General features: G+C 40.4%; 1 protein-coding gene and 1 long non-coding RNA gene across 2 annotated transcripts; one reads left to right on the top strand and one right to left on the bottom strand.

The window, feature by feature from the left end:
• Positions 1–58042: 58042 nt before the first annotated feature.
• Positions 58043–85930, bottom strand: ZNF365 (zinc finger protein 365). The gene is made up of 5 exons (XM_055590329.1): positions 85654–85930; positions 83217–83973; positions 67744–67924; positions 61569–61606; positions 58043–60840 (listed from the first exon to the last, which is right to left on the bottom strand). The coding sequence occupies exons 2-5, from the start codon at positions 83957–83959 to the stop codon at positions 60585–60587; spliced, it is 1218 nt and encodes a 405-aa protein (XP_055446304.1). The 5' UTR covers positions 83960–83973; positions 85654–85930; the 3' UTR covers positions 58043–60584.
• LOC129659184 (uncharacterized) lies at positions 67849–136951 on the top strand. Its single transcript, XR_008717853.1, has 7 exons — positions 67849–67984; positions 70035–70146; positions 79709–79811; positions 83234–83408; positions 115667–115785; positions 119128–119211; positions 136472–136951. It is a non-coding gene; the product is annotated as an uncharacterized LOC129659184 (long non-coding RNA).
• Positions 136952–144179: the final 7228 nt, after the last annotated feature.

Here is a 144179-nt window from a genome sequence, read left to right as displayed (position 1 = left end):
CTGGCATATTGAGTACAGCACTTTAACAGTATCATCTTTTAGGATTTGAAATAGCTCATCTGGAATTCCATCACCTCCATTAGCTTTGTTCATAGTAATGCTTCCTAAGGCCCACTTGATTTCACACTCTAGGATGTCTGGCTCTAGGTAAGTGACCAAGGTTGAGCATAGTTGTCTTAATAACCAGAATTTATTTTTTACTGTGGAAGAAAGAGACAAAGCCTTAGCAGCAAGATGACAGCTGAAACATGACTGGAAGATCCCCTTGCTGGACCTTACTAGGTTGCATTCACATTCAACCCAAGCAACTCCTCAACCTGTGTCCCACATAGCTTTGACGATGAGAATGATTCTCATTATAACATAGTCTCCATTCTCCAATATGCCATTATTTCTGCCTCTTAGCCTTCCTAAGGCAGGAAAATATATTCTTGTTTTAGAAACACTTTCTCAGTAAAGAATGGATTTGTAGAATAATGGAGGAAATGGTAGATAAAGATTCAGAAGTCTTTGAATGCAGAACTGCTGTGACCATAGGAGAATCATTTAACTTTTCTTAGTTTCAACGTGTCTATGAAAATGGGCAGTGCTTTTCAGACTTTCCACAGAAATTGCCCAAAACTACAAGAGAATGAAAATTTTGCCCTAAGGTTAGTACCTGGGGTGTATAAACCCAGAGACTGAATGCAGATGTACAGTTTTTTCTGTTCTATAATGTTTAGGCCAAAAATTCCTTCTTCTCCTTAAGATGTTGGTATTTTTAATTGATAAACATAGTCTGTTTGTTCGCGCTTTCTATTCACTGTTTCTTCTCAAATAGAGCTGGCGGTGCTCTTGCAAGATGTACCATAATTTAATATGCAGCTTCAAGGACCCTGACATATTGCAATGTACTCCACTTTGAGAAGCAAGAAATTCAAGATTCTTTCAATCTTGATCAATGTAAGAGTCTAGAGAACAGGATTTGCTCTTTACTTAACCATAGAATTTCAGGTCATTATTCTTAGAGTGATTAATTTTCCTGAGGGGGGGTCTGCATTTTTCCTTTTTGTCAAGTTCCTTGGTCCATAACACATAGATGACCCTCCAGTCAGCCCAGACCAAACCTGACCATCCATGAATAGGATGACAATTTAGGTTCACATGCTGAAATCACAAATCATCATCATCATCCTACCTTCACCCTGAAAGCTACACCCAGCTTTCTCAGGTAACTTCCTTCTTTCTGCTCTGAATTTGTTTCATGACAGAAGTGATGTGATGCAGTAATGGAGAAATGCTGATCTTGGCATAGAGATATCTATGTTGACACCTTAGATCTTGGGCAAATCCCAACTTCCCTGAAACTCGGTTTCTGCACTGACAAAATAGGAATAATAGTGGTTGTTATCCTGTCTACCTACCAGGTATATGGTGAGGAACATATAAACAAACCTTGAGGCTGGGAGTAGGTATTATTTTTATTATTTAAAAATCTATCCTTAATCCAGAATGAAGAAAAAATTAGTTAAATCATGACAGTCCTTCAGTTTGGAATGTTGGTCGTTGGGAAGTGTGTTCCCACTGTAAGAAGACTGAACCTGTAGCTGGATACTGTTTCAGACCTGCCTGTACAAGTGCTCACCAGACACAGGTGAAACTCTTTTGGAAACAATGATGGGCATTGTTGAACTGGGTGGGGCAAGAAGGGGAATGTCAGTAACGATAAATGAACCCTAGCCAAGCCCCCATGCAGTAAGAAAAGCTCTTTCTCCTGTGATTCCATTTTCTGATTAAGAAGTAACACTAAGCTATAAGATTTAAAACTCCTGAGGCAGCTAAGCCTCAGAGCTGTCCAGGGACAGTCAGTAAATGTCTTGGCAGGTCATGGGGAAGAAAGGCTGGAGCCTCTGGACCAGCTTCCACCTTTTTGCTGCCACTAGTCCTCACCCTTGTCCTCCACTGAACAAGTCATACCAGGGAGAAGTAGGAGCCAAGTTTCATCTCACTGCCAAGCGATGAGGACCCTTAAGGCTAAATTAGACAAGCTATTAACTAGCAACTCAAATTGAGCAATACTCCAAGAGACAAGCACAGACGGAGATCACAAGCAAAACAAGGGCAAAAATTGCAGTAAGATGGGAAACACAGCTGCCACAGCAGTCAGAGGGGAAGGGAGCTTCTAAGCCCAAAACAGAACAAGCAGGAAAGAAAGAGGGCACAGGAAAAAGAAGTGACCTCAACCCCTCCCTATATCTTACATGGATGAAGACACAGTGTAGCTTTCCCCAGTCTGTACCCACCATTTTCTAGGTGCTTTCTGTACCTAAGCTTTATCTGGTGCAAGGGTCAATGAGTTTATAAGCCTAAAAGTTGGGCAATGAGAAGCTGTCCTCCAGTTGAGAAAAACAATGAGCAAATTAACAGATTTTTCTCCTAACTCACCCCTCTTGTTCCCCCACATAACATTTTGTTTCAGAAAAATACTCTTTGCCTTGAGACTCATGAAGAACATAAAAAAAGGAAAATGTCATGGGAGTGTGTGCATTTCCTAAGGTCAAACAAGTCTCAAATATTAATGTCATTCACCAAGAGCAATATCCAGGAAATGTTCATTTAAGTACAAGCCACACATTTTTAAAATTACTCTCCCCAGATTGGTTCCTTACTGTCTTTAGATACATGCATATGCCATGTCAGCTTGTCATCTGTTACTTCATTTTTTTATTTGTTTCTTCATTTGGGGTGCTTTGTTTGTTTTGTTTATTTGTTTTTCCTTCTCCTAGTTTCATTTAAAGAGGGATAAGCAGCAGAATAGAATTGTGCTTAATCGCCAACCTTCTGGGGTCAAACACCCAACTCTACCCCACAGAGTGTAATTTTCCAGGCCCAGTACAAAGTGAAAATTCAGGTCCCCTTGTGTGAAATTATTAAGAATTTTAAGACAGTACCTTCAGAGCATTAAACCAAATATAAAGTTGATCACAGGGCCCTGTGTGACTGACTGCCCAGATCTCATGTCTGTGAAGTCAACCCTGCTGTTCCATACTGAGCCCTCACAAGCCCCAGTCTTCTTCTATTTTTAAAATTAGAAACAATAATAGTTCTTATTTCACAGAGTTGTGGAATGATTAAATCAGATGATATTGTAAAGTGCTTTGCACATGCTTGCCACAAATCAGAGATTTAAACATTATTAACTGTTGCTATCACCAATTACCTGCTTATATCAGAATGCTCTTAAGAACTTAGTTGAGTTAAATCAACAATAAGGATAAACAACAAAGTCCTATTGTATAGCACAGGGAACTATATTCAATATCCTATAATAGATCATAATGGAAAAGAAAAAAAAAACCCAATATGATACCACTACACACCTATTACAATGGCCAGAATCCAGAACCACAACACTAAACATAAGGATGTGGAGCAATGGGAAATCCTTCATTGCTGATGGCAATGCAGAATAGTACAACCACTGTGGAAGACAGTTTGGCTATTTCTTATAAAACCGAGCATACTCTTACCATATCATTCAGCAGACTCAGCAACTGCAATTCCTTAACCAAAGGAGCTGAAAAATCATCATCATCATCATTATCACCATCTTATCTTTACCCTGAAAGCTACATAAAAATTTGCACACAGATGTTTCTATCAGCTTTATTCATAGTTGCCAAAAATTGGAAACAACCAGGATGTTTTTCAGTAGGTGAACAGATAACTGTGGTACACCCAGGCAATAGATGGAGAAGGAAATGACAACCCACTCCAATACTCTTCCCTGGAAAATCCTATGGACAGAGGAGCCTGGTGGGCTACAGTCCATGGGGTCATGAAGAGTTGGACATGACTGAGCGACTTCACTTTCAGTTTTCACTCTCATGCATTGGAGAAGGAAATGGCAACCCACTCCAGTGTTGTTGCCTGGAGAATCCCAGGGACAGAGGAGCCTGGTGGGCTGCTGTCTATGAGGTTGCACAGGGTCAGACATGACTGAAGCGACTTAGCAGCAGCAGGCAATAAAATATTATTCAACACTAAAAAAAGAATAAGCTATAAAGCTATGAAAAGACATGCTGCTGCTGCTGCTGCTGCTAAGTCGCTTCAGTCGTGTCCGACTCTGTGACCCTGTAGACGGCAGCCCACCAGGCTCCCCTGAACCTGGGATTCTTCAGGCAAGAACACTGGAGTGGGTTGCCATTTCCTTCTCCAATGCATGAGAGTGAAATGTGAAAGTGAAGTTGCTCAGTCGTGTCCGACTCTTAGCGACCCCATGGACTGCAGCCTACCAGGCTCCCCCATCCATGGGATTTTCCAGGCAAGAGTACTGGAGTGGGGTGCCATTGCCTTCTCTGATGAAAAGACATGGAGGAACCTTAATTGCATATTACTAAGTGGTAGAAACCAATCTGAGAAGGCTAGCTACTGTGAGTCCAACTATGTGACGTTCTGGAAAAGGCAAAGCTACTCGAACAGAACTTGAACACCTCTTCTGGAAACACCCCAAGGATCCCTTTCTTTTCACAAGTGCTTCCCTTTCCCCAAAGTAACCACTATTCTGACGTTTATAGAAATCACCAAGGAAAAGCTTTGCACTGTGATTTGAGACAAACAGAGAAAAAGAAATCATTTCTGACCATAAAATACTAAAATAACAACTGATAAATAGTATCATATGTAAGGACCAAAAGAAAAAAGAAAAAAAAACAGAAAAGAAATTTCTCTTGGGCAATAAAACACTTCCTTTACTCCCCCTTGGATGATTGAGAGTCTTCCTCTCTTTTCCTTTCTCTCACACATGGACTCAACATTTTCCAGATTGGACCCATTTTGGCATTTTGCAATCTATTCCACCTCTAACAGTGAAAACACACTGTCTCTGTTTCTGTAATTATTTAGCTAAAGCCACAAATACTAGGTAATGTTCAAAGTTAGAAAGAATATTTAGCAAGTCCACTAGGGCCCTGCTCCTAATATCACTAACTACACTTTTAATATCAAGGTTATCATATGTCGTGGTTTTGCTTTTATTTTTATTTGTTAATAATTCTGCTTTGAATAAAGACCCTAGTGCCTGAGCAAAATTGTCCTTTGTTCCCACATACAGTGGATCCACAACTAGAACCTAGCTAAGGCCAATGTTTTCAATTTACTAGATCCACAGCTTCTTAGATTTTTTAATAAACCTTATACTTTCTTAATCACTCCCCAACTTAATCCTGATACTTGCAGTAGACACATAAAGTCTTATTTAACATTGAAGCGGACAGTTTACATATATTTATCAGAACTAGATGCAAGTAAAAGAAAAACAACTCAAAATAATTTGGGCAAATATAAGAATTTATGGACTCACACAACCAAGCTGCAAAAAAAGGCAGAAATGATTACAATACTTTCACAGGTATTTTTATCTCTTAGCTCTGCCTCCATATTGGTATGTCAGCTTTCCCCAGCTGGCTTTCAGAATCCAAAGCCAGAGTCATAACTGACCTCACTCTAGGCTCACATCTTTGAGCCTCACTCTCCAAAGAGGAAAGAAGCTTTCTCTCTACTTGTATGGAAATAAATCCTGAGTGTATACATTTGTCAAAACTCTGTAAATGTACAAGATCTGTACATTTCATTGTATATGATTTTTATGCCCAAAAAACTACAAACAAACTTGAGCCCTACTTAATAAATACATTCTGAAATACTTATAGAGAAGTGTACTGATATCTACAACCTACTTTGAAATGCACCAAAAATAATTTGAGTTAATAGCTGGATTACAGGGGTAGATGGATGGATGGACAGATGGATGATAAATCAGATATACTAAAGTTTTAATGGCTAATGGTGGAGTTTAGGTGGTGAGTATTCACTATAAAATTCTTTTAGCCTTGTTTATGTTTGACAATTTTCATAACAAAGTGTTGGGAGCGGGGAGAGTAAGTCCTGAGGAAGGACTCTGGTGAGACCAGCTTGGGTCCCCTCCCAGCTCTGAGCCAAAGTGAGGTGTGAGACACCAACTGCTTAGTTTAGCTCAGTTGCCTACCATTAAACCATCTTCAGTAGCCAGCAAGGATTTGTCACGCAGCTCTGTCCAGGACATACGCTAGAGCAGGGAGTGGAGAGATGAGAATTTGGAAGGAAAAGGCATTTCCCCCAAAGAAAGGGGACGTCACCTGGCTATTGGAACATAGGCAGTCACCCCAATTTGACTCGCCAGCAGTCTTCAGGACAACAGAGCTGGTGGTGGGTTATAATTGAGTTCTTGCACTATGACTGTGTTTCTCCTTGCCATTCACAAATCAAAACTAGCCATAGAATATCTGGCTTTTCTTAGCTAATGACTTTTAAGCACATGCCACAAGAAGTAAGAACAATTAACAGAATATGCCAAAGAGTTTAAGTGACCAGTGTTTCAGAGTAAAGACATACCTGTCCAAGGAAAGGCTAGCTTTCAACCACTTGCCAGACACTGATGTTAGAATGAATCAGTTTATGTCACTCAGTACCTGGCTCCTATTTAAAAAAAAAAAAAAAAAAAAGGTTTGAAACAATGGGTCTTAAACTGGAGACTACAGATATTGGCTACCCACTCCAGTATTCTTGCCTGGAGAACTCCATGGACAGAGGAGCCTGGTGGGTTACAGTCCATGGAGTCGCAAAGAGTTGGACACGACTGAGCATGTGACATGAGAGGAGGTGAGGAAAAGAGGGGCCAGCTAGCCTTCTCCTCCTAGTCAAGGGAGGACTGTAAGGAGTTGTTCTTTTAGGGTATAATTATGCAGTACTATATTTTTTTGTGCTAAATTATTAAAAGGGCTAATTTTTGTTTTCTCTCTCTGGCTCTCTCTCTCTTTCTCTTGCTGTCCAACTTTTGGAGATTGGATTTTATCAGGAATTTTAAAAGTCAGCATTAGGAGGTAGTACACCCTTGCCTAGAAAATTCAAAACACATTTGCATAGTTTTTAATTGACATGAACATGAGGTCAGATTTACTAAATGAAGCCGTGTGTCCTCAAGTTGGCTGAGAATGGACATACAGGAACCAAGGCCAACTAGGCATTTTGGCTTTTCTATTTGATTTAGAAGCATGCTCCATGGTCCTCTGCGCTTCCCTTCACTACCACCTCCCACACAACAAACCCCATAACTTAGGCTGCTGTGTCAGTCCAGGCCTGAGCAGGGTAAGAACGATTCCAGACCTTCCATCCAGACTGAAGCTGACGCCCAGAACTATTCAAAATGACTAGGAGCTAGGGAATCAGTCACACTGGCTTGTTTGAATGGATCGTTTTTAACTCTAGATTTAGTAGCCATTAATTTTTACAAGATCTACTGCAGTAACTCTCAAATTTTATTGTGATTTTTAACACTCCTGGGTACTCTATATCCAAAACTATTGCTATGTTTCCTTCTGCCTAGTCCTCCAAAATTATAAATACAAATGTAATTAGCAATAATGATACAGCATCAGCTAGCACCTACTTAGAACTCATTACATACCAGGCACCATGATGCTTACTCCTTTTACATGTGATAGCTCATTTTATCTCCCCAACAACACAATGATGTGGTTTCTATCAATATTTTCATCCTAAACGTGAAAAGAATTTGAGGCATACTGAAGTAAAACAACTTGCCCTAAGTTGCATGGCCAGGAAGTGGCAGAACTGTGATTCAAACCCAGAGATGCTATGAAGTCAAAGAAATTGAAAAGATAAGTGTCTTGCCCAAGATCACACAGGAGCAGAGACTGAAAAGCCTGAATGTTTTTCCTCAGAATTCTGGGTCCTTTTCTGGTAGGAGTCAAATAGAACTCTGCGGCTTCTGGGGAATTTCTCGGAAGGAGGGACAGAGGAAAGAGCCACACCAGAGTGTGGTGACTTGGATCTTCTAATTACATTTCCAGAACTTGACTAAAAGTCACCAATTATGTCTATGTGAGTGGGAAATGTTTGAGAAGGACCAAGATGTTTGGCCAAATCTGCTCAACCCCAATCTATAAAGGAATCCTGTAGGGGTAGGGACTGGGGTCTCTGGGGTCCGGTGTCTCTGGTACCTAGGACTACAGTAAATGAAAGATGCTGGAGCTCTCTGTCTCATCTCAGCTGTTTACACAGATGGAGAGCCTATCATGGGGTGATGGGGGCCAGTGGAGATAAGGAATGATGAGACTAGCAAAACAAACTTTCCAATCCCTGCTTTGAATCAGAGATTCTCAGTGAAGAAGCTAACATACCTAAATTTTTTTTATAGTGAAAATTTTCAAACATACACAGAAGTAGAGAAAATGGCATAATGAACCCCAGGTACTTATCACCCAAGTTGAACAATTACCACTATCTTGCTATTCTCGTCCCATGGATCTTTTTTAAAAGTAGAAATTGTAGGACCCCACCCCAGAAGAGGTTCGTATAATAATTTGGGTTCCGAAGTCTCTTAGTGATTCTGAGGAGCTGCCAGGTTGAGACTGCCTAACCTGTGGTCGTGTGACTGGGAACTGTACCTGCCTGAAGAGATAAGAAGTCTTCCCTGGTGCTGATGGCATAATGCTCCATGACTACAGGAGGCCTGAACACCCAGAGGTTTATCTATCTGGGCCCTGGCGGGAAAGGATTTATTTCAGATGATCTTAATGAAAAGGATGTAGCGATATGACGTAGATAAAGGCAGGGTTCAGGAAAAGCTAGAGTGGCTGAGGCACTCAGTGGTTTAATGAAAGGAGGCCATTACCAACAGGGCCCAGAGACCTGGAGCCTAACTAGAGCTGGAACCCCAGATGAAGGGCTGCTTTGCAGAAGCCATAGTAGCCACAGTTTGAAGTACTTGGGTTCCAAGACACGCTGCAGAAGCACGGAGCTTGGAAGATATACACTGACCTTCTTCCCTTCCTACCCTCTCACCTGGGCCTCTCACTGGGCAAGTGGAGCTAGAAGCCAGCTGGCAAGCCAGGAGATGAACCTGCAGAGGCCACAGCCTCCTGGGTCAAGAGCAGGGCAGATGAAGTCAGAGAACATATCCCGTGAGCAGAACAAGGTGGGAAATGGGAACAGAGAACAATCAGCCAGGAGAACAAATCATTCCTTCCGGACTCTGAAATTAGAGAAATGGTCTTGGATGGGGCCGGGGGAAGGGAGCGCGGCTCCAGAGGGAGGGATATATGTATACTTAGAGCTGATTCACATTGTTGTACAGCAGAAACTAACACAGCATGGTAAAGCAATTATCCTCCAATTACAAATTTAAAAAGAGAGAGAGATAGAAATGGTCAACTCTTCCTAGAGTTAATCTGATGCTTTCAGCCCTAAAGAAGCCAAGACTAAGAGCAGAGGGATTGCCTCATCCTTGGTTATACCAGCTGCAAGCCCTTGTCAGGAGTGGCAGCAGTGTGTTTTGGTGTGACAGCCTGGCCCCAGATTCCTGGCCCACCTTCCCTCAAAGTCAAGCTGGACCTGGGGGTAGGGGGAGCAAAAGTTCAAGGACTATAATCATTGCCTATTTAAATTGTCTTCGTGGAGAAACCTGGCTTAATTTTTTTGTTAACATATCCTGGTCAGAAGGACATTAGTTCTCAGTGAACTGCAGTTACAGGCGATTACATTCTGGTTACCTTTTATTCTTAATTTACCAACTAAAAGGCAATGTAGGGGTTCCTATCACAGAATTTTCATGGAGCCTGTTTTCCCCTTGAAATCTTGAACTCTATTATTTGTAAGTTGTTTAAAAGCTAGCATTTCAGTTTTCAAAAGTACAATCACATCTATTTTTCTGGTTAAAGAGCAGGAGAAGAAAAACAACTCCCCAGGTTGAAGTTAATGTTTTTAACTCCTTCTCCCCAAGGAACACATACATATGCAAGCCTGCACCTCTAGAGTCTAGAAACATGTCAAGCAATGTAACTCCACAGATTTAGGCAACTGTAAGAAGCCCTGAGCATCTAACACAGGCAGAAGAGCCCAAGTAAGGTGAAATGTGAGCAGTAACTTTTGAAAGGGTCATTGACCAACGGGAGCACATTACAAAGGAAGCAGGGGGCAGAGGGGTGCAGGGCGGGGACTAGAAATGTCAATGGGCTTTGAGGAATCTGGTTGTCTTTAAATTTCCAAAGGAATAGAATGGCTAATTATATAGTTTCAATGGGCAGAATTAAAGCTGGTTGTTATAGGGAAACCACTTTTACCCCTTAAGGAAGAAGTTGATAGCTGTCTGATTATTTAACTGTTCACTTGCTCAGAGCCTGACACATAAGATACACTCAATAATATTTTTAAATGAATGGCAATCCCTGGCACGAATAAGTGGTGAAACTTGCCACTGTCAAGCTAAAGGGAGTCCTGCAACTGAATAAAATCCAGATGAGCATTTGAAGGAAACACTGGAGAGGGTATCCCTGTATCAGATAGAAAATGAATCTGTTCTTTTCTGGGACTGATCAGTTCTAAAGCTAATGCTGCTGAGTTCATCTAGGACTTGTTTGGGTGTGAAGAGTAAGAAGGTTATGAGGGCAAGTGTATCCTATTCTTGGGGACAATTAGGAATAGAAGATAAATCTTATAAATCCCCCTAACCTGGAGGATTAAGTGTCCTCTGAGAACAGAGAAATAAAGTCTCAATGTGATCCAACAATAAGAAAACAAATAACCCGATTTTAAAAATGGACCAAAGACCTTAACAGACACCTCACCCAGAAAAGCTACACAGATGCAAGTAAGCATATGAAAAGATGCTCCACCTCATGTGTCATCAGGAAAATGAAGATTAAAACAACGAGATACCCCTACACACCGATTCCAGTGGCCAAAATCCAAAACACACAACACCAAATGCTGGTGAGGATGTGGAGCAATAGGAACCCTCATTCATTGCTAATGGCAGTGCAGAATAGTGCAGCCACTTCGAAAATTTCTTACAAAACTAAACATACTCTTCTGTATGATCCAGCTGATCCAGCAGTCGTGTTCTTTGGTATTTACCCAAAGGAGTTGAAAACCTGTGTCCACACATGGATGCACATGGATGTTTATAGCAGCTTTATTCACAGTTGCAAAACCTGGAAGCAATCAAGATGTCCTTCTGTAGGTGAATGGATAAATAAACTGTGGTACACCTAGACAATGGAATATTATTCAACACCAAAAGATAAATAAGCTATCAAGCCATGAAAAGACATGGAGGACACTTAAATACATATTACTGATAGAAACCAATCACATACTGTGTGATTTCAACTATGTGACTTTCTGGAAAAGGCAAAAGTGTGAAGACAGTAAAAAGATCACTGGTTTCCAGGAGTTGAGAGACTGGGGAAGGGATGAATAGATGGAACACAGAGGATTTGGGGGGCTGTGAAAATACTTTGTATGATACAATAATGATGTGTACATGCCATTATACACTTGTCCAACCTCATAGCGTGTACAACACCAAGAGTGAACCACACATAGCGTAAACTAAGGCCCTTGGGTGATTATGATGTCTCAGTGTAGGCTCACCAGCTGTAATAAATATACCACTCTGCTGGAAGATTTTGATAATGAGGAGGTATGTGTAGGGACCAGAGAAATATGGGAAATCTCTGTATCTTTCCCTCACTTTGTGAACTTAAATCTGCTCATAAAAAAATACAGTTTTAATTTTAAACAACAACAACAGTGTGGGGGCTCCCTGAGAAAACATCTGAACATTTTCATTTGATGGGAAAGAGGGAATTAGGAGTTGAGTCTACTATAGCCTCTCCTGGCAGTAAGATTTCACTAGGCAGAGAAAATGCTATTTTTGCAAGGTTAAGACATGGGAAGACCAAGAGGATTATTTAGAACTTGATTTTTAAGAACAAGATCAATCCTCTGAATCTTTAAGAAATGAATTTCAGCACTAGCAATCGTGGCATATGCCTCTGAGTATCTCCCTCCACCCCATCTACCACCAAGTGGACACCTTTAAATATCCTCCTGATTTTTCACACAGATAATTAAAGAATGCAATCTGATTGCTCATCTCCTCTATTCTCTAGTTGTGAGTCAATGTATAGAATTTACACTCCGGCTGTGGTTCATCTCTGAGCATTCATTTTGGCAGGGAAATTTTCCTTTTCTCTTTCTTCCTGGGGTCCTAGCTCTTTAAATTGTATCCTTATTGGCAGACTGTTGTCATGGAGAAAAATAACTTTAAGTAGCTCTTTGAAAGGCTTTGAGTTGCTGTTCCCTGCTATTTAAAGATCCCCCAGTAAAGTAAAACTTACACTCTGCTTCCATATAAGGCTCTGCCACTCCAAGGCAAGAGTGTCATGGGGCTTTGTTCCATGTGCTCACAGCAGAACAAGACATGTCCTGAGCATCTGGGGGTCACCTTTATTCAGCATGTCTACCCAGCTCAGGAAGACAAAACAAAATCAGAAATCAGTACTCTGCCACCTGAAATCTTTGTACAACCCGACTCCCAAGTCATTATGAGCTGAAGCAAATGAAAAAAGTCAAATCTTATAATTATCACCTATTTTGCCTCCCACGTGGAACATTTGCTGTACGTGGCCTTGTACCTAATTGCCGTAATCCATTTCCCTGCCACTTCCTAGTCAAATATTCAGTGTCTAAAACTTTCTTCATTTTGATTCACAAGCATTTGCCAGGAACTTAAAATATATCTAGCTCCTTCCTGGCCAGACACAGTAAGGGATACTGAAGTATACAACAAGGTCTCCAAAGCATTATGTTTGAGAAATAAGATGAACAGATGAACAGATGAAACATTGAACACAGATAAGCACCAAGTGACAGAGGATATTAGTGATTCCCAGCTTTGCCTAATGATTGGATTCAATCATGGAACTATTTTTAAAACTCATATTCCTAGGCCCTTGCACTTGACCTACTGAATCAGAAACTCTAGAAAGGGGCCCCAGAACTGAGTTCTCTAAGACCTCTGACAGGAACCGCCTCTTTGTGAGTCTGTTTTCTCGTCTGTAGAAGAAGAGAAGTGGTAGAGATAGCCTCTGAAGTCCTTTCTCTGACAATCTATGATTTTGTTACTTAAAATACCAATATATAGGGTTTAAAAATAATCAGTTTAAAAAAGAGGGCTTCATGGGAGGACAACGGGTTCAAAGGCACAAAAACAATTTCAATGAGTGCATTATGGTTCCAAATATGGACTTTAGGATCAAACATCCTTGCATATGAATCTCAATTCCATAACATACCGACTGGATGACCTTAGCCAAGTGATTTAACCTCTTTGTTTTATCTATTACTTACCTATAAAAATAAAGACAATTTTATACCTTACAAGGAGATCAAGCCAGTCAATCCTAAAGGAAATCAGTTCTGAATATTCATTGGAAGGACTGATGCTAAAGCTGAAGCTCCAATACTTGGGCCACCTCATGTGAAGAGCTGACTCATTGGAAAAGACCCTGATGCTGGGAAAGATTGAAGGCAAGAGGAGAAGGGGGCAGCACTGAATGAAATGGGTAGATCGCATCACTGACTTAATGGACATGAATTTGAGCAAACTCCAGGAGATAGTGAAGGACAGGGGAGGACTGATGTGCCGCAGTTCATGGAGTCGCAAAGCGTCGGACACGACTTAGTGAATGAGCAACCAACAGCAAATTATATACCTGCTTCTTGGAGATGTGAGGATTAAACGAGACAATGTATGTAAAGCACATAATTACCACTCTATGATTATTAGGAGCTTTATCCTCCTTATTATTGCTGGAGATAAGAGAGTAAGAAAGTAAGGCATTCCAGCTGGGGCAAAAGATCTTGGGCAAGACCACAGGGGCTGTAAGGAACATGGGATATTAGGCCAAGAGAAGAAAACTGGCTTGGCTCTGTTAAAAGGAGAGAGATAAGTCTGGATAGCTAGGGCGGAGTTAGATCACCAAATTTGTTGTGCAAACTACTTGGCTAAAGAAGACCTCTGCACTCCCTCCAGTCAAACAGATGCTTTCTCACTTTTTTGAAACCACACTGTATTAAAACAGACTCCCCCAACATCAGCTTTTCAAGCAAGAGCTTACTCCACTTCCTGCACAGAAAGAATCCAGATGGTGGCTCTTTAAACAGCTGATCTGCTTATGCCAGGATAGATCATATGTAGCATAACCCTATTTCAGCAAAGCAGGAAATCACAAACTCTTAACCATAGCTTTGAAAGAATCAGGGCTGTATCTGTCATGGAAATGATTCAGCCTTCCGATTGTGTTGAAGAGCTGGGAACAGACAGATTACCACTTCGAAGAGGAATCTGTGCTTACCATTTTTCTCTGTAGATGTGCTCTATCCCTGTCTAGAGAGTGAGCTCACTCTTCAATGAACTTGTGCCAAATCAAGTCACGCCCAGATTCTGAGGAGGAGTAGACAGGAATATTTAAGAAGTTGGGGGCTCAGAGTGTTTTGTCTTCATTCTTAATTGTCCAAGTATTTTAAAAGAAACCTGATTCTTGCTTTCAATTTATTTATATTTCAGACCAAGTGAATCATTTAATAATTTGTCTTATTGGTTGTCAAAAAATATTTTGCCTGCTTGAAGGGGGGACTTTTCTACTTTTCAAATGAAATATTCTGCCTCATCAAATAATCTTAAAAGAATGACTTTAGAGACTGTATGTGAGATTGTTCTATCTTTACATCATTAATTTATTCATTCTGTTATTTACTGAATATCTAACGTATACAAAATGCCTTGCTAGGCACTAGAGCAATGATTTGCAAGTGAGTAAAATCATGGATTCCTGGATCTACTTTCAAAGGTTTTTCTCTCTGGAGTTCTGCAGTAGGGCCCAGGAATGTCAATACTAGCAAAGCTCCAGTTGGTTCTGAATGATCAAACTATACTTTTAGAAATACTAGCATAGAAGACACAAAGATGAATAAGGCAAAATTTCTGCTTCAGTAAATCTACAGTTTATGTATCTCATAATCTTCAAATAGCCAAATGAATTTTCCTGCCTCTAGTTTCCTTCCCTCCTCTCTTCCCACACTTATTCACCTGTTGTCTATGTACTCTCTGCAAGGTTCAGGGCTGGCATCAGTATATATAAAGATGAAAAAGGAAGACCTCAGTCCTCTAAAAGAATTTTGCCATGGCGAAGTGAAAATAAGCTACACCATGGCATATACACATCTTCTATTAACAGACCCATGTTATAGGAGTTATAGGAAAAGTTTTTCCAAGTTATAGGAAAAGTTCCTTCAGTCTTTTAAATAAGAATCTGGGATTGATCCTCAAAAGTTCTTTAGTGAGGGGAAAAAAGTGAAAAGAGAACAAAGAAAAAACATCTGATTGCACATATGTATTGGGGTACTTCTTTGTGTGAAGCACTGGACCAAGTTCTCAGGAGTATCAAAATTGAAAGTGAGATGATATTTCTGAGGGATTTTAATATTTATATTGTGTTGGTTAGAGTCCCTTTGGCTCTCACAAACAGTATACCAAACTAATGGTGGATAATAAAGGCATTAAATTATCTAGTAAGAAGCTGGAGGATGGTCATTCCAGAGCTAGTTCAGCAGCTTCACATGTTAAGAGCTCTGGGTTGGCGACTCCAAGAGTCTCTTGGGTTTCCTATTTTTTTCAAAACATCCAAACATTATATCCTTCCTAACCTTAACAAAAGGAAGTGCAACAGAAGAGCCAAGGCTATAAGAGAACCTCCACATGTACCTTTTCCCTTTTGACATGGAGAATATACGGTTATACATATATGAATATATATACGATACCAGTATATTTTCCCTTTTATCACATGGGCTAGAACTAGTCGCATATCTCATTCTCAGCTGCAAAGAAGGCTGGAAAAGAAAAGAATCAACATTTTTTTCCAACATAGATGAAATGATTATAATCATCCTAAGTATATATTATTTAACCAATTGCTCAATTACAATTAGTGCTTCTGGAATAAAGAAAAGGAAGGAATACATATGGTATGTCAAGATATATAAAGAGAGACAGAGACAGACAGACTCATTAGAAGGTGAAAGATGAGGCAGACTTAAGTTGATAGAGAAAAGGAGGGGAGGCCTTTAGAGTAAAGAGAGAAATTTTAAAATAGGAGATGACATTAAGTCGTCTGTAATGACTAGAAAATGTACAGTATTAATAGCAGTAAGATAATAGTCTTAGCAATATTTATATCAACATTAGAATTTTCTCATTTTCCATGCTAAGTGACCAACTTTACATTAACAGTATCTTTTGTTTGAAATGTGTGTGTGTAATTTCTCAAGAAGTGTTCCAACTGTTGAGACGGAATGGATGCAAGCTAGTCAGTTACACAAGTTTCCATTCTGTAATGCATAATAGAGAGAGAGAGGCATATTCTTTCCACTGAGGGACTTTCCTAGTGAGGCTTTCCAAGTATCTGGGAAAGATGTACTGATAAGTGTCAGAGATCAACCATCGGTGATAGTCCAATCTTCCAAGGCGCCAAAATGCTGAGTTATGAGAATTTTGCCAGAATCTATGCAAGTGGAGATAACTAAAGAAAGGCATGGATGCATTTCTGAAATCTGCTGGTTATGTGGAGAATAGCAAAGCCTCAGCTAAAGTAATACTTGATCTCATGTCACATCTCTCCTCTAATTCCGGTTAGTCTGCATCTCACCCTCACATTTGTTTCCTTTATCTGTGTTGTTACAGCTCACAATTATCTTATGGATGTGTTTGTTTACCTGGTTTTTGTCATCTTTCCCCCTACAATAAACCACCATGAGGACAGAAATTATATTTGCGTTCACCCATTGCCTGTCACAGGGCCTATGAACCCTCAGTATTTATCAAATGAATGCATGAATGAATAAGTGTTCCTACTTGTTAACTAGTTTTCCAGACATTTACTTGAAATCTACAGAGCTATCCAGCACTCGTTGTCCTTCTATCAGACCCTTGTTGTGTATGATAAAAGGTTTGATACTGGCTGTGGAGCATGTTCAGCAAAAAAAAAAAAAAAAAAAAATACATCAAACATCACCAGGTAGTCAAAGAAGAAACATTAACTTGAACACCTACAGAACCAAGCCAAGTTTGTCACGTATTAAGAAAAGCTGGTTCATTATCAGCTGTCACCCCCTAGTGGTAAAGAACATACTTGTCAGGGCTCCACATTACTGCTGCTGCTGCTGCTGCTAAGTCACTTCAGTCGTGTCCGACTCTGTGCGACCCCATAGACGGCAGCCCACCAGGCCTGGTTAATGTCAAAAGAAAGAAGCCAGAGGCCTTTTGTGGAGGCTTTTTGCTATCAATCTCACAACCTTTGAATTACATATCACACACACACACATAATGTAAATTTAGAATGAAAAAGGTTTTTGAATTACACCTTGCCTTACTTTGGCTGTTTATTAACTTACTGGAAAACATAGCTAAAGATGAAAATAACTTGCTTAAAATTCCCTTTGAACCTTGTCTGCGTCTATAATTTCACTTTCTTTCAGAACACTTTCCTAAGAAAGATTTAAAATAACTATTTATTTGCAAAGCCTCTTAAAGTGGAATATTGATTTCCCGTTTAAAACTTGACATTTACTCTATGACATGAATAGGTCTTCTAGAAAGCAAGAAAACCATGACCAAGTTACTCTAAAGCTTGATATAGATCAACTTTTTAAGATGAATTTTAGAAAACTACATTTTTTAAAAAATGGTTAAATTCAAGCCAAACCACTGCTTAAAAATCATTAGTTGCAAAACAGCAAGTTGCTTAACTGAATTCAACATTTCCCTGCCTCCATCCAATCCTAGTCCTCAAAACAACCACAAACACCTATATTTGTATGCATGGCTATAGACTGAGGAAGGCTTTTACAAAATAAAGCATCCAAAATGCTTTCTAATTCTGAAATCACTAAGAGAGCAGAGAACACATTTTTCATCCATATATTTCAGTTTGGCATTTGACTTTCCCTCTTAGCTAGAGAGTTTAAAAGTTTATTTGAATCCGCCACAGGTATACATGATGGATTCATTTTGATATTTGGCAAAACTAATACAATTTTGTAAAGTTTAAAAATAAAATAAAATTGTAGTTAGGAAAAAAAAACCATGGTAGAAGTTATACCATAGATATGGTATAACTTTATGTCCTGTTTTAAAACTTAAAAAAAATAAAATAAAAATAAAAGTGAATTTGAAATGAGAAAATCATCTGCTCATAGGACTTGTTTGAAATGCTTGAGGGGTGTGTGTGTGTGTGTGTGTGTGCATGTGTACTAGCAACATTTCTTTTAGCATCAATTATGGAGAAGGAGATGGCACCCCACTCCAGTACTCTTGCCTGGAAAATCCCAAGGATGGAGGAGCCTGGTAGGCTGCAGTCCACGGGGTCGCTAAGAGTCGGATACGACTGAGCAACTTCCCTTTCACTTTTCACTTTCATGCATTGGAGAAGGAAATGGCAACCCACTCCAGTGTTGTTGCCTGGAGAATCCCAGGGACGGGGGAGCCTGGTGGGCTGCCGTCTATGGGGTCGCACAGAGTTGGACACGACTGAAGCGACTTAGCACAGCACAGCACATACCATTCGTTGAATTTGGCACATAACCTTACAAACCAACCTATAAAATAGACACTACTGTTATTGCCATTTTACAGGTCAGCCTACCTATTCAGATATATTAAATTCCTGGCACAGGGTGACCAACCGTGGGATCAATGACTTTTACAAGTTAATTGGTACTACTCAGCAGGTGGGAGCTGAGTAAGTACAATGGTGTTGGTCGTCAAGGGTGCTAGCAGAATTCAAAGGGCTTCAGGAAATATTTATTTCCTAATGACTAAAAGCTGACTGATGAAAATCATTCTAAGAAGCAGTGAAACTAATTAATGTCTAAAATCTTGTAGGGCATAAAAATTATTCTTAATGTTACATTGTATGTGCTATCATTGATAACCTGAATATGTTCTAGAATTTTCTCATTTAACCAAATCTCAATTATTAGTTACTTTGTTGCCATTTGCTTCCCCCCCTCCAATACAAAGTATTGCACCCTGTGGCTTCTTTTCCATCACCAGAATAATGATAATTTATTTAAGTATTTTAGTTACTTTAGTATCAATTAACAGGATTTTATTCTACTGAATTCTTGTAGCCATTGGGGCTTTCCCATCTATCTAGAAGAAAATTCCCAAGGTCTGAAAAATTGGCTGCTTGCCTGGTAGAATTGACAGGACCATGCTAATTGTAGCATCTTCTCTGATACACAAGATGGCGATGGCTCCTTTATATGTGTGTAAGTGAACCTCAGAGATATTCAGACTAGTGTACTAGTTAGGCTGGTAAGCAAAGGAAAGTTAGTCTTAAATTATGACACTATACAAAACCAAACAACAAAGAAATAATAGTTTCCATGAGCCTCAGATATAAAATCTCACCTTCTAAGCATCAAGGAAAAAGGAGCACAAGATGCCATTGGACTGTTAAGATTGGGTAGCTTGTCTTGTACTAAGTCCGAAAAATACCTTTTTAAAAAAGTGTTTATTTTTGGCTGTGCTGGGTCTTTGTTGCTATGAGGGCTTTTCTCTAGTTGCAGACAGCGGGGGCTACTCTCTAGATGCGGTGCGTGGGCTTCTCACTGCGGTGGCTTCTCCTGTCGTGGAGCAGGGACTCTCGTGCGCACAGGCTTGCATAGCTGCAGCCCCGGGCTCTGAAGCACAGGCTTCGTAGTTGTGGTGCACAGGCTTAGTTGCTCTGTAGCATGCAGGATCTTGCTGGATCAGGGATCCAACCGGTCCCTTGCATTGCAAGGCAAATTCTTTACCTCTGAGCCACCAGGGAAGCGCCCCCCCCTCTACCCCACCAAATCACTTTTAATACAACTAATCATTCTGGTTGGAATGATTCCCTGGAGAAGGGAAAGGCTACCCACTCCAGTATTCTGGCCTGGAGAATTCCATAGACTGTATAGACCATGGGGTCGCAAAGAGTTGGACATGACTGAGCGACTTTCAGTGATTCTGGTAAATATTTCAGAAACAGCATCATATTGGAGCATATCATTCACCCACTTGGCTTATGGGAAACAGAATAGAGTAGACTGAGTCAATATGTTTGAAAAGAAATGAGTTTCTTTGTTTTCTTGTGGAAGGATTCAAGCATTGTCAGGAGTCTGGATAGAAATGTGACTATAAAGATACATGGCAAAAAAAAAATAATAATAACATTCATGTTAGTTAACTTAATGGATGAGAATTAGGATTGCTTTCATTTCTGGTGATTAAACTATTCCAGATCTTCTTTGATTGGAAACAGACCATTTTCCAATAGTCTTTGTCAGGTGAGGTTAAAAGTCTACAATGCCTCAGTATTATTGACTTGCTGTTGTCCCTTAAACTTTTAAAAATGGGCTGAGACTCCTCAGCACTTAGGATGGAGAGCCTTACACTGCTCCAGATCTCCAAACCTATTTCAGTACTTAAGCCACAGCAAACAATAAAAATAAAGGGACTCAGAGAAATATATCTAAGACACTTGTGAGGCAAAAGTAAAACCTCTTCATTGGGTATCATTCAGAAAATTAAGTTTGTTAGAATAAAGTTGCCTCCAAATATTAGGAAACCTGGGCTCTAGTCTCACCATTCCATGAGTAGGTCCTCTGTCCTCTCTGGAGACACAGAGACATGAACTCATCTGGGAGTGGGTTAAAGTCATGTCTGATAGTCCTTCCCAAATCTCCTTAGCAAGGCCTATTGGGTAGACTCCATACTTTACCCCTATAATCTCTCTTTAAGACCATTTATCTGTGTTTCCATCATAACACCTATCATCCTCTTGCTGCTGTTGTTCAATCACTAAGTTATGTCTGACTCTGCAAATCCATGGACTGCAGCACACCAAGCCTTCTTGTTCCCCACCATCTCCCAGGGTTTGCCCAAGTTCATGTCCACTGAATCAATGATGCCATCCAACCATCTCATCCTCTGAAATGGTCTTATTTATTTGTTCACTTACTTATTGTCTCTGTCTTCTTTTCAGGAGGGGGAAGAAAATTCTTCCTCTACCCTCTTAGGTTCATGCTTGGGTCCTGGAAATTAAACTGATGAAATGATTAACAAGAGAAAAAGGTTTATTTCATATGCATATGGGAGGACCTCAAGAAATGAAGTAAAAATCCCAAAGAAGCAGTTAAATCCAGAGGCTTTAAATACCATTTTAACAGAACAGTGAATCTGTAGAACAGTGATAAAACAAAGGAAAGGGGTTTAGGTGTTTAGGAGAAGCAAATTGTGAGATATATGGGAGAAGCTAATGCACGATAAGAACTATTTCAGTGAGGTTAGTTTGTGCAGGTTCATCTTGGCACTGTCCATGTCAGGTGATTAAGGCTGTTTTTCTTCTCCTGGTACAAGAGAAGGGGTAGGGATCATCTTCACAAAGGGAATTTATACTTTGCCTTTAGACAGATGGGGAAGGATAAAGAGCTTTTACCTGCATCTGCTTTCTTAAATCAGCGCAAAATCATCTTTATGCCAAAGTGGCATATTTTGGGATAGCATATTCTGATCCCTTTCACCTTCTAGAATACAAGTCTTGGAACATCCAGGTTACTCAGGAACCCATCTTGTTCTCTGCTATATTGGGAGACCTAGAACAGTGCCTGGAGCATGAGAAGACTCAACAAGTAATGTGGAAAACATGAATAAATGAATTTCCTCAATAAGTAATGTTGAGTACATGAAGGGATGAATGTATGATTTATGACCTTTTGCTCTTCTAGACAAGTTTGTTCCAATGTCTCTAATTAGCAGATGGGTTTATGAAAAGGTTAAAACTGCTCAAAGAGGCTCTCCAGAGTTTGTGCTCTGTGATGGAAACACTAATTTTGTTCTGATTTCTAGTATATTTCCTAGCTTGGGTCACTAATGTCCCATTCTACCATACTTGAACTGATGCAGACTGTCCTGCTTCATGTGGAAACAGTTCAGTACAGTTTTCTGAGCAGGTGGGGTCAGTGCATGATCTTAGTGCTTGCCCTGCTTCCTGATATTCTTAATGCCTTCATTCCACTGGCTTCAGGTCTTATTAATATATCCGAAAATTCAAGGAAGCTCTTGAGCTCTTTAAAACTCCAGGGTGAATGAATTGATCAGGCTCTTCTTGAGAGAAGACATTTAGATCAGGAACAACACACCATCCATGAGTATCTAATGTTGAGTCTACCCAAAGCATCTTCCTATCTATGCCTTATAGTTTAGTGGCAGACCAACTTCACCAATACCTCTCTACCTATTACCTACCTTGATTTGTTTTACATTTGATTCTTACCTTCCCAATTTGAGGAAGGAGAAAAAAAAATTTTGGCATTTCAAAAGATCCTTCGAGCAATCTCAGAGCTGAAAGATATCATACCGATCATTTAAAACAGTGTTTCCCAAACTTGTCTAACTGTAAGAATCACCCAAGGGGCAGGTTAAAATGCTAATTCTCAGGCCTCACCCAGCTGATTTGGATTCAATAGTCTTGGATGGGGTGAAAGAATATCTGTAGTTTTAAAAAGTGCCCCAGGGGATTCTTCTGTTCAAGCAAGTTTGGGAAATACCAATCTAAAATACCCTTTTCATTCATCAGAAAGAAAGTGCAGCTTAGAAAGGCCTGAATGTTCATCTGGGTCACATGGCTCAAGAATCTTCGTGTTCTTTGACCTGGATTCTTTCTTTTATGCCAAACCTGCCTCCACTAAATCACATGCTCCTTGGTGGGGGAGGGGTGGGGATTGGGAAACAACTCTTAAAACATGTGCAACAGGAGAACTGATCACTTGAAAATGCTTCCTTAGTGTTTCAAATGAGAATACTAGCTGACTTCCTTCAACATTCCCCCATTGTGAAACATCTTTTTTTTCCCCCCAAAGATGCTCCACTCATACTGTATATGGGGTCCAGATTAACATTCATACTTTAAAAGCGAATCCTGCAAATGACATCTTAAGATGTTCTCTGAACAGGTTTTATGGCTCTGTGAAGTCAGTCATCAGTCTCTTAAATCCTTATCTGGTTTCGAATCAACTATCACTTGGTTTATCTTGTGAGTAAAGAATCTAGCAAGGTAGGTGTTCTGAATAGGAACTAAAAACAACTACTAATCTGCTTTTACTAATGCAGTCCATCTGTGCATGAGAAGCTTATGTGCTTTTTCCTAAGAAGGACATCATATTCTCCATACATTTAAATGCTTAATATTCACAATCAAAGAGAGAGAAATATCCAACCAGTCCTAGTTCTTATAAAAGAAAGTTGAAAGCAGGTGGTTCAGCCGACTTTAGATGACTCAGCCTGCTTCCATGGCCAAAGTTGGTGAGTCATCTGTCTACTATCTGAGGGAATTCATTTCAGGAACCCTAATTCCAGGAAACTCTAAAAGGTAATTAAACTCATTAGTAACTCATTGGTTCTGTGTGAATAATCTTAGCCTTTTCCTTCACCCTCAGTTTTTATCCCTCCTCAGAAAAATCCAAGCTGAATTTAATGATGCTAAATACTAGGTCCTGTAAGGAACATCCCACATCTAGGGTGAACTTGTACTTCCATTTGGTTTGATTCCCCCAGTGGTCTGGGGTGGTCAGGGGAAACCCAAAGTGTGGAGTGGTTTTGCTGGGGACAGATCCTTAGATTTGCTAAAGCTCATGGTGAATGAAGAGTAAGTAGAAATAAATGCCTAGTTTAGGCATACTGAGAGAGGGCTTGATACACATTTTACAACTTGTAAAATATTCTGGGAACTGATTTTTTTTTAATACCTTTTGAGACAAAGGAGTTATATTTTCTATTTAGATTCTCTTTGGTCTTACTGATACATTTGAAAAATCTTTCAGACCTTGAACCTTATCCTGATTTGCTATTGCAAAGTTGCTCAGCTTCTGTCATTATAATAGTAATAGTTACTATTGTCAGAGAAGGCAATGGCACCCACTCCAGTACTCTTGCCTGGAAAATCCCATGGACGGAAGAGCCTGGTAGGCTGCAATCCATGGGGTCGCTAAGAGTCGGACACGACTGAGTGACTTCACTTTCACTTTTCACTTTCATGTATTGGAGAAGAAAATGGCAACCCACTCCAGTGTTCTTGCCTGGAACATCCCAGGGACGGGGGAGCCTGATGGGCTGCCCGTCTATGGGTTTGCACAGAGTCGGACACGACTGAAGCGACTTAGCAGCAGCAGCAGCAGTTACTATTGTTTCTTGAACATTACTTTTTACCCAGCATTGCAGTAAATTGAAAATACGGAAGTACTAATTTACTCTCACTGGTCTAAAAAGTCAATGGTCTTTTAAGGAATTTTAAACTATGAATTATATGTTTAAGTGAGGGATTTAGAAAGAGAATCCAGAAAATGTCAATGGTCAGTCCTTCTATGCTAGATTTGCAAATACCAAGGCACCCATCCAGTGAAAGACTTTCTAAATACTTTCTAAATCAGATTCCAAGGTGGAAAAGGCCAAAGCTGTTCAAGATACAGTAACAACACTGACATTCTATCATTCCTAAGATTGCTTCTTACTATGGAAGATTCCGAGGGTTAGGTCAAGTAGATTATTGGCTCAAACTCCTCCCAGAGCTGATGAACGTATGTCCGGGACCAAATCACAAAGGCAATATGGAAAATATGAAAAATATTCTCCTAAAATATCTTATATTTGCCTCTCAGCATCCAAAATGCTAATTTGGGCAAAGAATCACCTCCTTGCCAACAGAGCCCATTTTCAAAGGGCCTGACTTCAAGATTTGACCAGCATCTGCTCATGAACAATACTACTGGGGCACCAAATGACATATAACCATTCTAAAAGACAGTTTAAAGATGTTCCAAGACTTTGTTTTTACAGACAGAAAAGCTGAGCTCTCAAAAGGTGATTTATCCAAGATCATAATATATAATAGTTTGTGACCAACTATAACAAGACCTTGGGTCTCCTCTTCTTTCCTCTACATCAGATCTTTTTTAAGTGTAATTTTTAGATCTCAATGCCATTTCTGGAGTCTCTGTTTGCACAGGATACTAAGAAAAAAAAAGCAACAACAAAAAAAGAACAAATGTACTTAAACCTCTCCAGCTATAATGGCAGAATGGAAGGTTTATCAGATGGTTCTTTGTGTAAAACCCTTCTTAAAATATTACTCTTTCTTACTTTATTTTTATATCTAGAAGCTCTTTTATACTTGGTCTTTATTATTGATAGATTATTTTGTGACACATAGTCTTCATCATAAATGTATACTCCAAAGACTTCCCGGGATCTACAATGTAGCATTGATTGAAACCATCAAAAACAGGATATATCCATCAATAGGGGACTGGTTTAAAAAATTACATTAGAGATATGCATAGACTATGTTGCTATTAAAAAGAAAAATAAAGAAAAAAAGAGGTTCAGTACATTTGATAAAGTGAACTAAAAACAATATGCAGTTACATAGGTCTGGCTCCATGTGGGTTTGTTTTTAAGTGTTCATATAAATACATATATCTTTGTTTTTGCATAAAATATTCTCGGAGGATGCCTAAGAGCAGTAGTATTTTCTATTAATAATACCATTAGCATTATTACTTGATAATAATGTCATAAGTAGTAGGAAAGAGCAAGTGGGGGAAGGCCATTGTGTTTTTCAAAATCTGGAGATGCTGGCTTAAATCAACAGATTTGTTGACCTATTTGTAAACAGTTAGTCCTCCCTGGCTGAAACTGTAATCAGGGAACTTGATAGAGACAGATGGTGAAACATTTGACTTTTACCAACTGCTTTGGCTTTCCCCTTTGGCCAAACACATTAAAAGCCATTGAAAAAGGAAACACTATAATTACAGCCTACATGATAAATAAAAACAGTGGCAGAATGGTAGGATTAGACTCTTAATCCCTATTACCACTTCTTAGAAGATGGGTGTGACAGCCATACACCTGAGGCCACACCTTATTTGTCATATTACATCTTGTTTGTCAGATACCTTATGCTTGATGTTACAACAGACAGAAAAATATCCAAAGAAATTACACCCAACAAGATATCCAGGTTAGCTGAGCATTTGCATAGCCCCAGAAACTTTGTCCACTGGAGAGTATGGCAAACCACTTCAGTATTCTTGCCTTGAGAATGCTATGAACAGCATGAAAAGGCAAAAAGATAGGACACTGAAAGATGAACTCCCCAGGTTGGCAGGTACCCAATATGCTATTGGAGATCAGTGGAGAAATAACTCCAGAAAGAATGAAGAGATGGAGCCAAAGCAAAAACAACACCCAGTTGTGGATGTGACTCATGATGGAAGTAAACTCATATACTCTAAACAGCAATATTGCATAGGAACCTGGCATGTTAGGGCCATGAATCAAGGCAAATTGGAAGTGGTCAAACAAGAGATGGCAAGGGTGAACATTGACATCTAGGAATCAGCAAACTAAAATGGACTGGAATGGGGGAATTTAACTCAGATGACCATTGTATCTACTACTGTGGGCAAGAATCCCTTAAGGAAATGAAGTAGCCATCACAGTCAACAAAAGAGTCCAAAATACAATACTTGGATGCAATCTCAAAAATCACAGAATAATCTCTGTTCGTTTCCAGGGCAAACCATTCAATATCACAGTAATCCAAGTCTATGCCCCAACCAGTGATGCTGAAGAAGCTGAAGTTAAATGGTTCTATGAAGCCCTACAAGAACTTCTAGAACTAATACCCAAAAAAGGTGTCCTTTTCATTACAGGGAACTGGAATGCAAAAGTAGGAAGTCAGTGAATACCTGGAGTAACAGGCAAATTTGGCCTTGACCTACAGAATGAAGCGGGTCAAAGACTAACAGAGTTTTGCTAAGAGAACACAGTGGTCATAGCAAACACCCTCTTCCAACAACACATGACAAGACTCTACATATGGACATCACCAGATAGTCAACACAAAATCAGATTGATTATAGTCTTTGCAGCCAAAGATGGAGAAGCTCTATACAGTCAACAAAAACAAGACTTGGAGCTGACTATGGCTCAGATCATGAACTCCTTATTGCCAAATTCAAACTTAAATTGAAGAAAGTAGGGGAAACCACTAGACCATTCAGGTATGACCTAAATTAAATCCCTTGCAATTATGCAGTGGAAGTGACAAATAGGTTCAAGGGATTGGATCTAATAGACAGAGTGCTTGAAGAACTATGGATGGAGGTTCGTGACATTGTACAGGAGACAGGGATCAAGACCATCTCCAAGAAAAAGAAATGCAAAAAGACAAAATGGGTGTCTGAGGAGGCCTTACAAACAGGTATGAAAAGGAGAGAAGTGAAAGGCAAGGAGAAAAGGAAAGATACACCCATTTGAATGCAGGGTTCCAAAGAATAGCAAGGAGAGATAAGAAAGCCTTCCTCGCAAAGAAATAGAGGAAAACAATAGAATGGGAAAGACTAGAGATCTCGTCAAGAAAATTAGAGATACCAAGGGAATATGTATGCAAATATGGACACAATAAATAACAGAAATGGTATGGACCTAACAGAAGCTTCAGAAGATATTAAGAAGAGGTGGCAAAAATATACAGATGAACTATAGAAAAAAGATTTTCATGACCCAGATAATCATGATGGTGTGATCACTCACCTAGAGCCAGATATCCTGCAATGCAAAGTCAAGTGGGCCTTAGGAAGCATCACTACAAACAAAGCTAGTGGAGGTGATGGGATTCCAGTTGAACTCTTTCAAATCCTAAAAGATGATGCTGTGAAAGTGTTGCACTCAATATGCCAGCAAATTTGGAAAACTCAGCGGTGGCCACAAGACTGGAAAAGGTCAGTTTTCATTCCAATCCCAAATAAAGGCAATGTCAAAGAATGCTCAAACTACCACACAATTGCACTCGTCTCACACACTAGCAAAGTAATGCTCAAACTTCTCCATGCCAGGCCATGTTCCAATGGATTTAGAAAAGGTAGAGGAACCAGAGATCAAATTGCCAACATCTGCCCAGTCATTGGAAAAAAAGAGTTCCAGAAAAACATCTACTTCTGCTTTACTAACTATGCCAAAGTCTTTGACTGTGTAGAAAATTCTTAAAGAGATGGGCATAACAGACCACCTGACATGCCTCCTGAGAAATTTGTATGCAGGTCAAGAAGCAACAGTTAGAATTGGACATAGAACAACAGACTGGTTCCAAAGTGGGAAAGGAGGACATGAAGGCTGTATGTTGTCACCCTGCTTATTTAATTTATATGCAGAATACATCATGAGAAATGCCAGACTGGATAAAGCACAGCAGGAATCAAGATTGCTGAAGAAATATCAATAACCTCAGATATGCATCTGACACCACCCTTATGGCAGAAAGCGAAGAAGAACTAAAGAGCCTCTTGATGAAAGTGAAAGAGGAAAGTGAAAAAGTTGGCTTAAAACTCAACATTCCGAAAACTAAGATCATGGCATCCAGTCTCATCACTTCATGGCAAATAGATGGGGAAACAGTGAGAGACTTTATCTTTTTGAGCTCCAAAATCAAAATCACTGCAGATGGTGGCTTCAGCCATGAACTTAAAAGATGTTTGCTCCTTGGAAGAAAAGCTGTGTCCAACCTAGACAGCATATTAAAAAGCAGGGACATTAGTTTACGAAAAAAGGTCAGTCTAGTCAAAGTTATGGTTTTTCCAGTAGTCCTGTATGGATGTGAGAGTTGGACTATAAAGAAAGCTGAACACTGAAGAATTGATGCTTTTGAACTGTGGTGTTGGAGAAGACTCTTGAGAGTCGCTTGGACAGCAAGGAGATCCAACCAGTCCATCCTAAAGGATATTAGTCCCGAATATTCATTGGAAGAATGATGCTGAAGCTGAAACTCCAATACTTTGGCCACCTGATGCAAAGAGCTGACTCATTTGTAAAGACCCTGATGCTGGGAAAGATTGAAGGCAGGAGGACAAGGGGATGACAGAGGATGAGATGGCTGGATGGCATCACCGACTCAATGGACATGAGTTTGAGTGAACTCCGGGAGTTGGTGATGGACCGGGAGGCCTGGCGTGCTGCAGTCCATAGGGTCACAAAGAGTCGGACACAACTGAGTGACTGAACTGAACTGAACTGAACTGAGAAACTTTGTCAAGTTCGCTTTTTTCTTCCTATTTGGCAGTTTGCACTTTGGTGATGAGTGAGTGTTTATGTCTCCAAACTAACACTTCCTGTTCTCTCCAGAGCTTTAACTTTTGACACATAAAGCTTATGGGACAAACTTCACATGTGTCCATTTCATTCTATTTATATTATATTATTATATATCTTAAATTAAGGAGAACTTTCACCCTTCTTTTATTAGGAAGATGAAAATACAGTCTTTTAAAACCTTTTTCAAGAGCAATTTCAGGTCTGTAGAACAAGAACATTAACAGTGTCTTTACTCTTTTATCTAAAAATTTTACATCTGTAATTCCATCTCATACAAATCATCCAAGATATAGACAAGATTTAGATACAAGGATGTTCTTTAACTTATTATTGTCACAGTGAAATCATTTTTATGTTGAACAGTAAGATTTACATCAGCTATACTAATTTTCAAACTACCGCACAATTGCACTCATCTCACACACTAGTAGAGTAATGCTCAAAATTCTCCAAGCCAGGCTTCAGCAATATGGGAACCATGAACTTCCAGATGTTCAAGCTGGTTTTAGAAAAGGCAGAGGAACCAGAGATCAAATTGCCAGCATCTGCTGGGTCATCGAAAAAGCAAAAGAGTTCCAGAAAAACATCTATTTCTGCTTTATTGACTATGCCAAAGTCTTTGACTGTGTGGATCACAATAAACTGTGGAAAATTCTGAAAGATGGAAATACAGACCACCGGACCTGCCTCTTGAGAAATCTGTATGCAGGTCAGGAAGCAACAGTTAGAACCTGGATATGGATCAACAGATGGGTTCCAAATAGGAAAAGGAGTACATCAAGGCTGTATATTGTCACCATGCTTATTTAACTTCTATGCAGAGTACATCATGAGAAACGCTGGGCTGGAAGAAGCACAAGCTGGAATCAAGATTGGTGGGAGAAATATCAATAACCTTAGATATGCAGATGACACCACCCTTATGGCAGAAAGTGAAGAACTAAATAGCCTCTTGATGAAAGTGAAAGAGGAGAGTGAAAACGTTGGCTTAAAACTCAACATTCAGAAAACTAAGATCATGGCATCTGGTCCCATCACTTCATGGCAAATAGATGGGGAAACAGTGTCAGACTTTATTTTTGGGTTTCCAAAATCACTGCAGATGGTGAGTGCAGCCATGAAATTAAAAGACGCTTACTCCTTGGAAGGAAAGTTATGACCAACCTAGAGAGCATATTAAAAAGCAGAGACATTGCCAACAGAGGTCTGTCTAGTCAAGGCTATGGTTTTTCCAGTAGTCATGTATGGATGTGAGAGTTGGACTATAAAGAAAGCTGAGCACTGAAGAATTGATGGTTTTGAACTGTGGTGTTGGAGAAGACTCTTGAGGGTCCCTTGGACTGCAAGGAGATCCAACCAGTCCATCCTCAAGGAGATCAGTCCTGGGTGTTCATTGGAAGGAATGATGCTAAAGCTGAAACTCCAATACTTTGGCCACCTCATATGAAGAGCTGACTCAGTTGTAAAGACCCTGATGCTGGGAAAGATTGAAGGCAAGAGGAGAAGGGGACAACAGAGGATGAGATGGTTGGATGGCATCACTGACTCAATGGACATGAGTTGGGTAAACTCCAGGAGCTGGTGATAGACAGGGAGGCCTGGCGTGCTGCAGTCCATGGGGTCGCAAAGAGTCCGACATGACTGAGCAACTGAACTGAACTGAACTGATACTTATTCATATGATAGAATGATATAGTATCATTAAGAATATTAACAAGATTTATAGAAACTATGCACATACAATATCAGTCTAATTTTATTATTTATAATGTTAACTGTTGCTCTTTCTGAGATTTGGGATGATTTCATGCTTTCCTATAATTGTAAGTTTCCTACAATGACTATTGCTTTCACATCAGAAAAAAATAAATGTAAATATGTCACTGCTATTCATGAGAGTTTGCCTAGTGATTACTACCTGCCCTTTGAGAATTGGTGATCGACTCCAATCAGCCCTCACCTAGGAGTTGGCCCACCGGTTGCTGGGAGTCGGACACGACTGAGCGAATTCCCTTTCACTTTTCACTTTCATGTTCTGGAGAAGGAAATGGCAACCCACTCCAGTGTTCTTGCCTGGAGAATCCCAGGGACGGGGGAGCCTGGTGGGCTGCCGTCTATGGGGTCACGCAGAGTCGGACACGACTGAAGCGACTTAGCAGCAGCAGCAGCAGCACCATAACCTTCGCATCACCTCATTCTAAACTAAGATATGAATAAGCCTCCAATTATGACTCCTGGTGGTAGGCAAAACATCCAGCTTCAAACAGTCTTAGTTTCTGACAGGCAAGAGAGACAATAACCCAAACCTATCAATAGAGAGGAAGCTTATTTCTCCCCCTGATGTTATATGCCAGATATTGAAACTTCCAGAGTGGTTAGAAGAATGGCATGTTTGATGTTACAATGTCCCCAATAAACTGAGCTGTGGAAAACCAAGATGTGGATATTCAAGGAGTCACACACAGACAGTTTGAATAAAAAATTGATTCCTGTCTTGTTACCTACAGTTAGATAATTTTTTTCATCTTCTAGTTTATTAAAAAGGTCAAAGCTACTTCTCCTTGTTTAGAGTAGATTCTCATTTAAGCATTTTGTAAAACGACATCAGAAGGACTCAGAAACCCATAAGGAAATTTATTTTAAACAATTTCTTTAAATGGCAAATATGCCTATAATAACTTGGTTTCTAATAAAAGCCACTTTGCGATTCTCAAGGTTAAATGTTTGAAGATCAATATTTAATAGCAATCAGTATTTATCAACACTAGCAATGTGTGAAACAGTATTTCTCCAGTGGGTCGAGGCTGAGATTGGGGCGTACACTGGGACGTGCACGACAGGCAACAGTGAAGACAAGTACTCCCGCTTCTCGCTCTGTGCATCCACTGGGGAGCATCCTGAGAGAGCTCAGTGTCCATAACCAGAGCTGACACACAGAGGCGTTTCTGGCTGGAGACAGAACCAGTTGCACAGAGAGACAGAGAATGCAGAAATGTGCTGCAGCCAGTTCCTGTCAGTTAAAGAGAGCCCAATGTGGGCCTCTCTTCCCAACTCCTCATTCAGGGACTGCACATAGTGAAAGTGAAAATGAAAGTGTTAGTCGCTTTGCAACCCCATGAACAGTAGCCTGCCAGGCTCCTCTGATGGAATTCTCCAGGCAGGAATACTGGAGTGGGTTGCCATTCTCTTCTCCAGGGGATCTTCCCAACTCAAATATCGAATCCAGGTCTCCCACATTGCAGACAGATTCTTAGTCATGAAATTTGTCATGTGAGCATTTACACTATGGAAAATGGCAATTGCTATAAATGAGTGCCTTCCTCACCCCTACCCTCTAATGTTGGGCTGGAAGGGAAGGGCATGACACCCAGCATGTATCTTTGAGTCTATGTCTTCATCCCACAGATCTTTTAAAAATCTCGTATTTCCAGTCTCACAATAGCACTATCAGCGTTCTCACTAAAGAGGTGGGGCAGAAGAGGCCACATAAGGTGAATATCATTGTATCTAGGTCCTGACATGTCTCCTGCTAGATCCTGTCTCCAGAAGGACCAAGGGAATTAATCACATAGGATCAATCACAGAGCAATCCAGGTGAAAGTAAAAGTGAAGTCGCTCAGTCGTGTCCTACTCTTTGCAGCCCCATGGACTGTAGCCCACCAGGCTCCTCAGTCCATGGAATTTTCCAGGCAAGAGTGGGTTGCCATTTCCTTCTCCAGGGGATCTTCCCAACCCAGGGATCGAACCTGGGTCTCCTGCACTGCAGGCAGCCGCTTTACCGTCTGAGCAACCAGGGAAGCCCATCCAGGTGATGGACGGTATAAAAACTGGTTCCTGCCTTAACCTGTGGTTCAACCTACAGAGTTCCTCTACCACCCTTGCTCTTCCATCATACTGACCTCTGTAATATTCAAATAAAGTAAATGCAGAAATTTTTCGTAAGTTTAAGTCTTCCATGATTGATTTTTCAGCAACTCTGAAGACTGTTCTGCAACAAGGAGGCTCTGATCTATAGCCCTGGCACCCACCACAGCCACAGAACTGAGGACCTGCCTTCTAGCATCTATAGAATGTTCATTAACAGTGTGGTACAGGGGCCATTTCCTCCTCATTTCATAGACCGAACACAAGTAAATGCAGGGTGATTAACAGGAGTCAGCATTCCTACTGGGGTAACTCTGTCAAGTGAAATAACTCAAGTACACACATTACCAAGGCAGGATGTAAAAGAAAAATTACAAAGTGTAACGGGAGCACAGGGGGAAATAGTGTCTCCTGCTGGGAGAAATCAGAAGACTTCCCAGGGAAACTAATATTTGAACTGGAGCTTAAAGGCTAAATAGATATTCAGTAACAAATATAGAGAAAAGGGAAGGTTTGGCAAAAGGTATTGTAGATCATGAAAACAACATAGGCAGAAGTATTGTTTCTATTATTCATTTTCTATATATTATGGTTTGACATCTTAGAAACATCTTTTTGGCTGTGGAGAGATCTGCCCCTCTTGGGGCTAACCTGTGGAGATAGCAAAAATACCCAACTGGGAGCAGGCCTTTGACATGCAAATTTACCAGTCCAGAGCAGGATTCGTATATTTTGACTGTTTGTTGACAGCTTACTATTATAGAGTCAAAATGAAAATCTGGCTGTTTTGACCTACATTAGAAAGGAATAATAACTCAATAAATGAGATAAATATTGTATATCCAATAGTGATAAGTGCCAGAAGAAAAGTAAGGTGGGGAAGAGGAATAGGAAATGCTGGCAGTCAGATGTGATTTTGAATAGGGGTTGCCTCATAAGAAAGTGATATTTGAGCAAAAGCTTCATAGGTGAGGGTGTGAGTGTAAAGGATACCTGGGGAAAGAGCAATTTAGGTAGATGGAACAATAAAGATCTTTCGCTGGACCATATTTAGCTCACCCCTTTTCAAATATAAAGAATTTGTAGTTAGTACTCTGAACTGTTCATATGCATATTTTCTTTTGGGTTGCCATCTTTTTCTTACTGAATTGTAAGAGGCTTTTTGCATGTTAAAGCAATTAGCCCTTGCCTAGCATATATATTAGCTTCTCAGGTGCGGCTAGTGGTCAAGAATCCACGTGCCAATGCAGGAGACGCAGAAGGCTCCCAGTGTTTGATCCCTGGGTCAAGAAGATCCCCTGGAGTAGGAAATGGCACCCTACTCCAGTATTCTTGCCTGGAAAATTCCATTGGCAAAGAAACCTTGTCGGCTACAGTGCATGGGGCCTCGAAGGGTAGAACATGACTGAGCACATACAACATATATATTACAAATATTTTCTTCATTTATGTTATGAGTATATAGCCATATATATACATATATGAGTGTGTCATATTTAGACACAATTGCTGCACAGAAGTATTCAATTTTATGTAATAAATTTATCAACCCTTTATTGCTTATAGGTTTTGTGTCTTATTTAGAAAGGCTGTCTCCACACCCAAAATTTTTTAAATTATTCTTTTTTTTCTTCATTTAATTATATGAATTAAAAAACATTTAGAACTTTGATATGTCTGAAACCTTTAATAAGTAAGGCGAGGCTTACTATTTAAAAAACAAAAGACTTGAAATTGGAAAACTTCCAAGACCCAAAGATGAATTTCTAAATGTACTGCAGCAAGCAGTTTGGGTTGAAATTAATTGGAAAAGATTCTACTAAAGTCAGCCTTCACAGATGTCTCCAGTCATTCTCTAGCATCTCACTTCCCAAAGTGTTTTTGTGGCACTCTAGTTCCACAAGGTGACCATAGGTATCCAGCAAAAAATCTTTCCATATTAAAATAAGTGTGATAAACTAGGAATAATTCTTTTAACCGTGAACAGGATCACTTTGGGTATAGAACCCTTGTTTCATAAAGAATCTTGGTAACCAATATTTGTATCTGCAGCAGTGGTTCCCAGACTTGGTTACATTAGAAATACCTAGAGAAATATTTATAACACATACTATTGAATCTCATTCCTGATCAACTGAATCAGAATATGTAGGAACTTTTTAAGCTGTCATTGTCTGGTGTTTTAGAATCAGTAGTCCAGGGCTCCCCTGGTAGCTCAGTGGTAAAGAATCTGCCCTCCAATGCAGGAGACACAGGTTCGATCCCTGGTTCGGGCAGATCCCATGTGCCACAGCTACTGAAGCCCCTGTGCCTTTGAGCTCATGCTCTGCAGCAAGAGAAGCCACTGCGACGAGAAGCCCACGTACTGCAACTGGAGAGTAGACCCCACTCACCGAAACTAGAAAAAGCCCATGCAGCAACGAAGGCCCAGCACGGCCAAAAATAAAGTGAATTAATTAAAATTTCTTTTTTTAATTTCTAGAATCAGATGTCCAGAGCTGGTCTACAATATTACGTAATAGCTGCAACAGAGCTAAATACAGTGCTTCCAAAACAAACAAATAACAAACCCTATCGCCTTACACTTTACTACCTTTGCATCTCATATCCCTTACAAGCAGAAGATTCAGTGTGGAATTTGATAATAAGGATGGGATCAAAATTAAACTAAAGTTGATTGGATAGGCACATTCATTCCTGGGCTTCTCAGATTAATAGAGTTCTCAGAAATTGGTCTGATAAATCGTTTATTTTTTTGTTCTTATTCAGTTGCTCGGTCATGTCCAACTCTTTGCAGCCCCATGGACTGCAGCACGCCAGACTTCCCTGTCCTTGCCCAAACTCATGTCCATTGAGTCAGTGACGCCATCAAACCATCTTATTCTCTGTTGACTCCTTCTGCTCATGCCCTCAATTTTTCCCAGCATCAGGGTCTTTTCCAGTGAGTCAGCTCTTCGCATCAGGTAGCCAAAATACTGGAGCTTCAGCTTTGGCATCAGTCCTTCCGATGAATATTCAGGGTTGATTTCCTTTAGGATTGACTGGTTTGATCTCCTTGCTGTCCAAAGGACTCTCAAGAATCTTCTCTAGCACCACAGTTTGAAAGCATCAATTCTTTAGACTGAAGCGACTTAGCAGCAGCAGCAGCAGCATCCTTCTTTATGGTCCAACTCTCACATCCATACATGACTAGTAGAAAAACCATAGCTTTGACTCTATGGACTTCTGTCAGCAAACTGTTGTCTCTGCCTTTTAATCTATACATAATAATGTTGATATGGCCTGTTATAAAATCTCATTAATAAAGAAAAGTCATTTGTAAATAGATCTCATTTTTTCTTTATTGTACCATGTCCTTATCTTGTTTACAATTCTTTCCTCCCACCAGTGTCTCAAAAGAAAGTATAATAAACTGCTGACTCCATGAACTTCAATGCAAAATTAGGTACATTTAGTTTTTACATTAAGAATTATTTTAATAATCTGAATAACCTGATGTGTAATCATAATGCCAAATATCATGCTTATTATCATATTTTTTCTCTTTCTAAATCAATTGGTATGAAAAAGCTCAAAGAGTGCATTTCATTATATCCTAATTGAATTCACAGAGCTATGATCTCCTTATAACCCTAGTCCCTATTACAAAATGGAAAAATCATCACTAAATTTGATTTATATGCTCCTTTTGGGGAATGTCACCTATATTACCCTCATGGCAAAGATTTTCAATTAAAATTTCTTTCTGAACTATGAATTCTAGTCCTGTAGAATAATCAGGATAAGCATATCTTACATTCTAGTGAGCTAGTATTAAAATGTAACACTTTCATTCCTGGCTATCAAAACTAATATTCTGTCAAAGTCTAAATTATTAAAACTCAAGGTAGATTTTGGAAAGCACTATTCCTGTGAAATACTTTGCAAAGAAGGGGTTTTAGGGTCAAGTAAGTTTAGGAAATGCTGAAATGTAAAGTATATCTTGGTATCTTATCTCCTTGAGCATGCCTGCATTTTTTTTTTTTTAATTTCTATTCAAAAATCTTCAAACTTGGTAGACCAGAAATTCTTTTAGAGTATCTTATTTAGGGACGTCCTACAGAACATAGTTTGGAAATTGCTGAGCTGGACTAACATTTATGTAACATCTACTATATATGTTGGTGGTGGTTTAGTTGCTAAGTCATGTCTGACTTTTGCGACCCCATGGACTGTAGCCCGCCAGGCTCCTCTGTCCATGGGATTCTCCAGGCGAGAATACTGGAGTGGGTTGCCATTTCCTTCTCCAGAGGATCTTCCCAACCCAGGAATTCAACCCAGGTCTCGTGCACTGCAGGCAAATTCTTTACCGACTGAGCTATGAGGGAAGCCATACTATATATGTGAGTTCTCACAATAAGGACATTTAAAATTATAATAAGTCTCTTCCTAGCTAATACATTATATGAGACCACCCAAGAGCCAGGCCTAGATAACTAGTCACAGGGAACTCCTTCTTCAGACAGCTAGTCATGGGGAACTCTTTAAAAGACCAAAGGTGTAAGCTGAACCAGAGATGGTAAGAGCAGGAACAGGTGCCCTGGGCACTTGAGCCAGATGCTCCCATAACTCAGTTCAGTCCTCAACATCTGCTGACCTTCAGTCTCAGAGATAGCGCTTTCTTTTTCCTGGGATCATGAAGTGTTCTATGAACATCCAGTTTTATGGTTTGGTAGATAAGGTATTAACAAAGTCATAAGGGACTACTTATAACAAAGTCATAAGGTTGCATGCTTACATGGTGGTTTGTTTCAGCCTTCAATCTCTTCTATGTGTGCTAAGTCGCTCCAATAATGTCTGACTCTTTGTGACTCTATGAACTATAGCCCACCAGGCTCTTCTGTCCATGGGATTCTCCAGGCAAGAATACTGGAGTGGGTTGCCATTCCCTTCTCTAGGGGATCTTCCTGACCCAGGGATTGAACCTGCGTCTCTTACATCTCTTGCTTTGGCAGGCAGGTTCTTTACTACTAGTGCCACCTGGGAAGCCCTAGTCTCTTCTTCCTAGTAGAAAGCTAAGAATTATTTCATAAATGGAGAATGACTATATTCAGAAGAGGGCATGGCTTGGCTCTCAAATCTTGAGGATCTGCACGCTGATTCTTCTAGAGCATATCTCAGAGCTCACTACAGCCTCTCTAGCTTCTGGTTTGCTGGGTCACAAGACTCACGGCAGAACAGCTTGCACAGAAGTCTAGACCAGTTACAGAGCTTCTTTTATTCTGGGAGCATTCAAAGCTGGCGAACTCACAGGTCATCACCTGGCATTGTGTCAGAACAGTGCACTCAAATGTGGTGTATGTTGCCTTTAAAATCCAGAGAAATCCATCGAACCTTCCTAGGGATAAGGGTATAAGGTATAGCAATTTGTCTTCTATTTTTTAGGAGATATCTCATTTCCCAAGTCACTCAACTAGAAGTTTCACCAAGATGGCATACCTTAAATTTTCATTAGGTGTTTTTCCCACCTCGAGCATGCAAGTATTTTACCACAGCATCTAAAGTACCTGTTACTTCCTACTTACTGGTTCAAGCAGCATGAGTCATCCATGTAATGGACTAACACACTATTACGATACTATAGGGTGGTGAGACAACTTTGGTTTCTGTGGACTAATTTCTTGCCAAAACCCAGAATGTTGACATGGGCTCTGAATGAAGATGATGAAAGTCTAGTGCTATCCCTGATCAGATCAGATCAGTCGCTCAGTCATGTCTGACTCTTTGCCACCCCATGAATCGCAGGACGCCAGGCCTCCCTGTCCATCACCAACTCCCAAAGTTCACTGAGACTCACATCCATCGAATCAGTGATGCCATCCAGCCATCTCATCCTCTGTCGTCCCCTTCTCCTCCTGCCCCCAATCCCTCCCAGCATCAGAGTCTTTTCCAATGAGTCAACTCTTCACATCAGGTGGCCAAAGTACTGGAGTTTCAGCTTTAGCATCATTCCTTCCAAAGAAATCCCAGGACTGATCTCCTTCAGAATGGACTGGTTGGATCTCTTTGCAGTCCAAGGGACTCTCAAGAGTCTTCTCCAACACCACGGTTCAAAAGCATCAATTCTTCGGCGCTCAGCCTTCTTCACAGTCCAACTCTCACATCCATACATGACCACAGGAAAAACCATAGCCTTGACTAGACAAACCTTTGTTGGCAAAGTAATGTCTCTGCTTTTGAATATGCTATGTAGGTGGTCATAACTTTCCTTCCAAGGAGTAAGCATCTTTTAATTTCATGGCTGCAGTCACCATCTGCTGTGATTTTGGAGCCCAGAAAAATAAAGTCTGACACTGTTTCCACTGTTTCCCCATCTATTTCCCATGAAGTGATGGGACCGGATGCCATGATCTTCGTTTTCTGAATGTTGAGCTTTAAGCCAACATTTTCACTCTCCACTTTCACTTTCATCAAGAAGCTTTTTACTTCCTCTTCACTTTCTGCCATAAGGGTGGTGTCATCTGCATATCTGAGGTTATTATATTTCTCCTGGCAATCTTGATCCCATCTTGTGTTTCTTCCAGTCCAGCGTTTCTCATGATATACTCTGCATATAAGTTAAATAAACAGGGTGACAATATACAGCCTTGACGAACTCCTTTTCCTATTTGGAACCAGTCTGTTGTTCCATGTCCAGTTCTAACTGTTGCTTCCTGACCTGCGTACAAATTTCTCAAGAGGCAGATCAGGTGGTCTGGTACTCCCATCTCTTTCAGAATTGTCCACAGTTTATTGTGATCCACACAGTCAAAGGCTTTGGCATAGTCAATAAAGCAGAAATAGTTGCTTTTCTGGAACTCTCTTGCTTTTTCTATGATCCAGCAGATGTTGGCAATTTGATCTCTGGTTCCTCTGCCTTTTCTAAAACCAGCTTGAACATCAGGAAGTTCATGGTTCACCTATTGCTGAAGCCTGGCTTGGAGAATTTTGAGCATTACTTTACTAGCATGTGAGATGAGTGCAATTGTGTGGTAGTTTGAGCATTCTTTGGCATTGCCTTTCTTTGGGATTGGAATGAAAACTGACCTTTTCCAGTCCTGTGGCCACTGCTGAGTTTTCCAAATGTGCTGGCATATTGAGTGCAGCACTTTCACAGCATCATCTTTCAGGATAGATGAAAGCAAACTGCCTCTGATTTCTTTTGCTATTCAGAATACAGTGGGAAGAACATTATCCAGAATAATTGCTAATACCAGCTATTGTTTCAGCAAGGAGCCCACACCTGTAACATCTGCAGTATTATTCCAGATTCATCTATATTTTGCGTGGACCACACAGATGAATTAATGTTGATGTGAAATGAATCAATGACCCTACAGCTTTCAAGATTTGATAGTGGCACTGATCTCTGCAGTTACCTCAGGGAGGTAGTATTAATTGTTGTTTACTATTTGGGAGAAGCAAATCTAAGGACCTCTACTGGGCCTTTCCTGTCACAAAAGCTTTACTCCAAAGGTGAGGATGTTTCCAGAAGCTGATTAAATCAATTTCAATCATGCTTTCAAAGATTAGCACAGTTTGGCTTTGCAGACCCCCTGGGCCAACTGTGATATGGATTTAGGTTAAAATTCCATTTTTCACCTAAACTCCAAAGTCTCTACTCTTATTGATAAATAAAACACAAGGATCTTTGGGTCCTTGTGATATGTATCAGGTCAGAGCCAGTGAGAGGTAAGTCCTGAAAAATCTGGGTATTTACTTTACCGGCTGTAGGTTAACTCTGGTAAATAGCCACAGATTTTTGAGGGAAAGGCTATTACCAGATTTACAGTAAGTGTGCCAGTGTTGTGGGATCCTTCTTCAGGTTGACTAGATTCCCCTCCATTCACAGGGTCCTGTGAACTCACTCAGGGTGGAAACTGGGGATGAGAACACAGTTGTGGATGACTGAGATCTCCGTTACCTAAGAAAATGGCTGCCTATCTATTACAGTCCCAGGGACATCAATAAGGCACCACCAAAGAGGTCCATGGTAAACAATCTGATTATTACTCTGGCTCTACCACCCACTGCTGTAACCACACATACTTTGTCTCTGGAAATTAAGTCATCCCACTCATTACTAAATTGTATTATTTTTGCCATTTGACACTATGAATAGCAAAAAAGTCAATCCAAATACTCGTCAGTGGTAGAGTAGATTTTTAAAATAGTTGTGGCGTGTTCATATAACGCAGCACCTTGCAACCCTGTTGCTGCTGTTCAGTCACTCAGTCATGTCTGACTCTTTGCGACACTATAGACTGAAGCAAGCCAGGCTTCCCTGTCCTTCACTATCTCCCAGAGTTTGCTCAAACTCATGTCCACTGAGTTGGTGATACCACCCACCATCTCATCCTCTGTCGTCCCCTTCTCCTGTCCTCAATCTTTCCCATCATCAAGGTCTTTTCCAGTGAGTCGGCTCCTTGCATCAGGTGACCAAAGTATTGGAGTTTCAGCTTCAGCGTCAGTCCTTCCAATGAATATTCAGGGTTGATTTCTCTAAGGATTGACTGGTTTGATCTCTTTACTCTCAAAGGGACTCTCAAGAGTCTTCTCCAACACCACAATTTGAAAGCATCAATGCAACCATGAAACAAAGTGAAATGCAACTAGCATGAATCCCAAATAAAGAAATGTTGAGAAAGTTTAATCACAAAAGATACAGTAAAACCTATTTTTAAAGATTTCTAAAGTAAGCAAAACTAAAGAGAACATTATCTGCAAGGACTTAAAAATTCATTGTAGTCTATACCTTAAGCTAGGCAGGAGCTCCTGATAATTTATTTAATTATTTTAAAAATTATACCTATATATTATATATACTCTTTTGTATGTATATGGTAGTTTACATTTTTTAATATAAAAATAGATCTATTTACTTTTATTTCTTAGTTATTTCTCCTTGTTGAAGCAGTATTTCTTTAAATAACTGCTAAAATTTATTGAGCTCTCAGTATGCACCTGAGATCATGCTAAACTCTTTATGTGGATTATCTATATTAATGCTCAGAGCAAGTCCTTGAGGTAAGGATCATTATTGCTTGCACTTTATATATATGCAAATGAAAGCCCAGAGAAGTTAAGTATTTTGCTCAAAGTGACAAGAGTAGTAAATAGTGGATTTGAATTTAATCTGACTATACAGCCCAAAGCAGAACTAGTAGATACCATCTTTAAGAATGACATAGTCTGAGATTGGCCATGAAACATGTTACACAATCTTTGAGAATAAATAGACCACACCAAAGCAGAAGACAGACATTTGCTGCTGACTTTCCTTTCATGAGAAATATTCATCAGTGTTGAGTTCATCATTCTATTTGAATATCACCACTGGAAGGTAGACCACTAAAAATTATTCCTGACTGTAATCATGTTGGCTTCTATTTTTCATTCCTTTAGCTATTTGTGTATTTCTCTCATTATTTTCGATTTTTACATGTTTAAGTTGGTTTTTTGTTATGTAAAACAGGTGGTTCAAAATCAAAATCATGAAACAAAGTAATTTGGAGAAGTCTTCATTGTATCTCTCTCCTTCCTATTCTCTCCCTCCCCTAAGAAAGGGAACTAATATATTGTAGTTTTTAGTTTATCTTTCCATTGTCTTTTTTTTTTACAAATATATATTTCCTATTCTTTACTTTTCCTTTTTTGCACAAAGGTAGCATACAATGCACAATATACATACTGAATCTGATTTAGGTATTTTTTAAATAGAGAGATGCAATGTAAGAAAAAAGTAAGCTTCTGAGAAAAGTAAATTTGATATTTACTCTCAAGGAGCTTCCAGTTTAAGAAAATTGAGAGATTCAGATTGTCCTTCTTTCTCTGCTACTAACTGTCTAGGTGATCCTTGGAAAATCATGCTGTCAGTCCACATCTCAGTTTCCCCACGCATAAAACAGGAAGGAGACTAAAGATCTCTGAAGTCCTGTCCATCTTTCAGGCAACTATTACAACCATGTCTGGGCTGTGGATGATGAAGCACATCTACCTTAAGTTAGATAAATAGTGTAGGGGTTCAGAATGTCCCTTACATGCCACTTAGACATATTGATTATTTTGAATAAAGGTATTTGAGAAACAGCTGGTGCAAAAAGGATCTTCTGACCCTTTTATCAAACCCCTTAAAGCTGGAGATAGATCTTCCATGTAAAAGGTACCTTCCCCTATATTAGGAGGGTAAAAGGCATTCTCGTCACCAGACTCAGGGTGTTTAGGGCCAACAAGGTTGTATTACACAAACCTCATTATTTCATCATTTTAGTTGTTGTTTAGTTGCTAAGTCGTGTCTGACTCTTTGCGACCCCATGAATTGCAGCCAGGCTTTCCTGTCCTTCACTGTCTCCCAGAGTTTGCACAAACTCATGTCCATTGAGTCAGTGATGCCATCCAACCATCCTCTGTCATCCCCTTCTCCTCCTGCCTTCAGTCTTTTTCTGCATCAGGGCCTTTTCCAGTGAGTCAGTTCTTTGCATCAGTTGGCCAAAGTATTGGAGTTTCAGCTTCAGCATCAGTCCTTCCAATGAATATTCAGGGTTGATTTCGTTGAGGATTGACTGGATTGGTCTCCTTGCTGTCTAAGGGACTCTTGAGAGTCACCACAATTTGAAAGCGTCAATTCTTTGGTGCTCCACCTTCTTTATGGTCCAACTCTCACATCTGTACCATGATTACAGGAAAATCCATAGCTTTGACTATACACTCCTTTGTCAGCGAAGTGATGTTTCTGCTTTTTAATACACTGTCTAGGTTTGTCATAGCTTTTTTTCCCATGGAGCAAGCATCTTTTGATTTCATGGCTGCAGTCAGCATCCACAGTGATTTTGGAGCCCAAGGGGAAAAAAAAACATCTATTTGCCATGAAGTGATGGGACCAGTTGCCATGATCTTTGTTTTTGGAGTGTTGAGTTTTCAACCAACTTTTCCACTCTGCTCTTTCACTTTCATCAAGAGGCTCTTTAGTTCCTCTTCACTTTGTGTCATTAGAGTGGTATCATCTGCATATCTGAGGTTGTTGTTATTTCTCCTGGCAATCTTGATTCCAGCTTGTGAGTCTTCCAGCCCAGCATTTCTCATGATGTACTCTGCATATAAGTTAAATAAGCAGGGTAACAATATACAGCCTTGAAGTACTCCTTTCCCAATTTGGAACCAGTCTGTTGTTCCATGTCCAGTTCTAATCATTGCTTCTTGTTCTGCATACAGGTTTCTCAGGAGACAGGTAAGGCGGTCTGGTATTCCCATCTCTTTAAGAATATTCCACAGTTTGTTGTGATCCACAGAGTCCTATCCTAAAGCTGCATTGTCTTGTCAGTTCTTCACAAATTTATTGTTCCTTTGTGTGCTTTGGTCCCTTCTGAGTCTCCTATCTTTGTGGATTCTCATATCTTTACAAAACTGCATATGTATTTTAAGTTGTTTTTCCTCTTGTTAATCTGTCTTTTATTATAAGGGAGTCTCAGCCCAGAACATACAAGGGTAGAGGGGAAATTATTTTTCCTCCTGTATGATGGCTCTGAGGAAAATTAGCAAAATTTCCAAGGTTTTGATTAAGATGAGCTTATTTTCATCATCTCTTACTTTCTATGCCAACTCTTTAGAGGTAAAGGCTGCAGGAAATAACTTTAGTTGAATAAAGCATGATATTAGCAAAGAAATGAAACTGACATTTTGTTCATGTTTAGAGCAGTTTCTATTTGTGAAAGACTATTTAATGTTTTATCCACTGTAATCATTACTGGTATTTTTTTTAAATGACTGCTATGGTACAAAGTACTAAAATAAACTACTCTAAGTACTTTAGACAGGATGCACAGTAATAATCAGTGTTAGGCTAATATATTAATAAAAATGACACAAAATAAGGAGAAAGAATAGTATGTTTACCTCAAATAGACTCAAGGAGTTGATGACCAATGTTAGAAATTTTTAGGAACAATATAAATGGTCATTTGGTAAACAAAGTAAGTACATTTATTGAGGTTGATTCTCTCAAATAGAAATACATCTTTTAATATTATTTCCAATAGTTCTTCTGCTAACAAAATAGGTCTATTAGATCTCAAATCATCTGAAATTGTCTGGATTATTGAGTTCCAGAGGGACCTTGCCTTCAAAGGTTCTTATAATTGGTTTGAGGAAGCACATCAGATTACAGTAATAGTTCATGCTGTGTGGTTACATGTCTCTTCAACTTCCTTTTCTCTCTCTATCTCCTTCTTTTTCTCATAAGATGTCAGTGTGAATAGGAAAAGTTTATTGTGAATTCTAAATTGCCACCTAATGTTTCAGGATCCGTGGCCACTCAAAAATCTTCAATATATTATTTTTTCTATTTTCTGTCATCAAGAGATTGGAAGTAATAGGCTCTGCCTTCAAGATATCAGACATGTGCTTTTGGATTCAGTATTGGGAAAGCATGGGAATGTTTCAGATGAAAACCATTCTTCAAATAATAAAATATCTAGGGAAAACACTTCCTTTTCTTGTGTTAGGTGAACATTAATTATGGATGCAAATAATCATTCTTCCACCAAAAGTGATTTCTTGCATTTGGCTCAATCTGTGTTCAGCTCATACTATTTTAATTTCATAGTTTTTTCCTGGTGATCTTCCATCTGACCAAGTAGAAGCCTAAGACACTTGATCTGTGTTGGGAAGCCTACTGGGGAAGGGATTGTGAGATCTGCATGCCTCAGAGCTGAAGGTGATCCAAGAAATAGCATCCATGAGTGAAGTCAAAATGAAAAGTCAGAGAAATTATGTGATCAAAATGTCAAATCCAATATGCATATGTATGGCTGAGTCCCTTTGCTGTATACCTGAAACTAGCACAACATTGTTAGTTGGCTGTACTCCAGTAAAAAATAAAAAGGTTAAAAAAAAAAAAACCAAAAAACTGACTAGGGAGAAAAAAAAATCAAAGTGTCAATTCAGAAGGCGAGATAAGAATATTCAGTTCTGGGTTCAGTTCAGTCGCTCAGTAATGTCCAACTCTTTGCGACCCCATGAATCACAGCACGCCAGGCCTCCCTGTCCATCACTAACTCCCGGAGTTCACTCAAACTCATGTCCATCAAGTTGGTGATGCCATCCAGCTATCTCATCCTCTGTCGTCCCCTTCTCCTCCTGCCCCCAATCCCTCCCAGCATCAGGGTCTTTTCCAATGAGTCAGTTCTTCACATGAGGTGGCCAAAGCACTGGAGTTTCAGCTTTAGCATCATTCCTTCCAAAGAAATCCCAGGGCTGATCTCCTTTAGAATGGACTGGTTGGATCTCTTTGCAGTCCAAGGGACTCTCAAGAGTCTTCTCCAACACCACAGTTCAAAAGCATCAATTCTTCGGCGCTCAGCCTTCTTCACAGTCCAACTCTCACATCCATACATGACCACTGGAAAAGCCATAGCCTTGACTAGATGGATCTTTGTTGGCAAAGTAATGTCTCTGCTTTTGAATATGCTATCTAGGTTGGTCATAACTTTCCTGCCAAGGAGTAAGCATCTTTTAATTTCATGGCTGCAGTCACCATCTGCCGTGATTTTGGAGCCCAAAAAAATAAAGTCTGACACTGTTTTCACTGTTTCCCCATCTATTTCCCATGAAGTGATGGGACCAGATACCATGATCTTACTTTTCTGAATGTTGAGTTTTAAGCCAACTTTTTCACTCTCCTCTTTCACTGTCAGCAAGAGGCTTTTTAGTTCCTCTTCACTTTCTGCCATAAGGGTGGTGTCATCTGCATATCTGAGGTGATTGATATTTCTCCTGGCAATCTTGATTCCAGCTTGTGTTTCTTCCAGCCCAGCGTTTCTCATGATGTACTCTGCATAGCAGTTAAATAAGCAGGATGACAATATACAGCCTTGACGTACTCCTTTTCCTATTTGGAACCAGTCTGTTGTTCCATGTCCAGTTCTAACTGTTGCTTCCTGACCTGCATATAGGTTTCTTAAGAGGCAGGTCAGGTGGTCTGGTATTCCCATCTCTTTCAGAATTTTCCATAGTTTAGTTATGGGTAGGATGGTATAATTTGTGGTTGACCAGTACTTCCTTCATAAACAACCAGAGATTCTGGGTAAGACAAGATCACTTGTTTAAAGATAGACAACTGCTGAATCAAAGAGGGTAAAAATCTAAATTTCTCAAGAGGAAAGAACCTCAGCTTCTGGCATGTACAATCAGTTTTATCCTTGGGACATATGCAGATTGTAAGAGATTGTCAGTCTGAGATTTTTCCAGAGAGCCAGGAGGAAGGAAAACTAGCAGAAATTTGAATGGTCTTGTGGTGCTATGGCACCCCACTCCAGTACTCTTGCCTGGAAAATCCCATGGACGGAGGAGCCTGGTGGGCTGCAGTCCATGGGGTCGCTAAGAGTCGGACACGACTGAGCGACTTCACTTTGACTTTTCACTTTCATGCATTGAAGGAGGAAATGGCAACCCACTCCAGTGTTCTTGCCTGGAGAATCCCAGGGACAGAGGAGCCTGGTGGGCTGCCGTCTGTGGGGTCGCACAGAGTCGGACACGACTGAAGCGACTTAGCAGCAGCAGCAGCAGCAGTGGTGCTATAGAGACATAATTAAAGGCTTAAGGGACTTCAGGTTTCCCTGGTGGCTCAGGCAGTAAAGCGTCTGCCTGCAATGCAGGAGACCCGGGTTCAATCCCTGGGTTGGGAAGATCCTGTGGAGAAGGGAATGGCAACCCACTCCAGTACTCTTGCCTGGAAAATCCCAAGGATGGAGGAACCCGGTAGACTATAGTCCATGGGGTCGCAAAGAGTTGGACACGACTGAGTGACTTCACTTCACTTCACTTCACTTCACTTCAAGGGACCTCAAATGCAAAACCCTCAAGACATTTGCCGTTTGCCAATTTCTGAAGTGGCAGTGCAGGTCATTGAAAAGCTAAGCAGAAAACATCTAAAACACTAACATCTTTTCATAGACTGATGGTACTGGGGGCTTCCCAGGTGGCACTAATGGTAGAGCACCTGGCTGCCAATGCAGGAGACATGGGTTCGATCCCTGGGTCCGGAAGATTTCCCTGGAGGAGGACATGGCAACCCACTCCAGTATTCTTGCCTGGAGAATCTCATGGACAGAGGAGCCTGGCAGGCTATGGTCCAGAGGGTTGCAGAGAGTCAAACAAGACTGAAGCAACTTAGCAAGCATGCATGGTACTGGCCAGACAAAGAGACTTTAGGACTTGCAAGCCATATCAGAAATGTCTGAAAATCAGAAAGGAATTTCCCACTGTTTCATAATGCAAAAGAGAGAAAAAAAAAAAAAGATCCTGCCAGGAAGAGGGGCAACAGTGAATACACGAGACATTTAGTTGAGAAAATCCTGAAGGGCAATATCTCAGTAAAAGACAAGGTTCAGAGGCAGACTGAACCTTGCCAGAACTGTCAGTTAGCCTCAACTCAGTTCATTCCCTGATCAGTTTAAGAAATTTTACCTACCTAGCAGAGGAAAGGATAAACCCCCTGTGAAGGAAAAAAAGCCACTTGGAGTGATATAATTTTTAGACACATGACCAACATTTAATAAAAAAAAATTCTATACATGCTGTGACTCAGGACTATATTACTAAAACCACAAGAAAAACCATTCAGTAGGAATAGAACCACAGATGACATAGATATTGTAGTTAGCAGAAAAGGACTTTAACTACGATTAATATGTTCAAGAAAATAGAACTTTAAAATATCTGTGTAGTATGTTTAAGAAAACAGACAATACCAATTTTAACATGGGAAATTTTCAGAGAATTATAATCTCTAAATGGAATCAAATGGAAATTTAAGAATTTAAAAATATGTGATATTATGGATTTAATAGAGGTTAGAAACAGAAGACAGGACTAATGAACAGCAAAAATGACCAATAGGGAATTCCCCAGTGGTCCAGTGGTTAGGACTCTATGGTTCCACTGCAGGGGGCATGGGTTCCATCCCTGGCCAGGAATTAAGAATCTGCGAACCATACCACGAGGCAAAAAAAAAAAGGAAGAAAGAAAAGAAAAAAGAAAATGTCCAAACTGAAGCACAATGGAAGTAGGAATGAAAAATATAGAAAAAAGCACAAAAGACATGTAGGACAGAATGAAAATATGTAATACATATAAACTCTAGAAGGACAGGAGAGAATGAAGCAAAAGGAATATTTGAAGATAAAATGGCCAAAAATTTTCCTAATGAAGAGTGACAGCAGTACACAAGTTCCTGAAACTCTGCCACACATTCAAGAAGCAGCCATAAGCAAAATAAATGCAAAGAAAACCACACTTGGGAACATCATGTTAATGCTGCTAAAAGTCAGAAGGCAAGGCAAAGAGAGAATCTAGATATACCACAAAAATCCAGACACACGAGAGGCCATATGAACAGAGAAAAGGAAGCTGGATTACCTGGATGATCCACAGGGTGGTACACTTGGCAAAGTATTTCAGAGGTGGAGATGAAAGCTCTTAAGAATAAAGAGACAAAGGAACTTTTGAGTTTCACTTTTAGTTCACTAGTGCTAAGAAGCCTAAGAACAACAATGAAATCTCAAGCAATTTGTATACTTGGTAGAGTCACAATCAAGTTTTTTCTCTGTTATATACAAATATATTAATTTATAGGGCTTCCCTGGTGATTCTGATGATAAAGAATCCGCCTGCAATGCGTGTTTTTTTATATAGTTTATTGTTTGATAAATGATTTAAGTATCAGGAAGCGTCTTGATTGTTGTTTTGTTTACTTGCTAAGTTGAATCTGACTCTTTTGTGACCCCATGGACTGTAGCCCACCAGGCTCCTCTGTCCATGAAATTTCCCAGGCAAGAATACTGGAGTGGGTTACTATTTCCTTCTCCTGGGGATCTTCTCCACCCAGGAATTGAACCTGTGTCTCCTGTATTGCAGGTGGATTCTTTAAGACTGTGCCACCTTGGTGGGGCCTCAGCAAAAGGCCTCTTTGCATATTGAATAGCTCCCCTTGTATTTCTGCCTCCCCTATCCCTACCCCTGGCCCCATTAAGAGCCACTTCTCTATACTGATGCTAATGAATCACTCAGGGATCCTATTAAAATGCAGATTCCAACTCTGTAGCTCTGGGGTGGGACCTGGGATTCTGTTTTTCTAACAAACTCCCAAGGGAGGCAGGAAATTGTTTCACAGACCACTTGGAGAAACAAGGTTTCAGGTGATCCCCCAAATCACCTAAAATTGGCCACTTGGGTTGTTAAATGTGTACTGCCTTAAGATAAAAGATCTGAAGTTCTCTCATGAAGTGGGGGCAGTGGGGAGTGATTGTAATTTTCAAATGTTTACCAATGTATAATCTGAACACTAACTGTAGCAGTTGCAGAAGATGCACATTCTCAAGAAGAAATAGTTCCATGGCTAAATAAGTTTTGGAAGCATCAGATACTTTCCTCACTCTGAAGAGATTCGTGATGCACATTCCCATTTAATGATTCTGAACCATCTGCAGTAGGATAACTTATTTCATCTGATAATTTAATTAACTGTTAACACTCTGAGATCTAGTGTTCCATGGAACAAACTTTGGGAAATGCAGCCATACAGTGCAGAGGCTGTCAAACTTTGGTGTGTATCAGAATTAGCTAGAGAGTTAATAGAGAACACAGATACTGGTACTGAACGGAACTTGAGTCTGCTCACTCACCATGCAGCAAAGCTAACTTACTGACTCTGGGGTGTAGTGAAGGAGAGTACAGCATTTATTGCTAGCACCAAACAAGGAGAACAGGCAGCTCATGCTCAGAAGACCCAAACTCCCTGATGGCTTTCAGGGAAGGGTTTTTTAAGGCAACATTGGGGGTGAGGGTTGCAGGGTACATGAATTCCTTCTGATTGGTTCATAGTGAATAAACAGGATGGTGTTTTAAGAGTCTTAATCATCAACCTTCTGGTTCTGACCAGTCTGGGGTCTGTGTGCTTGCAGTCAACATGTAGTTACCATCCCCCACCTGGGCAGGGCTGTTAGTTTCTGCACAACTCAAAGATATGCATTAGACTGTTATATACATTCCTTGAGGAATATACATTTCTGTTACCATCTGAAGAGGGAGGGTTGCCTATTAGCCCGCTTCCCTTTTGCAGAAGCCTATGTTATCCCTGGGAGGACAAACATTGGTTACAAACTGCCTTCATCTAAGGAAGAACATTCAGACCAGATGGGATACCCCAAAGATTCCTCCATGTATTCTACATACCACAGGGATTCCTCCAAGTCTTTTCACTGTAACCTCCCAGCCATCAATGGCTATTTATTAGCCTTGCTCCAAATCAGAGCTCAGGAGAAGGACTTTCTGTCTAGAACCAATTCACTGATTCACTGAACACATTTTCATCAATCAGTATTGGGGCAGTACTCAATGAACAATATGGCACTTCCACAAGGTGGGGTAGGGAAAGAATGAGTAAATAATTTCAGATAGTAATCAATGCTGTGAAGCAAATAAAGTGTTACAGGTTGGGAAGCAGGGTTATTGGATCATATCATCACTTGAAATGAGAACAATCTTGTGGCTGAAAACAAAGCAGGCAGCTCCATAAAGTGCAATTTATTGTGGGTACCTTACATTCAGATAGGCAGGTTGAGGCATACAGAGGATCCAGAAGCATTTGCAGCTTCACCCCACACTGCCAAAGGGGCACAGAGTAATTTAGAGGGGCTAAGGCTAAAAACAGAATCTGACTACCAAGTGAAGGAGGGACCAAGATGGCAGAGTACAAGCACATGCGCTCATCTTCTCCTGGGAGAACTCCAAAATTGCAACTAACTGCTGAATAACCATTGACAGGAGAATGTTTGATCCCACCAAAAAAGATAGCCCATGTCCAAGGGCAAAGGAGAAGCCCCAGAAAGAAGGTAGGAGAGGTGAAATTGCATTTAGAATCAAACCCCATACTCACCAGAGATGCTCGGAAGGCTCAAATAAAACCTTGTGCACACCAGAACCCAGGGACCCCACAAGAGACTGAGCCAGACCTGCTTCCTGCAGAGGCACAGGTCAGCAGTGGCCTGCCCCAGGGACCTAGGCTCTGGCTGCAGCAGACCTGAGAGGTACAGCGTGTAAGCCCCACCATACAGCCACCAAGCAGACAACCCACAAACTGGAGAACAATTATATCAAAGAAGTTCTCACACTGTTGCGAAAGTTCTAGGGCCCACAACAGATTTCCAAACCTGGGGATCCAGCAAAGGGACTAATTGCACTCATCTTATATGCTAGCAAAATAATGCTCAAAATTCTCCAAGCTAGGCTTCAACAGTACATGAACTGAAAACTTCCAGATGTTCAAGCTGGATTTAGAAAAGGTAGAGGAACCAGAGATCAAATTGCCAACATCCACTGGATCATAGAAAAAGCAAGAGAATTCCATAAAAACATCTACTTCTGCTACACTGACTACTCTAAAGGCTTTGGCTGTGTGGATCACGGCAAACTGTCAACTAGAAAAGCAACTTGAGAGCTGCGAGTTGAGTTTTATTTGGGGCAAAATGGGGACTGCAGCCCAGGAAGCAGCATCTCTAGATAGGTCTGAGAGACTTCTCTAAAGCGGCCGTGGGGGAAAGTCAATATATAAGGTTTTGGTGAAGGGGGAGTTCAATACCATGAAGCACGCATTTTACAAAAGGTTTTTTTGTTAGTTATGAGGATCTGATATCACCATGAAGGGATTTAGTGCTTCTCTAGATATGAGGAGATGCAAGGATTGAGATAATAAAATCTGTTCCTAAAAACATCCAACTATCTAAAGACCTGTCCCACCAGGTTCCCTGGAGCACAGAGTGCCTCCCTCCACCCTGAACTCCCTCAGGGGTTGTTGAAGGTCAACAGCTATAGCAGCAAGGGATTCAATCTCCATAGCAGATGGCAAATGCCTCTGCTTTCAGCCACTGGCAATGCTCCTGGTAAGTGCCAATTTGTAGTCGAGAAAACTGTGGAAAATTCTTAAAGTGATGGGAATACCAGACCACCTTATCTACCTCCTGAGAAATCTGTATACACGTCAAGAAGCAACAGTTAGAACTGGACATAGAACAGACTGGTTCCAAATTGGGAAAGGAGTACATCAAGGCTTATATTGTCACCCTGCTTATTTAACTTACCTTCAGAATACATCATGCTAAATGCCAGACTGGATGAAGCACAAGCTGGAATCAAGATTGCTGGGAGAAATATCAATAACCACAGATATGCAGATGACACCACCTTTATGGCAGAAAGCAAAGAAGAGCTAAAGAGCCTCTTAATGAAAGTGAAAGAGGAGAATGAAAAAGCTGGCTTAAAACTCAGCATTCAAAAAACTAAGATCATGCCATCCAGTCCCATCACTTCATGATGGGTAAACAATGGAAACAGTGACAGATTTTATTTTCTTGTGCTCCAAAATCACTGTGGATGGTGACTGCAGCCATGAAATTAAAAGATGCTTTCTCCTTGGAAGGAAAGCTATGACCAACCTAGACAGCATATTAAAGACACATTGCTTTACCAACAAAGGTCTGTCTAGTCAAAGCTATGGTTTTTCCAGTAGTCATGTATGGATGTGAGAGTTGGTCCATAAAGAAAGCTGAGTGTCAAAGAATTGATGCCTTTGAACTGTGGTGTTGGAGAAGACTCTTGAGAGTCCCTTGGACAGCAAGGAGATCCAACCAGTCCATCCTTAAGGAAATCAACCCTGAATATTCATTGGAAGGACTGATACTGAAGCTCCAATACTTTGGCCACCTGATGCGAAGAGCTGACTCACTGGAAAAGACCCTGATGCTGGGAAAGATTGAAGACAGGGGGAGAAGGGGATGACAGAGAATGAGATGGTTGGATGGCATCACCAACTCGATGGACATGAGTTTGAGCAAGCTCCAGGAGGTGGTGATGGACAGGGAGGCCTGGTGTGCTGCAGTCCATGTGGTCACAAACAGTCAGACACAAACAAGCTACTAAATTGACTGACCAAGTGAAGAGCAATTGGAACCAAGTCCACACCAATTGGAATGAAGGCTTTTTCCCCCACTCTCTGAGGGCATCTCATGACCATCAACCATCTGTGTCAGCAAAAGGCAGTCTTTAAATTTTCATGAAAAAAAGCTAAATGGGGACTCATCTGATTTGGTGCATTCCTTGTGAGTGAGGCTAAAGCTCAGTCACTCAGAAAAAGGGAAGGGGTAGGACTGTGGGCCTAAGCTGGAGCTAACAAAGTGGTGGCAGAGTGGTTCAGCCACATATCATGGGATGGAGAATGACTGAGTCAGGTACTCTGTTTAGATGTGGTCCTGAAAGACAGCAAAAGCCCTAGGGCCAGCCAGGGTAATGTAGACACCATTCCAGAAAGGCCAATAGTGTTGGGATTGGCCTTAAAAGTTGAGAAGACTTCCTTGGCTATTCCAAATATATCTGGTCAGGAGGCAGCCTGTATCCCTTAGTGACTAGTTCCTACAGGACTCCTGGTGAATGTTGGTGAATGGTTGGTTCGATGCATGCATGGATGGATGGATGAGTGGATTGTTGGATGTATAGTTAGTTCCAGTAATTCTGACAAAATTTCTCTGGTGAGACCTTAAAGCAGGATTTGTTTAAGCCATTGGGCCAAACGGGCTTCCCTGGTGGCTCAGAGGTTAAAGCGTCTGCCTGCAATGTGGGAGACCTGGGTTTGATCCCCGGGTCAGGAAGATCCCCTGGAGAAGGAAATGGCAACCCACTCCAGTATTCTTGCCTGGAGAATCCCATGGATGGAGGAGCCTGGTGGGCTGCAGTCCACGGGGTCACAAAGAGTCGGACGCGCCTGAGCGACTTCACTTTCACTTGGGCCAAACTGGGCATTCACTTTGATGAATAGCTCCTACATGATAAGGCAAATGGTGAGATTCATTACATCTGACTCTGAAGGTACATGGTGGTCTAAGCCTTATGAGGCTGCCTTGGGGAAGTGATAACTTATTGGAAATCTGAAGGTTAAGTAGAAATTAACCAGGGTAAGAAAGAGAAGGGCATTTCAGGCAGAAGGCATAACCCAGCATACCTGTGGTGTAGGGGGAACAGCAGGTCCAGGCGAGCCTCTGGAAGGAAGCTGGTCTGGACAGAGGCAAATCGGAGTTATGGGGCGAGGTGGGGTGGGAGAGGCAGGCCAGTCCAGAGTCTGCAGGCAAGCTCAGGGCTTTGTTCTGAATCCTAGTAGCTGGCTGTGTGTTCTCTCATTTGCCCTTACTCCCTGTAAGCTCCCTTGTGTTTATGCTAGGGTGTCTCTCACCTAATAAGAACCACAGTTTCTTCCACCAGCCCTCTGTGTTTAGGATTATAGAATAAAGAATTTCAGCTATGGTGTCAAGTTAAAGGCAGACTTAAATAAGGATAAAAATAAAGTGGTGGTTCTTGAGAATGAGGGAAATGGATGCTCCACCTTGAACAAAAAGGATTGAGATATATAGTCAGCTATTTCTCTATGATATATCTGACCAAGGTAAAAGCAGTGCCCCTCTCATCAATCAGCAAACTACCAATCTGAAGGATCCAAACATGTGTGCATTGAACTCTTAACAGACTTAGAATCTGAAACTTTGGAATTCCTTGGCAAGTTGGGGTGGCTCTGTTATAAGGCAGGGAATGTACAGATTGTGTAGAATGTACAGATTGGTGATATTTATATCCTCCACAGTGGCTTGCATTAGGTAGGTGCAATAACTGATAATAAATACTAAGTTGACTTTTAGGACATTGAGAGCCACTCTATAATCAGCGAATGCAGATATTAAGGACCATGTTCTGGGACTCTTGTCAAGGAGTGGCACAAAGTTGTGAAGAGTACTAGCTGAGGTTCATGAAGACAGTATTCTGGTTCTCACTCTGGCTCCGGCATGAAGGAGATTTTGGCCCCTAGACAACTCTTTCAAACCACTATAAGCCTCACCTTCATTGCTAAATATGACAAAATCACCTTCTTAAGTATGTGACTTAAATTTGCCTTAAGAAGAAAGGCTAAAGTTAAATATCATCAACACTATCTGAAAGACAGCTGAGGAAAAAAATGCCTGAGGAGGGCACATTGCTGGAGCTTGACACACTGCACCATCTCTTACCAAGTCCAACGTTGCCAATTTCTCTCCCAGTGTCGGACAGAATTGCTGTTGACTCAACTGAACACCAGATGAAGTGGTTGGCCTGCATTCAGAAGCCATGCTGTAAACAAGGAATGTACCTTCTCTTTAAACACTGAAATGACATTTTAGCAAGGTGAGATGCTTCCTGGGAAGCACCTGATTCTGACTGAGGTAACACTGCCACATGTGTCTCTCTCACTTCCCCAACTGCTGTTCCTGCATCTGCTAAGAGAAGCAAGTGATACCACCTCATCCCTGCCTGCTTCAAAAGCATTGTATGAAGATAACTGTGGATATGCGTTACAGAAACCTTTACAAAGTCCAAGCCAGTGGGGAAAATCTCCAGGATCAATGTCATGTCAACACTGAGTTTTACGCAGCCAATATTTACAATAATGCAGTATCACATATGACAGAATCCTAGGGCTGCAAGTGGTCTTAGAAGAGTCCTCTTTTCAACAAGGTGACCCACTCCATGTTGCACTCAGACATTTTTCTGTTAATGACTTAATATCTGCTTCTTCAGGACTTCAACTCACTGTCTTAGTAATGTCTTTTGCAACCACAAAAAATTAGTATTCTTGCTTATGGCAACACTTCAGATATTCAAGGGCAGCAGCTGTGTCTCCTCTCCTCATAGCACATGTACCAAAAGCTCTCATTCACCATCCCAGACACCTGCCTGCACATACACAAAATTTATTTACCAGCATCCCTGTCACAGGGTGGGGCTTTCCAGGTGCAGCTTGTGGTAAAGAACCCACCTGTCATTGCAGGAGAGATAATGAGATGTGGATTCGATCCCTGGGTTGGAAAGATCCCCTGGAGAAGGGCATCGCAACCCACACTAGTAATCTTGCCTGGAGAATTCCATGGACAAAGGAGCCTAGTCGGCTACAGTCCACAGGGTCATAAAGAGTCAGACATGACTAAAGCAACGTAGCATAGCATAGTCATTATAGGGTGGGCAGGATCGCCAATCTTGCCTGTGCGTGAGCTTCCTTGAATGGAAAAAATTCATTTCTGGTATGGACTAATGGCTGCAAACCCAGAGTAAACCTATCATTGGGCTACAGGTTGAAGATCCTTTTTTTAAATAAAAAATTCAGATGTGTGCATTTTTACTCATAGAAAACACGGACAAAAAAGAAAAAAGAAAAGAAAAAAATTCACCATAAGAAAAACAGTTTCTGAAGTCCCCCACCCTTTTAAATATTTGAAATGTTTCCAGGGATTTTGTTTGGTTCCTGCATGCATGCCATCTCTGGAATTCAGTTTTCAAGGACCCAGACTGAACAGAATTGAGATACGGGGATTTATTTATGTTTTCTAATGGCCATAGATAATCAAGAATGTCACAGTTATTTCTCAGGAGCATTATAACCTGGTGAACCCATTAACTTCAACACAAGTAAGCATAAGAACAGACCAAGTCGTTTCCCTAACGGCTCTAACAGCTCCTGAGCAAACGGAATCCCCTGCATTTTCCTAATTCCATGGTTCTTAAAAGACCATGGCTGAGTAATTCTACTTGTGACACAACTCTGTTAACTATCCTGATCACTTTCCGAGCCTTATAATGACTAGGATGTATAGCACATACCATCTGAGATACACACTGTGAAATCTGTTCATGGTTTTTTGCTAAGAGTTGACAAGTTTAAAAATACATTGTAGGAAAATTACTCATGGTTGTGGAGGAAGATGGGAGAAAAGTGCCAAATGAGCTTTTAATGAGGACTTCTCAGTGTGAACATATGTAAAAAGAACCTTTGGATAGAGGCATTGTGATAAACAAAAATGATCCAGCTAAGCTCTTAAGAAAACTTACAGGTACAACATCATGGCGTTTACATGTACAATGAACAGCTTATTCATGAAGAACCAGCTTGGCTCCCCAGAAACATTTCAGCTAGACAAAACATACCAACACATTAGGCATAAATATAGTTTTATTATTATAATATTTCATAATCTAAAAACCTTTATTTAAAATCCAGGAACAAATAGTCCAACTTCCATACAACAAAATGACCCTGCAGAATACCGGAAAACAGTGTCTAAGTAGTCTGAACTTTTCAGTTAAGAATCTGTAATCTAGTTTTGGGAAAAGAGAATGAAAGCAGGTTGAAACAAAGACTTCCTCCTTACAAAACAAATAATAAAATTAGATCCATTCTTCAGTTTAAACTCTAACATGTTTTCCTAGAAAACTTTGGTGATTTCTTAAAAAGACCAACTCTGAGGTTGACTACCCATGAGCACAAAGAATGCATTTAAAAATAACACCCAAGTGGGACATGGCACAAGGCTCAGGCCATGGCAGGTAAATGGGATATCCCTTAGAATGAGGTGGCTCGCATGTTTCAAAACCAAATTTATGTCTCTAAGGAAGCACAATATACATAGTGCATTTCCTTATATAAGGATCAGAATTTAGTTACAACTTAAAAAAATTTTAATATAATAAACCTTAAAATCATTTGTCTTGTATAATGTACACAGAGTAGACAGGGCATTACGGTGCTTTCTGAAGATCACTGGGTACCACTGTCAGAGACAGCTGTCACACCCTCAAGGCATATTAAACGAAAACTGAAAACGTAAGTTACATTAAATAAAACGGGAAAAAAATCTGGCTTATACGACCTTTAAAAGCAAACTACTATCATTACACACACACATTATGGGACAAAGAGCATGCAATACAACAAACCAGTCAAATGTTTAGTATGTAAAAGGTAAGTGCAATCATGGTATAAACATCAATAATAAATAACCTTGGAAGAGGTTAATTCTCCAAATAAATAATTATTTTAACATTACAGTTTTTACCGTGTTATCCTAACAGTGATATTCACAGCAATGTTTTTTACCACTTGATAGCTGCCTATACACCACGTGAAGGGCCTATCCCCATGAGTTGAAAGTCAAGTGAAGATTCAAAAATCAACATTTTCACTACGATAGGCTCAAAGTATTTGTATCAATTACATTTTTCAATTTACTGGCATTTTACGTAATTGTTTTGTTACCTATTTTGAATGCACTGCTAATCTGATGCTTATTGCAGTAACAATCATAATCCTACTAATGTTAATTAGGTTAAGCTTTAATTTCTAAAATCAGAGAATTCAATTTACATGAACATATATAGTTTAAAAATCACCCACCACAAACATACACCTTTTTCATGAGTATTTAAAAATAAATTATTAATATACTTGACATATACATTTTGTATTTGTTATATATATATATGTATATAGTTGTGGACATAACCGTTCTTGTTTCCAAAGGACTGTCAGCACTTATAAACTCTGTGGGAGACCTGATGATATTGCTAAATTTTAAAAACTAACACAGAAATTTATTCTTGAAGAAAACTATAAAGCAGGAGGTTCATGACAGATGGTTCTTTCTGGAAACAAAGGCCATTTTAGGGAGGCAGAGAGGGGAGGATGATTTCAGATTCTGGATCCCACATGCACTGTTTATTTCGGAAATCACTTTAGAAAGCCATATACAACAAATACATCAGATACTCGGCTGAAAGGTGGGAACGTGTATTTTAGTCATAAAATGGCACAGAAGCAGCAAGAGATGGAAAAGTCAGGCCAGCAAGGAGAAAGTTGTGCCTATAGCTGACAGAGAGGCTGCTAATAAACCACCCCTCCGCCCCACCACCCGGGGGAGCGGGTCTTAGGAAAGAGCTGAGTAACATCTGTGTGTCTCCTGGGTGGCTTGCAATGCACTAAATGTGTAGTCCACTGGTATCCAACCTTTCTGACCCTGAACTGCTGACGGGTGCTGAGCATAAGGGTTTTACTGTCCTACCCAACCTCAGCAGTAGAAGCAGCTATTAAGATAGAGGCTGGCAGCACAGTCTTAGAGTGCAGAATACTCAGCCAAGGAAGAAAGCAGAGGCACCAAAATAAGAATGAACATGCATCCAGGGAAACAAAAAACCTGAATCGAACAAACTGGAAAACAGTCTGTCGAGATGACAACTGAAATCTAATGGGATGAGTTCTTGAAGCAACCCAAACACTGGAATCTCGATTAACCAGAATTTTCAGCGAAACAAGAAGCTTTATTTTGGAGGCTCCCAAATTAACTGACAGTGAGGTTAAAAACAAAAATATTTTTATTTCATAGAACTTTACTGGGCCAATTATTTTAAGAGCTGGAGCTAGCTTCATTTTACTAAAACTTTGGAATAAGACTGATTTCATTATTTTAAAAACAATTCTGTAATCTGCCTCCTGCTTCCAAAAGGGACTTGTATAAAAGCCTGGTTCACCAAGATTCCCATTTGTTAAATTCTGGTTAATCCAGGTCAATGCCCACATTGACATGAAATATGTTTTATAACACAGTGTGTCCAAAAGGACACTACTGATGCCCCCTAGAACACACTTCCCAAAGCCCAGTGCTGGGGTCCAGAACCACCCAACCTTTTAGATGATGTTCACAATGGCTGTCGGCTTTTTTTTGGCCATTTTGGGTCTGATGTTGCCTTTCCGGCCGAACCCCAGAGGCTCCCCTTTCTTTGCTGGTCTGCAGAGTTCTCTTGGCGACTCGGTCTGCTCATGCAGGGACTTAGCGGGCTGCACGCTGGCTCTGTCATCCTTGGCTTTTTTCATCCTTCCCTTTGGATGGAAATGGGCCTTGAGATCAGGGTGGTTATACACAGAATGCAGGTGCCCTCGGCTTCTACAGATGATTGTGGGAGGAGGTAGATAAGCAGAAAGTTTTAAGTCCTTAATAGAATAAAAACTACTCATGGCACAATCACTTCTACGTGCTAAGGTAGCAATAATGCTACCAGTGAAACAAGTAATATATTGTATACTGATACTTTTCCTTCCACATTGATACGATGGCCTTCATGAAAATGATCTCATGATACTAAATTCCCAGGGAGATATTACTAGTCTTATTTACCAGTGACAGAACCCGAGGCATAGAAAACCTAAATGACTATCGAGGGTAACACACAGTGGTCTATGGAGAAGATGAGACCAGAACCTATACCTTTTGACTATTTAAGTGACTTCTAGGGGATTCAAACAAATCTGTAGTACAGCTATCATAAAGTATATGATTCACAGTATAAATTCATGTATAAAATATATATATATCAGTGTGCACACTACATTAATAGCACTATAGGGTTACTATGGCTACACGATAGCACAATAGGAGAAAGTTCTATTATACAATACTTTAAAAAGCCTCCTGTAGTACTATCATACTGCCATATACTCATAGACCATTAGCATAAAAGTCACATCCACATTTTTAGAAAGGTAAATAAGCAGGTAAATTTTCACCCGAAGCTCTCAAATATATTTATATTATAGATACCATAAAAAGTGTAACAGGAAGGCATGTCATGCAAACATTAATCAAATGGTCTAAGTATAAAAAGATATACATACAGGCATTTGGGCTTCCTATTTGAGGAGATATCTGTAAGCTGAAGGAAAACAAGACAAAATATTACTTTCACTTAAAGGTTGGGTTTGGTTTTATAAAAATCCTCCTTATGTTTTTGAGAAACTGTATTCCCATTAAGGAAGCCAGTGACTGTTATCAGGAGCACAGCCCATGGCACCATCCATCACTGCAGTGAACAAGAACAGTTCGTGCTCAGCTCTGCTTACTCAGGAAGCCTCTGTGGCTCCCTGTTCTGAGAATTCCAAGAAGCCAGTATCAGCAGATCTCAAAAATTTCAAAAAGTTAAACAGCCCCTCAAGAGAACAACATTTGGAGAAACATGTTTTTAAAAACTGGAATGATGTGCCATTATTTCTTGATTGATTCAGGCTGTATTTGCAGCTAATTTACACAGCTATGACTGGTCACAGTGTATCAACTAAAGGGAAAATTGGCACAAAATATTTATTGCCTAAAATACATCATTTCTAAAATGAGAGCACACGAAAACCCAACTCCACAACTGTCCTGAGGCCATCTATCATTGAGATAATTTTCCACTCTCAATGAAATATCTGCATGCACTTTTGTGGCTGGGCTCAGAACACCATTTGCAGAATAAATGGATAATTATCATTTTGTGTTCCAGATGTCACCAAACACTTTATAGGCAAGTGTATTTCCAGTGTATTCCCAAGCTTCAGTTCCCAACCTCCCGCACGCAGCCTCCAACTAAGAGAACTGCTGTCCCATTAACAGGCCGATTGACAGAAGAGGGCGACAAAGAGAATGTGGAGAAAGGGCCATCTTGGCCCAGGATGGCCAACATCCACCCCCGCTATATTCAAGTCACCCACAAAACCAAGCCTGACATAACAGGATCTTCCTCCAAGTTTTCTGTATGCAGCTTAAGCCGCAGACAGCAGCAAATCAGAAAGGGTTCTTAAACAGACTTCTTGGTGACCAAGAAGGTGAGACAGAATTCCTGCCTTCTGCCTTGGGACACAATTGAATGTCACGTTATTGCCAACCCTGTCCACGCTGGCTGGGTTTGGCATGGGATAAGTAAATTTGAACAGCAAAAGGCACCTTCCTTGTATGAGGGTCCTGAGGTCTTGTAATATACAAAGAAGGGGGAACAGATGGCTCCAGCAAACACCAGACTGGCAGCTTCTGGGAACCCTGGAGGCATCAGCATTTCTACTCTCTTTCCTCCAGTCCGCCCATACCCCCTGCTCCAATCAGTTGGGCTCCTTGAATGGATTCAGTGTATCTATAAACTGTAAAAACTTACACGGTTTTTCTTCCTTTAAATACTTCCCCATTTAAAAAATCATTATTATTGAGATATAACAAAATGTTTTCAACTTTATGTGTGTATGTAAACATATAATGTGATGATTTGCTGAATATGGGTACATAATTCCCTTTGGAATTTTATTCAAAAGTGTGTGTATGTGTGTGTGTGTGCGTGCGTGCACACGCATTTGCGCACACCCGCACGTACACACATATACATGTTCCCTTACCGGGGAAAAGGCCAACAGTGATCTGACGGATTATGAGGTTTGTGGGTAGAGGTGGTGCCTGTGATAACAAATTTCCTCTGCTCTCCTCCCTGTGAACACAAGAGGCCAGTGTTCCTTCTGGATCCACAGCTGTAGGCAGATGGAAACGCTCTTCCCACTCAGTCAATCCACCTACCTCCATTTTTTCCTGGTCCAACTACTCTGTCTTTTTATTTAGGGAGAGAAGGGTATGACAATAGGTATCAAGAGAGGCCCTGGTCAACATTTCTGGTTGAAAAAAATATAAATAACCTTGTACTGAGAGCCAATCTAAGTACTTCTAAAGCACAGACATGGTGTCTCAGGATATGACAGCTTTTGGGAAACTGGAAACCTAGCCCTCCTCCAACTTTCCTCTCTGTATATACCCAACTTTTTAGGCCAAAACCATGAATTTGTTCTTGACTCCTCAGTTTCCCTCACCATCTAAATCTAATCCTTCATCCTGTTAATTCTCCTCCAAGAACATACCCTATACCTTTTATTTCTACTTGGGCTCTATCTGAGCTGCTGTCCCCTCTCACGGGCCACAACATAACCCATCTCTTATTCTTGCATCCCTCCATCAGTTCCTCCAGAGCGGCAGAGTGGTTCTGCTAAAACATAGATCATCTCCTACTTAAAACTTTTCAATGGTTTTTCCCTACGTGTGATGGAACAGATCCACACTCCTTATATGACCAAGAAGCTGCTGCCTGATCTGAACCCCTCCTGCCTTTCCAACTTACCTCCCGCCACTCAAATGTGCCAAGCTTATTCCCTCCTGAGGCAGCTGCACTTCCTATTTCTCTGCCTAGAATGTTCCACTTCCAAATTTTCCAGAACTGCCTCCTTGCCATTCAGGTCACAGTGCAAATGCTGCCTTCTCAGAGGGGCTTTTCTCGAAAGCTTTTTGCTAAAGCTAAAGTGACCATCTCAAACACGTCATCTTACTTTTTTCTTCATGGTAGTTATTCACTGTACGGAATTATCTTCCTCATGTGTTTGCTTATTGTGTCTCCCTCCTCCCTGAGACCAGGGACCTCATCGATCTCGTTCACAGCAGTTTCATCAGCACCCAGTAAGCGCTGCGTCCCCAATAAATATGGTAAATGAATTACTGCTAGCACTAATTTAGCAACCTGCAGGAAATAAATGCAATGCTTAAAATAAGATTATCCAAGCTATTTCATGACCTTCTATTTGAGCAGGTCTGTGAGTAATTCTGGCAGATGGTATATTAGGTCACTTTGTGTCTAATTCGACAGCATGTTTCAGAGCATACAGACAAATTATCTGAGTAAGCACACTGCATTTTTAGAAATCAGCCAGGTGAAAAAGAACATAAATGCTCAAGGGGATTAATGCCGAAACATTATTTCAGAAAAGGCGCTAATTGTGAGGGGGAAGGAAATTTTTCTAGTGCACAAAAGAATCTTAAAGCTAGAAAGAATAGAGGTACACATCAATCTAAAGATGTCATTACTCTCTGGAGGGGTAATGAGAAAAAGAGGGAAGAGGAGAGAGGGAGGGAGGGAGGCAGGGAAGAAGGGAGATGAAGAGGCAGTGCTGTTTCTGCAGAGCAGCCTTGGTGGAAATGGGGAGAGCCGGCCAGGCTGGGGATGGCATTCCCCACGGTTCTGGAGGAGGGAGTTTAGGTGCCGGGAGTTGAAAGTTCTGCTCCATTCTGGGGTGCACCCGGGCAAGAAGCTCTCCCAGGCAGAGCTGAGGCTCCAGAGGCCTGCACCTTCTCTAAGCTGGACCAAACAGGTTACTACAGATATGACCCATGGCTTATCCTGCTAAAAGCGTCCAAGTTCTTCCATGGCCAGACTGAGTAGTTAAATTACATCAAAGACATGGTAAATGTATTTTATTATGTAAAATAGACTAAGTTAAAAGGAAAAATGATTTTAGGATTCGTAGACTGTCTCATAACATGGCACATTATGGGCCAAAGTAGAGTTGAGAGGACTATATGTGAAAACAGGGAAAACCACATCTGCCCATTCTTTCAGAAATCAAACATCTCATCCTTGACACCTCTCAGGGTGATGTGTCCTCCCTCCAAAAGTCAGCTTACCTCGCTACAGCCTGATCATGCCCTGCTTACAGACAGCTCTCATTTCTAAATTCCCACTCAATCTCAACTGTATTTTATTTGACTTGAATTAAGTTCTTTCCTGTGTGGATTAAATCTGAAAAAGGCAGATGGTGTCACGTTTGGGACATAAAGAACAAAAACATAAATATTTACTATTACATGTCCTACCATATTTGTATGTACATGTATACATATATACATATATTTATGTGTACATGTTTGCATATATACATTATGTGTACCTACACATACATATAATTTTTTTTTTTTTTTTTTCATTTCTTTTTTTTTTTTTTTTTTAAATTTTATTTTATTTTTAAACTTTACATAACTGTATTAGATTTGCCAATATCAAAATGAATCCGCCACAGGTATACATGTGTTCCCCATCCTGAACCCTCCTCCCTCCTCCCTCCCCATTCCATCCCTCTGGGTCGTCCCAGTGCACCAGCCCCAAGCATCCAGTATCGTGCATCGAACCTGGACTGGCAACTCATTTCATACATGATATTTACATGTTTAATTTTATATCTATACATTTGACTACAAGAGCTGGGATGCTGTTTGACTTTTGATTATATGATACAGCAGGTAAGAACTAATGACTGGCTATGTCTTTTAAAAGGTGTTCAGTTTCCAAGCTGGAAAAGTAAAGTGAGCAGAGGAAGTGAACACAGAAATACAAATAAAGGCAAGAACTAATGGGCTTCCTTTCTCTCTCCTTGCCTTCTATTATTTTTCTCTTTCTTTAAGAACTTCTTAATTTTGTACAATAAAAATTTATACATTTCGTAGCTCTGCGTTACTTATAAGCCTAAGTACTGAAAATATTATGGCTACATTTTAATTTTAGAACTCCTAACCACCAAAGTCAGGTGATGATCAGAGAATCTGAGAAGTTTAAAGCCTTATAGAGCATCTAGTACAACTACTTCATTTTATAGAAGAATGATGGGCCCAGGAAGACAAACTGTCTCACCCAGTCAGAAGCAGGGTGGGAATGATCTAGAAGCCAGGCGGGCTCACCTCACATCTGGTCTCCATGATCTCATGCCACAGCCCCCTCCTGAGAGAGGGCAAAGTGGAAGGAGGAGGCAGGGAAGAGCTCAGAGTGTCCCTCTGTCTATGACTGGACTTGTATTTTCCCAAGGAGGTGACTAGGGAACCAAGGAGGGGAATAAAGCTTCCTCCTCAGGAGACCACAGACACCCACCCAGAAAATAACAAATAGGTCAGGTAGCTAAAACTGCTTTGATGACAGTTACTGAAAGCTCATAGGCATAACACACGGACTTCCTTCCAATCTACTTTGTTCTTGACTGCTTGCACAGTTGCCTGCACAGGGGCTTGCACAACTGCACAGCTGTAAGGCTGAGTGAATGTAACTAGAGCAAGCACTGTGTAAGTCTTCATTTCTTCCCTTCCTCCTTGTCTCTGTACCTTCCTGCTATCTGTGTCTCTCCCTCTGGTCTTCCTTCTTTCACCCACCTGCCTTTCATTTCATTCCTTCTTTGTTTATTTAATCACGTTTCCTGTTAAATCTTGGCTTCCAGACTGCTCAGCCTAAATTTTTCAATCAACCAACAGCAACCTTACTAATCTTTTGGTTAGCATAAATGTTTCCTATTTTTCTTTTCCTCATTTCGGGGTTAGTAAAAGAATCATTTTTAAACTTCTGAGAAGATGGTAAGCATAAATAGAATTCAATTGATAATGAAAATGTTATAAATAAACCACTTTAGGTTTTCAAAAATCCATTCTTTGGCTTTGTTGTTTATACCATCAGAGAAACTGTATGGACAGTAAATGTGACCACCCACATCCCTCATCTGAAGTGTGCTTATTTGTAAACCACCAACTTCCCACCCACCCTCCAAAGAGTCCAGGCAACCTTGATCAAGCCACTTATCAGAGCTGGACCTTCATCTATACTCAGGGTTCTCATTTGGGCTCTGGGGGTTTCTTAAGTCCCTGCAACCATGTGTAAAATCATATGCAAAATCCTATTATAGAATACCATTTGGGAATTTTGCTTAGTCTTTTTGAAAATCTACTTAAAGAATCTTTCACCTAGAGAGAATACCAACAAGTGTTTTCCTTCCTATTAAGGGGGGGGAAAGTGATTAAATCTTTCGCTAACTAAGAAGCATGAAAGTTTTCAGATGATTCCTTGACGAGCTCAAAAACAGGATAATATTAATAACTTCCTATCCACCTGACACATGATTGGGACAGATGATTTCTTTGGATACTTCAAACTGTTACGCTGCAACATAAAAGTATTTCTACCACCTCAGCCTGATGTGGAGTTGGAGGTGAAGAACTGGAGACCACGCATCCAGGGTCTCACTTACTCCCAGGTGTCCTAGGCTCACCTGTATCACTTCCGCAACACAGGTGCGGCTGGGGCAATGCTTTCAAATGATGCCTAGAAAATTCCTGCAAGTCATTTCCCAGCACCCTTTCCTACTGTCCTTGACCCCACCTGACGCATCACAACCCTCACGCCGGGCCTGCAGGACTCACCGCGAGCTCTCGGGGATCCCCGCAGGGGCCGGCCCCCTGCTGGCTGTGGTAGTACTCCAGCTGCTTTTCCGCTAGCTCGACCCGGTGCAGCAGATTCTCTATGAAGTCCTGCAGCCGAGCTTTTCCTTGAACCTCCTTCTCAGCTGCTGTTTCCAGGAAATGGTTGAACGTAACCACCTCTCTGCAAGGCAAAAATGTCAGAACACAAAATGGAGAACCGAGACAGGAATTCATTCATTCAGTGAGTATTTACCGAGAGCCTGCCCTGTCAGGCACCGCCCTATGTAGTATGGCCATGTGTGTTGTGCTCAGTCACTTCAGTTGTGTCTGACTCTTTGCGACCCCATGGACCACAGCCTATCAGGCCCCCCTGTCTATGGGATTTTCTCAGCAAGAATACTGGAGTGGGTTGTGAATTCATTCATTCAACTCATATTTACTGAGAGCCTACTATGTGTCAGGCACTGCCCTACAAGGTATGGCCATAGCCATGATAAAAGACATAAAATTACATTTTAGTGATTGCATTGAGAGGTTACATTTTAGTAGAAGATAGTCACTATAAAATAAACATATGTGTCAGTTGGTGATTAGTGCTAAGGAGGAAATGGAAACTGGGTGTAAGGGGACAAAGAGTGACAGAGGAAGGAAAGGAATAAGTGATACTGTAGACAGCAAAGACATCCACCTTTTGGATGGGGCAGCATTTGAATGGACACCAGGAAGCAAGCACAGCCGTGAAGACAGCTGGGAAGAGCAAGCCGGGTCCTCGGCAGGAACATGCAGAATGGTCTCAGGTACAGAGCAGAGCAGGGAAGGGCGGAACAGCTGAGGCCGGGACCAGGTAGGGTCTCCCAGGTCAGCATGAGGACTCCAGATTTTATTATGAGACGGGAAACCACTGGCTGCTTCTGAGAAAAGTTCTGTCCTGTATTTTAAAAGTCTGGCTATTAGGGAAGAAAAGACTATAGGTAGGGAAGTATGGAAGCAAGATGCCACACTGAGCACCAGAGCATATAAAATAGTCTATGTCCAATAGACTAAGAATGAAACAGTCCAAGAACTGCCATCTTGAGTAGATCCAAGGTATGTTGGGAAAGCTACTATAGCTGACACAGGAGAAGCAATGTGCAGGCTGCCCCTCCCTAAAAAGTTGAGCAAAATACCTGCATCTACATAATTCACTGTGATTCACAAATCCAGAAAAATTTTAATAACTATATTACTACTTTATATCTTATTTCTAACTCAAGTATGAAAATAATACTTCCCTGAGTTACAACTAAATAAGTTGTTTATTAAAAATTTGAACACATTAAATATATAATGAAAATATCACCTAAAATCCCATTATCCCAAGACCATCACCCTTTACATTTGGTAATCATCCTCACAAACATCGCTACAAATACACACACATACTAGTCAGCACCAATAGTAGGTACACAGTATCACAATTCTCTCATTTGATTTGCCTCACGCAATAAGAAATCATGAAGATCTTTCTGGCCATCCTCTTTGTATGTTTTGTCACACCCATTGGAGCAAATGACTTCAATAATTTCACTACCTGTTGGATACAATATTTATGTGTCTTTGAACTCTCAACCTTCAAGGAGTGGTCTCTCATTTTTCTGGCCATGTTCTACTCATGCAGAACCAAGATTCTAAAGAATCTGCTCATTGTCCCCTAAACCTCTTTCATTTTAGATTAACAAATCCTATTTTTTTTTTTAATCTAACCTCAGGCATTTGTTCTAGATAGTCAATTAAATTCTATTCCTTCTCCGAATCTTCTCGGCCTCTACTTGATTTTTATTTTCTGCTAAGCTCCATAATTTCTTGAGAGTAGAATTTCATGGATGTTCAGCTCAGGAAGTCATAGTTTCACAGATCTTTGCCAAATAATTGGTGGTGACTTCCAACTCCTTTATTCTGTACAACTAGTCAGGAGGCCACTTTTACAATTAGTAATGATTTTTCTCTCACAAATATATTACATCATATTTTGCCATACTGAAAAGTTTCTGACACTTCCTACAGAGTCAAGCATCTCTGCAAAACTTTCAGAATTATATATTTATACAAACAGAAAAGAGACTGGTTCTAACAATGATTCACTCCAAAAACTGCTCATCAAACTTGTTCTAGTTTCCTGTCCAGATCAAATATAAACTCAGAGCCCAAAAGAATTCCATTATCTTTCAGTAGCTAAGAAGCATTCACATATAAGAAGTAAGAGTCCTTTTGGAAAGTTCTCTTTTGTAATTAAGTTCCAATTTTATTTCCAGATGTTTCCCTATGAGCCCTGAATAGAAGATGTACACTTTCCAAGCTGTTCAAGCCACAGAGAGATGCCAGTTTTCAAGTTCTGCTGTCATTTGCCTTTGCTCTGCCTCCTAGGTGAGTCACAAAATCCTAACCAGCAGCAAAACAGTGAGGGTCCATCCAGGTGTCACATGCAGCCCTGTCATGGTCCTTAGTTATAGTACAGAACCTTTGGATGGAACATCTTCATATGGCTCAAAAGCACCACCAAAAACAAAGCCCAGGAAATGGCTACTCCTTCCTCTTTCCAAAATCAAGGCTTCAATTTATGTGGAATCAAGCCCGTAATAAAGAGTCCTCTAGAAAGAGAGTTATATTCAGGATAACTGACTCTTGAAGCATCTCCACACTGATACTTAAAGGAGAAACAACCAGAAATGCACAACCCTCTTGCCCACCAAAACCAAAAACGTAGAAAAAAGAGCCAGTGTATTTTTTCAGTTTATTTGGCTTTAAATATTTACTATATTTATCTCATTACAGAAGTATTTCACATTTATTATGAGAAATATAAAAAGTGATCTGTGGAAGACCTAACTGAGCAGAAGCTCAATCACCTTTTCACTTTAACTCCATCATTCAATACATGACACATAATACTCAATAAATATTTATCGTAATCAATGTTTAAAAAGGACAAAGAAGAAACAAAATGTGGCCCATAGTCCCATAACCCAGAAGTCACTACTGTCAAGATTCTGGTGTACTTTTTCCAGTCTTTTTTTTTTTTTCCTGTGCATATTTACTATTCTTGGGCTCTCAGGCTATACAGTTTAGAGTATAAGACATCAGTATTTGACAGCTTAATCCCACAGGATCAACATCTCAAAAGCAAGAAAACAAATCTGAATGCAATGCAGCTTATGATTGTGGCTGTATTTTTACATCATGTGATGTTTTATAACTGGTTCCATATAAAACTTTTTTATTTCATATAAAACTTTTTAAAACACTAATGCCACTAGTTGATTGTGTAGTGTTATGTCATGTTGTAAAAAAGAAGCATCTTTTTCTAACCTCCCTCATCCAATTATCTTGTGCCCTAAAGCTAAGAAGTTAATACCCTTTTTTCCAAACAACCTGGCATCAATACTAACCTAATTTCAGTTTATGGATGTTTCACATCAACTAAGAAGAAAAAAAAAACAAACAAACAGTGATGATTTAATTCTAAAAGAGAAGTTACACGAGAAAAGGGCTGGAGAAGTTCATCATACTGAGACTGTGTTTGGGTATCTGTATTAGATAAAAACAGGAATAAAAGCTGGTGATTAACTGTGGAATAATATGTGTGCACAAATTCACATCCCCCTTTTCACATCCTGTTCAGTCTGGATTAACAATATCCAGAAACACCTCTTATTTCCCCAAGGAATCTTGTGAACTTCCTGAATGAAAGAGAAAGAGCTTTAACTACTTTGCATTTGTACTTTTTAAAATAATTATACTCCTAACAGTAAAATATCCATTCAAAGTGCAAGACAGACCAATGGATTTCAATGGAGGGGAGGAGGAAATGTTTGTTCACTGGTGTGGTTTCAGGTTCCACACTGCAATTAACCTTTGAGAAACTACCAATTGTCAAGCTTTGGCACAGTATCAGAGCAGAATAGCCACCATTCTCTAAAAGGCTATTAACGTACCTCTCCACTTTCCTACTACCTATCTGTGTGAGACTAGATTTCCTTCAGCTACTTCAACCAAAACAACAAATTTGCAACAGATTAAAGGCAGAACTAACAAAGTTCAGCTGCCTCCTGTTAAGCCAGACATTAAAAGTATTTCCAAAATTTCGAAAACAAAACCATTCTTTTCACTAAATTGTTTTTGGGAAAATTGTTCTTTTTTGAAATATTTTCATTGTGTTAAACAAGTAATGGATTTAATATTGTTATTTTTATATGAATTAATAACCGTCCTTTTTACTTCACTAAATTTTAATTTTTAATATAGTAAACCTTGATAGATAAAACCTCCACAGAGAAAAGTTTCTTGGGGTCCTCAGATTTTTTAGGAGTGTAGGGGGAAATGAAGCCAAAGAGTTTGAGAACTGCTGCCATACCATGTACAGTTCAGTTCAGTTCAGTCGCTCAGTCGTATCAGACTCTTTGCGACCCCATGGACTGGAGAACGCCAGGCCTCCCTGTCCATCACCAACTCCCGGAGTTTACTCAAATTCCTGTCCACTGAGTCAGTGATACCATCCAACCATCACATCCTCTGTCATCCCCTTCTCCTCCTGCCTTCAATCTTTCCCAGCATCAGGGTCTTTTCAAAAGACTCAGCTCTTTGCATCATGTGGCCAAAGTATTGGAGTTTCAGCTTCAACATCAGTCCTTCCAATGAATATTCAGGACGGATTTCCTTTAGGATTGACTGGTTGGATCTCCATGCAGTCCAAGGGACTCTCAAGAGTCTTCTCCAACACCACAGTTCAAAAGCATTAATTCTTCGGTGCTTAGCTTTCTTTATAGTCCAACTCTCACATCCATACATGACTACTGGAAAAACCATTGCTTTGACTAGATGCACCTTTCTTGGCAAAGTAATGTGTCTGCTTTTTAATATGCTCTCCAGGTTGGTCATAACTTTTCTTCCAAGGAGTAAGAGTCTTTTTATTTCATGGCTGCAGTCATCATCTGCAGCGATTTTGGAGCCCCTCAAAATAAAGTCTGTCACTGTTTCCACTGTTTCTCCATCTATTTGCCATGAAGTGATGGGACTGGATGCCATGATTTTTGTTTTCTGAATGCTGAGCTCTAAGCCAACTTTTTCAATCTCCTCTTTCACTATCATCAAGAGGCTCTTTAGTTCTTCACTTTCTGCCATAAGGGTGGTGTCATCTGCATATCTAAGGTTATTGATATTTCTCCCAGCAATCTTGATTCCAGCTTGTGCTTCATCCAGCCCAGCATTTCTCATGATGTACTCTGCATAGAAATTAAATAAGCAGGGTGACAATATACAGCCTTGACGTACTCCTTTTCTATTTGGAACTAGTCTGTTGATCCATGTCCAGCTCTAACTGTTGCTTCCTGACCTGCATACAGATTTCTCAAGAGGCAGATCAGGTGGTCTGGTATTCAGAATTTTCCACAGTTTATTGTGATCCACACAGTCAAAGGCTTTGGCATAGTCAATAAAGCAGAAATAGATGTTTTTCTGGAACTCTCTTGCTTTTTCGATGATCCAGTGGATGTTGGCAATATGATCTCTGTTCTCTTCGTTTTCTAAAACCAGCTTGAACATCTGGAAGTTCATGGTTCACGTATTGTTGAAGCCTGGCTTGGAGAATTTTGAGCATTACTTTACTAGCGTATGAGATGAGTGCAATTGTGTGGTAGTTTGAGCATTCTTTGGCATTGCCGTTCTTTGGGATTGGAATGAAAACTGACCTTTTCCAGTCCTGTGGCCACTGCTGAGTTTTCCAAATTTGATGGCATAGTGAGTGCAACACTTTCACAGCATTATCTTTTAGGATTTAAAATAGCTCAACTGGAATTCTATCACCTCCACTAGCTTTGTTGGTAGTGAGGCTTCATAAGGCCCACTTGACTTCACATTCCAGGATGCCTGGCTCTAGGTGAGTGATCACACCATCGTGATTATCTTGGTCATGAAGATCTTTTTTGTACAGTTCTTCTGTGTATTCTTGCCACATCTTCTTAATATCCTCTGCTTCTGTTAGGTCCATACCATTTCTGTCCTTTATTGAGCCCATCTTTGCATGAAATATTCCCTTGCTGTCTCGAATTTTCTTGAAGACATCTCTAGTCTTTTCCATTCTATCATTTTCTTCTATTGCTTTGCACTGATCACTGAGGAAGGCTTTCTTATCTCTCCTTGCTATTCTTTGGAACTCTGCATTCAGATGCTTATATCTTTCCTTTTCTCCTTTGCTTTTCACTTCTCTTCTTTTCACAGCTATTTGTAAGGCCTCCTCAGACAACCATTTTGCCTTTTTGCATTTCTTTTTCTCGGGGATGGTCTTGATCCCTGTCTCCTGTACAATGTCACAAACCTCTGTCCATAGTTCACCAGGCACTCTGTCTATCAGATCTAGTTCCTTAAATCTAGTTCTCACTTCCACTGTATAATCGTTAGGGATATGTTTTAGGTCATACCTGAATGGTCTAGTGGTTTTCCCTGCTTTCTTCAATTTAAGCCTGAATTTGGCAATACCATGTACAGTGCACGCTAAGTCACTTCACTCGTGTCCGACTCTTTGCGACCCTATGGACTGTAGCCCACCAGGCTCTTATGTCCACTGGAATTCTCCAGGCAAGAGTACTGGAGGGGGTTACCATTGCCTTCTCCAGCAGACCTTCCCAATCGAGGGACTGACCCTGCATCTCTTACGTCTCCTGCGTTGGCAGGTGGGTTCTTTACTACTAGTGCCACCTGGGAAGCCCTACCATATACACAGTGATCCTAAATCTCAGAACTCAGATGAGGGTGGACAACACAGGCTAGAACCCTGGTACAATGCAGCCAGAATCCCTAAATTTATTTACTCCACTATTCAGTAACTCAGCAAACATTTACTGAATGCTACCAGGTTTGGGATTAGGGCAGCAGCATTTATGAACCAGTGGCCGTCCTCATGACGCTTACTGTCTAACCCAAGGGCCAGCCAACGTTTTCTGTAAAGGGCCAGGAAGTAAATATTTGAACCTCTGCAGTTCATATGGTCTCTGTTGCAAGTATTCAAGTCTGCCTAGCACAAAAGAGCCACGGAGGCTATGTAACAATAAAACTTCATTTATGGACACTGAATTTTGAATTTCAAATAATTTTCAAATGTCATGAATTATTATTTGACTTTTGAATTTTTTTCAAGCATTCAAAAAACAAACAAACAAACAAACAATTCTTAGCACAGGGGCTCCACAAAAGCAGGTGGTGGGCTGGATCCAGCTGTGGTAAGGCAGACTCCCCACAGAGTAGGGAAGCAGACATTAAAAGAAACAAACATGAAGTTACAAAGCTGAATGTGACTAAGAAAAAGAGTAACAACATGACGCTATCAGAAAGCAGAGTAAAAGGCGTGTGGTTTTAAGTTCTCAACACTGACTCAGAATACAGTGCAAAGCTGGAAGGCCAGACGAGAAGATAAGGGCAAACCTGAAATTCAACCCAGGTGCGGGTGCAGACCAGCTCTGGGAAAATTAACTGATTCTAGGCTGCTTCCAGCCCTATTTTTGACTTATTATTTATTTTTTTAAAGGTTAAATGTGATTGAAATCAAGTTTTAAGCTTCAATGGAGAATACTTTTATTTAAAGCAATATCTGATACTAAAGGAAAAAGATACCAGTATACAGTATAAGAAACTGGCCTGAAGCTCGTTATCATGCTGAATGATTTGCAGACCTACAAATCTGTCAGTATCCTGAGATGCACAGGTGTACAGAAAAAGTCTAGAAGGAGGCATGAAGGGAAAAAGCCCCTTCAGTACAAAATTTTATTTAGAAAGAAATATCTGTTCACTCATGTACTCATTCATTTGCAGGATAGCTATAAGCTCTAAAACACAGGTCATACTTCATTTTATTACAGATTGAATCCCTTCAGTTACTTCTTCAGAAAAAGGTTACTACTACTAAGTCACTTCAGTCGTGTCCAACTCTGTGCGACCCCATAGGCAGCAGCCCACCCAGCTCCTCCGTCCCTGGGATTCTCCAGGCAAGAACACTGGAGTGGGTTGCCATTTCCTTCTCCAATGCATGAAAGTGAAAAGTGAAAGTGAAGTCGCTCAGTCGGGTCCGACTCTCAGCAACCCCATAGACTGCAGCCTTCCAGGCTCCTCCGTCCATGGGATTTTCCAGGCAAGAGTACTGGAGTGGGGTGCCATTGCCTTCTCCAATGCATGAAAGTGAAAAGTGAAAGTGAAGTCGCTCAGTCGTATCTGACTCTTAGCGACCCCATGGACTGCAGTCTTCCAGGCTCCTCCATCCATGGGATTTTCCAGGCAAGAGTACTGGAGTGGGGTGCCATTGCCTTCTCCATCAGAAGTAGGTTAAAGATGGGTTAATTTCAGAAAAATCAAAGATACACTGTCTAGAAGCAGGTGTAGAGACAGAGGGAAATGCATGTTAACGCTCCGTGGTGTTCACCGCGATTTTACATTGGCAGTGAGCTGTGCATTGTTAATGAGGGGCGGCACACTGATCATATCACCCATTGTAATCTACTGTCAACAAACCATTTCCAGCTTTCACGGCCATCCTGTAAGCCTTCGGTTCACCTCGGGCCTCATCAAGGCACATCACCTCCTCTCTGCTCCAGCATTAGTTCACTCCCCTCAGCCTCCAAGCCAGATGCTTACTTCTGCACACGCTGTTCCCTCCACCAGGGTCCCTTCCCAAGCCCCCTTTTAATGATCCTTCTAGCCTCAGGCTCCCAACAGGCCCGCCCCTAGACGTAGGCGAGGCGATCTGCTGTGTTCTCCCGCAGAACCTGTCACAGCACACTCCAGGGACTAGCTGTGCCATCGACACCATCAACCACAAAACCAGGGACTTCAGGGTCCTGGCCTGCCTCTTCACTGCGACTCCCACAGCCCCTAGCGTGACACCAGAACACATCAGGGTCTCCACAAACTTCTGCTGAATGCGTGAAATGTGTTATTAATAACTCCATCTTTAGTCAAAAATCTTGAACTGACTAAAAGATTCTGAGGTTTGTTTGTCTCTTTTGCCAGACAAGTATTGGGGCATAAAACAAGTAAGTGACCTACAACAAAGATACCTGCTACAGAAGTAGAGGTGGGATCTAAAATTGATGCCTCTTTTCTATTCTTAAACAACACTTTAACAGCTTCCATCCCAAGGGCAAAGCTCTACCCCGTTATTTAAATTTCATTTTGCATTACTGATTTATGAACCTCTTCAGAGTATACGAAACGGTAAAAATACCCCTGGTTAAAAATAGCCTAGCTATTGATCACAGAGCACCTCAGACAGACTGTAATGTCACCCATGAGGCAAATCCTAAAACTAGAGCCAACCGCCTCCGAGTGCTGGAAGCCTGGCTGCTCACTCAGAGCTCGGGGTCAGCTCCTGTGTCCCTGGAGGGGCCCTCAAGGTGGAATCCACACCTGCTACACGTCAGGAGCCACATCACATTTCCACTCGGGTCAGGCCTTTGCCTCATCTTTCTTTCATGACCTCCTGGAACACACCAAAAAGAATACAATTCTAACTAAGGACTTAAAAAAAAATAAGAAGAAAATCAAATTATTCTTATTTGCTCTAAAGAGATCAAAACCACATCCTAAGCCCCTCAGTCCAGACAGAGAGGGTGGTAGGGGAAGGGAGGATGGACATGAGAGAGACACATAAGGGGCTCCACAAATTTCTGCTGAAAGCATGAAATGTGTTATTAATAATTCCATCTTTAGTCAAAAATCTGTAACTGACTAAAAGATTTTGAGGTTTCTTTGTCTCTTTTTCCAGACAAGTATTGGGGCATAAAACAAGTAAGTGGCCTACAACAAAGTACCTACTACAGAAATAGAGGTGGGATCTCTTTTACAAAATTTGAAAATTTGGAGGGGGGGTTTCCAAATTTTATCAGAGATCTAAGAGGGCATGCTTGACATCCTGTTTTTTCCTACATTAGTCTGTAAGTCTGCACGGAGCACAGCCTGCATAGGGAGGACTCCATTCACATAAATGCATTAAAACATGGAGCAGACACCTCCCTGTCCCACTGAACTCTCCACCTAACGTGATTTTTCTAAGCCTGCTTCCTAGCTATGGGTCAGTCTGGAGACCAAGTTGCCCGCTCACTGCTTTAGTTGATCAAAGATGGGAAAGTGGGTTCAGTTGTGCAAAGCAAGTCACCAAGTCAAACTTGCCTTTCAAAGGACAGCATTCCGCAGCCAGCTCTGGAGAGAAACCTAAGTGGACAGTCCTAGCTCAAGCCACCCATGGATGTCTCTTTTAACACACCCCTCATGATGTTTAATGTCTGACTTACCTGCTCATCTACTCCTGTCATAGAAGCAGGAACTGGACTCCTTTGGTTATCACTGTATGACCAGAACCCAGAACAGTACCTGGCACTCAGTAGGCACTCAATAAAGAGTTGTCTTCTGGCTGACAGCAGCCTGGGAACAGGACAAATGATGAAGGAAGAAAGTAAAGGTCATATCTATGGCAGCTTGCAAGGGAGCAGCATGGAAACGACACGGAACTACAAAGAGTCTCCCTCACTGCCATCCAAGGCTGGCAGTGGCACATACTCCACCCTGACTGGGCATGAACATCTAGAGGGCCACGTTCACAGCCCTTGTTGGAAGCTAGAGGTCCTGAGCTGGTGTTCCAGAAGCTTCATATCATAACTATACTGATGATGCCGCCATTCCCCATTTCCCAACACTTCTGATGCTAAATGATGTCACCATGCCAGGCCTCTCAACACAGCAGAGAAGTAAGCCCATTCCAAAACAGGCCAGATTTGGTATTACCTAAGTCTTGATGCTCTGGGCAAATAACCCATTTTCAAAAGTCTGGCTGAGGCCAGATTTGGTATTACCTAGTCTTGATGCTCTGGGCAAATAACCTATTTTCAAAAGTCTGGCTGAGTGAATTAATGGAAAAGGCACTCAGTAAAGAGACAAGAAATTCGGGTTCCCATTTCAGGTTTGTTACTAAATTTTTGTCCCTGTCATTCTACTGTTTCAGGCATTATTTCTGACATGTGTAAAATGAACATGGTTTCTTTCCAGAACAGAAAGTACACAGTCCCCTCGGGGTTCATCTCTAATAGTCACCTCTCGGATGTCCTTCAATGTCACTGTCCTCCAACTACCAGTGCAAATCCCACCTTTCCTCCTCACTCTTCCGCGTGGCTTCAACACAAGGGAAAACCCTTTCTCTAATGTTCATCAACTTGAAACCGTGGTTTGTATTTAAGCAGTGAGTTTGAACATGGGTATGATTTATTCTTCCTATGTAGTGTGGAAGCTTCTTAGGGAAAAGGACCAAGAATGTTATGCGTTCCCCCCGCCCCCGCACCACACACACATCCAGCACAGCGCTGGGCACATCACAGGTGCTTGGTCAGGGCTTTCCAGCCTTGCCAGCACCTGAGTATGCAAGTAAATTTAGGATTACTGCTACTACATTGATGTCCTCTGAACCCCAGGTAACCAAATCGGCCAGGAGTCAGCTACAATCCAATCCATGTCTATCCTTCTTTTTTTTTTTTTTAATTTTTTTTTATCTTTAAACTTTACATAATTGTATTAGTTTTGCTGCAAGGTTGGCCAGGGTCGATTTACCTGATCATGGACAGTGCTACCTATAAGCTCTAAATATTCTGGGACAAGTAAACACAGTATCTGTTTGCATAAGACTTTTAAAATTGCACAGACTGAAAACAATGGGCAGTTTCTTTCTTGGATGTGCACTCCAAAAACAGAGATACCTCTCTGTGGAGGTACAATGAGACTCGCACAAAAGTACAAAACTCTGCCAATTCAAACAATCTCTTACACAGCATATAGATGACTTCTATATCCAAGCTGGTTCAGCCTATAGATGGCCTCAAGGCAGAATCAGCCCTTAAGTCTTTTATTTCAGTATGAAAAAAGGAATTTTTTTTTTTTTTTTTTTTTTTTTTTACTTTAGCCATGCTGCACGGCTTGTGAGATCTTAGTTCCCAAACAGAGACCAGAGGTGGAATTGTGCCCTGTGCAGTGGAAGTCCGGTGTTTTAACCACCGGACTACCAGGTAAGTCCCCAAAAGGATTTTAAAGTTGAGGGGGAAATCCATAATCAAGAGAACCTCATGTGAATGTCAAAATACTAGAAGTCTGCTTATTTTTTAAACCAAATCTACCATCTGTATCTTAAAGGGTCCCTGGAGTTTAAGTCAATTTCACAAGGGACTGTAACAACCTACTTTTTCTCACAAATGAGCCTTGAGAGCTGAGGAGACGTGGGTTCGATCCCTGGGTTGGGAAGATCCCCTGAAGGAGGATATGGCAACCTACTCCAGTATTCTGAGCTGGGAAATCCTATGGACAGAGGAGCCTGGCAGGCTAAAGTCCATGAGGTTGCAAGAGTTGGAGACTTAGTGAACAAACAATAACAACAACAAACAGGAGAGCACAGCTCCTGATGTGTGTGTTGGGCAGGCAGGGCCTTCCGTACCTGAAAGGTCACCTCTTCTCTTTGGTGGAAGCCACAGCACTGTGAGGGAGTGGTGAGCGGGGAAGGAGCGTGGCTGAGCCAGGCTCATCTGACCAATCACCCTGGCATGATAAACGGACAGCTGGCCTGCTCTGCTCCGCACCCTGGGGTGGGGGTGGGGCTAGCCGTAGCCACGGAGGCTGTTGGCTACAGTTGCCCTCTCAGACCAAGAGCTCCACTGTCCTTCCTGGAAAGAACACTCTTTCAGTCCTATTTTATGTACAGAAAGAGTGATTATTTGAGGCATGAATACAGAAATTAATGGGACAGGCCAAATGAATGCTTAACAAAATGAAGACTTTGTTTATCCTATGTTTAAAAGTTTAAGGCAGTTTCACTAAATTTTCACTTAAAGTGGTTTTCGTTCTGTTTTTGTCACTGCTGTTTTTCCCCTGGTAGTCCAAAAATGTCATACTAAAACTCAACTCATAATTTATCCTTAGGTATACACCCCAAAATGTGAACAAAGATATATGTACAAGGACATTAACTGGGACATTACTTTTTAATACCAGGAAAATGGAACAAAACCCATGTACTCCTCAGTAGCAAACAGATTAGAACAGTATGTGTCATGATTCCACTGGGGAAAACACAGTAACTCTATACGTGCACATAAAGTACCTATGACTGTATGCACACAGGAAAGGTCCATGAGGATATCCACTGACCTAAACAGTGGCTGTCTCCAGAGAATGGGGGGAGGATACCTGAAGAGGAGGGAGGACTTTAACACATACAATTTTGCCCTGTTAAATCTTATTTTTACGAATATATTTAGTTTTCTAATTGGTCCTCTGGTAACAGCACTGGATTAACCATATATAACATATTATCACTGCTGATTCATGCGTGGCCCACTTTTATTTAAGTTATTTGACCAGTTATTTTTGGTATAATAAAGCACCTTCGAACACAAAATGAAAGTTAGATCCTTGACAATAACCTGCTGCTGCTAAGTAACTTCAGTCGTGTCCAACTCTGTGTGACCCCATAGACGGCAGCCCACCAGGCTCCCCCGTCCCTGGGATTCTCCAGGCAAGAACATTGGAGTGGGTTGCCATTTCCTTCTCCAGTGCATGAAAGTGAAAAGTGAAAATGAAGTCACTCAGTTGGGTCCGACCCTCAGCGACCCCATGGACTGCAGCCTTCCAGGCTCCTCCGTCCATGGGATTTTCCAGGCAGGAGTACTGGAGTGGGGTGCCATTGCCTTCTCCGACAATAACCTAGATCTAACCATATGCTCCTCCCTACCATCGTATTGTTTTCCCATGCTCCAGGCAACCACCACCCCAAAGCCCGTCGCCCTTATTACTTGTGTACTTAATAAATAAAACATGACAAATATATAAATGCACACAATTAATTTGGTTGCCTTTTAAACTGACTGCTCTTCCACCAAACAGAAATGTCACAAATTTAACTCCACGCTCTTCTCTGCACATAAAGCAATGCCATCTGCCGTTTCTTCAGTGGTGCAGTGTTAGTCAGCCTTGGTGCTATAGCAAGTCAAGGCTCTAACTTCCCACCAGGAAATACCAAGAGCCAAGAGCGAGACATTTTTCAAAGGAGATCATTTCCATAGGAGTAAAGTAAATCAGTGGCTGATTCAAATCTGTCCTCACTACATGATTTAAAAAAAAGTATCTAGTTGAGCAGTGCAGGCTTTTTCTCCAGGCAGGCGGTAAGCATTTAGTAATAGCAAGTGATGATCTCTTTAATACATAGGGTTTCTCAGCCTCTTACCAAGTGGAGGAAGCTTTAATTACTACATTTTAAGAGACAACACCAGATAGAAGAGTGCCAGAGGACAAAGAAAGCATGAAATTAAGTCAATCTGTATAGCACACCTCAAATTATTTGAAAACCTTCCTTTTAGGCTGTTTCAGTCAATCAATTTTTACTTCCTTTGGTTCTATGAATTCTGAGCCTCCACTTAAAATTAAATCCAACATTCCGCATTTGGGATATAACACTGCATTGTTACATATACTTTTCTAGTTTGAGATGAATCCATACTTATTGATAAGGAAATGCTTTTCCAAGTATGATAATTTTTAAACTAACAGCTTCTCCAATCACCTGTAATTTGTAAAAACCAGCATCAACTCTGCAAGCAGGCATGACTAAGTCTAGTATTTTACAAAAAGAAAATTCTCAAATTTAAATCATAAAAGTATGGCAATCTCAGATGCTTCCTCTGGGTTTCCTAATGTCTGCTTCTTTGAAATAAAAATTATTATTAATAGATTCTCAGCTACTAATATTTAATTAACATGGACAGGTAATACAAAATGGCTAAGAAGCAAAAATTATATATATTTAGACCATATTGGAGAAGGAAATGGCAACCCACTCCAGTGTTCTTGCCTGGAGAATCCCAAGGATGGGGGAGCTTGGTAGGCTGCCATCTATGGGGTCGCACAGAGTCGGACACTACTGAAGCAACTTAGCAGCAACAGCAGACTATATTTTTATATTTGAATAAGACAACATCTCATGTTCTTGATTTTATTACATGGAGTTGTCAATAAGACAGAAAGGGTGCCCAGCACTCCCTTTCTGCCTTCCCATTCAACTCAACACCCCTATCCCCCGACCCCCTACTCCCCTCACACACACACACACAGACACATACACCAGGAATGGATCCCACCATGGACAGAGGACACTTGTAGTAGACATTTGTGATGTCTACAGTTTCTAAGGTGAGAAGGAATACAATATTTCAACTTTCAGGTTGCTGAGCTGGAGGCCATAGCAGAGACGGTAAACAGTACTAAAAGTCTCGAGTCTCCTACATTCAACAATATCAATGGGAGACTGCAGCAAGGTACCTGCAAGCAATTAAAACCAAACTATGCTTCACACTTGAGTGTAACTTGGGAGTGGGTGGGAAGTGTCTAAAGCAAGGGGGTTAGCATCCATTTTCAACGCCACTTACTCTTCTTTCCTGAGAAGCTCCTCTTCGGATTCCGTCAGGCGTTGCCTCAGGGCTGCGATCATCTCCACGGCCACATCCACCTGTCTGTTCAGGGCTCGCTCTCGTCTCTGAACTTCCTGCTTCTTCTGCGTCAGTTGCACAAATGCCGCCCGAACCTCCAACAGTTCAGCAGTTTTCTGGGCCAGTTCTTTGGTGAGTTTATCAATCCTCTTCTCTATGGTCCTGTCCACAGCCTCGACCATCCGACTGAACTTTTCTCTGACATGTGCCTCGAAAGCTGCTTTGGTGTCTGAGGCAGGAAGGCCTGGACTGGCCCTCGGTGCATCTGGCGAGTCTGCACGTAGGTCTACTGTAGTGTAGGTCTGCACGTACGACACAGGCCTCTCTGCCACCATCTCGAATGGCTTCCTGTCCTTGGAGTGTTCGTGCGAAATACTATACAAGTTAACATAGCTCGGTTTCTGCTTTATTATGTTGCCACAGCTCTGCAATTTTCCCTGTTTCGGGGGTTCGGAGGAAGTGACCAGGTCTGTGTCTTTGAGGGATGGAAAGAGGCTGCATTTTGTCAAGAGGGTTCTCTCCTGGTAGCTGTGACTAAATTCCAGATGGGCCCTCAACGAGGACAGGCTTCTAAATCTGGTATGGTCCCCACACCTCGGGCAACGGAAAGGCAGGCACACAGCGACATTCTCAAAGGACTCCTGCCAGGGGTATCTGCTTTCCTCAAAGGCCTTCTGTTGCATTACTCTAAAAGTTCCTGGGCAGGGAGGAATAAAACAGGTAGTTTGCATGTCTGTTTAAAAAAATACTACTGAAATGAGCTGATCTCCATGGGGACAGAGGCTTTGAAATTCCAAATTACTTTTACATATAATACCTAATTAAAATTAAAACCTACAATCCATGGGCCAAATCCAACAACATTCCACTCATTTCCATATTGTCTACTGCTGCTTTGCGCTAAAGGATGGAGGTGAGTAGTTGAGATGGAGGCCCTATAGCAGGCTAATTCAAAATACTTTCTACTTGGTCTTTACAGAAAAAGTCTGCCAACCCCTACTTAAAGATAAAAAAGCTGGGTATCACTCCCTTTTCACAGATGAGGAAACTGGGGCAAGGAGGTAAAGCAATTAATCCAAGGCCAAAAGGAAGTGTCAGATTCCCACACGGAATTCAACTTTCCTGCCCTCCTGAATTTAGTACAGTCACTGCAAAAACACACACTATTTTACTGAGGACCCTGATAAACATGAAAAAAAAAAAAAGAGAGAGAGAGAGAAATTCACATGAATTGTCAAAACAGGTCCTAAGACAGCAAACTCAGCAAACTTTCTCAAATATAGGAAAAGTATCACTCAAACTAGTGCAGTGGCATTAAGCACACTATCAGCTGAAAAATTTTCAATCTGAGATTTCTGCCCTTAATTTTAAAATTATTGCTGTGATTATTTAAATCAAAGTGTTATCATAATAATGATGCTCCCCTAATACTCCAGATTTACTGAAATCTGGAAACCCAATGTATCAAAATACTAAGTGGGGCCACAGATAAGGTTTTACTAAAACAGAGTGTTCTGGATGGATTTGTCTCGACTCTGATCCTGTTTTAACATGACGACCTCTAGGGTGGCCAAAGTTTGAACCATGTAGGTAACAGCATAACTTTTTTAGTAAAGGGAAGTTCTTATTTCCTCATAGAAATTTATTTTCTTAACCCTAGCATCAGATGACTGTTAGCAGCCCAATTCTGCCAGCAGGGCATATCTAGTCCCTCCAGGAATGGTTTCTTAAATGTAAGTAATAAGCACGGGACCCCAAAGGGAGGGAGCCAGGGTCTTGGCTAAAAAGTACTATTATTGGGCCCTCAACCTCTTTGAAAGCAGAGGTGCCTGTGGTCCCCACACAGTAGACAAAGCTTCCATGTTAATAAGCCTCTGCCCCCAAAGAGGGGAACCTCTTCCTGTGCTACAGCAAGCTGTTTAAACACGCGTATTCTGGGGACAGGAGGCCAACTCTGGCCGAAAACGCAGGCCAGACGTGAAAGAAGGGGTACCAGAATTCCAGGGAGCAATGGGGAAGGAATGGCATCCCCGGATGGGGAAACCCGTGCTGATGCACCCCGGGAGTGCGCCAGCTTTCAAGGGCCCAGCGGGGGCCCCAGTTCACAGGGTTGGCAGACAAGCCCTAATTTCCTCTGCCTTAAGCGGGGCAGGCTGGAAATGACTGTGCCTCGGGGGTCCCGGCTCTCCCCACCCCAGCTCCTCTGCGTGCCAGCCCGCCGGTGCCAGAGTGGATACGTGCGCACACGAGTGCCCGCAGGCGGGGGCCGAGATGCCCAGCTCCCCGTCGTGGTGCGGGACGGGACCTGCTGCCCAGCCCGGACGGCCCCCTCTGCCGCGCCCCCTGGGCCGGGCCGCGGGCGCAGATGCCCACTTACCCGACTTGTTGCTGCAGCTGCTGCTGCTGCCACGACGGTGCTACTGCTGCGGGAACGAAGCGGTTTTCAGCAGAGCCGTAAATCAGGCTGAGCGGGCCTGGTCTCACCCCCCGCGCACCCCCGCGCCGGGACCAAAGCGGCTTCCAGGGCGGAGCGTGGCGCGTGCCAGCGGGGGCGGCGTGCGCGGTTGCCGGGACCCCGCGCGCGGAGAGAGCTTTCGCCTCGGGGGTCCCGGACCGCCGTGGTCCCGCGGGGGACACCCCAGCTCTTCCCGGCTGCCGAGAGCACCGTCTGCCCTCTCCCAGCCGCGGAGCGGGATGGGGCTCAGGATTCCACTGACATCACCGGCAGAGGTGCCGGGATCTCTCCCCACTCCGGGGGAGGAAGGGGGAAAGCGTGCCAGCCTCTGAAGCGCTGCGCTTTCTGCAGGCCCTGGCAAGGTTTGTTTGGACTTTACAGTTATCGGGGAGCGGGAGAGTGTGCGTCAGGATGAAGCACGGCCGGGCATCTTCTTTGAAAATCTGCCAGCAGGAAGATGCGGGTGTATATGTTAGGACCTCTTCATTCTAACTGTCATCCCTGAATAACTAGCCTCGATAGTCCATACTTCCTAGCGGAGTATGCTGGTGCTGAGTTAACTGGCAGAACTAAGTCTAGAAAAGTATATGGGCTGTGAATAAAGAAATGAGACCCCTACCATTCGCACTCCCATCTCTGAGATACACCCTCCCCCTGTCCCACCAAGCAGAAGGGAAGATTTCCCATCCTAAAGAGAGGTTTCTTCCTTTTTAAAGGACACAGATGACTCAGCTTTTTTTTTTTTTAACCTCTTTTGGAATATTCCTAGTCTAAGTGTTGAAATGAAACCAGAATAAAAGTTACCATTAGGTTTTCTTGTCAAAAAGAGATTTTGTTCATCTGCAGTTTCTCTGATGAATCTTAACTCCACAGGGTGTCTCTATTCTCAGAAGGTACTGTTACTCATTTCAACCTTGATTTTAACTGTAAATATCTCAGTAATTATCTCAGATTTGGGGGAGGGGTGCAAATGAATTATCATATCAATGTAATTAAGAGTCCAGGCTCTGGAGTTAGGCTTGATTCAAATCCTAGTTCTAGAATTCAAATGTGTTTTATAGTAAATATGGTGATTACATTTACCAGAAATCGACCTTAGAAGAACTGAACAGGGCCCCCCTGTTTGTATAAAGCTCCTGTGAAGGGAATGCAGGTCAGATTACTGTTCCTTCTGCATGTCTGCAACAGGCATGTGTATGCAGAGCCCCCTGGGTTGCAGAAGTAAGTGACCTGAAGAGCAGAGACAGTCCTTTGGAATCAGACAAATCATTTCACACACTGTCAGGTAATTACGAAAATCCAGGGTGATTATGAGTGAACTTGTTTCAGGCTGACTGAGGATTGATTTAAGTAGCATCTGCTGCTAGGTCTTCATCTCCCTAATGCAACTAATTGCATTCATGTTTTGTTTTTCCACCAGTGTAATGGTGTACCTACTATGTGCCAGTACTTGCATCACTTGCATCAGTTAATCACTTGCATCATTTAAGCTTCAGAGTCAGAGCTGTAATCTGGCTTTTTAGCCTTCACCAGAATAATCTACTAGAGCACTCTATTTCTGTTAAATTTCGTTGGCATGGCAACCACCAAGCAACACCATGGAAAGTGCCTTAAATCCCACAGCAGTCTGTTAGCCAGAGTGAGTGCAAGAGCACAGAGTATACGGAGGCTAAAAATAGGCAATTTACAGGGAGGTTTCCCCTTCCCCACTAGGAGGAGTGCAACTTACTTGCTCCCTTTGGTGGAGGCAAGTCTTCCCTGGTGGCTCAGAAGTAAAGAATCCACCTGCAATGCAGGAGACTTGAGTTTGATCCCTGTGTCCGGAAGATCCCCTGAAGGAGGAAATGGCAACGCAGTATTCTTGTCTGAAGAATACCATGGACAGAGGAACTTGGACTACAGTCCATGGGGTCACAAAGAGTCGGACACAACTGAGCAACTAACACTTTGGTGGGATCAAACATGAGCCAATTGAGAGAGTGCTCAAATTTTCCAGTTTATAGGTTTCTTCACCCCAACACCTGGACTGGAAATGTGCAGACTTAAGGTCTAACACCAGTTTCACTCCCTCATTAGCTGTGTGAGATTCAGTCCAAGAGGGGCAACATCTCTGGGCTTTAGTGCCATTACTTATAAAAGGCAGGGCCTGGAATGGACCAAGGGCCCTCCAGTGCTACAATCTTAGTTGCTAGTTCAGTTAATGTGTTTGTCATTTCCTTGCTAGCATGGATGGGGTGTCTAGCAAAGAGGGCATGGCAGGCAGGTGTGGTGGTGATACAGTTTGTCATTTGTCAACAGGCGATTTGGCAAAAATGAGGTCATCTCTGGTAGTAACAGCTGACATATGGCATGTTTACCACATGCTAAGGAAGGTTCTAAGTGATTTTCACATAATATGCCATTTAACCTTCCTAACTGGGCCAAGAGAGAAATTACTGGTGTCCCTATTTCATAAGTGAGAGTGTGTGTATGAGTGTGTGAGTGTGCAAGCACACATGCTTAGTCGCTGAGTCATGTCTAACTCTTGGCATCCTCACAGACCTCCTCTGTCCGTGGAATTCTCCAGGCAAGAATACTGGAGTGGGTTGCCATTCCGTTCTCTAGGGGATCTTCCCAACCCAGGGATCAAACATGGGTCTCCTGTACTGCAAGTGGATTCTTTACCATTTGAGCCATCAGGGAAGCCCCATAAATGAGTAAGCTGAGTCATAAAAATAATATAATTAATAGATCATATTTACACAGGTAGTAAATTATTTGGGCTTCCCAGGTGCCACTAGTGGTAAATTATTTAGTTGGAATTTAAACACTGCTGCTGCTGCTGCTAAGTCGCTTCAGTCATGTCCGACTCTGTGTGACCCCAAAGATGGCAGCCCACCAGGCTCCCCTGTCCCTGGGATTCTCCAGGCAAGAACACTGGAGTGGGTTGCCATTGCCTTCTCCAATGCATGAAAGTGAAAAGTGAAAGGGAAGTCGCTCAGTCGTGTCCGACTCTTAGCAACCCCATGGACTGCAGCCTACCAGGCTCCTCCGCCCATGGGATTTTCCAGGCAAGAGGACTGGAATGGGGTGCCATTGCCTTCTCCAATTTAAACACAGACTACCTAAATTCAGAACCTATGCTTGACCATTATTCCATTGTACCCCCCGTGCTCAGATCATTGCCTGACCCCCCAAGGGTCCTCAAAAACTAACTGTTGAATATGCAATGCATGACTGCTATGCTAGAAGATTCTCAGTGAGTATTATTCACAAAACTTCAAAGCCCAGCGTTCCTTTCTTAGTAGTTTATAATATGAAAATAAACCTTTGAGACGTCTCCCCTAAGAAAATGGTTGGGGGGCGGGTAGAAAACATATTGCTATGAAATAAAATATACAGAAAAAGATACAGTTAAAATATAAGTATTGTTAGGTAATGAGTTTGGATTACGTGAAAAATGAATTATGCAACTGATGTTTTGTCAAAATAGAGCCTGTTTTCTAGGACCTAGAATACATAGGCCATTTTCTTCTGTTTTAGTTGAAAGTTATATTTGTTTCTAGAAGCAAGAGGGGGAAAGTGGGCACTTATAAGTATAGGCATGATGAACTGAACTTGAGAATAACATATAGGCTATAGAAATAAATCTTCTGATTGGGAAGAAGGATTCCCCCCACCTGCCCCATCTCAGCCTTCCACGGCAGTACGGGAGTGATTTTCTAGGGTTAAGAGAGAGGTATTTTATCAGGTGGCTCAGAACTAAGATCATAAGGTGAATTAAAAAGATAACTTCTTTGGAACATTATTATTGTAAGGTGAAATTAACGATGTACATCAGGCTTGACCTTCTAGTTTAATTCCTCTCTAAAAATGAGTTATTAGTGTATTTTGAACTTTTTATTGGAGACGAGTATACATATAATAGTTTTTCATATCGTAAGTGTAAATCCTAATGAATTTCACAACCAGATACATTCCTGTGACCAGCATCTAGATCAGGAAACAGTGATTTCCTGCTTCTCACAACACTCCTTGGTATTCCTATTAAACACTTGTACCCTCCTCCATTAGTGTAACCATCGTCCTGACTTGTATCACAGAGGGGCTTAGGCTTGCCTCTGTGTTCTTCATGTAAATAAAATCCTATTGTATGGACCCTTTTTGGTTTTAGTAGATACTGCCTAATAGTAGTCAAAAATGTACCAGTTTACAAACCTTCTAACAATGTATGAGAGTTCCAAATGGTACCTACACATCACTTTCAACTCTTGGCATTTTCTGACTTTAGCCATTCTGGTGAGTGTGTAGTAGTAATCTCAAGCTGTGGTTTAATTTAGAAGTTCCTGATGGCCTTTCCATACTGTTCACGGGGTCCTCAAGACAAGAATACTGAAGAATGCCAAAGAATGCTCCAACTACCGTGCAATTGCACTCATCTCACACGCTAGCAAAGTAATGCTCAAAATTCTCCAAGCCAGACTTCAACAGTACGTGAAACATGATCTTCCAGATGTTCAAACTGGATTTAGAAAAGGCAGAGAGGAAACAGAGATCAAATTGCCAACATCTGTTGGATCATCGGAGAAGGCAATGGCACCCCACTCCAGTACTCTTGCCTGAAAAATCCCATGGATGGAGGAGTCTGGTAGGCTGCAGTCCATGGGGTCGCTAAGAGTCGGACACAACTGAGCGACTTCACTTTCACTTTTCACTTTCATGCATTGAAGGAAATGGCAACCCACTCCAGTGTTCTTGTCTGGAGAATCCCAGGGACGGGGGAGCCTGGTGGGTTGCCGTCTATGGGGTCGCACAGAGTCAGACATGACTGAAGCGACTTAGCAGCAGCAGTTGGATCATCGAAAAAGCAAGAGAGTTTCAGAAAAACATCTACTTCTGCTTTATGACTATGCCAAAGCCTTTGACTGTGAAGATCACAACAAACTGAAAATTCTTCAAGATATGGGAATACCAGACCACCTGACCTGCCTCTTGAGAAATCTCTATGCTGGTCAAAAAGTAACAGTTAGAACTGGATGTGGAACAACAGACTGGTGCCAAATCGTGAAAGGAGTATGTCAAGGCTGTATATTGTCACCCTGCTTATTTAACTTATATGCAGAGTACATCATGTGAAATGCTGGGCTGGATGACGCACAAGCTGGAATCAAGATTGCTGGGAGAAATATCAATAACCTCAGATATGCAGATGATACCACACTTATTAGCAGGAAGTGAAGAGGAACTAGAGCCTCTTGATGAAAGTGAAAGAGGAGAGTGAAAAAGTTGGCTTAACACTCAACATTCAGAAAACTAAGATCATGGCATCTGGTCCCATCATTTCATAGCAAATAGATGGGGAACCATGGAAACAATGACAGACTTTGTTTTGGGGGGCTCCAAACTCACTGCAAATGGTGACTGCAGCCATGACATTAAAAGACGCTTTCTCCTTGGAAGAAAAGTTATGACTAAACTAGACAGCATATTAAAAAGCAGACACATTACTTTGCCAACAAAGGTCCATCTAGTCAAAGCAATGGTTTTTCCAGTAGTCATGTATGGATGTGAGAGTTGGACTGTAAAGAAAGCTGAGTGCCAAAGAATTGATGCTTTTGAACTGTGGTGTTGGAGAAGACTCTTGAGAGTCCCTTGGACAGCAAGGAGATCCAACCAGTCAATCCTAAAGGAAATCCATCCCGAATATTCATTGGAAGAAATGAATATTCCTGAAGCTGAAACTGAAGCTGAAGCTGAGGCTGAAACTCCAATACTTTGGCCACCTGATGCGAAGAACTGACTCATTTGTAAAGACCCTGATGCTGGGAAAGATTGAAGGCGGGAGGAGAAGGGGATGACAGAGGATGAGATGGTTGGATGGCATCACTGACTCGACATGAGTTTGGGTAAACTCCGGGATCTGGTGATGGACAGGGAGGCCTGGCGTGCTGCTGTCCATGGGGTCACAAAGAACTGGACACGACTGAGCGACTGAACTGAACAGATGGCTCATGGGATTGAAGTACCTTTTTACACGATTTTAGGATACTTGGATATCCTCTCATGATGTGTCCAGATTTTTTTTTTTTTTCAGTTTTCTCTTGGGTCATCTGTCTTATTGATTAATAAAAGTTTGTACACATTCTAGATATTACTCCTTTGTTAGATATATATGTGTGTGTGTATATATATGTGTATATATATACACACATATATATATATATATATAGGGATTTTATTCTCTGTGTTAATGCACTTTATGTCTTGTTTAAGAAATCTACCTACTCCAAGATCAGAAGGATGTCTTCCTGTGTTCTCCTCTAAAAGCTTTATTGTTGTATTTTCACATTTAGATTGGCAATCCATCTGGAATTAATTTTTGAGTAATGGTATAGGAAGAGGTACATATATATATATATATATATATATGTGTGTGTGTGTGTGTGTGTATTTTTAACATATCCTATTAATCCAGCAACATTTATTGAGAATACTCTTCTTTCACCAATTGCATTGTTACCTGTATCATGAATCAGATGACTACTCATGTATAGACCTCTAATCTAGTTCACTGGTTAGTTTATATAACTTTAAAATAAGTCAATCCCTTGAGGTCCTCATTAACTATAGCTTTATGATTGGTTTTGTTCTCAGGTAGAATGAATCTTCAGCTTTGCTCTTCTTCTTCAGTTGCCTTAGGTATTCTTGGCCCTTTGCATTTCCATATGAATTTTAGAATCAGCTTTGTCAGCTTTCCCAAAAATCCTGCTAGAATTTTGATTGGGGTAGTATTAATTTATAGATTTATTTGGGAAAAATTGACATCTTTACAATATTGAGATTTCTGAATGTTAAAAGCTTTCTGAAATGTTTATTTCTAAATTTATTTAAATATTTAGCTTCCCTCAAGGAGTTTTTTTGTTTCCAGTGTTGGGGAATTATAAATATTGGGTTGGCCAAAAAGTTCACTCAGGCTTTTCATCAGATTAGATCAGTCGCTCAGTTGTGTCCGACTCTTTGTGACCCCATGAATCGCAGCACGCCAGGCCTCCCTGTCCATCACCAACTCTTGGAGTTCACTGAGACTCATGTCCATCGAGTCAGTGATGCCATCCAGCCATCTCACCCTCTGTCGTTCCCTTCTCCTCTTGCCCCCAATCCCTCCCAGCATCAGAGTCTTTTCCAGTGAGTCAACTCTTTGCATGAGGTGGCCAAAGTACTGGAGTTTCAGCTTTAGCATCATTCCCTCCAAAGAAATCCCAGGGCTGATCTCCTTCAGAATGGACTGGTTGGATCTCCTTGCAGTCCAAGGGACTCTCAAGAGTCTTCTCCAACACCACAGTTCAAAAGCATCAATTCTTCGGCTTTTCATATCACCTTACAAAAACCCAAACAAACTTTTGGGCTAACCCAATATTTTATATGATATTTATTTTATGAGAATTATTTTTATGTAGTCAGAATATGCTATTACAAATAATATATTTTAAAATATAATGTTCTATTTACAAATGATATATAGAAATACAAATGATTCTTTAAGAATGATCTTTTATCCAGCAATGTTGCAGATTCAATATTAGGTCACAGAATTTATAGATTCTTTTGGATTTTCTACCATATAATCATGCTGTCTACAAATAATGACAACTTTTCTTTCTTTTCAAATTCATATATATGTGTGTGTATATATATATATACACACACACACACATTTAATATACCACAATGGCTGGGACCTCCACTACTTCTAACCTCAGTTATAAATAGTAAGAATGGCATCCTTGTCTCATTCCCAAGGTTAGAAGGAAAGTTTTCAGTTTTTCACCAGTGGGTATGATGTTTGCTATTGTTGTTGTTGTTTTGGTAATATTCTTTAATTGTTTAAGAAAGTTGCCTTTTATTTCAAGTTTGTGAAGTCTGTTTTTAAATACAGAATACATGACGAAGAGAACATTTTTGTCAAATTGTTTTGCTGCATCTATCAAAATGGTCATATAATCTTTTTCTTTTATTTACATTAATATGATTGGGTTAGTTTTTAAATGTTAAGCCAATCTTGCATTCCTAGAATAAGCTCAACTTATATATCACTAGATTCAATTGTCTAATATTTTGTTAAAGATTTTTCATCTGTGTTTATGAAAGATTGGTTCTGTTAATTCTCTTCCTTGTAATGTCCTTGTCAGATTTTTGAATTCTAGTTATATTGCTCTTAAAGAGTTGCATTAGAAACAGATGTCTTTTTGTTTTCTAGACGAAATTGTGCAAGATTCATGGTATTTTTTTTTCCCTTAGATTTTTGTAAGAATTTACCAGTGAAACCATGTGAGCCTAGAGTTTTCTTTAGGAGAGATTTTTAAATAATAGAGAAAATATGTCTAAGCTAGTCAACTACTGGCTTAAATACTGAGCTAGTCAAATTTTCTGCTTCTATTTTGGTAAATTATGTATATAGCTTTAGAAACTTATGCATTTCACCCAAATTGTCAAATTAATAGGTGTTAAAATATTTAATTGGGACTTCCAGGCGGTTCAGTGGTTAAGAATCTGCTGCAGTCCATGGCATCACAATGAGTCAGACACCTGAGCGACTGAAAAACAGCCAAATATTTAATTACCAAGCAGTTGGCATTATGCCAGTTATATTTTGTTATTGATTTCTATCTTGATTCTGTTGTCTAAAGACAACTCTGAGATCGACCGCTTTTTTAGATTTGTTGAGATTTTCTTCATTATTTTGGTAAAAAATCCATGTTCACTTGAAAAGGTAAATTCTTTCATAGTTTAAGGCAGTATTCTATATAAGCCAGTTAGGCCAAGTTGGTCAATTGGGTATTGTTTTTATAGTTTTTTTGTTATACTGTCTTATGAGCTATTAAATAAAGTATGCTGAAGTGTTTCTTTAAGAGTATGGATCTGTTCACTGAGCCTTTTCATTCTGTTCATTTCTCCTTTAATATTTGGAGCTCTGTTATGGAGTACAGAAAAACTCAGGACTGTAAATAACTTCCTGTTGAATTGATCCTTTTACAATTACGAGGTTTCTTAATTACTCTTTTTACTTAATATCTGCAAATTTGTTAATTCTTTTTGCATTAAATCTATTTTCTCTTATTTTACTGTAGATACACTACCTTTGTTTTGTCTATTGTTTGCATGGCATATGTTTTGTTTGTTTTTTACTGTTAACATTCCTGTATATACTTAAAGTGTGACACTTTAAACACGATATTGTTGTTGTTGTTTAATCCAATCTGACAATCATAAACCTTTACTTGGTGTATTTAGTTCATTTACAGTTAAAATAATACCTGACATAGTTTGATGTATATATCATGTTGCTATCTATGTTCTATTAAGGCTGTTTTGTTACTACTTTTTCTATTTTTCTTTCCTTCTTTAGGACTAAACTTTTAAAATTATTACTTCATTTATCCCTTCTATTATCTTGTAATTATTGGGTTGCCCAAAATATTATGGAAAATCCCAAATGAATTTTTTGGCCAACCCTATATATATATATTTATATTTATATTTATCATTAACCATTCATATAGTGGTCCTCCTAGATATGCAGCCCTGGTGGGGGTTTAGTCTCTCAGTTGTGTCTGACTCTTGTGACCCCATAGACTGTAGCCTGCCAGGCTCCTCTGTCCATGGAATTTCCCATGCATGAATACTGGAGTGGGTAGCCATTTCCTTCTCCGGGGATCTTCCCAACCCAGGAATTGCACCCTGGTCTTCTACATTGCAGGTGGATTCTTTACTGATTGGGCTACGAGGGAAGCGCTAGCATGCACTAGCCTGGCAGTATTTGCCAGGATCCTAGCAGATGTTGCCATCATTAGGTGACACTTTCACTTTTTCATCCAGTCTACTTCACTCACTTGATTCACCTGCCTGGCCACTATAGGAATTAACATTTGAGATTCTTAAGTTAGAAATTCTAAGATCTATGTCATAGTTCTTGCTTTCAATATGCTTGAGGAGAAATAATCGAGTATGATAATCACTGCTCTGTAAGTGCCAATCTACAACCTGTGGGTCAAATCTGTCCTACTGTTTGTTTTGGTGAATAAAGTTTTTACTGGAACACAGTCATGCCCGTTTGTTTACATATTGTCTGTGTCTTCACCCTACTGTGGCAGACTTGTATAGTGGTGGCTGAGATTGTACAGCTTGCTACATGTGTTCCTGAATTAGCTAAATTGGGTGGCTGAAATAATAGAAATTGATTCTGTCACATGGTGTAGGTCAGAATCCAAAGTCAAGGTGTTGACAGGACTACACTCCCCACAGGGTTCCAGAGCTGTCCATTTTTTTTTTTTTTTTTTTTGCCATATCCAGCTTCCAGAGGCTGTCAGCATTGCTTAATTCATGGCAGCATCACTCCACTCCAACCTCCATCTCTATGGTCACATTGCATCCTCCCTTTCTACCTATCTTCTCCTATATGTTTCTTTTATAAGGACACATCATTAAATTTAGGCTCCACCTGGATAGTTCAGGATGGTTTCATCTCACAACCCATTACATCTGCAACAATCCTTTTCTCAAATAAAGTAACATTCATAGTTTCCTGGTTTTAAGACATGGATCTTTTTAGGGTCCACTGTGTAGCCTACTGAGAGAAGGAAATGGCAACCCACTCCAGTATTCTTGCCTGGAGAATCCTGTGGACGCTATCAGAACCTAAAATATTTATTATTTGGCCCTTCACAGAAAACAGTTGCCAACCTTCATCATAGAGTAGTACAAAGAAGGCCATATAACCCAGATTGATGAAGGCAGGAGATCAAAGACATACATATTCCTGGGGAAAGGTGACATTTGAGCTGAATCTTTAAGGTTGAATACAATGTGGCCAGGTTTGGGGAGTGTTTGAAAGATATGAGAGTATAAAAAAGAGGGAAAAAACTTCAAGAGAGGCAATAGCAGTGTGTGCAAGGGCCCAGAAGAATACACAGTGTGGTACGTAGTTAAATGCAAGTATAATAGCTCAGCCTGGCTATTGTGTCAGGTACATATGGCAGAGAGGTAAAGTGCAGATCATGAATAACTTTAGAGACAAAATGAAAAATGTCATATTTAATCCAAAGTACTATAGGGAACAATGATGAATTTTAAACTGGGGAAGAGGCAATGAGATTTCCATTTTGTAAGGATTGATCGGAACCAGTACACACCAAATAAATTGGACTCATGAGTCAGAAGGAAATTAAGTGGCTATTACAAGAATCTGAAAGTTGGAATGAGGGCCTGAAGTGGTAGAAGTGAAGATGAAGAAGATATGGCATTTAAATACAATTTCGGAGGTGAAATCAATAAGACAGGGAGATTTATTTTCCCCTGGCTGTGCTGGGTCTTCATTGTTGTGTGAGGGCCTTCTCTAGTTGCAACAAGCAGGGGCTGCTCTTTAGCTGTGGTGCATGGGCTTCTCAGAGCAGTGTCTTCTCTTGTTGTAGAACTCAGGCTCTACAGCATGGGCTTCGGTAGTTGTGGCACAGAGTCTCAGTTGCCTCACAGTGTGTGGGATCTTCCTGACCTGGGATTGAACCCATGTCCCCTGCAGTGGCAGGCAGATTCCTAACCACTGGACCACCAGGGAAGTCCCAGGAGGTCTTTTTATTTTAGTGAATGTGACAAACGTTGAAGAGAGAAGATGATTCCTTTATTTCTGTTGGAAAGTGGGTCAATGTTTGTGCAATATGAACATAGAAAATGAAGGAATATGAAGATAGAAAATGCAGGAGAGTAGATTCAGAGGGAAAGATGGAGAGGTCCATGGAGTACCTTCTGAGATGGGAGTAGGATAATAACTAACATACTGAACAAGTTTGGGTTGTAGATATACAATTGAATCTATTGAATAAGCCCCTGTGTGGGTGGGTGTGACAATTAGAAAAGATATCAAGTGTTTCACTATTATTATTCACTATTATTTTTATACCTTTTGAAGACCATTTTTTAATTATCCTTATCTGTTTCAAATCTTTCCTAGCAGAATGCGGTAAAGACTCATTTTCTTTACACTGACAAGATGAAAGGACAGTAGGATGCTATTCTCTGCAATAATATTGTGATGATGTTTGTTACTATCAGGTAATGAAAATTAACCACTACTTAACTCCTGTTTCTCCTCCTACTTTACAAACAATAATTAGTATTCAAATCACTAAGGCATAGTGAGTAAGAGCTTCACAGAGATTATTCGTATACTTTCTGGTTGCTGGAGATCCAATTTAGCCACATAGTAGATTGGACACACAGGAAATGACTAACATATGTGGTGTTAAGTTGCATGATGAAATAAGCTAAACAGGTAGAATTCTCTGAGTTGAAAGCTTATAAGAGCAAGAAAAAAAAAATCTCTCTTTCAAATAGCATTCAGATGTTATACAGGGCTTGTTTATCCAGTTTATGTCTACATGTAATATCACATCATATATTACCGTAGTATGTATCTTGATAAAAAGATGTTTCTTCTTTTTCCTGTTGTTGCCACCCTGTGGTTATTGGCAAAGAAAAGCAGTTCTGTGACATTATGCATACATTCAAGCAAAGTTCTACCCCATATGATCCTCATCTGTCCTGAATATGGAAACTGAGTGGTTTTGAACACACGATGCTCTTTCTAACCTCAAGAACATCCTAGAAATCTTCCCTTCGCTGGACCCAAATATCCTCCATCTAGGTTGTCTTCACGCTTAGATTAGGAAGACTTTCCCCGTACTGTGTTATCTCTGCTGGTTCACCTAAGTTTTTTTTCTCATCACAGAATCCTACGATTCCTTCTTAGAATCAAGTAAAACCTGTATTATCTGTTCTGTTCTTTTTTCTTTTTTAAACTGAAATATTGAAATATGTTAGTTTCAGGTGTACTACATAATGATCTGACATTTGCATACATGATGAAAAGATCGCCATAAGTCTGGTAACCATCTGTCCCCATACAAAGTTATTGCAATACTATTAACCATATTCTTTATGCTGTGTATTATATCCCCATGACTTATTTATTATATACATAGAGGTTTGTACCTCTTAACCCCCTTCACCTATTTCACTGATTTTACAAGCCCTCTCCCTTCCGGCAAAACCCATTTGTTCACTCTATCTTTGAGTCTGTTTTCATTTTGCTTGTTTATTTGTTTTGGTTTTAAGATTCCACGTGTAAATAAGATCATGTGGTATTTATCTTTCTCTGTCTGATTTATTTCACTAAGCATAATACCTTCTTGACCCATCCATATTTTTGCAAATGGTGAGATTTCATTTTTTTAATGGCTGAGTAGTCTGCCCTTGTAACATCTATACCACATTTCCTTTATCCATTCATCTGTTGATGGACACTTAGATTGCTTTCATACCTTAGCTATCATATTGAATAAATAATGCTACAAGGAACACTGGAGTGCATATATCCTTCAAGTTAATATTTTGTTTTCACAAGTGAAACTGCTGTATCATATATTCATTCTATTTTAGTTCTTTGACACACTTCTGTACTCTTCTACAGTGACTGCAGCAATTTACATCTCCATCAACAGTGTACTAAGGTCCCCTTTTCTATACATTCTCACCAGCACTTGTTACTTCTTGTCTTTTTGATAACAGCCATTCTGGCAGGAGTGAGGCAGTATCCCCTTGTGGCCTTCATTTGCGTTTCTCTGATGATTAGTGATGTTGAGCATCTTTTCACGTGTCTTCTTTGAAAAAATACCTATTTAGGTCCTCTGCTAATTTCTTAATCAAGTTGTTTGTTTTACGATGTTGAGTTGCATGAGTTCTTTCTATATTTTGTATATTAACCTCATCAGATATATCATTTGCAAATATCTTCCGCCATTCAGTAGATTGCCTTTTTGTTTTGTTGCTAATTTCTTCCACTGTGCAAAAGGCTTTTAGTTTGATGTAGTCCCATTTGTTAATTTTTGCTGTTGTTTCCCAGGCCCAAAGAAGCATATCCAAAAAAAATATTGTAAGACCAGTGTCTGAGAATATACTGCCTGCGTTTTCTTCTAAAGGTTTTATGGTTTCATATCTTACATTTATCTTTAATCCATTTTGAATTTATTTTTGTATACGGTGTGAGAAAGTATTTCAGTTTGCTACTTCTGCATTAACTGTCATGTTTTTTTCCTAATGCTATTTATTGAAGAGAGTATTAATTGTTTAATATATTTATTAATATATTTTATTATTATATTGTGGTAATTTTATATTATTATTATATTGTATTGCATTATTATATATTGTATTAATATATTTTTATCTCCTTTGAAATAGATTAATTGATTAGATAAGTATATTTCTGGATTCTCTATTCTGTTCAGTTGATCTATGTGTCTGTTTTTGTGCCAGTACAATAGAGCTTTGATTATTGTAGCTTTGTGGTTTAATTTGAAATCAGGGAGCATGATACCTCCAACTTTGTTCTTCTTTTCTCAAGATTGTTTTGGCTATTTGGAGTCTTCTGTGTTTCCATGCAAATTTTAGAATTATTCGCTGTAGTTCTGCAGAAGTATTTTTGTAGAAATTATATTAAATCTATACATTGTCTTGGGTAGTATGGACATTTTATCAATATCAATTTTTCAAATTTTTCAGCACAGTGTATTTTTCCATTTGTCTGTGTCTTTAGTTTCTTTCATCAGTGGCTTATGGTTACCTAAGAACAAGGCTTTTAGTTCCTTGGTTGGGTTATCTCCTAGGTATTTTATTCTTTTTGATGAGAATAGAATTTTAAATTCTACTTAAAATAGAATTTTAAATAGGACAAAATATCAATATATAAATCAAAATATCAATATCAATATCAAAATATCAAAATTTTAAATAGAATTGTATTCTTAATATCTTTATCTGATAGTTTGTTATTAATGTATAGAAACACAACCACTTTTTGTATATTAATTTTGTAATCTGAAACTTTCAGTTCAGTTCAGTTCAATCGCTCAATCATCTCTGACTATTTGTGACCCGATGGACTGCAGCACACCAGGCTTCCCTGTCCATCACCAACTCCTGGAGCTTACTCAAACTCATGTCCATCATGTCGGTGATGCCATCCAACTATCTCGTCCTCTGTTGTCCACTTCTCCTCCCACCTTCAATCTTTCCTAGCAGCAGGGTCTTTTCCAATGAGTCAGTTCTTCACATCAGGTGACCAAAGTGTTGGAGTTTCAGCTTCAGCATCAGTCCTTCCAATGAATATTCCGGACTGACTTCCTTTAGGATTGACTGGTTTGATCTCCTTGCAGTCCAAGGGACTCTCAAGAGTCTTCTCCAACACCATCGTTCAAAAGCAATGATTCTTTGGCGCTCAGCTTTGTTTATAGTCCAACTCTCACAGCCATACATGACTACTGAAAAAACCATAGTTCTGACTAGATGGCTTTGTTGGCAAAGTAATGTCTCTGCTTCTTAATATGCTGTCTAGGTTGGTCATAGCTTTTTTTCCAAGGAGCAAAGTGTCTTTTAATTTCATAGCCGCAGTCACCACCTGTAATGATTTTGGAGCCCCCAAAAATAAAGTCTCTCACTGTTTTCATTGTTTCCCCATTTATCTGCCATCTATTTGCCTGAAACTTTACTGAATCATTTATTAGTTCTAATAGTTTTTGGTGACATCTTTAGGATTTTCTATATATGATATTACATCATCTGCAAACTCTCTTCCTTTACAATCTGGATGTCTGTTATTTTTTCCTTGTCTGATTGCTGTGGCTAGAACTTCCAATACTATGTTGAATAAAAGTGGCAAGAGCATACATCCTTCTCTTGCTCTTGATCTTTGAGTAAATGCTGTCAGATTTTCATCATTGACTATGGTCTTAGCTGTTGGTTTGTCATCAGTCAGTCAGTCACTTCAGTCGCTCAGTCACGTCCAACTCTTTGCAACCCCATGAATTGCAGCACACCAGGCCTCCCTGTCCATCACCAACTCCCGGAGTTTACCCAAACTCATGTCCATCGAGTCGGTGATGCTATCCAGCCATCTCATCCTCTGTGGTCCCCTTCTCCTCCTGCCCCCAATCCCTCCCAGCATCAGGGTCTTTTCCAATGAGTCAACTCTTCTCATGAGGTGGCCAAAGTATTGGAGTTTCAGCTTCAGCATCGTTCTTCCAATGAATATTTGGGACTAATATCCTTTAGGATGGATTTGTTGGATCTCCTTGCAGTCCAAGGGACTCTCAAGAGTCTTCTCCAACACCACAGTTCAAAAGCATTAATTCTTCGGCACTCAGCTTTCTTCACAGTCCAACTCTCACAACCATACATGACTACTGGAAAAACCATAGCCTTGACTAGATGGACCTTTGTTGGCAAAGTAATGTCTCTGCTTTTGAATATGCTATCTAAGTTGGTCATAACTTTCCTTCCAAGGAGTAAGGGTCTTTTAATTTCATGGCTGCAATCACCATCCGTAGTGATTTTGGAGCCCCCCAAAATAAAGTCTGACACTGTTTCCACTGTTTCTCCATCTATTTGCCATGAAGTGATGGCACCAGATGCCATGATCTTAGTTTTCTGAATGTTGAACTTTAAGCCAACTTTTTCACTCTCCTCTTTCAGCAAGAGGCTTTTTAGTTCCTCTTCACTTTCTGCCATAAGGGTGGTATCATCTGCATATCTGAGGTTATTGATATTTCTCCCAGCAATCTTGATTCCACCTTGTGCTTCTTCCAGCCCAGCGTTTCTCATGATGTACTACTCTGCATAGAAGTTAAATAAGCAGGATGACAATATACAGCCTTGACGTACTCCTTTTCCTATTTGGAACCAGTCTGTTGTTCCATGTCCAGTTCTAACTGTTGCTTCCTGACCTGCATATAGGTTTCTCAAAAGGCAGGTTTGTCATATATGACCTTTATTGTTTTGAGGTATTTTATTCTATACCCACTTTCTGGAGAGTTTTTATTTTTAAAAAATGGGTGTTGAATTTTTCAAAAGCTCTTTCTGATCATTGAGATTCTTTAATTTGTTAAATAGATGTATCTTCCCTTGTGGTTCAGCCAGTAAAGAATCCACCTGCAATACAGGAGACCTGGGTTCGATCCCTGGGTTAGGAAGATCCCCTGGAGAAGGGAAAGGCTACCCACTCCAGTATTCTGGCCTGGAGAATTTCATGGATTGTATAGTCCATTGGATTGCAAAGAGTTGGACACGACTGAGTGACTTTCACTTCATCACATTGATTGGCAGATATTGAACCAAACCTGGGATGAATCCCACTTGATCTTGGTATATGATCCTTTTGAAGTGTTGTTGAGTTTGGTTTGCTAGTGTTTTGTTGAGGAGTTTTGAATCTATTTCATTCAGTTTTAAATCCAATATCAATATTGGTCTATAATTTTCTTTTTTGGAGGAGGTTGGGTCTTTGTCTGGTTTGGTATCAGGGTGATGCTGGCCTCACGGAATGTGTTAAGGAGCATTTCTTCTTCAATTTTGGGGGGAATAGTTTGAGGATAGGTGTTAACTCTTCTTTAAATATTTAGTAGAATTCATCTGGGAAGCCAGAAGATTTGGACTTTCATTCGTTGGGAGTTTTTAAATTAATGATTCAATTCCATTCCTGCTCATATTTTCAGTCAGTCTGCTCATATTTTCTATTTCTTCCTCATTCAGTCTTGGAAAATTATGTATTTCTAAAGATGTATCCCTTTCTTCTAGGTTGCCCATTTCATTGGTATATAATTATTTGTAGTAAACTCTTTTAGTCTTTGTCTTGCCACTCCATTTGATTCTTCTTTGTATTTTCTGACCCTGTTAAATTCTCACTGTGTTCATCCACTCTTCTCCTTAGTTTGTTGAGCATTTTTTACAATCATTACCTTAAACCATTTATCAGGTTGATTGCTTATCTCACTTTGTTTAGCTCTTTTTCTGAGGTTTTGTCTTGTTCCCTCGTTTAGAGTGTATTTCTCCATCTCCTCATTTTCCTTAATTCTCTGTGTTTATTTCTGTGTATTAAGTGAGTTGGTTATGGTTTTAGATCTTGGAGAAGTGGCCTCCTATGGGAGACTTCCTATGAAGCTCAGCAGTGTGCTGGTAACCAGAGCTGTATGCTCTGGGAGTGCCCCTATGTACTGCATGGGTCCTTCTGTTGTGGTAGGACCAGCTGCTGACCTGCTATTGGGCAGGGCTGGGCCCTGGCAGTTTTCTGCATAGCCTGGGGTGTCCTTGGCTGGTTCTGGCCCACTGGTAGGCAGGTCCAGTTCCTGGCATGGCTGGTTTTGCAGCCTGGAGGACCGAGGGCTGGTTCTGCCCACTGATGAGAGGGGCCACATCCCAGGGTGATTGGCTGAAAGACCTTTGAGGACTACTCTATTTTTCTTTAATCAGACTCAAGAAGAGTTTAATTTTGTTACTCTTCTATATTTTGAGAGCATTATTATCTTTTTTTTTTTTTACATTTATTAACTTTCTTATCTCCTACCTTTAAATTCCATATTTCTAGTTCTTTCAGTTTATTTTATTGATTTTTTCCAATGTTCTTAAGAGATATACTAAAAATGTGTCCTTTTTTTGTTATTTTTTTCTTTAATGATGCAAGCATTTAAAGGCTAATACTTTTAGTTTTTAGTATAACATTTGCTGCAATGTTTCATAGATTTTGATGTGATCTCCTTACATATACTTCTATGTGCATTTTTCCACAATAAAAAAATTAAGTGAAAAAAGTTATCCATGTTCATTTTAGGTCATGGCTTCTCCACATAAAATTTTAAATGGAAAATATCCTATCAATATCTTTGACATAACATCATTCAATCCTAATCTTTTAATACAGAGTAAGTCTCTAAGTTCCTTTTAGACTTTTTTTTTAGTTTTACATTTTTTTATCTTTAAAGGAGTTGCTTTTTGGAGCGTTATTTTTATGCTTAAGGGGGGTTCGGGATGGGGAACACGTGTACACCCGTGGTGGATGCATGTTGATGTATAGCAAAACCAATACAATATTGTAAAGTAAAAAAATTTAAAACAATTTTAAAAAAAGAACTTTATATTTTACAATAATTTTTGGCAAATATTCATATACATACAGAAAATAATATGTCATAAATTTATGGCTTGATGAATTAACACAGGTGAATATGCTCATATAAATAACTAACCAAATCAAGGAATAGAACATTGCCAACCCCACCCCTTAAGAAGTTTTCTTTGTATTCCTTCTAATTCTCTGACTTTACCCTCTTCCCATAAGAAACTACTTATTTAATGTGTAATTTTAATGTAACTCAGTTTTACAATGCTTCCATTATAAATTAATGCTTTTTGTTCCCAGTTAAAGAAATCTCCTTCCCAAGTTTCTTAAAGTATTCTCCTTTGTTATTATGTTTCAGATGTTTCCATTGTGACATCTTTGACTTAAAAATTATATGTGTATGTGATTAATCTCCAGAAATTGGTGTTATTTTCTAATTTTCTTCCTATTATTGATTTCTAGTTTAATCCTGCCACGATTAATTTTAGTCTTGTCAAATTTGTAGAGGCTTGCTTTATTATCCAGCATGGGATTAATTAAGTTTTGTTCCATGTACACCTGGAAGAATGTGAATTCTCTCACTGTCAGGTAGAATGTTCTGCCTATGTCTGTTAGGTCAATTCTTCTTTACCTTGAATGATATTTTCACCTTAAATTTTTTTTCTTTTTTGGTGAGAATGCCTAAGACCTACAATCTTAGCAGATTTCAAGTATATAATACAGTATTGTTAACTATAGTCACTATGCTGTATATTTAGATCTTCAGATTTTATTCATCTTATAAACAGATGTGTGTACCATTGGATCAAGATATCCTCATTTCTCCCATCCCCAGCTCCTGGCAAACACTATTCTACCCTCTGTCTCTCATAAGTTTGATTTTTTTAGATTCCATATATAAAGTTATACCATATATTATTTGTCTTTCTCTGTCTGGCATATTTTACTTAGCAAAATGCCCTCTAGACTCATCCAGGTCGTCACAAATTGTAGTATTTCCTTCGTTCTCATGATGAATAAGATCCCATTGTATATACACATCTTCTTTATCCATACGTTCATTGATGGACACTTAGGTTGCTTTCATATTTTGGCTTAGTGTGAGGAATGGTGCTGCAATAAAAGATGGGAGTATAGATATCGCTTGTGATTTCCTTTCCTTTGAATATATACAAGAGGGGGATTTCTGGATCAAAGAATTATTAATTCTTTGAAGAACTGTTTTCCAGAATGGCTATAGCAATTTACATTCCTACCAACATTATCAAAGATGAATTTTTGACTGCTTGTTTTGTCACCTAGCAAAAAAATATATAAATTCTCCCACTATCTTTGTAGACTTGGATACTCCTACTTTTAGGTCTATAAGTTTTGCTTTATAAAGAGACTTACAGCCAAATATATTATGCAGAGCTTGTTTGTATGTGATAGGAAAATGTATTTTAAGACACCAGGGATATTTAAATATAGGCTATTGTTGTTGTTCAATCACCAAGCCGTGTCCATCTCTTTGCAACCCCATGGGCTTCAGCACACAAGGCTTCCCTGTCCTTCACTAACTCCCAGAGTCTGCTCAAATTCATGTCCATTGTGTCAGTGATGCCATCCAACCATCTTATCCTCTGTCACCCCCTTCTCCTCTTGCCCTCAATCTTCCCCACCATCAGGGTCTTTTCCAGTGAATAGGCTCTTCGTATTAGGTGGCCAAAGTATTGGAGCATCAGCTTCAGCATCAGTCTTTCCAATGAATATTTGGGACTGAGTTTCTTTGAGATTGACTAGTTTGATCTCCTTGTTTTCCAAGGGACTCTCAAGAGTCTTCTCCAGCACCACAATTTGATAGCACCAATTTTTCAGCACTCAGCCTTCTTTATGGTCCAACTCTCACATCTATACATGACTACTGGAAAAACCATAACTTTGACCATATGAACCTTTATCAGTAAAGGATATCTCAGCTTTTTAATATCTGTATAGGTCTGTCATAGCTTTTCTTACAAGGAGCAAACATCTTTTAAGATGTAAGCCACTATCTGCAGAGATTTTGGAGCCCAAGAAAATAAAATCTGTCACTCTTTCCACTTTTTCCCCATTTATTTGACATGAAGTGATGGGACCAGATGCCATGATTTTACTTTTTTGAATGTTGAGTGTTTTTGTTTTTTTTTTGCATTCTGAAAATTTATTTATTTTTATTTTATTTTATTTTTTAACTTTACAATATTGTATTGGTTTTGCCATATATCAAAATGAATCTGCCACGGGTATACATGTGTTCCCCATCCTGAACCCTCCTCCCTCCTCCCTCCCCATACCATCCCTCTGGGTCGTCCCAGTGCACTAGCCCCAAGCATCCAGTATCATGCATCGAACCTGGACTGGTGACTCATTTCATATATGATATTATACATGTTTCAATGCCATTCTCCCAAATCTTCCCACCCTCTCCCTCTCCCACAGAGTCCAAAAGACTGTTCTATACATCAGTGTCTCTTTTGCTGTCTCGTATACAGGGTTATTGTTACCATCTTTCTAAGTTCCATATATATGCATTAGTATACTGTATTGATATTTTTCTTTCTGGTTTACTTCACTCTGTATAATAGGCTCCAGTTTCATCTACCTCATTAGAACGGATTCAAATGTATTCTTTTTAATGGCTAAGTAACATTCCATTGTGCATATGTACCACAGCTTTCTTATCCATTCATCTGCTGATGGACATCTAGGTTGCTTCCATGTCCTGGCTATTGTAAACAGGGCTGCGATGAACATTGGGGTACATGTGTCTCTTTCAATTCTGGTTTCCTCAGTGTGTATGCCCAACAGTGGGATTGCTGGATCATAAGGCAGTTCTATTTCCAGTTTTTTAAGGAATCTCCACACTGTTCTCCATAATGGCTGTACTAGTTTGCATTCCCACCAACAGTGTAAGAGGGTTCCCTTTTCTCCACACCCTCTCCAGCATTTATTGCTTGTAGACTTTTGGATCACAGCCATTCTGACTGGTGTGAGATGGTACCTCATTGTGGTTTTGATTTGCATTTCTCTAATAACAAGTGATGTTGAGCATCTTTTCATGTGTTTGTTAGCCATCTGTATGTCTTCTTTGGAGAAATGTCTATTTAGTTCTTTGGCCCATTTTTTGATTGGGTCATTTATTTTTCTGGAATTGAGCTGTAGGAGTTGCTTGTATATTCTCGAGATTAGTTGTTTGTCAGTTGCTTCATTTGCTATTATTTTCTCCCATTCTGAAAGCTGTCTTTTCACCTTGCTTATAGTTTCCTTTGTTGTGCAGAAGCTTTTAAGTTTAATTAGGTCCCATTTGTTTATTTTTGCTTTTATTTCCAATATTCTGGGAGATGGGTCATAGAGGATCCTGCTGTGATGTATGTCGGAGAGTGTTTTGCCTATGTTCTCCTCTAGGAGTTTTATAGTTGAGTTTTAAGCCAACTTTTTCACTCTTCTCTTTTACCTTCATCAAGAGGCGCTTTAGTTCCTCTTCACTTTTTTCCCATTTAAGTGGTGTCATCTGCATATCTGAGATTGTTGATATTTCTCCCAACTATCTTGATTCCAGCTTGTGATTCATCCAGCCCAGTATTTCTCATGATGTACTCTGCGTATAAGTTAAATAAGCAGGGTGACAATACACAGCCTTGACGTACCCCTTTCCCAGTTTTGAACCAGTCTGTCCAGTACTAACTGTTGCTTCTTGTTCTGCACGCAGGTTTCTAGGGGGCAGGTAAGGTGATCAAGTATTCCCATCTCTTTAAGAATTTTCCACAGTTTGTTGTGATCCACACAGTCAAAAGCTTTAATGTAGTCAATGAAGCAGAAGTAGATTTGTTAAAATTTCCTTGCTTTTTCTATGATCCAGAGGATGTTGGCAATTTGATCTCTGGTTCCTCTGCCTTTTATAAATCTACCTTGTACAGCTGTAAGTTCTTGATTCACATACTGCTGAAACCTAGCTTGAAGAATTTTGAGCATAATCTTGCTAGCATATGAAATGAGTGCAGTTGTTAGGTAATCTAAATATTCTTTGTCATTGTCTTTCTTTGGGATTGGAATGAAAACTGACCTCTTCCAGTCCTGTGGCTACTGCTGAATTTTCCAGATTTGCTGGCTTATTGAGTGCAGCACTTTAACAGCATCATCTCTTAGAATTTGAAATAGTTCAGCTGGAATTCCATCACCTCCACTAGCTTTGCTTGTAGTAATACTTCCTAAGGCCCACTTGATTTCACACTCCAGAATGTGTAGCTGGGTGAGAGACTACATCATCGTGGTTATCTGAGTCATTAAGATCTTTTTTATACAGTTCTTCTGTGTATTCTTGTCACCTCTTTTTAATCTCTTCTGCTTCTTTAGGTCCTTGCCATTTCTGTCCTTTATTGTGCCCATCTTTGCATGAAATGTTCCCCTGGTATCTCTAATTTTCTTGAGGAGATCGCTAGTCTTTCCCATTCTATTGTTTTTCTCTATTGCTTTGCATTGTTTACTTTAGAAGGCTTTCTTATCTCTCCTTGCCATTCTCTGTAACTCTGCATTCAGTTGGGTATATCTTTCACTTTCTCTTTTGCCTTTTACTTTTCTTCTTTTCTCAACTATTTGTCAGGCCTCCTCAGACAACAACTTTGCCTTTCTGCATTTCTTTTCCTTAGGGATGGTTTTTGTCACCACTTCCTATACAATGTTCAGAGAAGGCAATGGCACCCCACTCCAGTACTCTTGCCTGGAAAATCCCATGGATGGAGGAGCCTGGTAGGCTGCAGTCCATGGGGTCGCTAAGAGTTGGGGACAACTGAGCGACTTCACTTTCACTTTTCACTTTCATGCATTGAAGAAGGAAATGGCAACACACTCCAGTATTCTTGCCTGGAGAATCCCAGGGATAGAGGAGCCTAGTGGGCTGCCGTCTATGGGGTCGCACAGAGTCGGACATGACTGAAGTGACTTAGTAGCAGCAGCAGCAGCAGCCTATACAATGTTATGAACCTCTGTCCATAGTTCTTCAGGCATTTTGTAGATTACCAGATCTAATCCCTTGAATCAATTCATCTGTCCACTGTATAATAATAAGGATTTGATTTAGGTCATATCTGAATAGCCTAGTGATTTTCCCTACTTTCTTCAATTTGAGACCAAATTTTGCAATAAAGAGCTCATGATCTGAGCCACAGTCAGCTCCAGGTCTTGTTTTTGCTGACTGTATAAAGCTTCTCCATCTTCTGCTGCAAATAATATAATCAATCTGATTTTGGTATTAACCGTCTGGTGATGTCCATGTGTAGAGATATCTCCTGTGTTCTTGGAAGATGGTGTTTGCTGTGACCAGTGTGTTCTCTTGGCAAAAATCTGTTATCCTTTGCAATGCTTCATTTTGTACTCCAAGGCCAACTTGCCTGTCACTCCAGGTATCTCTTGATGCCCTACTTTTGAATTCCAGTCCCCTGTGATGAAAAGGACATCTTTTTTTTTGGTGTTAGTTCTGGAAGTTCTTGTAGGTCTTCATAGAATCATTCAACTTCTGCTTCTTTGGCATTAGTGGTAAGGGGAACAGACTTGGATTACTGTGATGTTGAATGGTTTGCCTTGGAGACAAACAGAGATCATTCTGTTGTTTTTGAGATTGCACTGAAGTACTGCATTTTAGACTCCTGTTGACTATGACGGTTACTCCATTTCTTCTAAGGGATTCTTGCCCATAGTAGTAGATATAATGGTCATCTAAATTAAGTTCATCCATTCCCATCCATTTTAGTTTGCTGATTCCTAAAATGTCGTTATTCACTTTGCCATCTCCTGTTTGACCACATCTAATTTACCTTGATTCATGGACCAGGTTCTTATACAGTATTATTCTTTACAACATTGGACTTTACTTTCACCACCAGGCACATCCACACCTGGGGATATTTTAAGAAACCAGGGACATTTGAACATAGGCTGTACATTGGATGATATTAAGGAATCATTGCTAAATTTGTTAGATGTAGTGATATCTACTAGCAATACAGGCTAAAAGAATTATGGGCTGTTTTACATTTTATAGAATTTGCTTATAGGGACTTCCCTGGTGGTCCAGTGGCTGAGACTCCTTGCTCACAATGCAAGGGGCCCAGGTTAGATCCCTGGTCAGGGAACTAGATCCCACATGCCACAACTAAGGGTTCACATGCTGCCACAAAAGATCCCGTGTGCGACAACTAAGACCCGAGGCAGCCAAATAAATATTATTACATATTAAAAAAGAATTTGCTCATAGAATAAACTGAGAAGACTGAGAAATATATTTCCTTTAAGATTTTTATAACAAAGGTCTCTTGTTACTCACGAAGATATCATAGAGACATGATTGACAAGGATACGATTTATCACATGCTAAACAAATAGAGCTGCTTGGCTTCCCATGGCAAGTCGGCTTGGGAGTTTGTCAGAGGCGTTTAGTCAAATGTAGACACAGATTACATTTTTTTTTAAGCCACTAATAGATGATTTTTCGTTCTGTCTTTTTCTAAACATGAGCCAACAAGTATTTTTGGAAAAAAAAATATAGAAATGCAGTCACGGGCGGGTAGGAATATTTTCAGAGTGAAATCAGGAAACTCATGTAATGGTTAATTTTATGTGTCAACCTGACTGGGCTGAGAGATGCCTAGGTAGCTAGTAAAACATTATTCTGGAGTGTTGTCTGTGTTGTCCAGGGTGTTTCTGGAAGAGATTAGCATTTGATTCCATAAATTGAGTTAAGAAGATTGGCCCTCACCAGTGTGGGTGGGCATCACCTGATCCATTGAGAGCATGAATAGGACAAAAGGGAGGAGGATAAAGGAATTCCCTCTTTCTCTCTTGAGCTTGGACATCCATATATCTTGCTTTCAGACATCAGAGCTCCTGGTTGTCTGGCTTTACTAGTGGCCCTCCAGTTTTCAAGGCTTTGGATAAGAACTGACACCATGGGCTCCCTTGGTTCTCAGGCCTTCTGACTTGGACTGAATTATACCTCCAACTTACCTGGTTCTCCAGTTTACAGACAGCAGATCATGGGCCATCTTGGCTTCCATAACTGTGTAAGCCAGTTCCTATGACAAATTTCCTTATATATGTCCTTGTAAGGAAGGCATGGTTATATTCATTTGACAGATGTGAAAACTGAGTTTCTGAAAGTGTAAATGATCTGTCCAAAGGTCTACTCTAAGTGCTGGGTGTAGTTGTTTAGTTGCTCAACTGAGTCCAACAGCTGGGATTTAATCATAGATCCGTCTGGCCCCAAACCCTGTATTCTTTCTTATATCATAAAACTATTGACTGCCATGTGCTTCAGATTAAAATGATCATTTAACTACATTCATATGGGATCATTTTCGAACATGCTAATTTTTTTCTTTTCCTTGATAATTATTTTGTTTATTTGCCATTTAATTATTTTTTAAAAATGATAAAAGTACGCTTGCTTACATTATTTTTTTTAAGATCAAATAATAAAAAAAGTATAGTTAATTCCCCTATTAACATCCCATGCCCTTCCTATAGATGTGTGCTCAGTCACTCGGTTGTGTCTGACTCTTTGCAGCCCCATGGACTGTAGCCTGTCAGGCTTCTCTGTCTATAGAAGTTTCCAGGCAAGAATACGAGAACGGGTTGGCATTTCCTTCTCCAGGGGATCTTCATGACTCAGGGATCAACCCGAGTCTCTTGTGTCTCCTGCATTGGCAGGCAGTCTTTTACCACTGCGCCATCTGGGAAGCCCTCTCCTATAGATGACCACTGTTACGTTTCTTATATAGTTCATATCAGAAATTTTCTCTCTATATTCAAAAACACACACGTATTTTTTTTTTTTTTGGCTTGAATGAATGTATATTTTGCAAATTTCTCTGTCCCTTTCCTTTTTCACTTAACATATCTTACATATATTTCCACATAAATATATATATAGTTCTATATTTTCATTATTTATTTATGGCTTTTTTGGGTCTTTGCTGTTGTGCAAAGACTGTCGTTGTGTGACTCTAGTTGCTCCTCTCTATTTGCAGTGCAAGGGCTTCTCATTGCAGTGGTTTCTCTTGTTGCAAATCACAGGCTCTAGGCACATGGGCTTCAGTTGTTGCAGCACATGGGCTCAGTAATTGTAGCTCACCAGCTCTGGTTCAATAGTTGTTGCACACAGGCTTAGCTGTCCTGTGCCATATGAGATCTTCCTGGGCCAGTTATCAAACCCATGGCCCCTGAATTGGCAGGCAGATTCTTTATGACTGAGCCATCAGAGAAGCCCCTATATTTTCATTTTAATGGCTACATATATCCACATTCCTTTGTATGGATGTATGTCATCCAGGTAACCAATCCCTATTAGAATTAATTCCTTTTTTTTTTTTTTAATTGCTAACCATACTGCAATGGGCTTCCCTGGTGGCTCAGTGTTAAAGAGTGTACCTGCCATGCAAGAGACATAGATTTGATCCCTGGGTCAGGAAGATCCCCTGGAGAAGGGAATGGCAATCCACTCCAGTTTCTTGCCTGGAGAACTACATGGATGGAGGAGGCTGGCAGGCTACAGTCTATGGGGTTGCAAAGAGTTGGTCAAGATTGACTAACATTCTGCAATGATCAGTGCTGTATGGATATCTTTGCATACTTATGTATCTGTCAAATTGAATTCAGTCAGTTCAGTCATGCAATTGTCTCTAACTCTTTGTGATCCCGTGGACTGCAGCACACTAGGCTTCCCTGTCCATCACCAACTCCCAGAGCTTGCTCATACTCATGTCCATTGAGTCAGTGATGCCATCTAACCATCTTACCTTCTGTTGTCCCCTTCTCCTCTTGCCTTCAATCTTTCCCTTTTCCAGTGAGTCAGTTCTTCACATCAAATGGCCAAAGTATTAGAGCTTCAGCTTCAGCACCAGTCCTTCCAATGAATATTCAGGGTTGATTTCCTTTAGGATTGACTGGTTTGATCTCCTTGCTGTCCAAGGGACTCTCAAGAGTCTTGTCCAACACCACAATTCAAAAGTATCAATTCTTTGGTGCTCAGCTTTCTTATGGTCCAACTCTCACATCCATACACGACTGCTGGAAAAGCCATAGCTTTGACTAGATGGACCTTTGTCAGTCAGGTAATGTCGCTGCTTTTAATATGCTGTCTAGATTGGTCATAGCTTTTCTTCCAAGGAGTAAACATCTTTTAATTTTATGTCTGCAGTCACCATCTGCAGTGATTTTGGAGCCCAAGAAAATAAAGTCTATCACTGTCAAATTGAATGAGGTGCTTGAAAATCAAGATTACCTTCTAAGCATGTCCTAATTTTGATTATAATAAGTAATGAGACAAAAACTTAAAGGGATCCAAGAAACCCAGAAGTCAGTTAAAAACATTTACTATATAGCACCTTCAATCTCTACTGAAAGCAAATATAGTCAATATTCATATATTCCTGCATTGACTTCAGTCCACTGCCAGTCAGAAGAATTCTTTCAAATATCTGAGCTGTCTGGACTTACTGTGTTTTACCAAGATGATCATGCATTTTGCCTCCAAGTGAATGACATCTTCAAAGGGCAAGTAAGTTTTAATTCTTTTAATTACCTTCTCTGAGGTAAAATCATTGCAGGTACCCCAACTCCCTCATCCTAATTGTTAAAGTAATAGTTCAGCATTCTGGATCTGTTTACTGAACAGAGATTTTCCACAAACTCTGCAGTCTTTACCCAGCAAATTTGCGGCAATAACATGAAGTGGGTTTTTTTTGCTAAGACAGAAGCATGTTCTTCCCAATACATCTTATTTGTGAACAACTGTTATCTCATAGTTTCATATTTCTCTTTTTCTTCAAGAGACAAAAAGGTTGTTAAATACATGGAATGTATTAAGGGAGTGATTTGACTAAGGATTTATTGGAATGAGGGTAAATTCCTACAAGTAAAAATGCTGTCTTCAATGGTATGCCTTCTAAATTTTGATAAGTATTGTTAAAATGCTATCTAATATCATTTAAATGTATATTCTCACAAGTTTACAGTACTCTGAACCCTTACCTATCTCCACATACACATTCTGGAAGTTACTAATTCTAATTGTGGAAAATATTATTTGTATAATATGAAGTCTTGGTTTTCAATTGCCTCTTGAACTTATGAATGTGTTCTGGCATCACATATTTCTTTTACTTATGAACTTCCCAACTGAGAATTTCTGTTAAGCCTCTCAAAGGAAAGTGGGAAAATCATCCCATGATGGGTAAATATGAAGGGAGATAAGTCCAAATTCTCTTTGCAAACCAGCTTCTTTTCTGTAGGACAGCTCAGATTTTTTAGTACATTCACGAGCACTATGACTCTCTAAGGAAAGGAATGGGTTTGAAGGAAAATCATTTCACAGTCCTCCTCACCTGTAACCTTTCTTACCACAATAGTTTTGGTTTTGATTTAAATATTTGTTTGTCTGTTTATTTGGCTTCACCCAGTCCTGGTTGTGGCACTTAGGACCCTTACCACAGCAGTTATAATGACTTCACCTCTGGTTCCTAATGCTGAGGAAATATTATTTATGAATATATATTTCTACAAACTGTAAAGTAAAAGTTTATTTGTTACTCACTATACAGTTCTGCTATATTTTTATCTTCAACAACTGTCTTAGGTGATGATCAAAAAGGGGGTTGGGTAGTATAATTGATTATCTTCCATCGAGCATTGAGGACTGTTTCCCCTCCCCTTGACTCCAGTTGGCCTTGTGACTTGCTGTGACCTATAGAATGTGACCAGAGCAATGGTGGGCAAGTTCTAGGGCCTGCACCCAAGAGTTCTGGCAGGTTCTCCTTTTGCTTGTTTTTATAGAGTAAAACAAGAATTGAACCATAATTGTAGGAGAGGAAGAGAGATCCCCGCAGCTCCCAGTCATTCTTTGCTGAGGTGCCCAACATGTAGGTGAAATTATCTTGGACATTCCAGGTTCATGTGAAGCTCCTGGCTGACTGCAGTCACATTAGGGATCCTAGTGAAGAGGAAGAACCACCAACTGAGACTGCTCACTTCTCAGAATCATGAAAATAAAAAATTGAAACACTAAGGTAAGTACTAAAATAGTACCTAGAGAGAAAATATTGTGAAATATAAAATAAAAACCACATATTTCAATGTATAATTATCATATATGAAACGAGTTGCCAGTCCAGGTTCGATGCACAATATTGGATGCTTGGGGCTGGTGCACTGGGACAACCCAGAGGGATGATATGGGGAGGGAGGAGGGAGGAGGGTTCAGGATGGAGAACACATGTAAACCTGTGGCAGATTCATTTCGATATATGGCAAAACCAATACAATATTGTAAAATTAAAAAATTAAATTAAATTAAAAAAAAATAAAGACAACAGCAAAAAAAATAAATAAATAAAATAAAATAAAATAAAAACCAATTGTCAAGACAAAGGAGCTCAGTGTAGATGGACAGGGAAGACCCCAAACAAACAGGAGAGTACAGAATTCAAGTTGGGGTTCAGTGGCTGGGACTAGAGTTCTAGACATGTGTTTCCAGTATAACTTTTTTCAATGATGGAAATGTTCATCTGTGCCTATTGACAATTTTAAATTTAAATTTTAAATGCATTCATCCATGGAGCTGAATTTTAAATTTTATTAAATTTTAATTAATTACATTTAAATTGAAATAGGTCCATGTTGCTAGTGACCACCATTTTGGACAGGGTAGCTGCTACATTACACGTCAGCCTTCATCCTGATGAAGAGATAAAAATCGATAACTCGACCCCAAATTGTATCTTTTCATCTGTGCTCCTCAGAATTCTGAGATGGACCTCATTCTACTCAGACCGTGATCTGCTTAGGAGTCTCAGCTGAAAATGACTGTATAATCTGTCAACATCTCCACTTGGAGAACCAAGAATTAGAATTCCCCTTATTATGGTCCCTGCATAAACAGAGGTAGGACTGAGAATAATAGCTTTTAAAAAATCTGTCTTTGCCTTTTATTCTATGTCTATAAATAGTCTTGAGGTAAAAGCACCTACTATAAAGGAAATTTCTAAGAACTTTAATTAGGGTATGGAAATGCAAACCCAAACTTATACATATGTATGTGGGGTTTCCCAAACTTCTTTAATATAGAAATATTTTGTGTGTGTGACCTCTATTAACCTCTTAACAGCAGCCATAGGACACATTTGAGGAACGCCCTTCTAGAAAACTGCAGAATTTTTATTAAACTGGGCTAAATGTCATAATGAAATATTGAACACTTCAACCATGAATACTACATGATAACTTTCCAAAATCAATTCCATTTCCTTAATTATGAAATTAATCATTTGAGATTATTAAACAAATATGAGGCAAGATTAAAATGATGATTTTCATTTCCTTATGGGTTAATTTTAAAATATTTAACAAAAATAGAATAATACTTTTCTCAGAGAAGCCAAGATTGTAACTGAGATTTAATTTAATTATATGAAACCTAGGCTCCAAAATTTTCAAACATTGTTTTTAACATGCCTACCTCCTGAAGGCAATATTGACATTCATATGAATAAAAATCATTCTTCTTCTATACCCATCTGGCAGTAATGGTTTTCCAAAGAGCCAAGGACAAATAATTATTTCAGGGGCTCTTTTTTTGCTGGGAAGAAATTCTTACTTTCTTAGAATAGAATTTGTTCTGCTTTACTATCTGATTTAACAGCGGTGAAACTGAAAATGTTTTATTTCTACTGCCTCTGTGCCCTCAGAAGACTCTCTCATCCTCTGGAGTTTTTTCCAATTGGTTCATCAAATTAAGATGAACCAGCAGATTATTCCAGTCACTTAAAGATCTGGTTAAGATGTGAGAAGATATCTCTTGTCCCCAAATTCCTGTACATGGAACTTTATTGTCAACAGCAATCCTCAAAGATCATCTTCCTCTGTGTTTCTGTGTTGGCTGCATATTAGGATGAGGTCGGGGAAGGGGTAGTTTTAAACATACAGATTCCTGGGCCCCACTCCAGACAAATCTGAGCAGGGGGAGGAGAAGCAGGCTTAGACACCCTTAAAGCCACTTTTGGGGATTCTAATGACAGTTACACCTTTGAGCTAGTTCATCCTGCTCACTTTACAGACAGGTAGACGAAGGACCAGCTGGCTAAGTGGGACCAATGTCATCATTTTGTTTCTTATTTATGAGGCCATCAAAACATCAGAACAGTCTGAACAAGGGGTGGTTTTCCAGGGTGTGCACAAGTCACTAGGATTATAACTGTGTGTGTGTGTTGGGGGTGTCTCCAAGACCATCTCTGGCTGAAAGGAGGATAATGAGGGAGGGCCCCCACCTAATTGTTCGTTTATCAAGGTTCTTCATATTTCATTTAAAGAGAGGGTTCAGCTTCTAAAGATATGCCAAGTCTCAAAAATAACTTCTCTACAAAGGAATGTATCTCAGGAGGCAGACACCAGTTCAACTATTAGTGAAATGTGAAAACAGAAGAGTGTTCATTCTTAAATCACATTTTTCCCCATGTGTTTGATTAGCTCTAAGGGACTGTCTAATCTCAAATATTTGCACCTATGAGAAATATGTGTAGCAAATAAGAATCTCAGACCACAAGTGCAGGTTTTTAAAATGCATTTCATTTTTATACAACTGACTTAAGTACTATTTTTATCTTCTATTGCCCTGATATCTGATACACTTTGACCCTGTTCAAGGTATTTAGGTAATTACAAGGTATCACAGAGGGACTTTGATCCCTGATCCTATCTGCCCTCAATGGCATCCTTTGAAATAACATCTTTCCCATCTGGCTTCAGGTCATGGGTATGTGTGTGTCCTGTTTACTCCTAACCACACAGTCTCTTAGGTCCAGCTCTCTATTAGCAGCCTGTCCCCATCACTTGGCCTCTCAGGAAAGCAGGAAAGCATTCTGCTGTTTCCCCAGCCTTCCTGGGTTTGGGGGACCATGAGAGGGTGTCTCAGGCTCCCCTGGGCAGACACTCTTCCACCAAGTCTACTGCTTCCTCACCATGCTGCTGAGGGGAGACCCATAAAGCTTGCTGCCTCTCTCTGTTTCACACAGGAAGTGAGTGAGGCATGGCTCTTCTTTGGAGCCCCAGATCTTTTTGAGGACATGCCCCAGCAGTGGAGACCAAGGTACAAGAGCCTCTGCAGAAAATGAAAGTGTCTAAGTGTGCTCTGATTCTTCTCTCTTTATGGATTATCATAGTTGAGAGGATGGAAAAACTGTCTTGAATTGAGAATATTTTCTTTGAGAGCCATTATTCTGTTCTAAAGCATTCAGAATGCAGGCTCTTGCAACTCAGAACACCTTTTATCTCAAGACAGCTATTTTTGCTGTCTTTCCAAAGACCTATTTTAATACTCAACAGTAGAACTGCCTGCTTATTCTTCCTTGCTCTAGTGTCATCTCTTCCCAGAAGCTACTCCAGTGGAGGTGAGGAGAGTGAAAAGAGGCAAAAGTGGACAGAGGAAAAAAATGCATCTGGTAATATACCTTAATATCATATCTTCCTACACATACGTAAGGGGGAAATACTGATCAGGTTCTGATCAACTGCTTGACCTCTCTTCAATTCTTATCACTGTTTCATCCCTTCCTCCTTGTTGCATGTATTCTCTAACTGGGACATGCTGTATAATTCAAGGAGCCCAGCACAAAATAAAAATGCAAGGCCTCTCGTTCAAAAATTACTACTAATTTCAAGACAGCTATGGCAGAACATTAAACCAAGCACAGGGCCCATTTGAACACAATGGCCTGGGTCACATCCATGAAGCCAGCCCCGTTTCTAACCCTTAAAGGATCTCTTTACTTGACTTTTATTGGAGTATTGTTTGTATTGTCAAAAGAAAATTCAAAGACCTTTACTTAATATGAATAACTTTTTTGAATGAGAAATGAGACCGGGAGCTTCCCAAAACTTGTGTGAAGCACAGAGGTGTGGAGTTACAAGATGGTTTTTAAATGCAAAGAAGGATGCTCTTTAGCCTTTCCCATTATCAGTTATTGGGGGATTCCAGACTGCAGGAAATTGGTGAAAAGTGGTTATCTTTTACCATTTGGGGAAGATGACTTAAGTTTTATGATTATCAAAGGTATTGACAAGAAGTAACCTAAGTTACATTTCACTTATATTCATGAAATAAACTAGATTGAGTTTTGTGTAAGTGGCTTAAGTGGTTTTTGTCAGCTTTAGGGATTTTTAAACCTGGTTTTCGTATCATTTTATTTTAAAAGTCTTATCAAAATAACTTAAGACAATGTAAAGCTCCTGCAATAGGAATTTATTCCATAAATTACAGAATTTCCATATGATAGACAGCTATGCAGTTATTTATAATCAATGAAATATTTTAATTTATTGAACAACATGGGAAAATATTATCATGATTCTGTACATTGGAAATGTTAATACACTTGCCATTCACATTGTGAGGTAAATAGCCCTACCCAAGTATCTTGCAACCGAGAGCAGGGCCTTGTTTTACCACATGGTTCCTCATTCTATCATTGTTGATTGCCTCAGGAGAGTAACAGATCCGAGAGTAACAGATCCAAGACTAACCACTCAGTAGACTTGACAGCAACCTATTGTCTGTATGGACATAATGGAAAAATGAACAGGGTAAAGTTTGAAACTTGTACTAAAGACTCAGAAACTATGAGACAATAAGAACGAGAGCTCAGTTAAAAGGTCATAGGGTTGAGTTGAAGATTGAGAAATTGCTGTAAGAAGCAGTAGACTGAAACTATGAGGAAGCAGAAATTCTTAAGTAGACAGAGCAATTGAAAGTGGGGCAAAAAGTCAGATGGAGAGCAGCCAGCCAAATTGTCAACACACCCCTGCAGCAGGGACTCCAGCTCCTGCTGTGGAGATCTTGGCAGATGCTTGGGATCCAGATCTGAAGTCCAGGCTTTTGTGCAAGGAACTGGCCCTTGCTCTTAGATTTCCAAGAGAGTTTGCTTGTCATTCTTTGTGATTCCTTTCAGGAATGTCCTCAGTGGATTTCTGTCTTGGAACTGTTACAGGGGTGTATAGGCTATGAGCCCAATTTTATATTTGTAATGTGTGCTCACATGTATCTATGGATATGAGGCAAAGTCACCAATTTACTAATAAAATTCTTAAATGTACCAAGATTATGTGGCTTCCTTATTTGTCCATTAACTGAACTGATTCCCTAAAAGATACTTCTCAATGGGTGCCTGGGACAATTCTACTTGGCAGTGTTCCAGTCTTCTGTGGCATAAATGTCTCCATCTACTTTACACATGTAAAGTTCAGGACCTCCCTGGTTGTCCAGTGATTAAAAATCCACCTACCAAAGCAGGGAACACAGGTTTGATCCATGTTTTGGGAAGATCCCACATGCTCTGGAGCAACTAAACCCATGCCTCACAGCTGCTGTGCCCACTTGCCCCAACTACTGAAGCTCGTGTGCCCTAGAGCTCATGCTCCACGAGAGAGCAGCCCCTGCTAACCACAACCAGAGAAAAGCCCATGTACAGTAATGAAGATCCAGTGCAGTCAAACAAAAAAAGTTCAACCCCCTAGGTTTTTGTTAAAAAATATACCTGTGTGTAAACAAAATAGCATATTTGTAAGGCTATTCATTGCAGTATTACTTGTAATAGCAAAATTTTATCTATGTCCATCAATGAAGAGTTGAATAAATTGTGAAATATCCTTACACACTACTATCCAAACAAACAAACAAAAGAATGAGTACCCTGTGTACAGCCCTGAAACAGAAATCCAGTGATACATTTTAAATGGGAAGAAAGGTCAAAATAGTTATGTTACCTTTGCCTTAAGAAAATGAAAAAATAAGATTAAAAATATGTATTAGCTTCTCTAGTAATAGCATAAAGAAACTCTGAAAAGATACACAAGAAATCAATTAAAATTGTGCTCTTTGAGAATACTATTGGGAGATTAGGAATGGGGTGGGTGGAAAAGTCTTTTCCGTACATTGCTGTAATGTATGGATCATATAACTATATTACTATAAAAATGCAGCATATTGTGTAAAAATAGCATTCAATCTGTGATTTCAGATAGTTATATTTTGTGTGACTCTGAGTGAAATGACCCATCCCTCAGATTTACCCTAATTTTCCCTGGATAGCATCTGGTTAGTATAGATTACAGAGAAGGCAATGGCACCCCACTCCAGTACTCTTGCCTGGAAAATCCCATGGATGGAGGAGCCTGGTAGGCTGCAGCCCATGGGGTTGCTAACAGTCGGACACAACTGAGCGACTTCACTTTCACTTTTCACTTTCATGCATTGGAGAAGGAAACGGCAACCCACTCTAGTGTTCTTGCCTGGAGAATCCCAGGGACAGGGGAGCTTAGTGGGCTGCCGTCTATGGGATCGCACAGAGTTGGACACGAAGTGACTTAGCAGCAGGGTAGATTAAGTTATCTCATAGCAGTGGAGTGCGGTGAACTTGGAGGTTGGTGATCATAATTTATTCAATCTGCAGGTTGGTGATTGGTCATGCCTTCCCTCTGGCACTGCAGCTGAAGTTGGCAAACATCCCGTACTGTCTGGTCTCAATGTGGTCTGGCCCAGTGGTGCTGCCAGCCTGAGTTGGTCTTAATTTAGAGCTTGATAGTGCTCTAGCATTCCTGGGTCTCTCCCATAGCCTCTGTCTGGCTCTGCTTTGAGTCTGATCCAACAGCCCCTCCTAAAAGATCATTCCTTCCAGGCCTGCTGACTTCTACAGAGAAATCTTCTGATTTGACCCCACCCCACACCCCACTTCCCATCTCTACTATCTGGAAACTCTGAACCCAATTAGGGGCACACAGGAAAGCTAAACCTTCTTCCTGTGTGTATCTCCCAGGGACAGAACATCCCGATTCACACTAATGCGGTCAGCTTCCACACTAGTGTGTGGGAAACTTGCAAGTCTATCTTCCCAAGAGACCCATGAAGAGGTCCTGGGCCGAAGGACCTGCCGTTAGCATCTTGTCCACTTTTCTTACATGGTCTAGAGGGGGATTTTGCTTCATAGTTTTTACTTTTAAAAGGAGCAAGTGCTTATGTGTTAATTTTCTGTTATGAGTGATGAGAACGTGGGAGCTAGATGTATTGCCCTTTGTACTTTTCTTATTTTTTCTTAATATTTTTTAAAATTTAAAGACAACAATTCAGTCAAGCTGTAGGTTTACTGATGTTTCAGGGCCATTTTTTAGAATGATTTTTGAGGGACAAGCTGGGATTTGATTCAGTATCATCATTGGTTTGTGAGCTGCACAAAAAGTGAGGTGGGGAGGGGTTTTGTTGTTGCTCAGAGGCTAAGTCATGTCTGACTCTTTGCAATCACATGGACTGCAGCACACAAGGCTTCTTTCTATCTCCCAGTGTTTGCTCAAATTCATGTCCACTGAATCCGTGATGGGAGGGGTTTAAAAAATTAAAAATGGAAGAGAATTCCACCCCCCCCTCACACACATACATACACAAACACAATACCTCAGACTTTGTTTCTCTTCCACTGAAGTTGTTGCAAATCGCAAGTTTTTTTGGCTAGTTCAGACCAGGCCTAGGAAACAGATGTCGGAATCTGCCTGTAATGCAGGAGAGCTGGGTTTGATCCCTGGGTGGGGACGATCCTCTGGAGAAGGAAATGGCAACCCACTCCAGTATTCTTGCCTGGGAAATTCCATGGACACAGGAGCCTGGGTTGTGAAGGGTCAGACATGACTGAGCGACTAACACAAGAAATATAAAGCTTATAAGTGGTTCTTCCATAATTCACTTTTCTTAGATATCAAATTTTGGTCCTTGATGTCCATCCTGTTTGGTCAAGTGAATGTTGACCTTCTTTATTAGTAACCGCAGATTTTATTTGAGGTAAAAATGTACTCAGAAAAATACTGCCTCTTCGGAAATTTGCCTCCAGATTTCATTCATGTAAAAAATAACTCCTGTGTTTTTAAGCCACTGTAGTTGGGTTTCTTTTAGCATCAACCTGACTTAATTCCTAGCTGATACAATCATGGGCAGGAATTTGAATTTGTTCATTCATTCAATAGATTGTTATTGAGAATCCAGGTCCTAGGCCTTGTGCCAAGTATTGAGTATTCTGGCACCAGATACTGGAAAAATAAGGGGAAAAGTAATTATAATTACAGTTATGCAGAGTTCTTTTTTCCATCTGTCCCCCGACTCCCCAAGTCCACTCTCCATGCACCTGCTTTGTACCCCTGGGAGGCTGGCTATATGGGTGTCATTGGTGAGTTCCCTTATTCTTTGGCTCCAGTGGGATTATTTATTCCCCCAGCTGCCTTCCTGTGGGATTGCTACACACTGACTTGGTCTGTCTACTGAAAGTTCCAGATGCTTTTAGGAAGCCCTCTCCAGCTATTCTCTCTGTCCCCGGGTTCTGGTGCATGCTAAGTCGCTTTAGTCATGTCTGACTCTTTGCGACCCTATGGACTATAGCCCACCAGGCTCCTCTGTCCATGGGATTCTCTAGGCAAGAATACTGGAGTGGGTTGTCATGCCCTCCTCCAGGGGATCTTCCCAACTTAGAAACTGAACCCACATCTCTTGTGTCTCCTGCATTGGCAGGCAGGTTTTTACCACTGGTGCCACCTGGGAAGCCCCAGGTTCTTGTAAATGTCCCCTTTTCTTACTTATTTAGGTCTCAGGTGAATAGTACAGTTGTACTAAGCTTAGGGTTTCACCACACCCCAGGCCTTTATAAAGAGCTCCTTTTAAAAATGTTCCCAAATTAATCTATTGGATGGGCCATCTTTTTCTTTCTAATGACACAGCTATCATTTATCAAGAACCTTTGCACTAAGAAACTGTCAGATGTGCCATTTCATTAAATCATTACAGTCTTGTCCACACTTTACCAAGGAAGACTGAAGAGTAGAAATGCACTATAACCAAGTTGTTAACTGTGTGCTCAGTTGCTCAGTCACGTCCAGCTCTTTGCGCCCCCTGAGACCTTTCTGTAGCCCATCAGGCTCCTCTGTCCACAGGATTTCCCAGGCAAGAATACTGGAGTGGGTTTCCATTTCCTCCTCCAGCAGATCTTCCCAACCCAGGGATCAAACCCACATCTCCTGCATTGGCAGGCAGATTCTTTACTGCTGAGGCACCTGGGAAGAGCCCAAGTTGCTAACTAGGTTATTTTAGTTTTGTAACCAGGAAACTTAAAGAAATAGGCTCACAGATATCAGCACAGCCAGCGTTTATCATGATTGAACCCCTCCATCCTGTTCCTCACTGCCGTTTTCCTTTCTGCACCTCTGGCTCTCAGTATCCTGGGGCTGCCTCCTGGGGCTCAGCATTCCCTTCCTGGTGTCTCTCTCTACTTGGCCGGCCCAGCAGTGCTCCAGGCTTTGGCCACAGTTACCTTCCCTGAGCCTCAAGCTTTCAGAACACTGCCTTCCTTCCTCTCCAGTAACACAAGTTATCTAAATAGTAATACTGCAATACTTGCCAATAATTAGTCATTATTACCTCTCTGAGGGGTAGCAAGAACTCTAGTTGACCCATTACCTTCATCTAAACAAAGGGTTTAACCTGTACTGGTAATTTTAGAGAGGGCTGTGATGATTAGAAGAGACATTTTGGTAGTTATATCTTTATTGACTGCAGATCCACCTGGTATAAAGTGGTCTTATGCAAGACACTAGGAAAATATCTCATATTTGTTTTATGGCAGTTTTCCACCAAAGTAATTTGATTCCTGAATTTATTTTCCCTTATGTATCTTTTAAAATTCCAAGTTATATATTCCACATATATAGGAGGAGAGGAATTCTCCATGCAACATGTAGAGTTAATGTAGGTTAAAAAAAAAATATCATTTTTGATGGTGAAAAAATAGTCCCTGCTACCTTTCCTTTGTATAGAAAAAGTCCAGCCAGGTCCATTTATTAGTACAAAGAAAAATAAGAAATTTAGCCTCCTAAACACTTTCACATTCTCTTTCCAAGTTATAACACATTTTTAAGAAAAGATCTATGTCCAAAACTGCATCAGTATGTTTCCCCAGACAATGTACATTCTATATCTTCAACTTATTTGTTTCTAGTATTACTGGGAGCCAGGGGAAAAAAAATTTCAAATAGTTCTAGTTACATAACAAAACCTACATGCCAGGAATTCTTAGAATCATAGTTCCAGAAGCAGCCCTCCAAATGTGCATGTCCTGTTGTCATTATCCAAATAATGCTTGAGTGGTTTTGTTACCAACTGGGCTCTTGGACTTCACCAAACAATGGAAATTGACTAGAGGCCAGATAAGAAATTCAGGCAAGATTTTATTGGGGCAAGGGGGATCAAGAGCAAACATCAGGGTCCCTTGCTTGCTCTCTCCCCAAGCTTGTTCCTTATATGGGGTGAGGGTTGGGATATGGCCAGGGGTCAGGCCAGAGGGGTGGCATAGGTGTTTGCCTAAGGCAATGGCAACCTACTCCAGTACTCTTGCCTGGCAAATCCCATGGATGGAGGAGCCTGGTAGGCTGCAGTTCATGGGGTCGCTAGGAGTCGGACACTACTGAGCGACTTCCCTTTCACTTTTCACTTTCATGCATTGGAGAAGGAAATGGCAACCCACTCCAGTGTTCTTGCCTGGAGAATCCCAGGGACAGGGGAGCCTGGTGGGCTGCCATCTCTGGGGTCGCACAGAGTCGGACACGACTGAAATGACTTAGCAGTAGCAGTACGTGGTCTTGAGTATAGGGGGCGTGTACAGTACTCTGTTTTTGCACCAGGCTCCTCAAAAGTAGCAGTTTGGGTTTGTTTTTTGTGGTTTTTTTTGGCTTCTTTGTATCTTTTGGGTCCAGAATTTGCTCCAACTGTGCATGCATGCAGTTATTTTTAGTTCTATATAGTTGCTTTGTATTTTGTTTCTGTAGGAAAGGTATGTCCAGGTGCAAACACCACAGCACTGCAGCAAAAAGTCCCAAGTCCTAGCCTGTCTCAGTTTAGTATGTCCTAACTAGAGAAGCCTTGTTTATAGTGAATGATACCAATAGCAAAAAATTCTGCCAAAACATTCTGTTGCACAGTCTCGAGGCTTGCTTGAAGCATAAGACTCCAGCATAGAAACCCAGGAGTCATTTGGCTTGGTACCTTTAATCCCAATATGGAATTTTGAAGCAAGTGTGGAATCCCTTGTAATATTCTCCCCTTAAGACTGTGGAGAGAAATACATTACTCACTCCTACCAATCTTCCTTGACTTCTGCATTAATAAGGCAGAGACCGCAGAGTTGAGTAAGTCTGGCTGAGTAAAACATGGCTGCAAACTCTTTGACACTCCTCCCATTGAGATGTGGGGGTCTCAGCCCCTCCCCTTGAATCTGACAAGCTTGTGACAGCCCTGAGAAATAGAATATGGCACAGGGATGCTATGCGATTTCCAAAGCTGTGTCATAAAAGGCCATGCAGCTTATGTCTTGTTTGCTGGCACATTCTTCTTAGAGCCTTGAGCCACCGTGCAAGAATCTGACTGCCTTGAGTCTGCCGTGCTGAATACCATCAAGCAAATAACATTTGGGGAAGGTTGTTCTGTAGCAATAGGTAACTAGGACAATTATCTCTCAAGTTATCCAGTCATTGATCAGCATGCCATTATTAAGCAGCATAATCTGTTTGATAGTAAGAAACTGAACCACAAAGTCACACAGTAGCAGGGCTAGAACTTGATTTCAGCTCTTATTGAGAGCTATGTTCCTTCTTCACTATGGCATCTTTTCATGCTGGCCATAAATTTTTCAAACTAGAATATTAAAAATAGCTAAGTCATTGGTTATTGCTTATTGAAGGTTATTGACTTTCAAATTGTATTCCCTGGAGACTTAGGGTTCCAGAAAAGATGACTCAAGCCTCATCCTGGACGAGGAAGCAGTGTGGGTAGAATGGCCAAGCAAGGGAGGTTCCTGCCCTGTTTCAAACCAAGTTTGTTCTGCTTTTAGTAGATGTATAGAGTGTGTTGATACACTTATGTTATCTTTTAACAAATATGTTTCATTACTGAAACAGGACTAACAAAAATGTTTTCAGGGTAGTGATGTCATGGAAAACTCATTTTAAAATTAAAAATCCATGTTCTGAGAAACAAACTATTGTTTTTCACCCAGAGTTATACCTAGTTATTGGCCAATCAAGTTCAATGATTCCCATTATTGTGATTTTATCATGATTGTACAGTTAGCCTATGTCACGCATGTTAGCAAAACCCAAGACAGAGATGAATTTATTTATCGAGTTGTTGGGGAAACACACTGAATGACACTGCCCATCCTGGCCAGACACCATAGTAACCCTTCATGTGAGTTATTTTACGACAGGAGGTCCTGGTAAGGAACACAGAACTAACAAGCCACTACCAACTGGAAGAGTTTCAGTTCAGTTCAGTCGCTCAGTCGTGTCTGACTCTTTGTGACCCCATGAATAGCAGCACGCCAGGCCTCCCTGTCCATAACCAACTCCCAAAGTTCACCCAAACTCATGTCCATTGAGTTGGTGATGCCATCCAGCCATCTCATCCTCTGCTGTCCCCTTCTCCTTCTGCCCCCAATCCCTCCCAGCATCAGGGTCTTTTCCAATGAGTCAACTCTTCTCATGAGGTGGCCAAAGTATTGGAGTTTCAGCCTCAGCATCAGTCCTTCCAATGAACACCCAGGACTGGTCTCCTTTAGGATGGACTGGTTGGATATCCTTGCAGTCCAAGGGACTCACAAGAGTCTTCTCCAGCACCACAGTTCAAAAGCATCAATTCTTCAGTGCTCAGCTTTCTTCACAGTCCAACTCTCACATCCATACATGACCACTGGAAAAACCACAGCCTTGACTAGATGGACCTTTGTTGGCAGATCAATATCTCTCCTTTTGAATATGCTATCTAGGTTGGTCATAACTTTCCTTCCAAGGAGTAAGCATCTTTTAATTTCATGGAAGAGTTTGGGAAAGGTCAAAAGGAGACACCACATTTCCTACTGACTTCCCAGAATCCTCCTCTTTGGAATCCATCTTGGCTGAGCAATGTGTGTGACACCAGGAAGGACTCAGAGTCAGAATTGTTGGTCAGAGACAACCTGGCAACCAATCCTATCACCATAAAACCTGAGACTGCAAGCCACGTGGCAGAGCAGTCCTCCTGGGTTCCAGCTCCCTTACCAGGTCATGGAGATGTGATGTTGAACATGATGGGCATGGTCATTGCTCTTATTGGGGTTACTACTCAACAGGAAATCATTATCAACCAATAATCTATAGATTTCCTTTCCATAAATGGCTTTGGCTTCTGTCTCCATCTTACTCATATAAAGAACTATCAATAAATAAAATATTAAAAGTCAGATCATTTAGTTTCTGGTTAAGGACAAAAGAGGAAAAGGAGGGGAGCAGGGAACTGTAATAATCTAGAAACAGGAATAACTAGGTTCTAATTAAGCAGAGTAGGGCCATGTATACAAAAGACAAAGCAAACTAGAGTTTTTTAATTGTGATAAAATTGCCAAAATGAATTTTCAAGAAGTCTTACCTACTTCTTTGTGTTGCTTAAGGAATTTTGTTAGATCATCTCCTTAGTTACTCCAAGACTAATAAGCTTTAAGTGCTACAGATTTCAGGTAGCATTTCTATAACATACTTTATAAAGATCAAACTAAACAAAGGTTGGAATGTGAGACTGTTTTGAAAGAGAAATAGGCTACTTGAGGGGAAAGTGGATACGTGTAATTTCTGAGCATCTACAGGTATAAAGCTAACAAATGAAATAGCTCATCAGTTCAGGCTTTAAATTCAATCTCTTTCAGTTCAGTTCAGTTCAGTCCTCAGTCATGTCTGACTCTTTGCCACCCCATGGACTGCAGCACTCCAAGCCTCCCTGCACCACACCAACTCCTGGAGTCCACCCAAACCCATGTCCATTGAGTCAGTGATGCCATCCAACCATCTCATCCTCTGTCGTCTCCTACTTCTCCTGCCCTCAAACTTTCCCAGCATCAGGGTCTTTTCCAATGAGTCAGCTCTCTGCATCAGGTGGCCAAAGTATTGGAGTTTCAGCCTCAACATCCTTCCTTCCAATGAACACCCAGGACTGGTCTCCTTTAGGATGGACTGGTTGGATCTCCTCCAACACCACAGTTCAAAAGCATCAATTCTTCCGCATTCAGCTTTCTTCACAGTCCAACTCTCACATCCATACATGACCATTGGAAAAACCATAGCCTTGACTAGACGGACATTTGCTGACAAAGTAATGTCTCTGCTTTTTAATATGCTATCTAGGTTGGTCATAACTTTCCTTCCAAGGAGTAAGCGTCTTTTAATTTATGGCTGATGTCACCATCTGCAGTGATTTTGTAGCCCCCCAAAATAAAGTCAGCCACTGTTTCCACTGTTTCCCCATCTATTTCCCATGAAGTGATGAGACCAGATGCTATGATCTTGGTTTTCTGAATATTGAGCTTTAAACCAACTTTTTCACTCTCCACTTTCACTTTCATCAAGAGGCTCTTAGTTCTTCTTCACTTTCTGCCATAAGGGTGGTGTCATCTGCATATCTGAGGTTATTGATATTTCTCCCAGCAATCTTGATTCCAGCTTGTGCTTTATCCAGCCCAGCATTTCTCATGATGTACTCTGCATATAAGTTAAATGAGCAGGATGACAATATACAGCTTTGACGTACTCCTTTACCTATTTGGAACCAGTCTGTTGTTCCATGTCCAGTTCTAACTGTTGCTTCTTGACCTGCATACAGGTTTCTCAAGAGGCAGGTCAGGTGGTTTGGAATTCCCATCTCTTTCAGAATTTTCCACAGTTTATTGTGATCCACACAGTCAAAGGCTTTGGCATAGTCAATAAAGCAGAAATAGATGTTTTTTCTGGAACTCTCTTGCTTTTTCCATGATCCAGTGGATGTTGGCAATTTGATCTCTGGGTCCTCTGCCTTTTCTAAAACCAGCTTAAACATCTGGAAGTTCACAGTTCACGCATTGCTAAAGCCTGGCTTGGAGAATTTTGAGCATTACCTTACTAGCGTGTGAGATGAGTGCAATTGTGCAGTAGTTTGAGCATTCTTTGGCATTGCCTTTCTTTGGGATTGGCTATCTCTTTAGGCAAACCAATTGTAGAAACTGTGAACCAAATAACTTTTAACCCCTTAGTTAACACCACTAAATCTTTAAAGATTCAAGAGGGATGGTTTAAGCTTTCTATTTTAATTTAAATTTAAATAGATTAAGGCTCTGTTTGAACACCTGAGAAAGTCTAGCTGTAGGAACAATCTTTCCAACTCATTCTCTTCTTTGAAAGACTTCAGCTTTGACACAATCATTTTCAGTTCATCCACAAATCATTTACTTTTCACAGTCCCTAATTTCAATACAAAAATGTTTTTCTTTTTTAATAGAGAGAGCTCATTTATCTGGCATTGTCATCATGAAATATTGTGTTATGACAAACTAAAATTTCAGGGAGTGATCATTTATACTACATGTGAACTACTAATTTTCTTATCTATAAAAAAACAAACAAAAATGTCTCATACAAATGTAGACTGATGATGATTTAATGTTTGGTGGTTCAAATGGCACAAAAAAGATTGAGCCTCAGTATCACACTGTGGGCTTCCCAGCTGACTCTAGTGGTAGAGAGCCTGCCTGCCGATTCAGGAGACATGAGACGTGGGTTTGATCCCTGGGCAGGGAAGATCCCCTGGAGGAGGCCAGGGTAACCCACTTCAGTATTCTTGCCTGGAGAATCCCATGGACAGAAGAACCTGGTGGGCTGCAGTCGATAGGGTCGTAGAATCAGACATGACTGAAGCAACTTAGTACACACATCATGTTGTAAACATTTAGTTCCATTGACTGCAATAATAGATAGAAGTGATGGCAAATAATGGGCCACTAACATGTGATGCTGGAGAAGGCTTGTGAGAATCCCTTAGAAAGCAAGGAGATCAAACCAGTCAATCCTAAAGGAAATAAACCCTGAATATTCACTGGAAGGACTGATGCTGAAGCTCAAGCTCCAGTACTTGGGCCACCTGATGGGAAAAGCCAACTCATTGGAAAAGACCTTGATGGTGGCCAAGACTGAAGGTAGGAAGACAAGGGGTGAGAGAAGATAAGATGGTTGGCTGGCATCACTGACTCAACGGACATGAGTATGAGCATACTCTGGAAGATAGTGAAGGATAAGGAAGCCTGGCGTGCTGCACTCTATGGGGTCGCAAAGAGTCAGACACGGCTTACCGACTGAACAACAATGACAACACATAAGCAAAATTTTTAAGTCTTAAAATAAAATTTTTATATGAGTTTTTTACTTCCATTTGTCTAGAAAGCATCCTAAAAAAATAAACTTCATACGTACACAAATACATAAATATAGTTGCATATATTTATCTCTCTCTCCAAATTAGAGATGAAACTTGTGATTACAGCCTGTATCTTAAAGCTTTATATATTAAGTTCCTAGAACAGAAGCACATCCCAAAGATGGTACTCAGTAAATGTTTGTTGAAAGAATAGATAATAAACAACACTTTACATTTCACTTACATTGTTTAATTTTGTTTTGCTTTCTTACAACAGTCTTATGACTAAATAATGTCAACTAAAAACATGAGGCTTAGAATATTTATCACCTTTACAGCCAGAATAAAAGCCAGAACTCGCCAGAATTCACAATTTTTAAAGATTGTACTCCATTTATGGACTTGCCTGGTGGCTCACCAGTAAAGAATCCGCTTGTAATGCAGGAGACACAGCTTTGATCCCTGTCTCCGGAAGATTCCCTGGAGAAGAAAATGACTACTCACTCCAGTATTCTTGCTTGGGCAATCCCATGGTCAGAGGAACCTGGCGGGTTATGGTCCATGGTCACAAAAGAGTTGACCACGACTTAATGACTAAATGAAAACAACTCCATTTATAGTTATTATAAAATATTGGCTCTACTTCCTGTGTTGTACAATATATCCTTGTAGTTATTTTATACATAATAGTTTGTACCTCTTAATCCTCTGCCCCTATCTTGCCTCTACCCCCTTTCTTCTTCCCACTGGTAACCACTAGTTTGTTCTCTATATCTGTGAATCTGTTTCTTTGTTGTTATATTTACTAGTTTGTTGTATTTTTTAGATTCCACGTGTAAGTGATATCATCTTGTATTTCTCTTCCTCTGTCTGACATAGTTCACTTACCATAATACCAAATCCATCCATGGTTTTGTAAACGGCAAGATTTCATTCCTTTTTTGTGACTGAGTGGTATTCCGTTGTGTGTATGTACCACATCTTCTTTATCCATTCATCTGTTGATGGACGTTTGAGTTGTTTCCATATCTTGGCTGTTGTAAATAATGATGCTATAAATATTGGATTGTGTGTATCTTTTTGAATTAATTTTTTTGGCTTTTTTTTTTTGATATATACCCAGGAGTGGAACTGCTGTGTGATATGGTAGGTCTGTTTTTATTTTTTTGAGAAACTTCCAAACTGTTTTCCACAGTGGCTGCACCAATTTACACCAGTGTACAAGGGTTTACCAACAGTGTACAAGGATTCCCTTTTCTCCACATCCTTGCTAACATTTGTTATTTGTGTTCTTTTTGATGATATTCTGACTCAGATGATATCTGCTTGTAGTTTTGATTTGCATTTCCCTGATGAGTAGTGATGTTGAGCACCTTTTCATTTGCCTGTTGGCCATTTGCATGTCTTCTTTGGAGAAATGATGATATGGTTCTTCTGTTGATTTTTAAATTGAGTTGTTTGTTTTGTTGCTGTTCAGTTGTACGAGTTGTTTATATATTTTGAATATTAACCTCTTATCAGTCATATCATTTGCAAATATTTTTTTCCATTCAGTAGATTGTGTTTTTGTTCTATCAATGGCTTCCTTTGCTGTGAAAAACCTTTAAGTTTGCTAAGTCGCTTCAGTCATGTCTGAATCTGTGCAACCCCATAGACGGCAGCCTACCAGGCTCCCCCGTCCCTGGGATTCTCCAGGCAAGAACACTGGAGTGGGTTGCCATTTCCTTCTCCAATGCATGAAGGTGAAAAGTGAAAGTGAAGTCACTCAGTTGTGTCTGACTCTTAGCGACCCCATGGAGTACAGTCCACCAGGCCCTCCGTCCATGGGATTTTCCAGGCAAGAGTACTGGAGTGGGGTGCCATTGCCTTCTCCAAAGTCCTTGGTTAGCAATCACCATTGGAAATGTAATTAGATTCAAAATAACATATTCTAAATTAGTCTTTTAACTCTCACAAATTGTTCTCTGCCTCTAAACTTTACTCCTCCGTCTCTGCTTCTCCCTGGGTTGTTCCAAACTCATATTGGGAGTTCACCTCTATTATTAGCCTAAAATTTTTTTTTAGCAAAATGATGATCAAATGTTAGGAAATTGATAGCAAGCTGCCTGATTCTGTGTTGCAGCTTGGAGAGTGGATGTGCCCACAATGTGGAGAACAGTCAGTGGTGTTGTGGGAGGGAGACAAAAGAAAGGGAGACAGAGTTCCCTGTCCCTGGCATGCACAGAATATCTGTTTCTGTATGTTAAATGGAACATCAGACTCCCCACAGCACCATAAACCAACTTCTGAGGCATAATTGGGTGGGTAGTGTTCAAAAGAAAGAGTATGCTCTGTAAAAACAATTTTCTCTTGGCAAGTGGGACATTACTATTGAAATTTTGTATAAGATTAAATAATTTCTTTTCACCATTTCAACAGTGGATTTCAAAACAAACATAAAAGTATTCTTATTTCAGTTGGCCTTACCATGGAAAACAGATTGATGGTCCTCTCCTCTCCACCTCCCTGCTCCGTTCCTGGGGTGTATATGCATGTGTGGATGTATGAGGAGGACATACATTCATTACACAGATAGGAGCTGACCATCTATCATGAGCTGGACACTGCAGGTGGAGATGATAATGTTCAAGACCAACAAAATTCCTGCATCCAGGGAGATTATAGTCTAGTGGCATGTGACTATAAATAAACATCATACAGTAAATGAATAAGCAAAAAATATATAGATATAGCTGAATGCTACATACTGTATTATATATGAAAAATGTATGTTGAATAAAATTAAAACTATTCACATATAATATTCCTGGAGAAGGGAATGGCAACCCACTCCAGTATTCTTGCCTGGAGAATTCTGTAGACAGAGAAGCCTGGAGGGCTACAGTCCATGGGGTCACAAAGAGTCAGACACGACTGAGCAAGTAATACACACACACACACACACACACATATATAATATTAAAATATATACAGCATATATATAATTAAGGTGGGCTTTCCTGATGGCTCAGATGGTAAAGAATCTGCCTGCAAGGCAGGAGATGTGGGTTTGATCCCTGGGTTGGAAAGATCCCCTGGAGAAGGGAATGGCAACCCACTCCAGTAGTCTCGCCTGGAAAGCAGATTTGAGAGTTACTTTAGATTGGGTGGTAAGAAGCCATCTCTAAAGAGGTGTCATTTAAGATGAAATCTAGGAAGCAGCCAGCCACAGAAAGATCAGGAGATCTTCATTCCAGGGAGAGGGAATATCTAGGTCAAAGGCTCTAAGGGAGAATAAGCGACATACTTAAGGAGCAGGAAGATCAATGACTACAGCAAAAAGGAAGGAGGGGGATGATGTTAGTGAGGTGGGCAGAGCCAGGACTTTGTCAGCTGAGGTAGGGAATCTGGACTTTATTCTGCTCCTTGCCATACAGGATTCATTTTATTTGACTGTTGATAGACACTGAATTGTTTCCAATGCTGTGATAAAGAATTTTATAATGAAAGGGGATATCTGTACCTCTCTAACAGCTTTGAAAAGGCATACCCCTCTAACACCTAACACCATTGTTTAGATAATAAGAAAACATATCCAGGGCTTGATACCACATCTTTACATTTTCAAAGTAAAACACGTTCTTTCTTGAAATGTAGAGGAAAAAACTCTAAGGAAGAAAATCATCATCCCCCGTACCCTGTCACCCAGATGCGCTGGATACCTTCCCTTCATTTCTGCGCATCCACGTGTCTCCATGCTTTGAGCTCTGGGAGCCTGATCTGTGTGGGCTGCATTAACCAGCCCCTTTGCCTTCTGGCTTCCTGTTAGATTTGGCTAAGAGCAGGCACCAGTCAGAGACTGGAAGGATGGAGGAGAGAGAAATCAGGGTATTTATTCTCCTTGTTCACTGCTTGCTAGATCTACGTGGGTTGGCTGTATCTCTCTATAAAAGGCCTCAGCTCCTGTTCGGCAGCCTTCTCCATATAGCCACTCTCTGAGTTCTAACAACTGTTCTCTTTAAATCTTGACCACATATTTGTAAATAGTCCCTTTATTAAATTCCTTCAAAATACCTGGCCTGAGACGGCCCATTGTATCCTGTCAGAAACCTGATTGATAGACCAGAGATAATATTTTCTGTATTTATTTCTAATATAGTTCCAGTAACTAGCATATAGTTTGAATCATGTTTTTGTCACTTAATATTATATCTTCCCATATTATTAACTATTATTTGAAAATATTACTTGCATGGTAATATCCTTCTATTAATGATTTAAGTGTTCAGCACTTATTGAACACTTAAATTATCTCCAAATTCTTGCTGTCATGTAATGAATAATATCTATATTCCTACTTTTCTGATTAAAAAGCTCTTTCCTTATTCTCAGGTTATTAAAATATTCTCCCATATTATCATCTAAAGCTTTATTGTTTTGCCTTCATATTTCAGATCAGATCAGTCGCTCAGTCGTGTCCGACTCTTTGCGACCCCATGAATCGCAGCACGCCAGGCATCCCTGTCCATCACCAACTCCCGGAGTTCACTGAGACTCACATCCATTGAGTCAGTGATGCCATCCAGCCATCTCATCCTCTGTCGTCCCCTTCTCCTCTTGCCCCCAATCCCTCCCAACATCAGAGTCTTTTCCAATGAGTCAACTCTTCACATGAGGGGGCCAAAGTACTGGAGTTTCAGCTTTAGCATCATTCCTTCCAAAGGAATCCCAGGGCTGATCTCCTTCAGAATGGACTGATTGGATCTCCTTGCAGTCCAAGGGACTCTCAAGAGTCTAGTTGTACAGTATAACTTTAGTGGAATTTTGTTTCACATGGACACCCAAACTGTCCCAACACTATTGATTTGAGTGATAATCCTTTCTTCCTTGAATCTGCAGGGCCACCTTTTTCATAAATTACATGTCCATACATACATAGGTTTACTTCCAGACTTTGATCTGCTCCATTGGTTTATTTATTATGTGTCAATACTATATTGTTGAATTAACATAATTTTATAATAAGTCTTGATATCTAGTACAGTAAGTCTTTATCCTTAGCTCTTCTTTTTACCAAATTGTCTTGGCTATTCTTTTATTTTATTTTTTTTTAGGAAGGTGAGTGGAGTTTATGAGTTTCCTCTTTGCTTTTATTTTTTAAATGAACAAATAATGTTGGATTTTTGAGGGATATGGTTTTATTAATGTTAGAACAACTAAGGATTCATGTTATTATCACTCAAGTCCAGATATAGATGGTTTCATGACCCTAAAAACTCTCTCAAGCTATTCCTTTGCAGCCACCTTCTTTCACCTTCTTTTCCAGTGCACTCCCTGGTAATCACTAATCTCTTCTCTATTGATAAACTTTTTCTTTTTTGAGAAAGTCATCTTTTAATAAACGGAAACATACAGTATGCAACCTTTTGAAACTAATTTCTTTCACTCAGGACAATGTCTTTGATTTTCATCCAAGTTGTTGCTTGCTCCTTTTTATTGCTGAGCAGTAGTCCTTTGTTTGTACCAAAATCCGCTTAAATATTCACCCTTTGGAGGATATTTGAGTTGTTTTCAGTTTTTACTGATTATAAGGAAAGTTGCTATAAATATTTGTGTATGGGTTTTGTGTGACCATAGACAGTCATTTCATTAGGGTGAATACCTGGGAGTGGATTGAGGGACAATAATAGTATGATGTTAAACTTCATAAGAAACTGCCAAACTGTTTTCCAGAGTGTTTGTACCACTCTGTATTCCCATTAGCAATAGTTCCAGTGGTGGAGCACTTGACATTTTTTTTTTAAAGTCATTCTATTATAATGGTTTGAAGAGATATGTCATTGTGGTTTTAATTGGCATTTCCCAACTCACTGTTGCAACTCATTGAAAAAAAACTCTGATGCTGGGAATGATTGAGAGCAGGAGGAGAAGGGGGCAACAGAGAAGGAGATGGTTGGATAGCATCACTGACTCAACAGACATGGGTTTTAGCAACATGGGTTGAAGACAGTGAAGAACTGCATGCTGCAGTTCACGGGGTTGAAAAGAGTCCGACACAACTTAGCACCTGAACAACAACAAAGTGACTAGTGATGCTGAGTATCTTTCTATGTATGTATTAGCCTTCTTCTCTTTGGTGAAGTGTCTATTCAAGTCTTATGCTTTAGTTATTTTTCTTTAATTTTCAGAGTTTATTCTCTTATTGTTGAGCTTAACAAATTCTCTCTACATATTGGACACAAGTCTTTTTTGAAGGCTATGTGATTTGAAAGTATGTTATGTTCATCTGTAACTTGTCTTTTCATCCTCTTAACTATATCTGTCACAGAGCAAAAGATTTTAATTTGAGAGAGAACTTTGATGCTGGTGGTGCTGCCAAAGCAAGTTGAAGCATGTTGTGGTAAAATTCCCTGGTAGCCTCTGGGCAATATTGTGCCAGGGGTGCTGTGATGGTAGTTGTAGGGAAGACCTACAAGTGATTTTAAGTGGTCACTGTCAAGGTCTTGCCCTCTAACTGCAACCCAATCACCTGAAGAGCAAGCAGCAGCGGCCCAGATGGTGAGAGAACAGATTAGAAAAATACTGTCTGGGGTTTACAGAGTGACATCTTAACAGACCTCCCTTAATGGCATGGGATTCAGTGGAGGGGGAGGTCCCTTTTGTGCAGAGTGGTAAACTAAGATGCTGCTGCTGCTGCTAAGTCGCTTCAGTCGTGTCCGACTCTGTGCGACTCCATAGACGGCAGCCCACCAGGCTCCCCCGTCCCTGGGATTCTCCAGGCAAGAACACTGGAGTGGGTTGCCATTTCCTTCTCCAATGCATGAAAGTGAAAGTGAAGTCACTCAGTCGTGTCCAACCCTCAGTGACCCCATGGACTGCAGCCTTCCGGGCTCCTCCATCCATGGGATTTTCCAGGCAAAAGTACTGGAGTGGGGTGCCATTGCCTTCTCCAAAACTAAGATAAGTTCTGTATTAATTTCCTTTTTCTTGTCCTGGGTGTTCCACTTCACCAGCTGCAGCAAGGTGACCATACTTTTAGCTTAGTACAACCTAAGAACACTCTGTTTTCTAAAATAATTACCTTGAGTTCATCTACAAAAGATTGAAACTTTCCAATAAAAGGAAATACAGAGATGTGCTTTAGATAAGCTGTGTATGTCCTCCCATAGTTTCTTATGTCAAATTCCCAGGGAAAGTTCATTATTCCTCCAAATGAGTTTTTTGATCACTTAAACAAATAGAGCATCCTGTCCCTCTCATTATTTGTCATAATGAATATTTTCAAATTAATGTATCACATAGTTACTATGTATGGCATTGTTGTTTTCTCATAAACTTACTATCAAACTTTGAAATAAACAGGCCCATGGCAGCAGAATAGATCTATACACTTTCAGATATTTTCAAAGTTTATTTCTACTCCTACCAGGCTAACTTCTGAGAGAAAAACAGAAGCATAATAAATGCCTGCTTTCTTGAACATAATTTCTTGAAGCTAGTAAGTAATACAGGACACTAAGTATGCCAAGCCTCAAAACTGAAATCTTTCAATATTTGTCCAACGAACACTAGCTTTTGTCCCATGTAATAGACAGTGGGATTTTCCATTGCTGTTGGTATTTTAGAGAGGTGAAAAGAGATGAGAAATTTCTTTCCTATAGAAGAAATTGTTTTCTATGATGAAATTTAAAATGTATATAAATTTAGATCTATTCCAAGTTAATATAGATATTAAAACACATTTTAGAATAATATAAGTTTAAAAGGGGAGTTGGAACTTCCCTGGTGGTCCAGCGGTTAAGACTCCAGGCTTCCATTGCAGAGGGCACGGGCTTTATCTCTGGTCAGGGACTAAGATTCTGCATACTTTGTGGTATGGCAAAAAAAGGGGGTGGGAGTGGTGGTTATTTTGCAAAAGTCCTTCTTTGATAGCATAACCGAAGTCGAATAGTCAAGATGAAGAATAAATCAGTACTTACTAAACAAAAGGTATTAAGAAATAAAGTGATCTCTCTTTCTTTTTAAAGAATAAATCGGTGCCAAACTCAGGATGATCCCTGGTGGCTCAGATGGTAAAGAATTAGCCTGCAATGTGGGAGACCCAGGTTCAATCTCTGGGTCAGGAAGATCCCCTGGAGAAGGTAATGGCAATCCACTCCAGTATTCTTGCCTGGAGAATCCCATGGACAGAGGATCCTCACGGGCTACAGTCCATGGGGTCTCAAAAAGTCGGACACAACTCAATGACTAACACTTTCGCTTTCACTTTTTCAGGTTGATCAGTAATCTGACTGGGGTGTTCTTAACCTGTTACCATAGGACCTGTCCCAGAAGAACTTTTCTTTCCTCAACTTTAACCTCCTTATATCATTTCTGTTCCCTTATTTTCTCCTCTTCACTTTCTGAACTTTACTGTACTATGCAGTGGGGGTGCTATAGGAGCTTAGTAATTCAGATTTTCACATTAAGTATAGTAAACATGTTCCAGCATGTAGGTAAACGAGCATTAATGGATCCTTGAAGCCTCAAAGGAAGGCCAAGAGATTTTTAGCTTTAAACAGATGTATAATCAAAACTAAACAACTCAGGAAAACACTAAATGAACTTTTGACTTTAACAACATAGCTTTTTGACGAACTCACTTGAAAGAAAAATAGTAAAATGTATCCCTAGGAAATTAGTTGTTAAATATAAGGCAGTTAATTTGGAGGATAATTTTAATCATGTTATTCAATGTTTAAGTCTTTTTCCTGGAAATAATTAGAAAACTAGGTCAGTTGTCAATTCATCTCATCGTAGATTAAAATTAGTAATTATTTGTTTTTAGGTCTTTGTCATATCAATTGGAGATGCTTGTAACAAGAAGGTAGAATAATCATATTCTAAATCTGTAAAGTATCTTGGAAAAGCCCTAACCACCCTTTCCCTATTTCTCAACCCACCCCCCTGTTAATTTCCTGACATGAATACAGAGAGGCTAGAAGACTTGTCTCAGGCCACTGGCATAGTTGGAAGTAGTCTAGAATTAGCAAAGAGCATCAAGAGTTTACCAGACATTCTGACTTAGCTCATATCATCTCAGCTTTTAAAAACTTCGCCTTTATTTCATCCACTCTTGCAAAGTTTTTTGGTAGATACCAATGCCCCTCTTTTGTGGTTCCCTTGTAAAACTATGACATGCAGTGCACATGACATTTATCTGCTAAGTTGTAATAATGGATTTCCCTCTGTCTCCCTCATTAGACTGGGAAGATAGGTTTTGTGTTTTGAAATTCTGTATCCTTGGCATCTATGTAATATCCAGGATTGTTCCAGGAAAGGATACAGAAATGAAGTCAGATTCATCTGACTAAATCCCAGGACTACTCTCAGAACTTTTTTGAAGGAAGTTATCCTTAGGCTGTGTGGTAGTTTGAGCATTCTTTGGCATTGCCTTTCTTTGGGATTGGAATGAAAACTGACCTTTTCCAGTCCTGTGGCCACTGCTGAGTTTTCCAAATTTGCTGGCATATTGAGTGTAGCACTTTCACAGCATCATCTTTCAGGATTTGAAATAGCTCAACTGGAATTCCATCACCTCTACTAGCTTTGTTCATAGTGATGCTTTCTAAGGCCCACTTGACTTCACATTCCAGGATGTCTGGCTCTAGGTCAGTGATCACACCATCGTGATTACCTGGGTTGTGAAGATCTTTTTTGTACAGTTCTTCTGTGTATTCTTGCCACCTCTTCTTAATATCTTCTGCTTCTGTTAGGTCCATACCATTTCTGTCCTTTATCGAGCCCATCTTTGCATGAAATGTTCCTTTGGTATCTCTGATTTTCTTGAAGAGATCCCTAGTCTTTCCCATTCTGTTGTTTTCCTCTATTTCTTTGCATTGATCGCTGAAGAAGGCTTTCTTATCTCTTCTTGCTATTCTTTGGAACTCTGCATTCAGATGTTTATATCTTTCCTTTTCTCCTTTGCTTTTCACTTCTCTTCTTTTCACAGCTATTTGTAAGGCCTCCCCAGACAGCCATTTTGCTTTTTTGCATTTTTTTCCATGGGTATCATCTTGATCCCTGTCTCCTGTACAATGTAACAAACCTCATTCCATAGGCCATCAGGCACTCTATCTATCAGATCTAGGCCCTTAAATCTATTTCTCACTTCCACTGTATAATCATAAGGGATTTGATTTAGGTCATACCTGAATGGTCTAGTGGTTTTCCCTACTTTCTTCAATTTCAGTCTGAATTTGGCAATAAGGAGTTCATGGTCTGAGCCACAGTCAGCTCCTGGTCTTGTTTTTGCTGACTGTATAGAGCTTCTCCATCTTGGGCTGCAAAGAAAATAATCAATCTGATTTTGGTGTTGACCATCTGGTGATGTCCATGTATAGAGTCTTCTCTTGTGTTGTTGGAAGAGGGTGTTTCATACGCTAGTAAAGTAATGCTCAAAATTCTCCAAGCCAGGCTTCAGCAATATGTGAACCATGAACTTCCTGATGTTCAAGCTGGTTTTAGAAAAGGCAGAGGAACCAGAGATCAAATTGCCAACATCCACTGGATCATCGAAAAAGCAAGAGAGTTCCAGAAAAACATCTATTTCTGCTTTATTGACTATGTCAAAGCCTTTGACTGTGTGGATCACAATAAACTGTGGAAAATTCTGAAAGAGATGGGAATCCCAGACCACCTGATCTGCCTCTTGAGAAATCTGTATGCAGGTCAGGAAGCAACAGTTAGAACTGGACATGGAACAACAGACTGGTTCCAAATAGGAAAAGGAGTTCATCAAGGCTGTATATTGTCACCCTGTTTATTTAACTTATATGCAGAGTACATCATGAGAAACGCTGGACTGGAAGAAACACAAGCTGGAATCAAGATTGCCAGGAGAAATATCAATAACCTCAGATATGCAGATGACACCACCCTTATGGCAGAAAGTGAAGAGGAACTCAAAAGCCTCTTGATGAAAGTGAAAGTGGAGAATGAAAAAGTTGGCTTAAAGCTCAACATTCAGAAAACGAAGATCACGGCATTTGGTCCCATCACTTCATGGGAAATAGATGGGGAAACAGTGGAAACAGTGTCAGACTTTATTTTTCTGGGCTCCAAAATCACTGCAGATGGTGACTGCAGCCATGAAATTAAAAGACGCTTACTCCTTGGAAGGAAAGTTGTGACCAACCTAGATAGCATATTCAAAAGCAGAGACATTACTTTGCCAACAAAGGTCCATCTAGTCAAGGCTATGGTTTTTCCTGTGGTCATGTATGGATGTGAGAGTTGGACTGTGAAGAAGGCTGAGCGCTGAAGAATTGATGCTTTTGAACTGTGGTGTTGGAGAAGACTCTTGAGAGTGCCTTGGACTGCAAGGAGATCCAACCAGTCCATTCTGAAGGAGATCAGCCCTGGGATTTCTTTGGAAGGAATGATGCTAAAGCTGAAACTCCAGTACTTTGGCCACCTCATGCGAAATGTTGACTCATTGGAAAAGACTCTGATGCTGGGAGGGATTGGGGGCAGGAGGAGAAGGGGACGACAGAGGATGAGATGGCTGGATGGCATCACTGACTTGATGGACGTGAGTCTCAGTGAACTCCGGGAGTTGGTGATGGACAGGGAGGCCTGCGTGCTGTGATTCATGGGGTATCAAAGAGTCGGATACGACTGAGTGACTGATCTGATCTGATCCTTAGGCTGAAACCATAGTGGTAAATATGATATTAATTTGAACCTGCCTGGGGCCACTAGCTGGAGAAGGCAATGGCAACCTACTCCAGTACTCTTGCCTAGAAAATCCCATGGACGGAGGAGCCTGGTAGGCTGCAGTCCATGGGGTCGCTAAGAGTCAGACATGACTGAGCGACTTCACTTTCACGCATTGGAGAAGGAAATGGCAACCCACTCCAGTGTTCTTCCCTGGAGAATCCCAGGGACGGGGGAGCCTGGTGGGCTGCCGCCTATGGGTCACACAGAGTCGGACATGACTGAAACGACTTACCAGCAGCAGCAGCAGGGGCCACTAGCTGGAGCCTGATCATGAATCCAATATTGAGGAAAATAGAGTAGTGAGAAAAACAGATAAATATCCGTTAATACTTCACAAGTTTCTGAACATAGCAATGCTTGAAATCAACAGTATAGCTTTGGGCTATATATATATACCATTCC

Source organism: Bubalus kerabau, chromosome 1, assembly GCF_029407905.1.
Source record: "Bubalus kerabau isolate K-KA32 ecotype Philippines breed swamp buffalo chromosome 1, PCC_UOA_SB_1v2, whole genome shotgun sequence".
Taxonomy (NCBI): domain Eukaryota; kingdom Metazoa; phylum Chordata; class Mammalia; order Artiodactyla; family Bovidae; genus Bubalus; species Bubalus kerabau.
Note: the sequence above shows the minus strand (reverse complement) of the source record. Positions and strands in the feature narration are given on the sequence as shown.

What these genes read in the sequence shown, in the direction of transcription:
- ZNF365 (XM_055590329.1), bottom strand. Translation starts at nt 83,959, where the DNA reads ATGCAACAGAAGGCCTTTGAGGAAAGCAGATACCCCTGGCAGGAGTCC. An exon ending in GAGCTTCTCAGGAAAGAAGA is followed by an intron (nt 67,925 to 83,216) that starts GTAAGTGGCGTT and finishes TTTGCCTTGCAG; the next exon opens with AGAGGTGGTTACGTTCAACC. An exon ending in AATAGGAAGCCCAAATGCCT is followed by an intron (nt 60,841 to 61,568) that starts GTATGTATATCT and finishes AATCATCTGTAG; the next exon opens with AAGCCGAGGGCACCTGCATT.